The sequence below is a fragment of the Peromyscus eremicus genome, unplaced genomic scaffold (genome assembly GCF_949786415.1).
Source record: "Peromyscus eremicus unplaced genomic scaffold, PerEre_H2_v1 PerEre#2#chr22_unloc_1, whole genome shotgun sequence".
Taxonomy (NCBI): Eukaryota; Metazoa; Chordata; class Mammalia; order Rodentia; family Cricetidae; genus Peromyscus; species Peromyscus eremicus.
In genome coordinates this window covers 1945994-2090172 of record NW_026734286.1, presented here as the reverse complement: position 1 = coordinate 2090172, position 144179 = coordinate 1945994, and the positions used below count along the sequence as shown (strand labels likewise).

Here is a 144179-nt window from a genome sequence, read left to right as displayed (position 1 = left end):
CAGTAAGCCACAGGCCATATGACAACTTATAGATTAATAGAAATGGGTTAATTTAAGATATAAGAACTAGATAGCAAAAAGCCTGAGCCATTAGGCCAAACAGTTTTAACTAATATAAGCCTTTGTGTGTTTACTTTGTGCAGGACCATGGGAGCCAAGTGGGTCCAGGAATACTTCAGCTACACCACATCTAACATAGAAAGTAAGGAATCATGAACAATGCTTTAATGTGTGTGCCATTCATAGAACACATTGAATAATTCTGTTGTAATGATTCACAAAACACAGGATTTTTTTGTTGATGGAGATATCAATTAAAATATTATTATATAGGAATGGCACCTAATTTAAATGTTTAGCCCCTTCATGAGGAAGTAAACTGTCTTAATCACTGTTCTATTGCTGTAAAGAGACACCATGACAATTGCAACTCTTACAAAAGAAAGAACTTAATTGTGGACTTGCTTACACTTTTAGAGGGCAAGTTAATGTGTTAGCCAGAGTTCTCTATAGAAGCAGAACTTATAGAATGAATTTCTATTTATCTTCTATCAATAAATCTATTTTTTTTGTGTGTGTGTGTGTGTGTGTGTGTGTGTAATTTATTAGAGTGGTTTAGAGGCTATGGTCCAGCTAGTTCAACAATGTCTGTCTACCATTGAAAATTCCACAAGTCTAGTACTTCAGTGGAAACTTCCTATAATATACAAAGACAATCTTAATAAAGTCATCAAATAATAAAGGAGACAGACTTACCATCTGTCACATCAACTTAATATCTTATGTAACCTAACAAATCTTTCAGTACTGAGACTGAATTACATCCAATTGAGTTGTTGGCCAAAGCACTCTTATAGAAATCTCCAAACAACTCAGGGTTGCTCTCAACAACATGACATCAAGGCCCCACTGATAAAGACAACACCCAAAAAAACCCTAATTAAACAAGTAGAGTAGAGATAGAACCTTAACCCTCATGTTTTAGTGTCTTTGACATAGGAAGGAACTCTGCAGGATACTAAAAGTGAGTTGTAAACACCAACATAGAAACAAGTCCTTTGATCTACAATCTGTCCTGACTAAAAAATACACTAGGATAATGATAGCCTAAACCTTGTTGAGAGTAACCAACATTTGTCTGACTTGACTTAATGCTATTCTATGTGACAGAACCTATTCCTGACAGTGCTTGAGTGACCAAGAACCAGAGACAAGATATCCCTCTGACTTACAGTAAAACCATATACTTCTGGTCTAAAAAAAAAAAAGTAACAATAAAATGAACTCCTAATGATATTCTGCTATGCTCATAGATGAGTATTTTATTCAACCATCATCAGAGAGTCTTTCTCCTATAGCATATCATAAAAAAATACAGAGACACACACATCCAGAAATTATGCATTGGAAAACATAGTTCTGAACGAGTTGTCTCCATCAAACTCCTTACCTCAGAGGTGAGAGAACTTCATTAAAATGAAGCAGAAGTAGTGGTGTAGACAGAAGAGATAGAAAACACCAGGGAGTAAGATCCTCTGACACAACTGAGCAAACTTTGTATGATCTTACAGAGACTGAGGTATAAATCACAAGGCCTACAGAGGTCTGCACCAGGTCCCCTGCAAATATATACTAGCTTTCAGTTTACTACTTTTGTGGTACTCATGAGTATATGAATTAGTGGCTCTCTGATTCTTGTGTCTACTCTTGGGATTCTTTGATTTTTCTGTTCACTAGTCTTGTCCAGCTGATATGATGTTTTCTTTGTATCTTATTATATTTTATTTTGTTAGTTTTTTTTTGCTATCTTTTAGAACCATGTTCTTTTCTAATGAGAGACAGAAAAGGAGGGGATCCATATAGGAGAGAAGGTGGGGAGAAATTGGAAGGTTTAGATGGAAGAGAACTCTATTCAGAATATATCATATGAGAAAAGAATCTATGTTTAATAAAAGGGAAAAGAATAAAAGTGAATCACAAATATTTCTGTTCCTCTGTAAATTCCATTTATCTTTTTATACTTTGTACTTTAAAGCCAAAATGATACCAAATCAATCAATTTACTTAATATAATTTAGATAGTGAGTTCCTGAAGACTACATTGATTTAAATCATCTAGTCAATATGCATGTTTTCTTTATTTCACTTATGTCCTTGATGTTACTTCTTCCTCAAATAGTTCAAAAGTTAAAAAAAAATGTGTCAGCACCACTGAAACAATTATTAAAGGAATATGGTTGTGGAATATCACACCCAAACATTCTGACTCAAAAAGGCCTAGTTGGAGAATAAAATGTGTTACAAAGAAGTAATAATCATCACAAAAGTCACAAGTCTTTAAAAATTATCTACATTCAAATTTGGAAAGCTAAAATGATAAGATGTTTAGAGAAAAAAACACTAGATACATTATGTAATGCAAAAGTATGAGAAATTTGCACTTAAGTTATTGCATCAATCATAGACCTGACAACCCAATCACAATTAATTTAGTCAGTTTCCAACCTATGGAGGATATTCTATAAGAAAAGTATAAAATCTAGGTTAAAAAAAGACTCATTTACTTTTCACTGTTCTGAAAATCAAGAATTCAAAAATAAAGTCACTATCTGATCCATTCTCTGTTAAGACCCTACTTTATCATCCCTAGATGGCCCACAATCTTAGCATGAGGAAGAGACATGAATTATGATCTAAATGAATGTACAAATGGACATTACTATCATTCTTGACAGATTAGCCATGGTCTTTTAAAATCTCTACTATATCTGAAAGACCCTGTGTCCTCAGAGCCTCATTGGTTTTGAAATAGGAATGTTCATGTAAAACATTATCCAGCACATAATACACAATATTTAAATTGAATTTCATTATCACCAAATCATCAAATCAACACAGAAAGACCCTGGAAATGCTGGAATAAAGAGACCCCCTACACTATTCAATTAACATAATTAATATTATAAAAGAGACTGTATCTCAAAAACACACAGGCTCATCATTACAGTTTATATCAAAATTCTAATGTTATTAAATACCAACAAAGTAAAAGCAATTCTTCAGTTTATATAAATAGGCAAAAAGAAACCTCACTAAATATATACATAGCTAAGGCAATCCTATTCAGAAAACATAATACTGAATGTATGTATTAATACCAAATTTAAAACAACACCAGATAGAAAGAAAATGACATGACATTGAAATAAAAGCTGATATATTGAACAATGGATTAGAAAACATGAATAAGAAAAAGTTACAGGCTGCTGTGAATACCTACTTTTTACAACAATTTTAGAAACCTGCATAGGACACAAACAGCCTCTTGGACAAATGATGTTGGGAAAACAGGATATCCACATGTTGAAAAAATGACCTTGGACCCTGTGTCTCACCTTTTATATAAACCATGAAAAAGTTTATATAAAATAAATGAAAGGCCTTAATTTAAGGCCTAATAACTTGAATGGCTTGATTCAAATATTATGAAATAAAAATAACCTATTTAAAGCCCTTATTCATTTGAAATGTTGAAATACTGACTACATTGAAATAAGTCCTCACTCAGTGGGAAGGCCATCCTCAAGAAGAAATGCTTTTAATGATACAGAGAAAGAAAGAACCTAGACATTTTCTGGGGATAATATAAAATATTATGTTAAAATGAAAATCTGTGTAGTGCTGATTTAAAAACAGAATGCAGAGCAACTAAATGAACCATTCATTCCACACCTCAGAGCATATAGAGAAGTTTAACTTAACAACATAAACATCTATGCAGAGGAGAATTATTTAGCATCAGAGAGATATAGAATCAACCTCTGCACCTATAATCAGAAGAATGGATAAGGAAACTGTAGCCTATCTACTCACAGACATTTTGTTCAACCATATGTCTCAGAAAAAAGAAAATGTCATTTTTAGGAAGGTTGATGAAACTGATATCATGTAAAGCAAAATAAGGAAGATTCAGAAAGACAAATACATTTATCTTAATAACCTTAATATACAAAATCAAGCATCTTATATTGTGCACATGCATATTATGTTTTACATAGTGAATTTTGTGTGTCAGTGAAATAAGAAAAATTTATTTCATAAACAAGTATTCTAAATGGTTAGAAAAATGTACCACATGAAAACATTAGAGGGGAAAAGCAACAGACATGAATTTTCTTTCACATACACTCACACATACTAGGAAGAAATGACAGGTGTCACTGAATGCATACATACAGGCATGAGGATTTTCTCTACTGTAAGGCTGTAAATCAATGGAAATAATAATGACAATGTGGAAAAGGGGGAGTAGTTTGAGTACATACAATAGCATATATTTGTGATAATGTTATAGTGAAATCCATTATATCATATGCCTACTAAAAAGAAGCAATGCTTTAAAAAAATGTGGCATTGAACTACACACTCTGCACAGTAGAACTAAAGCATTCTGGCCTGAATGGTTAATTATCTTGTTTCTTCCTGCCTGAGTCCAATTTGGTATGCCTGCATCTGCCTCTTATCACTCTTCCAGATACTCTTCAATAAAATAAAATGCAGGGCTGATTCATAGGTAATATGCTGGCATATTATAAACATAAACCATGGAGGAAATAAATGTTGCAGTAGAAGAAAGACATCATCAGAAAATATTTATCCATGCAACTGAAGAATTAGAAGGAAATCCTGCCTTATAGTGTCAATATGAACCATAGAGTATGTTGACATTGATGGGCTCCTTGGCTGCTATTAATTGAGAAGTGCATAAACTTGCACCAGTCATTATTCTCTACTCACCACCTGGAGAAATGAATACAATCATTACAGAAATAAATATAATCATTACAGAATATGCACATGTGACTACTGGGATGGTGTATATATGCTACAGTGTGGTTATCTGCAGATGGCTATATACTGAGTATGTGTCATTTCCTTTTCTTCTCTTGGAAAATGGCAAACATATTGCCCCATGTATGTTTATGAGCTCCAGGAAGCCTAAAACTCATCTTGGATACTTTTGTCTCACATCTTTCTGTGGAAGCATTGATGAAATCCACCTATATGATTTTAATCCTGTTAACACAAACATGTTATTCATACACCATATGCTCAAGAGGTGCTCAACCCAAGAAACTCATGACATGGTCATGAGTGAAATCATAGCACCTGCCACTGGGGATGATACATCTCACCTGTTTTTCAAAATATATTTGTCACTGGGTGTGGAGTCCAGATGCAGAGTTCAGGGCAGAGTGATTCAAATTACTCCATAGAGGGAGTACAGAGTGGACAGAAAGGAATAAGTGTGGGGGGTTGGGGGATGAGTGACTACATTGTAATAACTGACTGAATACTCTGAATACTACCCACTACATTGAAATAACCCCTTACCCAGTGAGAAGGTCATCTTCTAGAAGAAATGGTTCCAATGATACAGAGGAAGCAATAGTAATGAACCTCTCTTGTCAGCAATAGTAACAGAACCAGACATACCTGCACACTTGCCCACATGCTATGCTCTTCTGTCTCACACTGAAACTCAGCTCATGCTTACAACTTGGCAGACACAAGAATGATGTTCAGTCTGGTCTTTGTATTCTTGTTCCTAAAGCCCCTTTCCTATTGTGCAGTTGGAGTGAGGAAAGGTGCTGTGGAAGAATAAAATAGGCAGATGATGATGGGGATCTGTGGAATGGCAGTGATTTGCTCTTGTTCTCAGTGATTTGTTCCTGTACCTGAAAGTCTGATCAGATTCCATTAGAGTGAGTCACCTTTTCATTTCAGAGTTTTTGTTGCAGTTTCATCATGAACATGTGTAAAAGGTATGCAGAGTCAGAAACCCATCTCTCAATATCTAACCATAGCAAACCAATATCTGTTCTTCTAAACTGCAACCATAGGTAATTTCCACTACTTATTTTGCCTTCTTCTGAACATTATTTTCCTACTTTTAACTGGGTCAGAGTGTACTTTTATTTCTTCCTTTTAGACTCTTTCTTATAAAGCTGTAATTGAGAAAGAGAGTACTTACTAGATTGCTTCACTCTAGATCTCTAGCTCTTGGCAGTTCCCACAGCAGAAATGTAGGGAGATCTCCAGATTTTCCCCTCCAACCACTGTAGAGCTCAGTGGCATGAGGCTTCAGCAAATTTTCCCTTGTAGAATCTATTAGTTTCCTCCATTGACATGCAATTCCTGAAGCCTGTGAAAGGGCTCTTCGCTGCACTACTCATCATACTTCCTTGCTAGAGTAAACTTGTCAGAAATAGTCTCTCTTACAAATACTCTGTAAAGCATCACTTAATGATACTCATGCTTTGGGATTTTTTGGAGCTCAATTTGGGTTCAGAAACAAGGGCCCTTCAGGTGTAAGATTTTAATGTGTTTTTTTTTTAATCCTCCTTTTAGTTTTTGAGATTATAACGTAATCATATCAGTACTCTCCATCCCTTTCCAATTTATGGGGCCTCACCGTGACAAATGCTCAGAACAACAAGAACAAAAGGACTATTACTAATTTGAAGCATTTTCTCAAAATTGTATTAAATGATAGAACTGGCATTTGACAAGTTACAGCAGACTGATGTGTCTCTGATACAACATGGGATGGCACTGAAACCTTGGCTGCTTCTCTCCATTGTCAGTCCCTAGAGTGGCAGTGTTAGTAATGACAGCAGTGAAGTGTTTCACAGTGGCTCATCTTTAAGCTGTTGAAGAGACTTCATCTTGTATTTGTGTGCACAGTTCCATTCACATATTTATCATTTCTGAACTCCCATCATATGAACATCCATTTCCCTATTTTATTAATTTCATAAAATAACTTGAAGTCATTACCCATATGTGCACTGGGCACACTTTGAAGTAGTGGTGTCTGCACGTTTTTCTGTCTAGATACCTGCTACAGTGTGAGGCTGTCCTTTGTGGACATGCAGGTATCTATCTTTGCTTGGAGAACTGGGAGAATTAGAAAGAAGGGAAACTGTGATCAGAATATATTGAATGAGAAAATAATCTATTTTTCAGTAAAAGGGAAAAACAAAAATAAAAGAAAGTTTCTTTCAGAAGTATATTGTATTAAATCACTCCTTCTACATACTCTCCCTCCAAACCATCTTATGACCCCCTACCTCCATCTCAAATTCATAAATTCTCTTTAAAATTTTTATTGTTACACAGAGAGACGTGCACAAAAACACAAAGAGATGCACAGCTAATGAGTACATTTACTGCTGCTACTGCTGCTGGTTTGGGCTCATCCTTAGAGAAGACTGAACCTCCATCTCTCAGTACCTAACCTGTAGTTTTCCATCTATGTGGGCAGATTTTCCCCAGAGATTTTCCCCATTCTTTGGCATGTCAACTGGTGATGTCATTTTGTAGACATTATTTAGGTGACCCACTTGTTAAGATATCATTGGTCCAGCTCTGCTGCCATGGAGATGTTGTCTCTCAGCAGGCACCCTAGTCCTTCAGGTCTTACCATCTTTCAGGAACCTTTCCATGATGTTCCCAGAGCCCTGGGTGAAGAAATCATATTGTATATTTATTAAATGGGGTAGGACACCTCACATTAATTGTCTTTACACATTGGTAAGTTACAGTTTCTGCAAAGGTATAAGTCTATTAAAATAATCTTTCTTGTGAGTCAACAGGACTATGCTTATTTGTAGATATAAGGATAGGTATCCAAATTTAATCTGGTTTAGGGAAATAGCATTAGTTGGTTCTTCCTTAGACCATAAGACCTCACCAGCTACGTGTACTTGTCTGGAATTACAAACATAAATTCCTTTCTATTGAATGCCTTAAGAACAATTACACAGGTATTGGTTATACCAAAGATATACTTGCCACAATTCCAACTTAAAATATATCTTGCCATTCTAGGCTTTGTGGTGGTTCACAGGTTTTATACCTGGGTAGGACTCAGAATTGCTTTTCTCTCTTGTCACTTTTAAAGCACCTTCAGTTACTCTGAATGATAGTCCTCGGGGAGGAGCCTACCCAGTCAATTCCAGCTCAGTACTTCCATGTTTGTATCTGAAATTTGTGGTATCTTCTGAAATAGAACATAGCTTCAACTTCTGGTAAGCAACCAATATGAATGACCATAGTTTGTATTTTAGTTTTCAGAGTCTTGTGAATTCCACGAACAATGACCTCAAGAATGGATTCTCATACTTGGTACTGAAGTTCTTGTTAGATTGCCTGTGAACCCTGGGTGATCAAACCAAGTAGCAAAAATTCATTAAGTATTAATGTGTTAATATATACACATTTAGACATATTTTACAGGTAATTCCAACTTTATCTTTAATTAAAGAGTTTTTCTAAATATTAAAATATATTCAATATATTTTAATCATGCTTCCCGTCTGCAAACTCCTCTCAATCCTTTCCACTAACTACACATCAGATTTCATGTTTTCTCTCTGTTAAACAAAACAAGTCATAAAATGAAAATCATAACAAAAAACCATTACAATGTTAAGAAAATAAACTAAAGAAGAACCCCTCCCACAATACACACACACACACACACACACACACACACACACACACACACACACACAAACAGAGAGAGAGAGAGAGAGAGAGAGAGAGAGAGAGAGAGAGAGAGAGAGAGAGAGAAATACATGAAATTTTTCTTCCATTGGCTAGCTAAATTACAAGGCATGGCCCTTCTCTGGAGTTTGGTTTATGCAACCTGTGACTCTCCATTGTAGAAAACTGATTATATCTTTTGCAACAGGCATAAAATGCAAATAATATCTTAGGTAGTGGTGGGATTTTGAGTCCATGTCCCCTTGTAGGTATTGGGACATTGTAGCAGGAATCTTAAAAGTTCTTATTAATAAAATCAAACCTGAGCCAGGTATTGGGGTGAACTGGAAGTTCAGAGAACCAGAACAATCCACAGCTACCTCACCTCACTGGATCCTCAGCTGGTCTTGTTTCCTCAGACTGGAAGCCTCTGTGTCCTCATATCTGAATGGCTCTCAGCTGAACTGTGCTGCTCGAAAGCCTGAAAGCTTAACCAGCCAAATGCTTCTAGTTTCTGGTCTTCACGCCTTATATACCTTTCTGCTTTCTACCACCACTCCCTGGAATTAAAGGCTCGCTTTCTGGGATTAAAGGCATGTGTCACCATGCCTGGCCGTTTCCAATGTGGCCTTGAACTCACAGAGATCCAGAGGGATTTCTACCTCTGGAGTGCTAGGATTAGAGGTGTGAGTGCCACCATTTTCTAGCCTTTGTATCTAGTGGCTGTTCTGTTTCTGACCCCAGATAAGTTTATTAGGGTGCACAATATTTTGGGGAACACAATACCACCACAGGACATTGTATGACTTGAACCTGTGCAGGCCTTGTGCATGCTGCCAAAATCTCTGTGAATTCATATAATCAATCCTTTTGTGTCTAGATGACACTGACACTGCTTCCTTGAAGTCACCCAGCACCTGACTCTTACAATCTTTCCACCACCTTTTCCACACATAACTCTGAGGTTTGAGTTATAGTGTTGCTCTATACATCCTGGATGTAAGACATTTTTCCTATGGACAACAATTACTTAAATCATCAAATATGGAAAAGTCAACCTGGTGTCCAACTAAAAGTTTTACCTCTACTGACTAGCATGAAAGGTGCTAGAAAGTACTCTGCATGCTACCAAAGAAAACGTCAAGGGGGAATAAATACCACCTAAGGCCCCTTTCTTAATGAGTCTTCCAGTTAAACATGTACATTTACAAGCAAGCACTGGATCCATCTACAAAACCTTCCCACACCTAAGGCATAGAAAACACTAAAGAAAAAGGAGGGAAATATATTGAGATCCAGAGGATGAAGAGCTTACTGTGAGAATATGTCTTCTAGGAATATTAGATGGTATACAAAAATGTCTCACAAACATGACATCCAAAATGCAAGCTAAACAAGGTTGACACCAATGAACATGCCAAACAGGATGGGAAAAAGATGGAAAGGCCTCAAGCCTACACAAATAACTATAGGGAACTTCTTAAATCTGTAAATGGAAGAGATGATCATGTCCAGATAAGGGAACACAGATTGTTTGTCCAGTGTCAAATAATCAGTCCTAGAAGCGTACATGAATTTAACATTACACAGAATCTACAGTTTGTGTTTAGAAATGTGTATATGTATATAGATAGATGGATAGACAGACAGACAGACAGACAGATAGATAGATAGAACTTTGCCAAAATTGAGTACCTTTGTGAGATCTAACAACAATTTGCTATCACTATGCTCTATACTCTGATTACATTCACTCAATTTCTTCTTTAAAAACAATGTCTTATTGTATCAGTATTATATGATATTCCAAATCCAAGCTGAGGCTAGATACCATATTGTAGATGTCTTAGTTTCTGTTGCTGCAACAACACACCATGGCCAAAAGCAATATGAGAGAAAATGGTTTATGTGTTTTCATACCCCAGGTCTCAGTTCCTTGAGAGAAGCCAAGGCATGAACCTGGATGAGGAACTAGTTCAGAGTCCATGGAAGAATTCCTTTTACTTCCTTGTTCTCTATGGTGTCTGCAGTCCTCTTTACTGTGTCACCCAAAACCAGCTGCCTGGAGGATGCACTGTCCACAGGAAGCTGAGCAGTTTCACATCAATAATTCATTAAGAACATACCCTATACAAATACCTACAGTTCAAGGTGATGGAGGTTATTCCTCAGTTGAGATATCCCATTCTCATGTTTCTAGGTTGTATAAAACTGACAAAAATTAAGTAACACAGCTTATACTAGAATCCTAATAGTTTCTCCCAAACTACACAATCATCACAAAAAGAAATAAGAACTCATAAAAGAAACTAATATATATCATAACTTAGTGATTGGTGTTGCCTTGGCCAGAATTGTCTATTTTGTAAGTATTAATACTGTATATTACTTAAAAGTTTTGTCTGGTCTACAAAGTATTTTTCTTTAGAAAAAGGAGAGAGTTATATTTAGTATCATCTAAAAATTGGGAACCATTGAAGTTTTAATAAAGTGATTTCTCACTGAACTTTTGAAGAAAACTTGAATTTGGTCTTATCAAAATAATGTAACCCGGACTTCCCTTCTGAAGCACAGGTGAGTGCCCTAGCTTGCCCCTGACCCCATCCCTGGGCACCAGCCACTCTGGGGAAGACCTGCCCAACTTGGCCCCAGGTTCTGGTGACGGGGCAGGTTCCCTTCTAGCCCCACCGGGAAGGATCCCCTTTTCCAAGACCCCTGGCAGACCCTGCAGTCTCCACGCCCTGCCCCCACGCCCATCCGCCTGAGCCCCAAGCCTCTTCCTGAGACTTAGAGGCCGGGCCCCCAGCTCCCATCTTGCCCCGGACTTCCCTTCTGAAGCACAGGTGAGTGCCCTAGCTTGCCCCCGACCCCATCCCTGGACACCAGCCACTCCGGGGAAGACCTGCCCAACTTGGCCCCAGGTTCTTGTCACAGGGCAGGTTCCCTTCTAGCCACACCGGGAAGGATCCCCTTCTCCAAGACCCCTGGCAGACCCTGCAGTCTCCACGCCCTGCCCCCACGCCCATCCGCCCGAGCCCCAAGCCTCTTCTTGAGACTTAGAGGCTGGCCCCCAGCTTCCATATTGCCCTGGATTTCCCATCTGGAGGAGAGAGAGAGAGAGAAAGAGAGAGAGGAGAGCACCCATCCTCCCCCGGACTTCCCTTCTGAACAAGAGCTCCCATCCTGCCCCGGACTTCCAATTTGGACAAGAGAGCTCCTATCTGGACAAGAGAGAGAGACTTCCTGAATCTGTCAGCTCTGTCTGAACCAAGTGTGCGGATAAGGCCAAGAACGAACCACAAGGAGATGGGCAGACGTCAAGGCAGAAACACATACAACAAAATGAATAGCAATACACCATCACCAGGTCCTAGCCCTCCTCCAACACCTAGACCTGAACATCAGAAATTGGAAGAAGCAGAAGAAAATAGCCTTATGAATGTCATCATGAAGAAGCTAGAGGCTCGTGTAGAGGAAAAGACAAAAAAAAAATGGGAAGAACGCTGTAAACAACTAGAGGAAAGGGCAAACAAATTAGAAGAAATCAAAAAAGTTCTGGAAGAGAACAATAAAATACTGAAAGAAAATCAAGAAAAATCAATGAAACAAATGAAGGAAACAGTCCAAGACCTGAAAAGGGAAATAGAAAAAATGAAGAAGACACAAACAGAGGGAATGCTGGAAATAGAAAATCTGAGAAAACGATTGGGAACTTCAGATGCAAGTATAATCAACAGAATGCAAGAGATGGAAGAGAGGATCTCTAGCGTTGAAGATACAATAGAAGAAATAGATTCATCAGTCAAAGAAAACACTAAAGTCAACAAAGTCATGAACCAAAATGTCCAAGAAATTTGGGACACCATGAAAAGACCAAACCTACGAATAATAGGGGTAGAAGAAGGAGAAGAATACCAACTCAAGGGCACAGAAAATATATTCAACAAGATCATAGAAGAAAACTTTCCCAACTTAAAGAAGGAAATGCCTATGAAGATACAGGAAGCCTATAGAACACCAAACAGAATAGACCCCCAAAAAAAGTCCCCTCGCCACATAATAATTAAACAATTAAACGTACAGAATAAAGAAAGAATATTAAGAGCAGCAAAGGAAAAAGGCCAAGTGACATATAAAGGCAAACCTATCAGAATAACACCCGATTTCTCAATGGAGACTTTGAAAGCCAGAAGGTCCTGGACAGATGTAATGCAGACACTAAGAGACCATGGATGTCAGCCTAGACTAATATACGCAGCAAAACTTTCAATCATCATAGATGGAGTGAACAAAACATTCCATGACAAAGCCAGATTTAAACAATATTTATCCACAAACCCAGCCCTACAGAAAGCACTAGAAGGAAAATTCCAACCTAAGGAAGTCAGATACAACCTCGAAAACACAGGCAATAGATAAAGCCACAGCAGTAGACCCCAACGAAGAAAAGTACACACACATCACCACCAAAAAATAACAGGAATGAACAATCACTGGACATTAATATCCCTCAATATCAATGGACTTAATTCACCTATAAAAAGACATAGGCTTACAGAATGGATACGAAAGCAGGACCCATCTTTCTGCTGCATACAAGAAACACATCTCAAATTCAAAGATAGACACTACCTAAAAATAAAAGGCTGGGAAAAGACTTTCCAATCAAACGGTCTTAAGAAACAAGCGGGTGTAGCCATCCTGATATCCAGCAAAATAGACTTCAAACTAAAATCAATCAAAAGAGATCAAGAAGGGCATTACATACTCATCACAGGAAAGATCCACCAAGATGAAGTCTCAATTCTGAACATTTATGCCCCAAACACAAGGGCACCCACATATGTAAAAGAAACATTATTAAAGCTTAAATCACATATAAAACCCCACACATTAATAGTGGGAGACCTCAACACTCCACTTTCACCACTGGACAGATCCCCCAAATCGAAACTTAACAGAGAAATAAAGGACTTAATTGATGTCATGACTCAAATGGACTTAATCGACATCTACAGAACATTCCATCCTAACAAAAAAGAATATACCTTCTTCTCAGCACCCCATGGAACCTTCTCTAAAATCGACCACATACTTGGTCACAAAACAAAACTAAACAGATACAAAACAATTGGAATAACCTCCTGTGTTCTATCAGACCACCATGGTCTAAAGTTGGATTTCAACAACAACAAAAACTACAGAAAACCTACAATCTCATGGAAACTGAACAATACCCAACTGAATCACCAATGGGTTAAGGAAGAAATAAAGAAAGAAATTAAAGACTTCCTAGAGATCAACGAAAATGAAGACACCACATATCCAAACCTATGGGACACTATGAAAGCAGTACTAAGAGGGAAATTCATAGCACTAAATGCCCACATAAATAAGCTGGAGAAATCTCACACTAGTGACTTAACAGCACACCTGAAAGTTCTAGAACAGGAAGAAGCAAAGTCTCCCAGGAAAAATAGATGCCAGGAAATTATCAAAGTGAGAGCTGAAATCAATAAAATAGAAACAAAGAGAACAATACAAAAAATTAATGAAACAAAGAGTTGGTTCTTTGAGAAAATCAACAAGATAGACAAGCCCTTATCCAAACTAACCAAAAGACAGAGAGAGAGCATCCAAATCAACAAAATCAGAAATGAAAAGGGGGACATAACAACAGACATTGAGGAAATCCAGAGAATCATCAGGTCATACTTCAAAAACCTCTATTCCACAAAACTGGAAAACCTAAAAGAAATGGATAATTTTCTGGATAGGTACCACATACCTAAATTAAATCAAGACCAGATAAACTATTTAAATAGTCCAATAACCCCTAACGAAATAAAAACAGTCATTAAAAGTCTCCCAACCAAAAAAAGCCCAGGACCAGATGGTTTCAGTGCAGAATTCTACCAGATCTTCAAAGAAGAGTTAATACCAATACTCTCTAAATTGTTCCATACAATAGAAACAGAAGGAACATTACCAAACTCCTTCTATGGGGCTACAATTACCCTGATTCCCAAACCAAACAAGGATACAACAAAGAAAGAGAACTACAGACCGATCTCCCTCATGAACATTGATGCAAAAATACTCAATAAAATACTGGCAAACAGACTCCAAGACCACATCAAAACAATTATCCACCATGATCAAGTAGGATTCATTCCAGGGATGCAAGGATGGTTCAACATACAAAGTCTGTCAATGTGATACACCATATAAACAAACTCAAAGAAAAAAACCACATGATCATCTCGCTAGATGCTGAAAAGGCATTTGACAAAATCCAACACCCCTTCATGATAAAGGTCTTGGAGCGATCAGGAATACAGGGAACATACCTAAACATAATAAAGGCAATTTACAGCAAGCCAACAGCCAACATCAAATTAAATGGAGAGAAACTCAAAGCAATTCCACTAAAATCAGGAACGAGGCAAGGCTGTCCACTCTCCCCATACTTATTCAATATAGTACTTGAAGTTCTAGCCAGAGCAATAAGACAACATAAGGAGATTAAGGGGATACAAATTGGAAAGGAAGAAGTCAAGCTTTCCCTATTTGCAGATGACATGATAGTATACTTGAGCAACCCCAAAGATTCCACCAAGGAACTGATACAGCTTATAAACACCTTCAGCAACATAGCAGGATACAAGATCAACTCCAAAAAATCAGTAGCCCTCCTATATACAATGGACAAAAAAGCGGAGAAGGAAATCAGAGATACATCACCCTTTACTATAGCCACAAATGACATAAAATACCTTGGGGTAATACTAACCAAGCAAGTGAAGGACCTATATGACAAGAACTTTAAGTCCCTGAAAAAAGAAATTGAAGAAGATGTCAGAAAATGGAAAGATCTCCCATGCTCATGGATAGGCAGAACTAACATAGTAAAAATGGCAATCTTACCAAAAGCAATCTACAGATTCAATGCAATCCCCATCAAAATACCAACACAATTCTTCACAGACCTGGAAAGAATAATACTCAACTTCATATGGAAAAACAAAAAACCCAGGATAGCCAAAAGAATCCTGTACAATAAAACAACCTCTGGAGGCATCACGATCCCTGACTTCAAGCTGTACTATAGAGCTACAGTAATAAAAACAGCTTGGTACTGGCATAAAAACCGACATGTGGACCAATGGAATCGAATTGAAGACCCTGACATTAATCCGCACACCTATGAACAAATAATTTTTGACAAAGAAGCCAAAAGTGCACAATGGAAAAAAGAAAGCATCTTCAACAAATGGTGCTGGCAAAACTGGATATCAACATGTAGAAGGCTGCAAATAGATCCATATCTATCACCGTGCACAAAACTTAAGTCGAAGTGGATCAAGGACCTCAACATAAATCCAGCTACTCTGAACCTGCTAGAAGAGAAAGTAGGAAGTAGTCTTGAACGCATTGGCATAGGAGACCACTTTCTAAATAGAACACCAGTAGCACAGACACTGAGAGAAACAATCAATCAATGGGACCTCTTGAAACTGAGAAGCTTTTGTAGGGCAAAGGATACGGTCAACAAAGCAAAGCGACAGCCTACAGAATGGGAAAAGATCTTCACCAATCCCACATCTGACAGAGGACTGATATCCAGAATATATAAGGAACTCAAGAAATTAGACATCAAAATGCCCAACAGTCCAATTAAGAAATGGGCTATAGAACTAAACAGAGAATTCTCAACAGAGGAAACTCAAATGGCTGAAAGACATTTAAGGAATTGCTCAACATCCCTAATCATCAGGGAAATGCAAATCAAAACAACTCTGAGATACCACCTTACGCCTGTCAGAATGGCTAAGATCAAAAACACTGAAGACACCTTATGCTGGAGAGGATGTGGAGCTAGGGGAACTCTCCTCCACTGCTGGTGGGAATGCAAGCTTGTACGACCACTTTGGAAATCAATATGGTGATTTCTTAGAAAATTGGGAATCCATCTCCCCCAAGATCCAGCTATACCACTCTTGGGCATATACCCAAGGAATGCTCAACCACACCACAAGAGCACTTGTTCAGCTATGTTCATATCAGCGTTGTTTGTAATAGCCAGAACATGGAAACAACCTAGATGCCCTTCAACTGAAGAATGGATAAACAAAATGTGGTACATATACACAATGGAATACTACTCAGCAGAGAAAAACAATGACATCATGAGGTTTGCAGACAAATGGATGGATCTAGAAAAAATCATCCTGAGTGAGGTATCCCAGACTCAGAAAGACAAACATGGTATGTACTCACTCATAACAGGATACTAGATGTGGAACAAGGATGACTGGACTGCTACTCACATCACCAGGCAGGCTACCTGGAAAACAGGACCCTAAGAAAGACACAGGGATCGCCCAATGACAGAGAAATGGAATGAGATCTACATGAACATCCTGGACATGAGTGGGGGTAGTGAAGGGCGAGGGTCGAGGGAAAGAGAGCTTGGGTGAGTGGGAGACCCCAGCTGGATCAACAACAGAGAGGGAGAACAAGGAATAGGAGACCATGGTAAATGAAGACCACATGAGAATAGGAAGAAACAAAGTGCTAGAGAGGCCCACAGAAATCCACAAAGATACCCCCACAACAGACTGCTGGCAATGGTTGAGAGACAGTCCGAACTGACCTACTCTGGTGATGGGATGGCCAAACACCCTAATTGTCGTGCTAGAAACCTCATCCAACTACTGAGGGATCTGGATGCAGAGATCCAAGACTAGGCCCCAGGTGGATCTCTGGGAGTCCAATTAGCGAGAATGAGGAGGGTTTATATGAGAGAGAATTGTTGAGACCAAGGTCGGATAAAGCACAGAGACAAATAGCCAAACAAACGGAAACACATGAAATATGAACCAATGGCTGAGGGGTCACCAACTGGATCAGGCCCTCTGAGTGGGTGAGACAGTTGATTGGCCTGATCTGTTTGGGAGGCATCCAGGCAGTGGCACCGGGTCCTGTGCTCATTGCATGAGTCCGCTGTTTGAAACCTGGGGCCTATGCAGGGTCCCTTGGCTCTGCCTGGGAGGAGGGGACTGGACCTACCTGGACTGAGTCCACCAGGTTGATCTCAGTCTGTGGGGAAGTCTTTTCCCTGGAGGAGATTGGAATGGGGGGCGGGTTGGGGGGAAGGTGAGGGGGGGAAGGGGGGAGAACAAGGGAATCTGTGGCTGATATGTAGAACTGAATTGTATTGCAAAATAAAAATTTAAAAAAAAGAAATAAAAAAAAATAATAATGTAACATTTCTGGATAAATATGCAACCTAGAAGCCCTGTACTGGATGCCAAGATGAATAAGATCTCCATGGCCACTATGACCTTTCCCTTATTATGACAGTAGACAGGGAGTAGGTGACCCAGACACTGCAGAATACCAACATGCTGAGTGTCAGGAACTTAGCTTCATTGAATCTGTCAGGCGTATTCCTGGCCAAGAAAGCTGTGATGAAGCTCTCAGAGCCAAGGAGCCCAAGTATCCCATGACAAAGTAGAATTCAATGGCAGAGTCTTTATAACAAACAATGATGATCTGCCCATGTTTAGAGTGTGTATCTGTGTCAATAATGGGAAGAGACATTACCAGGCAGATTCCACAGAGAAAAAGTTGGACCAGGATACAGAGAGGAATGACAAACTTAGATGCCCCTGTTCCTGGCAGGTTTCTCATCTTTCCTCATAGAGTAGTAAGCTTAAAGGCCAGGATCACAGTAATTGTCTTGGCCAGCACAGTGGCCAAGGGATAAATATGAATACATGTCATATAAAACTCTCACAGAATTAATTAAATTTTAAATTTAGAAAGTAAGTCTATGATTGGGGTAATATATAATATATTTGATATATTATATATTTATACAATAAATATATAATATATTTGATTCAACTCCAAAGATTTTCAACCAGAGTCACAAAGTTCCATGAATTATACCTAGTTACAAATTTTAATAGTTAAATATTTTTATTTTACTTGTAATTTTGTATAGGTGTTTCTGTGGTATGGGGTGAATTGACATGTGAGTTTAAGTGTCCATGAAAGTCAGAGGCATTTGATCCCCATGACCTAGATTTACAGAAAGTTATGAGCCATCAGGCAGGAGTGCTATGAACTGAGCTTTGGTCCTCTCCAAGAGTGGTGATTCTTCTTAACCACTGAGCTATCACTCCAATGCTCCAACATTTTATATTTCAGATGTACTAAAAAAATGAAAATAATAGTATTGCTCCAGTGGTCGACTGCACATCCTCAGGTATGTGTAATTGTGGCTTTGTAGGAAACAAGGGTAATGACCTCTTATTTTTACCTTTAATCCAAAGCCTTGTGAGAAATTCCAACTGTTGCAAATATCATACTTTGTGTGCAGTCTTCCTCTGTGTTTCATGTTCACCAGCTCTCCAGTACAGTTAGTAAATACCCTATTTTTCAGCAAAGAAGCCATCTAAGAGAGATGCCTCATTACATCATTACATATGCCCACCAATTAAAGCAACATGCAATTGTGAATATACTCTAATTTTTAACATCTTCCAGAAAAGACAGCTCTATTGAATGTATCCAATTATAGTGAAATACAAGATACATCATGGGTAACTGAATTTCAATGGTAACCTTCATTCTTTCTGATAATATATTTTTCAGTATTTGTGTTTACTTTTCTTAACATTTAAAACGTCTATGTGGCATTAAAACTAAGGAATCATAAATTTCTTTCTACTAGTGATTTTGTGATACTATAGCTTTGATTCAACAGGTTGGTAGAACATATGTTGTAAGAGGTAATGCAGCCTATTGTTAACTTTGTGGTCTGAAGTGTTTAGCTGTCAAACAGGATTCCTTAGTAGACCAAATCATTTGTCATTGAAGCATTCTGAGATATACCTTCATGTTTAAAAGAAAAGAAATTAAAATTGCTGAAGTTTAATACTAAAAATTTTCATCCCCTGTAGTTAATTATGCAAGTATTAGTCTTAGAATTAAGAAGACAAGCTGTAACAACTTGACAGAGAAAATCCCCAATGTTACTTTTTTCTAAAGTACTTAGAACAAAACCCTAAGCTTCCCTTGGTCTTGTAACTCAGCAAGGTTTGTGAATGAAAACACAATGACATTCTGCTTTAAAAGGTAAATAAAACTGAGACAAATTTAAAAAATAATATATTTCATATCAATGTTTCATGGCAGAAATTGCCACAATAGATGCTTACCAAATAATGAGTAACAGTGAAATTAATCTCAATACTTACTACTTGTATGAATACTATCAAAACACCAAATAAGTAAGTGTGGCTCTTTTTATAAAAGTGTGTCTGAGAATGTGTTTGTGTGCAACAAAAATAATAAAAAGAGAGGAGCCATGAATTTGGAAGGAAATTGGAGGCCTAGAAATTGTTGAGCAGAAGAGAGCAAGTAGGTAAATTGTGTAAAAACAGTTTATATATATAAAGTAAAAATAAATTGAATGAAAATGTCCTTATTGTTTGTTTTTACAATTAATTGAGGCTTCATATAAAAAGTTTTCCATGAAATTGATCAGCACTTATTTATTTCATGGGAAACAAATTCTTTCATCACTTGTGGATTCTATGATAAAATTTTCAGATACATTTCAAATATTAAGCTCCTTTAATAAACTGTTATGACACATTCTCACACACAAAAAAACTGATCTTCACACAAAAATGTCATGAACTGAATGCTATTCTTATGCTTATATTGATTCACAAAAAGATTCATATTAGTGGCTTTTCAATACATAAGTCTTTGAATTGTGAGATCTGTCTGAGACAAACATACATGAGCAAGTTTTGTGCCATTTATAAATGTCATTACCCTAAGCATGATAGAAAGTAAGATACTTTAACTTCTGACAATCATATAATATTCCTTTGAGTTCTGCCATTTGCTGATTTTCTACTTGTTAAAGAATGACTTCATGGTAGGCATGGGCCACAGCATGCACAGCATTGTATAAACTGTAACTCTTTTACTCTTGACCATGTCAAATTTGTGCTGTGCCAACAATTCCAATAAAGAATTGAATGAACAATGGTTCGGGTGATATAGCTGGTCTTGGAGACCAAACAACTAAAATAATTCAACTCTAGTCTCCTCTGAGAAATATCTACTTAGTATTTTGAAGCATTCATTGTCTGTATAAAATTCCTAAATTTATAAACCTTACCATGGTAGTATGCAAAACTGACAGTCCCATGGAAGGGGTCATAGCTAAAATCTCTCTAACTTGTGATGACACCCCATTGTGAGGTAATAACCCAGATTTTCCGTGCACCTAAATATCCCTGTCTTCTGAAGCTGACTTCTAGGGTAGAGTTCATTTCACCATAAATGATAACAACCTTTGCTGATGATATCATGATGTGTTTATCACATATCTTAGCCCCTGTTACACATATCTGCATGCTTTCTGGGATCACATTCACAAAGACTAAACAGACTCCATGTCTTTGAACCTCTTCTCAAATATGAGAGAAAATGAATACCCTGGTGATGTGTAAATCTATTTACTCTTATCAATGAAAATCAGCAATCAGATATCAGGATAAAAACCTGAAAGATCAGAGAATCAGGGGAGCTGCCACAATCACTTCCTACCTTTTCCATTCCTCCAGTTCAAAAGGGGTGAGATTCTGTCTTTGCCCTGCCTTTTTACTTCCTATTTCCTCTCTGAACAGACCTTCAGACATCTATGGTTAACTAGTGACTAGCTCTGCCCTCTGACTCCAAGCAAGCTTTATTTGTCAGAATACAAACAAAGTATCATACAATATTTCCCCCTTTTTGTCTGAATAAAAAGTCAAGATTTCAACTAACAGAAAAACTATATACAATAAGTACAATAACTATATACAAGTATAAACAGGCAATAGTTGCATTGACAATGTCTAGTCCACTAGCATTTGACAAATTCAAAGAAAATACTCCATTATCTATCCTATCTTGGTGTTTACAAAGTGTTGTACCTAATTCATTTTCTATCCTAACTTGCATTACCAATCCAAAACTATCTTTTTATGTCTCTAGACTTTATAAGCTTTACACCTCTTTTGTGAGTGTCTTTTCTGAATTTGTTAAAAATGAAAACTATAACAATAACTATCTAGACTTCAGCTCCATCAGACACCTGAGAAGCATATAATATTACCTGAGTAAGCAGGAAGTCCAGAGTGAACAACTTCCAAAATTAAGAAATGACAGAAACAGCTAGCTGCCTAGACAGTCACCCTAGGTTCCTCTGCAACATAGGGGCATCCATCTTCAGCCTGTGAGCCTAGAATGTCTGACAGACTTTTCTGTGAAGCAGGATTTTTGAAGGATGACCCCACTTTGTCCTGGCAAGGTTCAGCAGTCACTTTCTTTTGTGTCCTGCTTGTCCAATTTGAACAGCATACTGTCAGCAGTCAAGGCAAGGGAAGTTTCTTGCCTAATGGATAACTTTGACCACAAAGAAAGCAAACTCCATGCACAGTTTCTTCAATGCCCATCATCTTTCTGAAGTAGATTGGTTCTGCCAGGGGCAAGCATGTTTCATTGTCATTTTAAAAAGTTATGTTATTAAAACATCTTAAATGTCATATTCTGTAGATCTCTGAAGTGTTTGAAGACCACCGATCTATCTAGAATATATCTCTGTTTGACCTTGAAAACTTATCTAACATGACTACAAGTTTGATAGTAGTAGGTGACTAAATACTAAGCTGCATTTTTTTCACTTTACATACCAACCACAGATCAGCCTCTTCTCTCCGCTCACCCTCTAGCTTTCTCCCCCAACCCACCCCCTGTTCCCTCCTCCAACAAGGTAAGACCTCCCATGGGGAGTCAGCAGAGCCTAGTACATTCAATTGAGGCAGGTCCAAGCCCCTCTCCCAGCATCAAGGCTGTGTAAGGTGTCCCTACATAGGTAGTGGGCTCCAAAAAGACAGTTCATGTACCAGCGATGGATCCTGATTCTACTGCCAGGGGACTCCTAGAGCAGGTCAAGCTACACAACTGTCTACTTATGCAGAGGGCCTAGTCTAGTACCAAGGAAGCTCCACAGCTCTAAAGTTCAAGAGTTCCCACTAGCTTGGTTTGATTGTCTCTGTAGGTTTCCCCATAAAAATCTTGATACCCCATGCTCATAGAATCTCTCTTCTCTCTTTTCTACTCGACTCCTGGAGCTCGACCTGGTGCTTGGCTGTGGATCTCTGCATCAGCTTCCATCAGATACTGGATGAAGACTCTATCATGACAGTTAGGGTATTCACCAATCTGATTACTGGGATAAGCCAGTTCAGGCATCCTCTTCACTATTGCTAGCAGTCTAAGGTTTCATCATCCTTGTGGATCCCTGGGAACTTCCCTAGCACCCGGTTTCTCCCTTTCCCCATGATGTTTCCCTCTATCATGGGATCTCATTCATTGCTCTCCCACTCCATCTCTTTTCCAGCTTGACCATCACATTCCCTTATATTCTCATCCCCCATCCTCAACCCTTTATTGTCCCCCTAACCCTAGTTTACTCATGTAGATCTCATCTATTTTCCCTTTCCAGACCAATCCATGCATCCCTCTTAGGGTTCTCCTCGCTAGCTAGTTTCTCTGGAGCTGTGGTTACAGTCTGGTTATCCTTTGCTTTACATCTAGTATCCACTTATGAGTGAGTACATACTATGTTTGTCCTTCAAAGTCAGGGTTAGCTCACACAGGATGATATTATCTAGTTCCATCTGTTTGCCTGCAAATTTTATGATGTCATTGTTTTTTACCCTGCCTTTCTTTATTATCCTAAATAATTTGTAATAATAACTTTCAAGGACTAGAAATTCATATTACACTGTTAAATTAGCTGTATGGGTACCATACCTTGAACAAGAGAAATGTGGCAGTGAGCCTAACCTGGCCTTCCTCCTCTCCATGCTCTGGCCAAGGTGACTGTGGGAATGTTGAGTGTCAACTGCAATTCAGGTTTCCTTTTGTACATAGATTGGGATTCGAGTTGGGCCAAGAGCTCCCTCTTAGGTACACACTACAATGACCACATGCTTAGAACTTTGAGCCCCCAGCCTTTGGAGCCCAAAGGACTGGGAAGTTGCCTCTCCCCCACTCCCTCACCAAGAAAACAGCCCCTTGTGATATGAGTGAAAACTGGAGTCATAAGCCCATCATGCAATGATTGGGAAAAAATAAGGCCCCATCTCCGGGCTGGGCAGACCAAGTCTCTAGATGACTGGCCGCACTGGTGGAAGCCCATGAACTGTAGACTAGTGGCTGTGGAGCCCCCATGGGACTGGACTAGGCCCTCTGGATATGGAAGACGGTTGTTTGGCTCAAACTGTTTGGGGCTCACCCAGACAGTGGGATCGGGATCCGTCCCTGGTGCATGGGCAGGCTTGTGGGAATCCAGTGCCTGTGATGTGACACCTTGTGCAGCCTTGGTGCAGTGGGGAGGGGCTTGGACCTGCCTAGGCTCAGTGTGCTGGGCTCTGCTGACTCCCCAATGGGAGACCTTGAATTGGGGGATGTGGGGATGTGGGATGGCTTGGGAAGGAAGGCTATGGGGTGGGAGTAGGGAGGAGATGGGATCTGTGGGTGGTATATAGAGTGAGTAGAAAATTTCTTAATAAAGAAAAATTTAAAAAAGAAATTTTTAATTCCTTTTATATACCAATCACAGATCCCCCTCTTCCCTCCTCTCATCCCTCCAGCCTTCCCCCATTCCCTCCTACAAGAAGGTAAGGCCTCCCATGCGGAGTCCACAGAGCCTGGTACATTCTATAGAGGCAGGTCCAAGCCCCTCCCCTGCCTCAAGGCTGTGCGAGGTGTCCCAACTATTTTTAAGACTTCTTTGTTTTTTTTTTTGTTTGTTTGTTTTGTTCTTTGTTTTTTGTTTTTTCAAGACAAGGTTTCTTTGTGTAGCTTTGCGTCTTTCCTGGAACTCACTTGGTAGCCCAGGCTGGCCTCGAACTCACAGAGATCCGCCTGGCTCTGTCTCCCGAATGCTGGGATTAAAGGCGCGCGCCACCACCGCCCAGCATGACTTCTTTGTTAACCAAAACCCAAAATAAAAAAATATTCCTAGAACTCTGAAGAGTAAAAATTATATGCTGTAAATATTTTTAGCCTAAAATTACATTAAGCATGTGAATACTTACATCAGAGTAACTACTGTCTCACTGGATATTTCTAGTTCCACGCTTGATTCTCTCCATACCTGCACCACTTCAGACAGTTCTTATAAGTAATTTTGTGGCTCTAAAGTTTGAAAACCAAAATTTAAGATTTAGCTTTCTATAAACATCAATGTTCTTTGAGTGATATCTAGAAATTACTCCAATATCATCCAGTCTGACAGAATAAAGCAGCACCCGATTTACAAAGTGCTATGATCAACTTAGAGAAATCTGATCCCATCTCCACCTGCCTGCCCCCAGTCCATTCACAAAATCTATTCTAGTCCTCCTTCCCAGGGAGATCCGTGCATCCCCTTGAGTTTTCTTGTTATGTAGCCTCTCTGAGTCTGTGGATTGTAGCATGATTATCCTTTACTTAACAGGTTATGGCCACTTATAAGTGAGTACATATCATGTTTGTCTTTGTAGGTCCAGGTTACCTCACTCAGGATGATATTTTCTAGTTCCATCCATTTGCCTGCAAATTTCATGATGCCATTTTTTAACAGCTGAGTAGTAGTAATCCCTTGTGTAAATCTACCACATTTTTTATCCATTCTTCAGGTGAGGGACATCTATGTTGTTTCCAGTTTCTTTCCATTGATCAACCTGTCTGTGCTTATGCCAATATCATGTAGTTTTTTTTTTTTTTTTTTTTTTTACTACTTTAGCTCTGTACTACAGCTTGAAATCAGGGATGGTGATACACAAACCTAGACACATTAAGAACAGGGAATCTCAATTGAAGAATGGCTACCATCAGTTTGGCCTATAGGCATGTGTCTATGGAATGTTCTTAATTAATGATTGATATGAGCTGACATTACTGCTAATGGACTGCTTCGGAAGTTGTTCTGAGAGTTATAAAAAGGAGGACTGAGGAGATATATTGTGTACCCCAATAAAAGAATAATGGACCTTCATTTTCATCAAGATGATTTCAATATTTTTCCCACTTCCTGAAAAAAAATGAGTGAACATATTGAATACATGAGATTAGATTTAAACTAATAGGAGAATGTTTTGACAAAGATACAAAATGTTATTGTATTAAAAATGCATTTGAAGCCGGGCGGTGGTGGCCCATCCCTTTAATCCCAGCACTTGGGAGGCCGAGCCAGGCGGATCTCTGTGAGTTCTAGGCCAGTCTGGTCTGCAGAGTAAGATCCAGAACAGGCACCAAAACTACACAGAGAAACTCTGTCTTGAAAAACAACAACAATAACAACAACAACAAAAAAAAACCAAAAACCAAAAACCAAAAATGCATTTGAACCTGAAACAAATGGTTCCTAATTCCTCCAAATATTCATGATAAAAACTTGTGAAACATACACACTTTTGTTCAGCTTTCTAGAATCCAAAATTATTCATTATAAAGTTTCTAAAATTATGACAATTTTTGATCACTCAAAAATACAGTCCAGAAAGAAAAATCTTCAGGCTAAGGAAATGCTCCCTGTTGTGTTCAACTTGCCTCCAAATCGCATAAATAACCCTAAACTGCGATAATAACAACCACAAAACATTGTTATCTTTGTGTATTTTTTACACTTTTGTAAAATATGAATTTGGGTGCATAACTTAGAAGGTGAATAAAAGCTGCTGCCCCGAGAACTTCAGTAAACTAAAAAGAATCTGGACTCTGTTTCCTGTTGGCTTTAGGATTTAGGACTCTTAAAAGCAATCCCTTCTAGTACTTGTGGTGTTTCACCTGAGCGCCCAAGAGTTCCATTAGGGCAGTGGCAAGAGGAACACAGTTCAACCTGCTTTGCTGTCAGGACCTGGGAGGAGCTTGGCCGAGGCCCCGCCTCCTAGTCTGGTTAGCGCAGGGAAGCCTGGCCGCGAAGTGAGTGCTAGTGCAGTGCGCATGCGTGTGTTCAGGCGGGCTCCGGAAATCACGTTTGCGTGGTTTGAAATGGTTGCTGGGTTTCCGGGTGCCTTGTGAGTGAGAGAACTCAGGGGTAGACGCGGCTGTTTTGTCCCTGAATGATATAATGGGGGTTGTTTAGTTCCATATTTGAGGTACTGTGCCGAAAATGCGTGCTGTTTCGCCGGCGGCGTTAACCCGCCGTCTTCAGCATCTTGCCGGGGGGCGAGGGGGGGAGGTTGGAGGGGGGGCAGAAGGCGAGGCGAGAGGCTCCAGGTACCAGCCCAGGTGCAGATCAATGGTTTGGGAACGTGGGTCCCCACGCATTCAAGTGGTGGTGTTAGTGGGTGGCCCTGGCAAGAAGTTTCAGAAGAAAGATTGAACCTGGTGCACAGTTAACATCAGTTGTCGTTTCTCCATTATTTACGATTTCGGGGAGAAGGCACCTAATATTCTTGGAATGAGGAAGCTTTTGGTTCAGTGCGCAAACACAAACTTTTAAAATTGCCAAGGGTATATAACAAAACAGAAACCAAATTAGTTTCGCCCCATTGCCTGGATATTTTAAAATACCGTACCGTGGCGAAGTTAGTGAAACTTTCACAGATGTTTGTTGTTTTGAGACAGTGTCTATGTAGCATTTGCTGTCCTGAAATAGTATATGTAGACCATGCTGTCCTCGAACTCACTGAGATCCGCCTGCTTTTGACTCGTTGTGCTAGGATTAAAGGCGTGAGCCACTATCCCCGGTTACAGATCTTAAAACTAGCTTTTAGGAGTACTTTTAGTACAAAAGCTAAGTGAAGAGTAGTTCCCTTTTGTTCCTTTAGAAGCGTGCTGTTTATAATTGCAGTAAGCCTGTGAAGTTGTATGTTCTTCTAATACCTCCAACCCAATACTGAAGTTGACTTATTAAAGAAAGCAAAACCAAAATTATGTCAAAGATATTTAAGGCAAATTATGGGCTATACTTTGAATAAAATGTTGCTCTTTGTGTTCTCAGCAGCAAGTATCAGCTTGAAGGTTCTGTTTGAATTTTCTTTGGACATCATTATGAAGCAGAATTGTTGCCACTTCAATTACTAAAGGAATTCAAAGGGTTACCGGAAGTTCAGCTACTGAATAAATTACAGAAACTAGGTTTTAGATCTCTACAGCCAGGATGTGATTATAGCAAGATGTATATCCAGGTAAGTTTGTTAACTGAGAATGCATTTTCCTCCTCTAAAAACTATGCACATATTTTATATTTAGTATCTTTGTGAGAGCACTTAAGATAGGTGTTTTTTGTTTTTTTTTTTGCCATTACAGTTGAGACTGAATATTTCTATGCTAATTTATGATTTTCCAGCTTTCACTTAGCAAACATTTATTGTTTTGTGATGCACTAGAATATGTTTCTGAGGTACAAAGATAAATAGATCTAGTCACCATACTAAAGGTGATCTCTAATTTTAATTAATAAGAAGCAATAGCACTTTGATATGTGAACATAAGAGAATTTTTGTTTCTGATGTGTTAGATTATGGGAGATGAATGAGACTTTCGGGGTAACTGTATTTTACTTTCTTTGGCATGATGAGAATAGTCGTGTGTGCTGAGGAATTTGGATGCTACAGTAATGATGTGGGAGTCTCACACCAGATATGAGCAAGAGAAAGACATGACTCACTTTGAGTTTAAACCACTCTGCCTCCTGCACAAAGAATATATGGTACAGATAAGGTATAGCAAATGAAGTGGAAAAAAACCCTATTAGGTAGTGGCAGTAATGCAGACAAGAGATGGTAACTGATTTTCATTAGTGGTAGAGGGGACAATGGGAGTAGGTGGGTAGAAAAAAATAGTAATCTAATGCTAATAATAACAAACAGCATTTATTGAGTGTTTTCTCTGTGTCTGGTGGCTTCTTAGGTATTGTCTACATTAACTCATTTAATTATCACAAAACTTTATGACATTGGTGCTTTATACCTTACCTATATGCTTCGAGGTCGCTACATTTCAGAAGGGTTAAGTGATTTTTCTGAGGTCAGATAGCTAATAATTGGTAGAGGTGACATTTAAATCTAGATAGTTTGTTTCAGATTTGAGATAAAATCAAGAGTTAAAAGGCTTTGGAGAACGGTTAGACTAGAGAGTCAGTGAGGTCAGGAAGCTTAACTGTCTGTAATTCCTAGCCATGCCTTGCAAGATGAGTGGAGATACACATTTAAGCCCTGAGTTCAAGTCTTGATATGTAGGAGAGATCTTTGTGTGGGACCATCTTGACCTGCACCTAACTGTAGTCTTGGGCTTTGCTCCTCTGTCCTTTTCCAAATAGGAGTAGAAGGTAGTTTTTGTTTTGTTTCTTTCTGTTCTCTTTTCCAGCCACACTGGGTTTTCACAAAATTCACAGGCCTGTTTCTCCACTCTTCACATTGTGAGGCCTTTGTTCTGAATGACTGATCTGGTAGTTAGTGGTTAGCAGCGCCTATGTGCCCTGTATTTTTCTAAAGATGGTTCTTGGCCCCAACAATCTGTTAAATGTATTCTGTAAATTTTCTCACAAGTACTAGGCAGTGTCTGCCTTTTGCTTTAGGTGAAGCATGTCTCACTAAAGAATCTGTTTCCTCTGTTCTCTGGTAGTTTATTGCCTTGGACCTCCTTTAGTGGGTCAAGGAAAGTTTTAAAATTTTGCAAGTTGTCCAGCTGTGTGCTATTATTATTACTTCTGAGTCTTGCATTGTTTACACCCTTAGTCTGTGATGATTTTTTTTTAATGTTTTGTTTTTTGTTTTTGTTTTTGTTTTTGAGACAGTGTCTCTGTATATAGCTCTGGGTGTCTTGGAACATGCCCGGGATCTGCCTGCCTCTGCCTGGGATTAAAGACGTGCACCACCACATCTGGCTTACAGTGTCTCTTTTAGGAATAAAATTGTCATGGTTTCTGTCTTATCAGTAGACTTGAAGCCTTTCTGATAGCTATGTTAAATTCTGGAATGTAATATGGAAGAGTATTGATGTAGCATCAACTTTTAAACCTTTTTTCAATAAATAAAACAGATACCCCTATGGATGTTTACAAAGAGTCCATGGTGTGTGTGTGAGAGAGATTTAAATATGAAAGTCAAAAGAAATTATGGAAAGTATTGTGAGGAAACACTTTATTCTGTTTGTACTTTTGACTAGATAATTATTTTTTTTAAGTCGAGAAATTGGAGCACAGACTAAATTGTACTTGTTTCTTAGTGTATTGACCTGGCCTTGTTTTCCTGATTTATGAGTTTTTCATTTCACATTTGGAATTTTCTTCTTTCTTAAATTGCCGTGGGTTTCTAAAATCAAGCTTTATTTTATTTTGTTAAGAGATAGTATTATGAGATGAAACAAAGCTTGGAAAGATTGATGAACTTCATTGTTTTTCTGTAACTTAAGGATAAAAAAAATCAAGTTATGAACCATATGTATTTTTAGGTCCTCAGATTTTTTCTTAGATGACTTAATATTTACTTGAGCTTGGTATATTCACTTCCTGAAAGGATGGTCCAAATGAAATTCAGAGAAAGATTCTCTAAAGATGAATGAAGGTAATAGACTAACATTGTAACCTGGAACGTGCTTGTAGTAAACTGTGAGTATATTCAAGGAGGACTAGGGCAGTGCAAGTTTTTAAAGGCAAATGAGCATGCTTTCTGAAGATGGCCATAATCCTCAGCCATAGTTATTAGCAGCAAGGGTATCATCAGTCCAGACTTGCGCATATGAAGGGCGTGTGTGTGTGTGTGTGTGTGTGTGTGTGTGTGTGTGTTTGTGTTTGTGCGCCTGCATGCATGCCTGAGTGCTGCAATGGTCTCTGCAGGGCTTAGGCTGCAGCAGAGACATTTGTAACAGTAACAACCTGGTAGTAGTTTGTGAGAACCCTTCTTCAGAACCTCCAAGTGGCTTTATGTGTTTTGTTAGTATTCTGAAAGCTTTCTTAGAAGATAAAAAATTCAAATGCTTTAAGTTCTGTTCTTTTGCATATACATTGTTAGAAACAGTCTTCTTTACTAACTTTTTCTCTCCATTTCAGGGAAAATTCTCAGTTATTTTTTTAACATATAGAAATAAAGCAGCTGTTTTGAAGATTAGACCTTAAGGTATGAGGTGTACATACACTGTATTTCTGCTTAGCTTTTTACTTGTCTGCTAGAAATAGGTAACTTTTTAGATGTGTATTTCACAGGGACACACACATGTATGAGTGATTTTAGTAGATAATGCATTCATCATAGTGTAGACAATGTCTATTTAAGGTAAAGCTTCTTTTGCCTTTACTAAAGCTTTGCTGTAGTGTCTCTCTAAGCCTCCTCTCATTTCTTTCATAGGTGAAATTCCTTTTGAAAGAATCTTGAAGTAAGCATAAGACGTCCCAAGACCAAGTTTGCAACACAAAGGAGATTTATTTGCCCTAGAGTGGCAAAGGACAGGGAATAAGAGACAAAGATAGGAGATAGAAGGCAAGGGAGAGAGGGAAGGGATGTTTGCTCTGAGGAACGAAAGACTGCCTCTGGATAGAGAAGAGACAACTATAGGCAAATGGCAGTTTGTAAGGGAAAGGGGGAACTCCTGTATTGGGATGATTTGGTTTGTTTTGATTGGACATGTTAATTAGAATAGCCAAAGGGGGGCTTTTGATTGCTGGACTTACATGCTTTGATAGCTAGACCTTGGTAGTCAGCCTCAGTTTAGGAAGGAGCCAGATAAGGGAATGGACCTTGGTGGCTAGCTTTAGGGTTGTAATCTAGTGCTTTAACCAGCCAGAGGAATGGGAGAGAAGGGTAAAAGGTAAAAGCCATTGGTGACATGTTTGCCATGCTTGGGCCTATGTTTGCCATGTTTAGGCTCTTCACCTTTCCTCTCACATCCAGGCTGTTGCAGTAGCTAACTCTCCTTTCTGTTTGTACTTTAACAAACATGACCTAATCCCCTTAGTAACTTTGTTAAAAGTTTGATTTCAATATATAACTTTTTACATAGATGCCTTCATAGAGGGAGAATTCTCTCTTTGTTATTGCTCAAGTAATTCTGGCAAGCTAGGAAGAGTACCTTGGGCATTTAGATGCTTCCAGTCCATCTCATTTAATGGCTATAATTGATTTAGATGGTTTGGAACAGTGAATGGAAGCCAGACTATGAACTACAACTATTAAAAAAACCACCAGTGGAATAGACACTGTTATTAGCACTGGGCATGCAGTGGTGAATCAGACTTAATGATTGCTTCCTGGAGTCATATAGGAGAGAAGATATGAAATAAATAATTATAAAAAATCATGTAGGATATTGCTGGGGGCCAGCCCTGGTGGTTGACTGGTTCCAGAGAGGATACAAGTGTTGTATGGTATTTTGTTTGTGTTCTGACAAATGAAGCTTGTCTGGAGATCAGAGAGTGGAGCAAGCACTAGTTAACCGTGGAGGCCAGACAGTAGTGGCACACACCTTTTTTTATTTTATTTTTTTTTTTTGGTTTTTTGAGACAGGGTTTCTCTGTGTAGCTTTGTGCCTTTCCTGGAACTCACTTGGTAGCCCAGGCTGGCCTCGAACTCACAGAGATCTGCCTGGCTCTGCCTCCCGAGTGCTGGGATTAAAGCCATGCGCCACCACCGCCCGGCTATGGCACACACCTTTAACACCAGCACTTGGGAGGAGGAAGCAGGAAGATCAGGAGTTCAAGGCCACCCTGGGCTACATGAGGTTGGACCATCTAAAAGAGAAACAGAGCTTGGCAATGGTGGTGCATGCCTTTAATCCCAGCACTAGGGAGCTGGAGACAGGACTATAAGGTGGGTGGACACAGGATCTCATGTGCCCATTCAGTCTGAGGATTCAATTCATAGAGACAGTATCCCCTGCTTTTGGTCTGAGGATGCGGAGAGGTAAGAAATGACTGTGGCTGCTGTGTTTCTCTGGTCTTTCAGCTTTCACTGTCTGTATCTGACTGGGTTTTTATTGTTAAGACTAATTAGGATCACACTTCATACAGGGAGTAGGCGAGGGAAGGATTGAGCCAGGCAGTGGATATTGTGGAAATCTTGCAGCCTGACTGATTGGCAGTCAGAGTACTTCTTTACTTATATGGAATTCAGTAATCAGTGATAGATTCATATTGTTCCAAAACATAAATCATTTCTGTTCCCAGATACATGTTTAACTTTCTCTTACATATCTAAGTTTAATCATCATTAAACTATGATAGAACAGAGTTATCTTTTTTTTATTCTCTCCTCTCCCTATATCCTCCTGTTCCATTCCCACCTTCTCCAACTCCACCCATAAAATCTCCCAGGGAGATCCTTGTGTCCCCCCAAGTCCCTTCCCCTATACCCAACTGCAGTGGATTATAGCATGGTTATCATTTAGTTAATGTCTAATATTCATATATCTATATATCTCATATTTATCTTTGAACAGAGTTATCTTTTACAGTCATTTTCCCTCATCAACCCCATAATCCAACTTCTGCTTGACACAAGGGAATCCGTGGCTGATATGTAGAACTGAATTGTATTGCAAAATAAAAATAAAATAAAAAAAAAAAAGAAAATCTCCAAGCTAGCCAAGGCAGATTGCCATGTCCTAAGCACTATATTATTAACTCTTAATGGTCAGAATGCCAATTGTCAATAGACCCAAGAAAACTCAGGTCAATGCTGCTGCAGTTATTATTCAATTTTTGCCATAATACAATATTTACATTTTATATCTTTAGGGAATTTATTTATATCTCTAATCCTGGCATTGTTTTGCTTCTTGGTCATATGACATAGTGGCTCTGTGGGAGCTAATATTTCTAAGAAAGGGAGTTCATTACACTTCATTCTTTTATCATCTTTCTACATCATTCTTTGCCCATCAGTATAAACCCCTGTGTAGGGCAGACGTAACTTCAGCTAATCTAACTTTGTTGCTGTGCATGCCACATAATCACCTGGGTATATAACTTGTACTTTGTTCTGATTATCTTGTTTCCGAGTAAGTACAGGGACAGATGTTTCAAGAATATCTCAGAGCCCAATAAAGAGATCTCCGGCTTCTTTATGTATGTTAAGAAGCGCCAAGGCATAATGAAGACCTTCAAGTAGATAAGGATGTCTTCCCTAAAAGTGGGAGGGATAGTATGCTCAGGACTTTTCTGGGGAAGTTAAGAAGCAGTACTCCTGGGAGTAGGCATAAATGATTCTTAAGAAATTTTCCATCAATCCAGTATCACCAAATTGTATAAATATTAAAAGCCTCCAAGCATGCAACCTGTGAAGATCAAAACCAAAAGTGTCATGGCTTTGCTGGATCCTTATCAAGCAGCTGTGCTGGCTTTATGACTTTTGCCATTCCTATCAGATATGGCTATGCCAGGATATGAGTATGGTCTTGACAAAAAACAAGTTTATGGCCCATAAAGACATACTCAAAATAAATTTTCTGAAGCAATCTAATGTATCTACTCTATTCATTAAGTAAAAAGGATTGATAGAAAATTGAAACTTGTCTGTTTGGGGATTTCTGGTAGTTAGGTTTGGTAAATGACCGTTAAGTCGACTGTAAAGTTCAGGCAGGACAGAGAGCAAATAAATAGAAGGCACAGTTATGAACTTCATGTGTGAAATTGCAGAGCAGTCATTCATTAGTTAAGAAAACAAGAAATGAGTATAGTATAACATAGGACAAACACAAATTTCAGACCATCCAGGTCTATTTCATTAAGCCATTGAGTTTTATCAGATACACACACCATGCCTATGGGAAAATGAACAAGTCATCATCAGAATTTTTACAAAGGTAACACAAACTTTTAATTAGTATCTAATCCAAAAGAGATAGTATGAGGACAACTCTTCTAGTCCTGTGCTCCCAAGGATAATAATGTCCTTGTGGTCCACAGACTCGTTTGTTTTCCTTTTCATTTCATATCATCACATCTCTCACAGACATAGCATAGCTACAGATGGGTGATAGACCCCTTCCTGGACAGAGAAAATGCTGACCATAGTGAATAGAGAGTTCTGGAAGTGCGCATCAGGCCCAGTGCACAAGAGACTTTTATATGGTACATATTAAAAGTAGAAAAAGACTGAAGCCCAGGAATTTTATTGATATCTTTTGTTTGTTTGTTTTTGGTTTTTTTTTTTCCGAGACAGGGTTTCTCTGTGTAGTTTTGGTGCCTGTCCTGGATCTCACTGTGTAGACCAGGCTGGCCTCGAACTCACAGAGATCCGTCTGGCTCTGCCTCCCGAGTGCTGGGATTAAAGGCGTGAGCCACCACCGCCCAGCTTTTATTGATATCTTAAGAATTTGTTGCTAAAATTGAATCAATAAAGTTAGTAATATAATGCAACAGATAAAAGCCTGGCCATTTCTGTTTAGGGAAGACATGAAGTAAAAGAGAATGGAAGAAAATTAAGGAGAATGACCTTATAGCTAAAAACAAAAGTGAAAAGGGAGTCCCTATTTGTACTGGTGTTAAAATACAGAGTTCTTATGTCAATATCCTGGATCAGTTCTTAGGTCTGACCTGCTGGATATTGATACATGTTAGAGATTTTGCATTACTGATAAAGCCTATCTCAGTGTGCTGTCTCTAGATTTAGTTTCATTTAAATTCTGTTTTTACTACTGTTATGGCATCTGCTGCCTCATTATATGCACTCACTCATACTACTCATTTACATAAGTAGAGGGGTAGTTTTAGAAGTCTCACTAAATACAATTGTCTAAGCAATGTAGTTAGTGCCCTTTCGATCCATGGAGTGAACATTACAGCCATCCGTGGTTATCCTGTATCTGGAAGTGATAGAGGCTCTTAAGGAAGGTTGTAGTCTGATTCATATCTCCAGTAAGCATTAAACAAGTTTAGGTTAACCTGGCTCTACTTATAGATGTGCCTACCATTTATTAAAACAGTCTATGAATGTGTACTTGTGATGTTCAGAGTTATACGTATTTACTGATTGATGGAAAATAATTTTGCCATGTTGGACACCATTGCAGTGTCTGCATTTGTAGTCTTGTCAATAGCAAGCAGAGGTAATAAGCACTGCATAGTCTTGATGGCATTTAAAGATTTTCAACCAACTGTTTATGTAAGTGTACACCTTCACTCTCTTGTCAGGTTTTGGCTAGAATACTGTTTCTGTAAGTCTGGGTGAACTGCTTTTTTTTTAAACTGGGTTTTTAAGTTGCATGTAGAATTTGAAATGTTCTCATTGAATTGAATTTGCCAAAATAAACTGACAATAGACAGATTAGCAGGAAATAAAACTGTTAACAGTGCACATGAGCCATACAAAACAACACACTGAAGGAAGGACTAGAGTTGAGGCTTGAATACCCTCTTCTCCCCTTCAGCATTATTTACTATTTACCCCAATAAAATAGAAAAAAAAATCACCTAAGCAGTAGATAACACAGAGTTCCTCTGTGCTTGAGTGTGACATTGGGTTGTTAGTTTCTTCCTCTCTGCCTTGTCTGGGCTTGGTTAATGAAATTACCAAAACGGGCAAAGTGAGGGTTTCTGTCTTTGGTCCTTCTTGTCTCTAATTAGGTTAGGGAACCTCAGACAAAGCCCTCTGCTGTTCCCTGAATACTCTCAGTTTGAGGTCCAAAGCAGAATACATGAGAGCAGCATTTTCTGGGTCCCTAACAGTTGAACGTTTTAAATTGAAAAAAAAAAAAAAATTAAATGGGTTCCTGCCTTTTGAATGACTCCATGTAGAAATGAGGCTCTTTTAAACTTGTAGTTATGTATCTCTCAGTGACAGAGAAATGCATTGTGGGTGATTCAAGTACTGAATGAACCTTGTAGCATGTGCTTAACAAACTAAGCTTCTGAGTGTTCAGCTATGTGACTACCATTCTATATTTAGTCCCTTGTTATTTTGTCTTTTTTTTTTTTTTTTCTGGAGCTGAGGACCCAACCCAGGGCCTTGCGCTTGCTAGGCAAGCGCTCTACCACTGAGCTAAATCCTCACCCCGTATTTAGTCCCTCGTTTTTGGAAATGTCCTTTCAGCATATTTAATAACGAGGCTTATAAAAACATAGACATCCAGATCTCATGTCACTGTTTGCAGTGATTTCTACTTGCAGGTACTTTTGATAGAAACTAAAGTTCCTTTTAAATTAACCATTTGGCCCTTTTAGGGAAAATGAATTTTTCTCTCACTTTATTCTTTGTGAACATCATTATTTCCTTCTTTTTCACTTTCTTCCCTACCACGGTTGTAAACTGCCTCTGTGGTAAAAGCTTCAGTGAGGCACACTTGAGCCTGCAGGTCAACCTAATGATTTAGTATTCCAAAAAGCCTTATATGGCTTGAGGTTTCTTTCTGTGATAATAAAACATAATGAATAAACTTGAAGATGGTCAAATTTGTACTTATAGTGAGTATTACTTGGGGAAAGTCTGGGTGTGGTTCTGTACAGGGAGAAAAATTGAATATCAACTCCAATTTTCTACCTCTTAGAACTTTTAAAATTATATATATGTATGTGTTGAAGTGCGGGTAGGGGAGTCAGCCCCTGCAGCTGGAGTCACAGTCAGTTGTGAGCAACATCGTAGAGTATTTGAGTATTGTTAAATGTATAGTTAACCCTATTTGAAAGCCTGTGATCACACTGAAGATAGCATGCATACAAATAAACCTTTTCTCTTTTGTTTTCAGGATTTTGGTAAAACTACAAGGGGATTTTCCACAGAAACAATGTCTTTGGTAAGATGATATTTAATTTTTTTTTTTCAGTTCAAATTTTTTTTTTTTTAATTTTTATTTTGCAATACAATTCAGTTCTACATATCAGCCACGGATTCCCTTGTTCTCCCCCCTCCCGCCCCCCTCACCTTCCCCCCATCCTGCCCCCCATTCCCATCTCCTCCATGGCAAAGCCTTCCCCGCAGACTGAGATCAACCTGGTAGACTCAGTCCAGGTAGCTCCAGTCCCCTCCTCCCAGGCCGAGCCAAGCGACCAGGATACACAATGTACACACACACTGGATCTACTTTATAGTTTGATTTTAAATTAGCTTACTTTATACTTGAAATATACTACATTGTCAATACAATGGAAAACTGATACCTTCACTTTTTTTATATGATGATGTTGTATTACAGTTCTATATTTACTTAGTAATTGTTTTGTTGCCTACATTATCTAAAAATATCTGCATAAGGTCTACACTCATACTTTATGAAGGCATTGCAGTTTTTATTAGTTTAAACCACAAGCAAATTCTTTTCTTTTGCTTTTTGTCAGCTTGTATTATATTAGGCTTTTATGTGCTGAATTGTGACTTTACAGATTGTACCAATTAAAACTTTTGTTACTTGTGATAAATTCTTCAACCAATTTTTTATTGTTTTATACAAGTTTGGTGTCTAAAGCAGCAATGGAAAGACTCCCATAGGCACAGCTGAGTGAACCTGGAAAGAAGGCCATGTGTTGTTAAAGTTAATATAAATAATACCTACACTTGTTACTTATTTATATTTCTGTGTATGTGCATGTGCCTACTTGAGTTTATGTGCACCACTTTCATGCAGGTGCCCCCAGAGACCAGAAAGTATTGGAGCTCCTGGAACTGGAGTTACAGGTGTATTGTGAGTCACTCAGTATGGGTGCTAGAAACCAGGCCTGAGTCCTCTGCAAGTAAAAGAGATCTTTAACTGATGCGTGTGCATGGGAAGTACATGTGAATGCGAACAACTGATGGCCAGGTGTCTTCCTGTCTCACTGTCCACCATATATTCTGAGGCATGGTATCTTATTAAACCCAGAGCTTGCTAATTCTAGTCCAGCTAGCCAGCTTGCTGCCAGGGTCCTCTGTCTCTGCCTCTAGAGCACTGTGATTACAAGTGAGCGGCAAACACACTCAGCATTGACCTGAGTGCTTTATTCCTCATACATGTATGACCAGTGCTTCACCTACTGATCATCTCCCCAGCCCAGATAGGTAGATTTTCACTTTATAGGCATATATTGTCTTGATTTGTATCCCCTGCTATAAACTGTATTTCATTTAAAAACACTGTTTTTAGGGATGAAGTTTGTTTTTGTTTGTGAGGTACAGTGGTGGTGGTTGTATTGCTTGCTTATTTAGTTAGTTCTGGGGATTAAACCCAGGCTCTTTCGAGTGACAGTCAACACTCTCTGAACTACATCCTCAGTCCCCAGCCCTTACATTCTCATGCCCCTATTATATAACAAGCTTGTCTCAAGCCTTCATGACATAATAGAAGCCTTTCATGTCTTTGTGAAATATAGATAGATGACCCATATGCTGAATGGTTTTTGAAGATGTTACCAGATTATCTTTAGTTTATTACCATACATAATAATATAAAGCCTGTAACTTTTTCATGAATGTTTTAGTATATATAAGGGGACCTATGTAGTCTAATGCCATAAAGGCTTGTCATGTATGACTATTAAAATAAAAATAAATAAATAAATAAATAAATAATAAAAGTAGTTCTTAGTAACTGGGTAGAGTAGTGCATACCTTTTAAATCCCAGCATTTGAGAGGCAGAGACAGATGGAACTCTGAGTTTGAGGCCAGCTTGGTCTACACAGTGAGCTGCAGGACAGCCAGGACTACACAGAGAAACTCTGTCTCAAAAAACCAAAAATAAACAAACATAAATAAATAAACAAATAGCTCTTGGCTAAGTGTGGTGGCACATGCATGCCAGAACGCAAGAGAATGAGGCAGGAGGGTCACATCCTGTGTCTCATGAAGACACTATACCTCAAGCCAGAAAATAAAATCTTATTTCATAGCTGCACTGGTCATCCATAATTTCTGTATTTGCCATCCTGTTTGTCACCCCCTATTAGACAGGAACATTCTCGTTCTTTTAGGACTTGTCATAGAGCAATAACGTACCTTAGCAAGCATTGTCATGAAAGAGGGAATGTGAGATCAGTTATCAGTCGAACACATAGTAGGATGCTGTAAATACTATATGCCTGTTGTAGATATTAGACACAGCTTTTACATCAGCTTGTCAGGCTACTTGCCGATCTCTGATGTAGGTTATATACAATTGCTTGTAAGTTTGTGGTTTTGTTTAGTTTCCATGTTACCATCTGTCGATGATGCACATTTGCTCATCACTCCTCTTACCTAGCCTGTTAACTTTCCCCTAACAAAGTTTGTCTCTTAAAGTCAGAAGGATTTCTGTGCCTCCTACCTGTAGCTAGAGTTTTCCTGCCTGGCCCACAGTCAGGACAAATCTCTATCACCTGCCAGTCCCACAGCTACTCAGACCCAACCAAGTAAACACAGAGACTTATATTGCTTACAAACTGTATGGCCATGGCAGGCTTCTTGCTAACTGTTCTTACAGCTTAAATTAATCCATTTCTATTAATCTATACCTTGCCACATGGCTCGTGGCTTGCTGGCATCTTCACATGCTGTTTCTCATCATAGTGGCTGGCAGTGTCTCTCTGACTCAGCCTTCCACTTCCCAGCTTTATTCTCCTCCTTGTCCCGCCTATACTTCCTGCCTAGCCAATGGCCAATCAGTGTTTTATTTATTGACTAATTAGCAACACATTTGCCATATAGAACATCCCACAGCACTTCCCCCTTTTTTTTTTCAAAAAGGAAGGTTTTAACCTTAACAAAGTAAAATTACATATAATTTGGGAATTTGGGCGTAGCTTCTCTTACTACTTCCTGCTGGAGGGGGGCGCTGTATCTTATGGGGACACAAAGAAAAGTTTAGGATTATGGAATAGTCCATGAGGGTGTATCATCTGAGCCAGTTGTCTTCAAACCATTCTGGATGTTGGGTCATCTGGGCCATGGTGTCATTGGAGACCTTTCAGGGGGTCTTGGCTGGTCAAACCTGATGTATCTTAATCTGGAACAAATCCATAGCCTCTGGCTTTCTGTGGGAACAAAAGAGACTCTTTTCCAAAGCAACATATCCTTATATTCAAATTTTGAAGTCAAGGTATCTTTAAAATATACATTTTGGCATAACTCAACAGCTTTTACAATCAAATGTTTTTCTGCAGTTAAAAATCCCAAAGACAACACAATCCAGATTCTCTGTGTAATATCCATTTTTACGTGGCTTATTTTTTATACTACCTTTATTGTCTCTTTAAAGACTTTATTTTTAAAAACTATTTATTTCTTTATATAACTATATATATTCCTTTTTCTCTCTCTTTCAAGCCTACGTACATTTTTACACACATTGTAAACTATTACATCTGAATCTGTCTTATTGTAAATCTATTGCTTTAAACTGCAGCAGCTGTGGCTGCTGGCTCCGCCCACCTCAGCTTCCCAACATGGCGGTAGTACGTTTTCCACCAGCTCTGGGAGCTATCGTGGGTCTCTATGCTTTTATCCAAGCAGTGTGTAGCCCAAAAAACCTCTTTTTTTGTTTTGTATTAGCAAAAGCTAAATCCACCACGCAGCTTAATGTGCCACTTGCAGAGGCCTCATTCCTGCCATAGGGCAGGTCAAGTGAACAGGCTAGGAACCCACAAGTAGCTCAAACCGGCAGCTGCCGCTCATTTGAGAGAGATAATTAGGAACTGTTTTTAGCTCTGTTTTAGAATCTTTTTTCTCAGTTTTTAGGTGGAAACTCTTGCCACCACGTTGGACGCCATTTGTAGCTAGAGTTTTCCTGCCTGACCCACAGTCAGGACAAATCTCTATCACCTGCCAGTCCCACAGCCACTCAGACCCAACCAAGTAAACACAGAGACTTATATTGCTTACAAACTGTATGGCCGTGGCAGGCTTCTTGCTAACTGTTCTTACAGCTTAAATTAATCCATTTCTATTAATCTATACCTTGCCACATGGCTCGTGGCTTGCTGGCATCTTCACATGCTGTTTCTCATCATAGTGGCTGGCAGTGTCTCTCTGACTCAGCCTTCCACTTCCCAGCTTTATTCTCCTCCTTGTCCCGCCTACACTTCCTGCCTAGCCAATGGCCAATCAGTGTTTTATTTATTGACTAATTAGCAACACATTTGCCATATAGAACATCCCACAGCACCTACCCCCTGGAGACTCCTCTTGGGAAATCACACTTTACTGTCAGCAAGGAAACAAATTAACTACTTGCTCATTTGTAATTATTATGTAAATTGATACATAATGTTCATTGATAATTTCCATTCAAGAGTACATTAACCCAACTTGTAAGAGGATGACTATGCAGAAAAATCCATTTATTAATTTATACTGAAGAGTAACTTAGCTATATAAATAGGTAGTGACTAATTTCAATGGAATGCCAAATTAATAATTTCAGAGTGTTTGTTTATTTGGTTGGTTGGATTTTTGAGTAATAGTGGTTCATATCCCTAAGCTGTGCTGGCTTTCTCATTCATGTCAGTGTCAGGGATAAGCTCATTAAGGTAGAATACAGGTCTATTTTGAGCGTTCAGGCATAGATCTTTCCTGTTTGTTTTGCTGAGCATTGCTATATCATAATTGAGCTTCAGGTCCTGGATGGCACAGAGCTCTGGTAGCCCCTCTGTGTATCCAGAAATGTCACCACACTTAGTTATCTCCATCAGGAAGATTCTCTTAGAGCTGTAACACTGAGTTAAAAGTATTTCTTTTCTGTTACTGCTTCAGCTTATTTCAATGGAGTCTTTTGTTCTTTCTTGTTAAAGAAATACAATTAATGTTTAAACTTTTATAGACTGGTGTGTTGATTTCTGTTTATCAGCAGAATTGTTTCAAGAAATCTAATTGGTATCTGTGGTAACCCTTCTGAAGCTGTGCATTATTGACCCCAATCACCCCCCACCCCAAAGTCATTTTCTTTAGGAGAAATCTTTTAAAATGAAATGATAAAGCTTAGTAATATATGGGTGTTATCATAATACTCTAAATGTAAATACTGGCTGGTAAATTTGCTGTCTTTTCTTTCTTTAGGTCCCAGTAACACCTTTTACATACACACCGCTGAATGTACTTAAGGATGGCACAGTTGTCAATGTCTGTGGTGTTGTGAAGTTCTTTAAGCCTCCGTACCTAAGCAAGGGAACCGGTAGGTGTCAGAGTTGGGAGTATTTTATGGACAAGAGCTTCATTGTTGGTCTCAGGGCCACAACTCCTTCAGTGACCTAGGTCTCAGAACAATGTCAATCTTGATTTTCAGTTGCCTAATGAAACTGATATGTATTCTTTGGCCATTTTAATTTATGAAGTGAATGTGGTCTTTGGATTCCAGAGTCTTCTTCAACACAATACAAATATAATTTTCAGAAGGGTGCTAAGTGACATGAAAACATATAGAAGTATAAAATCTGTTGATGAAGATAAATGTGTTACCAAATACTGAACACTCCAGTACTGTAATGATCACATGTCAGTCACTCTCAAGTCTGGCACAGAAATGAAAAGTAAACAGAAATAACAGATAACTATAGCATACCTGTAGGCTATGTTGAGATGATAAGGTGTGCTGGGAGGGGAAGTGAGTGATTCCTTTTATGTAATTGAGATTAAATGTCTACAACCTTAGAATAGATTGCTGTTATTATAAAGTATATTATTTGAGCCCCATGTTAGGCACAAAGAAAATACCTGTGAGAAACATACACACAATATTTAAAAAAAAAAAAAATCAAAGATTGTCATTACAGAAGCTCAATGTCGATAGTGTAGAAGAAATTATCACAACTTTACCTTGACATATGAGTCTCTTACAGCAACATTAATACCAGTCAGTAACAAGGGCAGTTTGTCAGGTGTGGCCAGTGTTTTGCTGCTGTATTTCGTATGGTGTTAGTCTTAGCTAAAGCCATTGGGGGAGGGTTGGGGTATAAAACAATGGCAGCTAATTGGGAAAGAAGAAATTAAATTGTGTTTGTAAAGAATGTAGTCTCATAAGTAGAAAACCCTAAATACTATGCCAGGTCGTACCTTTGAGAACTAATAAATGGATTCACCAAAGTTCTAAGATTCAAAATTAGCATTATATTAATTGTATTTCTGCATACCAGTGATGAACAGTTTCAGAGGTTAACAGAGCAGTATGATTTAGAGTAGCATCAATACTGTAGTGCATGTAGGAATGAAGGAAATCAAGGTTTGTGCTCCAAACAATACAGAATATTCCTGGGATCAATTAGAGATGACACAAACAAGTGAAATAATGTCCTATGCCCATAGATAGCAAGGCTCAATAGTCTTAAGTTTACAGTCTTCAAAGCAATGTGATGATACATCACAATCACTCTTAAAAAATCCCAGGGGCTTTCTTTTTAAATAGGAAAAGAAAAAAAAAATCAGTCCTCAAATATCTATAGGAATGAGCTTGAATGGGCTGAAGAGGGAGGGATCTTATTTTCTTATTTTACCAGTGTACAGTATAATGATTTTCTTTGTGCATGGATGACAATGTGAAGACTGTTGAATCTGGGAATAATTATGAAGTAGATCACACCAGAGGCTGCACCTGTCAAGTCTCAGCACCATGACTGCCTAAATGTGTGCTGAACTGGAGACACACCAAAGCAGACAGGAAGCCTCAACCATACATAAAGAACTATAGGCAACTGAGGAAAGCTGAGAACAGAGAAATAGCCTTCCCCAGGGAAAATCACACAGATTGGTTACCTATTACCAAATGCCACCATACCTGAGTTTTTGTTTTGTTTTGTATCTAGGTTCTGGGGATCAGACGTGAGTCCTCTGGGTTACTTAGCAAGCACCTCCCTGACCATGATATCTCCCTTGCTTTCCTTTTGGATTCTTTAAGATGTCATTCTGTCATCAGCATGACTCTTTATGGTTGTGTGATATGATCTAGATAGGAAGGCAGCACTATATAGTCTTTGTACCCATGCACACGTGTGTGTGCATGTGGGTAGCCAAGGCTTCTCTTCTCAGCCTCAGTGAAGATTCTTTGTAAAAGTGCCAAGTTATTAAAGTACACCGTTGTTTCTGGCAACGCAGCCACATGTTTGACTAGAAAATTCCTTGTTCTCACCATTAGTAAGAAATGGGCTAAAACTGAAAAGATGTGGCTTCAGTTCTAGTTACAGCATGGGCAGTTCCAGCAGGAGCTTTTGTAGTGTATGAGAACCCAGCTGCAGAGTTAGGCACATGGTGCGGTTCGAGAAACTGCAAGTGCTTCAGTAAGTACCTTAGGGATTGTGGTAGTTCAAATGTATTTGGCCCCCATAATCTCACAGGGAGTGGCACTATTGTGAAGTGTGGCTTTGTTGGAGTGGGTCTGGCCTTGTTGGAGGAAGTGTGTCACTGTGGGGGCAGGCAGGCTTTGAGGTTTCATATACTCAGGATACCGCCCAGTGAGTCAGTTAACTTCCTGTAGCCTCTGAGTCAAGATGTAGGACTCTCAGCTCCAGTACCACCTCTGCCTGCATGCCACCATGCTCCCTGCCATGACCATGATTGACTGAACCTCTGAAACTGTAAGGGAGCCCCTGAATTAAATGTTTTATTTCTAAGAGTTGCTGTGGTCATAGTGTCTCTTCACAGCAATAAAAACCTAACTAAGACAGAGATGGTAATGCTACATCGGAAGAACAGTGGCCAAATGTGTTTAATGTTTTTAGGTACATGTTTCTGTATATATAATCTTCACCCTTACTTACTAGTGTTCATGGTGCTGGAAGGTACTTTGCATGCTATATGAAGAGAAAGGCAAACAAACCTACAGCAATGACCTAAGAGAAAACTAAAACTGTTCTGCTAACAGAATGTGGCAATCACATGACTCATAATAACATTCTGCTGTACTTATAGTTCAGTGTCTTGCTCAGCCATCATCAGCAGATAAAAACCAAAAAACAGAGATCCACAGCGAGGCAATATACAGAGTTAGAGACTTTGGAACACTTAGCCCTAAATGTAATGTCTCCATCAAATTCTTACCCTGTGGGCTCTGAGAACCCTGTGGAAAAGGAGACAGAAAGAATGCAAGGGAACCAAGCCTTCCAGACACAACAGCACTGATGCACATATAAATTCAGAGACTGTGGCAACATGCACAGGTCTAGGCCAGATGGGGTCCCAGTGCTGAGAGGGGAAATGAACACAAGCCCCCATCCCTAACAGAGAAGCTATATCCAATTGGTAACTGCTCATAAAGGAAAGCTTAGTTTTCTCCAGTAGAGTATCACTGGGTATATAAACTGTAGTTAAGGGTAGGCCCCATGCCCAGTAATAGATGGCAAATACAGAATGAACTCAATGGTATTTTAGGAGTTTTTTGTTGTTGTTGTTGTCTTTTATTTTGTTTTTGTACAGTTTATATATTGTGCTTTCTGATTTTGGGGTTTTTTTTATGGTATTTCTGTGTATGTGTGTTTCTGTGTGTGTATGTGTTTCTTGTGTTTTTTCTTTGGCTCTTTTTTCTTATGTTTTGTTCTATTCTGCTTTTGATTTTGTTGCCTGTTTGTTTTCTAATGAGATAGGGAAAGAAAGGATGTGGATTTAGGTGGAGAGGATCTGAGAGGAGCTGGGGAAGGGAAAACTGATCAGAATATATTGTACAAAAAATATTTTGAATTTAAGAATTAGTTAAAGAATTAACTCATAAAAGTAAAGTACAAAAAGAGAAGTGATAAATGATGTTTATGTTCACTTTACCACTGAAATTTCACGTTGCTGGATAAGTATATATTTTTTTTATTTGGGAAATTACCACCCTCTGCTGGTTGGTTTTTGTCATCTTGCCACAAAGCTAGATGTTTCTGGAAAGAGAGCAATCTTTTTTTTTTTTTATTCTTTTAAAATTTTTTTTTATTTATTTATATTTTCTGTATAAGTACTCTGCATATGTACCTGAAGGCTGGAAGAGGGCACTAGATCTCATTCCCATGTGGTTGCTGGGAACTGAACTCAGCACCTCTGGAAGAGCAACCAGTGATCTTAACCACTGAGCCATCTCTCCAGACCAAGAGAGCAGTCTTAATTGGGAAAATGCCTCCATCAGATTGGCTGTTGGCAAGTCTGTGGTTGTGTTTTCTTGATTGAGGATTCGTATGAGAAATTCAGCCCAATGTGGGTGGTGGCAGGTGGCCCTGGGCTGTATTAGAAAGGATGCTGAAACAGCCATGGAGAACAAGCCAGTAAGCACCATTCACCCATGGCCTATCATGTTCCTGCCTCCAGTTCTGCCCTGACATCCCTCAGTAATGAACTGTGATCTGGAAGCATAAGCTGAAATAAACTCTTTCCTCTCCAAGTTATTTTTGGCATGGTTTTTTATCACAGCGATAGAAGCTCCAACTAAGAACTCGCCTGCCCTGATTTCTTTAATTTTTCATTGTTTTTTCTTCATAGGAGGACAAATGTTCCAATCTAATTTTTCATTGCTAAGTATGTTTTAAGTGTCCACATACCCTTATTCCTCCCTCAGTCTCCAGAGTCTGCATACCAAACACTGGACAAAATTAAAAAAAAAAAAAACAAAAAAAAACAAAAAAAAAAAAACAAGGAGAATCAAATGGTTCTGAGCTTCACTGACTGTATTGGTACTATTCTCCACAAATCAGGAACTTTGTTATTTTTTCTCATTAATTACAAAACTGGTGGACAGTCTCCTGACTTCCTGTTCTAGCAGATGGATTTTTGCCCTGGCCGACTTTTTAGGTGACGGATTTATGCTGAGCCTCACTTTTGCTTCTCACTGTATAAATATCCTGGGTGCAGTTTCCTTTCTCAGGCTTGGTCTGTAACTTCTGAAGCCAAGTTTCTGGAGAACAGTGCTGAGAAGTGTCTTAACCCTGCCTTTGCTTCCTGCGTGGGCCCATCTCCTGCCTCACTTATTTCTGTATTCGATTTTTTGAGGGCCAACAAGTGTAGGCATACTGCCTCCAGATGTCAGTATTTTCAGAAGTAATATTTTAGATCAGATTTTTTTACTCTGGAATATGTTATTCTTTTTGAATGGCATTGCGGCATTGCTTCCTTTTTCCTTATTGACTCTTATGTATTTATTTATTTATTTAAAAATATCTATATTGATTAATTTCTTTGGATATTTAGTGGGAATGATTTGCTTTTCTACCTTCTTCATTTTAAAGTGATGAAAAAGTCATTTTTTTCTCTAAAAAAATCGTGTAGAATATTTATTTTTATTTCATTACATGTCTTAAGGTTAATTTTTGAGGATTAATTTGGCAGTGGTATCACATTTTTTTTCTTAAAAGGCAATAATAGGGAAGAGTAATATTTGTTTGGCATTCTTAAATAAGCATATTCTTATTTTCTGCTTTCAAATAACTTGTGTTAAATTTTTTTGTTTCTTAGATTATTGTTCAATTGTAACAATTGTGGACCAGACAAATGTGAAGTTAACATGCATGCTCTTTAGTAGGAACTACGAAGACCTTCCAGTCATTTATAATGTTGGAGACATCGTTTGTTTCCGTGGGCTGAAGGTATAATTTATACTTTCTACAGTCTACATTTACTAGACAAGAAGTCTGCATTGTTCTCCAAAAGTATCTAGTACTTACTGTATGGCTGCCTTCTTAGAGAGAGACAGTAAGCACATTTCAAGAGATAAGAAATGTAAATGGCATCAGTTATCAGTTATTTAAATGAATCATCTGCTGTCTCTCGAAGCATGCATTGGAAGCTGTGATTCTGACTCGCTCCAGTTTGTCCTCTCACTTCCAAATATAGTTGATGTTATCAAGTTTCCACATAGAATTTGTCAAAGATAGGAGCATACAGCCTTGTAACTTCTTTTTAATTAATTTAATTTTATTTAAATTGGGGTCTTACTGTTGCCCTGTCTGACTTTAGACTCCTGAAGTGTGAGCTGTGTAGTCCTGGTAAACTGAGACAGAGAAGATTAAAATTCATTTCAACTAGAAGAGCTTGACTCTTGCAGACAAAGCACTAGAGAGAAAAGGCTATACAGAATGTACTGGGAGTCTGCTTTTTGCCCATGAGTACTTCTGACTGAAAGCTATGCTGTACGTACAGGGCAAGGTCAGTTGAGGATTGCAAGAACAGGGAACAGGAGAGGTGCAGCAGTAGGGATGCTGCAGGATGCTGCAGGGCCAGCCTAGCGAGGCCTCTTTAACACTGTATTATTTTGCCTTTTTGCTCCGACAAAATATTATCAGATGCAACTTTGGAAAGAAAAGTTCAGTTTGGCTCAGTTTCATGGTAGAGATATTGGCATTGTTCCTCACATGGCTGCCAGAGCAAGAAGCAGAGGAAACAAAAGACTAGTTAGTAATTGGGGTGGTACATCCCTTGTTCCAACAACCTAGGCCGGATGCTCCATAGTGGCCACAGACAGGGCTACTACCACAGGAGCATGTGGCAGGCCTTGCACACAAACAGTAACAAGTACTTGTCCAATATGGCTAAGAGAGCACAAAATCTTGCCTTATCTCACAAAGGCCAACATCCTATAGGAAGGCCTCTTGGGCACATCTGTTAAAACCTACACGATTCCAAAAAGAAGGCTGTTTGCAGAGTGAGTCCCACTAAGGAGGAAGGGCTTTTGGGAAACCCTGAGCTGCCTACAAATTTACCCTAAGAAGGCATAAACTGAAGCTTTTGTCCATTTCAGGAGCTCGGCTAGCAACTTGCCAAAATGAACAAACCTGCCCCTCAAGAGGAGATGACATAATTTAGAACCTTTGCAGTATTTCACTATAGTGTCTAATCAAAAAGAAAAAAACACTAAACACAAGTAGAGGAGCTTAGAAGAAGAAGTTTTTAAAAAGCAATTGGACTTCCCAAATGAATTCAGTGGGAGCACAGACATAGAGTCTATTAAACAGTAATTTCCCAGTAGATATTGTAATTTTTTCCCAAAAGATTAAGCAAAGTACTTTCAGCAAATAAAAAAAATTAAATAAGTATAAAGAAATCAGTTAGAAATGGAGAAATAGAATCTGAAAAAGAAACAAATAGAAATTTAATATCTAATAGGAACAACAAATGAAAAGTTTACTGGAGGGGTTAATGTGAGTTAGACTTTGAAGAAGAACTAGTACTAGATAAAAATAAATAGACCACAATGGGCCTTCAGGACAATATCCAGTAATGTAACTAACATGTAGTTAAGGTACAGGAGATAAGAAGTGAAGGGAGATATGTACACGCACACGCACACGCATGCACGCACGCACGCACGCGCACACACACAGTCATGGAGAAACCGTATTCCATATGGGAGAACAGTAGCATTGATTTTTGATAAAAATTCATTTACATATATTTTATATCTAAATAAAATATTCTTCAGTAAAGTGGAGCCTTTCCAACTAGAAACTTGTTAAGAAGTGACAGAACTATTTGAGAGTGAATAAATATGAAGCTTTATTGGTTATTTCTATCCTAGTAATTTCACTAAGATAAATGACTAAGCAAGAGCAATCATGTGGCACCAAGTGCTGTTGTGTAAGAGTGTGCAGAGGGCAGTGGGGATGGACAGCAGGGAGTGTGGTAGAAAATAGTGATTCAGCCCCACCGAGACACAAGGAGCTATTTATACCCTGGGAAGTAAATGGAACCTTAAGAATATCAAAGGAACTGTAGGAAGCAGTTGTTGAAAAGCACAGACTGGGGGACAAAAGGGAAATGGCCCTGTACAGAGCTCCTGGACCTGTAACTGTAATGTTTTTAGAGTGAATATGTCCTGGCTAGTAGGAAAGTATAGATAAATAAATTTTTATCAAGAATCATGTGCTACCTACAAAGTGCACTTTTGAATATGGAGACATAATTTGGAACTAAAACTAGGAAAAAAAATAAGCAACAAGAAAATGAAATAATTACATCTTACTATCAGACATGAAGTACTACCAGAGATTTGTGAAGAGAAAAGAAGCATTTTATATGAACAAGAGCCAGTTCGTGAAGAAAATACTAACACCACGTATTTGATAGTTGTACATTAATGATTCTGCAGACGCGCACAGTGAAAGTCCTTCCAACATGGCCCCCACACACTCATGAAAAGGGTGACTTAGCTCCTGTTGCATGTGCTTGCCTTACACATTTATGGGTTCTGAGTTTCACTATACCGCATAAACGACTGTCACATTATACTTTCCTCTAGTGAAAATTGTACTTTAATAAATTGAACACATAAATGTAAGAATTCAAGTTTGGTAGAATCAGGATAACCATTAGCTACTGTTTTAAAAAGTATAAATTTTACTATGTTAAAATTCACATCCTTATGTACCCTGATAGAGTATCCATTGGTTGTATTGTTTCATGAACTAATTCAGTAAGAAGTAGTAAAGAATCACCCTGCTTCTCCCACTAGAAAAACTTAACATCTCAAGTTTCTTTGGTTCCTGGGTTTTGTATCAGTTGTTTTGTTTGTTTTCTGCTTTGTCCCACGTTCTTAGATCCAAGTATATAAAAACAAACTTCAGGGAATCAGCACCTATGGTTTTGCATCTTTGACGTTTGAGGGCGCCATAGGGTCTCCTGTCACACTGCGCACTTCAGGCGCAAGCTTTAACTTCACTGCTCAGGACTACAGTATGGTAGAAGCCTTGCGGGCTTGGGCATCCACGCACCTTTCAGCATCTTCCACCTTACTGCAGCTCTCTGACGTCCAACCCATGCAGTACTGTGACCTGATCTGTCAGCTCCTGGGCAAAGCAGAAGTGGATGGAGCATCATTTCTTCTAAAGGTACATTTAAAATGCTTGAAGCTGTATGTTAGTGCCACCTGTCAATAAGGAGCTGCAGCACTCTGATGGAATATTTCCGAACTATTTTGTACTGAGTTAAAATTCTTGATACTGTACTACTGCATTCTCTGTGCTTCCCTCCAGAGAAAACAGTGTTGTTTTACAAATGGTGTGACATGCTGCACTTATTTCTTATTTTAATAATAAAAAACAGAGTTCTCTTTAGTGACTCTCCTGTGTATTTCTGCTGCTTTGTGAAAGTCAGCTATGTTGTCACCTATTTACTGTCAGGGTCTATTCTAATTTAGTTCTGTCCCCTGTCATCACTGCCTGGCCCATGGGAGGGCATAGATAACACTGAATGTTTCTTGTCATTCTTGTTTTTAAATTAGCCAGAGGAAAAAAATACAGTAACATAAATGCCCATGAATGACCTGCAGAAGGTAGTTACTTAATCACATTCCTTGTTTGGCCATACTGTAGAGGATTTTTTTCAGCAGTACTGCTTTGACAGAGGTCCTGTGCTTAATTCTCTGTCACCTGTAATAGTCAGACAAGCAATGGAGGGTCATTTTGCTTAGACAATACTCGGGGCTTACTGATACTGCTGGCACATTTCAAAGGAACACTGAAATGGAAAGTAGCAGCTTTATGTAAACAGTGCTGTGAGAAAGTAAATATTTAATCTAAGGTGAGTGAGTGAAGGAAGGCTACACTGAATTGGAAGCAACGTATGATCATTTATGGTTAGATAAGTCCCCCATGTCCCCTGACCAATGTAACATTCTTAACACATGACATTTATCAGCTTCTGAACATGCCCAAGAACAAAGATGTTGGCTCTGTGTACAGAGCACCTTTTGACTATTATGTTAAGAAAAACACTTAAATTTTGAGCTAAAGCCTGACACCCGGTAGCTGATAGAGGCAAAAGTGCATTTTCTCTCTAAAGCACCCCTGTGAGTAGATAGCTTTTTTCCGATAAGCCAACCAGCTCTCAAGTAACTAATTTTTACCTTGGAGAAAGGGTTTACTATGTTTTTTAAATTTATTCTTTGAGAATTTCATGCTTGTATACAATAAAATGTGATTATTATTTCCCTCCCGTATCTCCCTCTAACTGTCCCTTGTTTCTACAAAATACCCCACTCCCAACTTCATGTCCTTAACTTTTTTAAATTTAAAGAGCCCACTAAGTCCATTTAGCACTGCCCCTATGTGCTTGAGTGGGCCATTTTATGGGGCATGCTTCATTCACCTCAGTGGCTGAGCTTCCTTCCCAGCAGCTGCTAGTTGCACCTCAGTTAGGGGTGAAGCCTGGGCAGCTCCTCTGCCTTGAGGCTGCAGAATGGATGGGTGTGAACAAGATCAAGGAATTATTTCAAAGTCAGCATTGGGAGGTGAATGCAAGAAAGTTAACTTTTTTAATGACAGTTTTAAAATATGTCTCAAGTCTTTGCATACCATCTAACAATTTTAATTTTTTAAATTTGCTTCATAGAAATAATTTTAAATGTGTGAAAAAGTACTCTTGAAGCAAAACTTGTTGTGTGAACTATTTGTGTGTGATAGAATGGTCTCTGACTATATAGTAAAATTACAGACATGAACTTGTTAAAATAAACTTTAATAATAGTCTGTTTATTAATGTGCCTTCATTTATATATTGAAAATGTCCGAACAATAGCAAAAATGATTTTGGAAGTATATATGGCAACATTATTCTCTTAACTACTTTTGGAGAATAGAATTTTAATTTTTTTTCTGGTGTTTAATTTCTCATGTATCAGAAATAATTTTGTTTTTTGAGACATGGTTTCTCTACACAGCCCTGGCTGTACTGGAACTGTGTAGATAGACCAGGCTAGCCTCGAACTTGCAGAGATCTGCCTATATCTGGGATTAAAGGTGTGCACTATTACTCCTGGCCTCAGATATAATTTTTTAATTGAATATTAAAAATAGAGGCAAGCAGACATTATTCTGTCTGAATTAAACTTGGTTAGTATGTAAAGTAATATAATTATTTACCTTTTCAATCATACCACAGTAACCGTGGCCCCCTTTTTAGTAATCATGATGTATCCATTTCAGGTTTTCTCAGCAGCAGTGTATTCTAGTATCATTTCTGTTGTTGTGGTAAGACACTGACCACAAGTAACCTAGGGAAGAAAAAGATTTATCTGGTTTATACTTCCAGATCACAGTCCAGAGGAAGTCAGGGCAGATACTCAGTCAGGAACTTGAAGCTTTCTATTCCACACCAGATTACCTCTAAATTCATGCAAAATTCAGTAAGTATGGCAGAAATCATGGAGGATGCTATCACTTGTAGACAAGCTTATGCTGCCCACAGTGGACTGGGTCCTCCTGTATCCATCAACAGTCAAAATAGTTCCCTGCACACAAGCCAGTTTGACCTTGGCATTAAGTGAGGCTCTCTTCTCAAATGATTGGGGCTGTGTCAAGTTGACAGTTAAAGTTAACCAGAACACCATGTTTTACCAGAGGTTTATGAATGTATTTTTTTTATTATATGTATATGTATGGGAATGTGCACATTTATGCAGGTGCCTGAAGAGGCCATAAGAGTGTGTCTGATCCCCTCAGGTTGGAGTTATAGGCAGTTGTAAGATGCTTGACATGGGTGGTGGAAGCCAAACTCATGGCTTCTGCAAGAGCAGTATGCATTGTCAACTACTGAGCCAGCTCTCCAGCACTCAGTAATTTTTAAAAATCTTTAAAAATTCATTACACTTTTGTCTGTTTTTTTTATGTGTACTATGTAGTTACTGAACAAATGCTTTTCAGTTATAATTTGTCCAAGCATATTCTGTTTTAAACAGGTGCAGTCTCATGGTTTTAACAGTTTTATTTCATCTCATATCTTTGTTTTTGGTAATAACGCAGAAGTCATACATACCCAGAGCTGGGGGTGGGGGTGAGAACAGGGTGTGATTGAGCACAGAATAGAAAAAAAGTCAGTCTACAATAAGTTAATGTTTTGTGTGGTATCATAGGGTGATTTTTCATCTTCATATCTTTCTACATTTTCTATATGACCAACAGTTCATATTTAGTCATTTCACAGTCACAGAATGATGGACATCTCGTTTTAAAGTATTAAAGATACCAGCATACATCTGTTCACTTTTAAATTTGACTCTCTTTTTGCATAAAGATTCTTAAGCTTTGCTTTACCACTCTATGGCAGGTATGGGATGGCACCAGGACGAAGTTTCCGTCTTGGAGAGTCTGCATGCAAGACCTTGTTTTCGAAGGTGACTTAAGTCACATTCTGCGGCTACAGAATCTGGTGATAGACATTGTAGTTTATGATAATCATGTCCAAATGGCAAAATCCCTGAAGGTGATGTTGACTAGAAAGATATATGCTATTTTGTTTCTGTGTTCCTTTTACTTGTAATTTTTGTTCATATAATTTTGGTTGACGATTTGTTATTTAGAGTGTAGAAATTAATTTCAAATTTACTTGTTTTCTGCTTTTAAGCTTATAAAACATATGTGTCCAAGTTAAAGAAAGCTCTGAACCCATCTTATGCATTCATAAATTTTTTCCATTGTAATTTTTATTAGAGAATGTCATTATATCTTGCCTGCTTCAACTTCTTGGCCTCTTTTTCTTTGTTGTTAACGTGTTTGTGATTGTGTGTGTTTTATAAATATATAAATACTATTTGTTTGATCCTTATAATGTATTTGTATGCATGTTTTCATGCTGACCATTTGGTATTAGATAACCAATTGGTATGCTAGTCTCTGGAGACTGTTTCTCCCATTTTTGGCACTCCTTCATTGCCTGTCATTTTTTATCTAGGGTTGAGGCATCATGGGCTTTCTCTCTTCCACATTAGCATGTCTGTTGGTATTATCTTTGTTGAGGTTGTTTAGGCAGCCTTGGTGATGGTGATGAGACTTCACGGGTTTAGTTTCTCTTATATTTCTAGGAGACACATTGTCACCATAAATTTCCAGTTCCTCTGGCTCTTACAATATTTATTCCCTGTCTTCTGAAATGATTTCTGAACTTTAGGTACAAGACTTGTGCTGTACATATATTTATTGGGACTAGGCTCTACAATTCTACAGTTTGGTTGTTGTTTTCTGAAATGATCTTTGTCCATTTTAAAGAAATTTCCTTTATGAGTGGTGATAACTACTCCTCCAAGATCCATGACTTCACTATCCCTGGGTAGTTGGCTAGATGTCCAGTACCAGGCATGGTTCCCCTCTTGTTAAGGTGGCATTAAGTCCATTTAGAGAGCTGTTGGTTCCCACTAAGCTATGCATGCTACTCCTGTACCCTCAGGGTTATTATGCCATGCTGGTCATTGTTGTAGTTCAGAGGCATCATAGCTGGGTAGGACTGTTGGTTGCTTCTCTCCTTTGGAAGCTCGCATGGCACCTTCTGGTACCATGAAAGCTTGTCTTCAGGGATTAAACTACACTTTTTTGTTTTTTTGTCATTCCTCTGCTTGTAGAATCTTACTGTATTACTGACAAGACTAAGCAAATAATAAGCATCAGGCACATTTCATAATAACATTTACTCAAACTTTAACAAGATACAACATTGTCTCCAGAAGGCATTTCTGATAATAGCAACTTGTCATCCTTTCTCTGTGATCTGTTCAGAAAGATAAGTTCTCTCTGGCTTATAAATCTTGTTAATAATGCATTGTGGTGAAGGATAATAAACGCCCGTGCATTCACTATTTACACTTCCTCCTGATGATTTTACCGCAGTTATTTCAGATTCCTCTGAAGTGAACTGCGTGTGGGACCTTCTGTGTCCCTGCTGTCTCAACCTTTTGCTCTCCAGAATGATCTTGGCCTTTGTCTTTCATACTCATTTTTAGAGAAATTTTTCATATGTCATGAAGAACACTGAAGTTTCTGGCTATGATTTTCTTTAAAAGTTAATAGGAAGGAAATTATGTTTTTGATAGTTAAGCCTCTGTTTATTAATGTAATTCTTTCCTCCCCAAATTTCAGCCTTCTTTTTGGTCCTTCCAAGGTTACAAAAATCTGCTCTACTAATAAAAAAAATAAGAAACCAAAAATTATGCAAAATAGAAATTGCTTTATTTACTATTCTAGTATCTCACTTTGGATCTCTCTTAGAAAATATATATTCCCTTCTGTTTTCCAAACCTCTATATTCCTCACTGCAATGATGATACAGGAACAGGTAAAGGAAGTTGGGGGAGAGTAGATTAGACACCTCTTCCGGCCTTCCTGTCCTCAGAAAACACAGAGGGACTGTCAAGAAAGACCCTTGGAAGTGAAGGAGTGGTGTTGGGAGAATGGATCTTTGTCCCTGACTTACTCTCCACTGTTTGTGCCCCATCAGAGCTAAAGCTTGGTTGGGCTGTTTGTCTCTCTTCCTTCTACCCTCTCCCCTTTCCTTCCATTCGATGCCTCTTTTCCACTGTATTATGTCACCACAATGATGCAGGATTTGTAGGAAAAAGGAGAAAGGTGGCTTCTCACTCATCTGCTGCATTCAGGAATGCTATTTTTATGTAAGTGAATGAAGTATCCTTGTTTGCAGCCATTTTTGTTCATAAGTCTACATAAAAGTCAGTGCAGTTTACATGTGTGACTTGTTCCTTTGGGTAGATGTCAGTATTTTTGTTAAAACATGATTACCCAGCCTGGGTTTGAACCCATGGCATAAACAATAAACTGTTTTCCCCCATAGGTGCTAGTAGAGGCTTGTACTACAGCACTAGCTCTAAATGTCATTAGCTTTGAATAGCCTACTACATTTTCTACTTGAAATCTTCATTGAAAAAGCTTAAGTTCTCTAGTTAAAGTTGTTTTTAGACTAAATTTAGCAGCATAGCTGATACTGACTCTAGCATCATTAATTCAGAATTCTGGCTTAATCCTGTATTTCAGTTTACAGAATATATTTTGTAAGATTGTGATAAAAGTACAAGTGCTTTATTAAAAATTTTGATTTCCATAGAATTTGTAGGATGGGGAAAAGCAAATGGTGGCACATACATATAAACTCAACAATCAGAAGGCTACAGCACAAGCATTGCTGTGACTGTCAAAAAAATTGACCTGTGAAAATATAAAGGTGATTTTTATGCAGTTACATGATCAATGTTTTCTAGTGTCTCATAGTTAGAGGATTTTATTCCTCATGTTTAATCTCATTTTAAACTTATTCAAGCAAATTCTTTTCAGATATAACTATCAAAAAATTTTATTTACATCTTGGATTCCTTCAATATATTTTACTGATGGACCTCTGGAATGGGCCTGCTTGTGTTGTGTAATGAGCACATTGGTGTCTGCACAAGCATGCCCCTGCATACACGATCTGATATGGAATCCATGAAGCTGATGCTAGGGCACAGTGCTGCCCTGCAGCCACTGTCCTCTGGTTAGATGGTATCCTTGGTTGCTGAAGTTACTACCTCCTGTTGGTTATGAAAATTTCTAATATCAGAAATTGTTTTCATTAGGCCCCTTTTCTGAAATGATCTTCTTAAATAATATTTCAGGTTGGAAGCTTCCTTAGAATCTATAGCCTCCATACCAAACTTCAACCAGTTAATTCAGAGTCCATCACTTCACTGATAAGGCTGGAGTTTCATCTTCATGGAGGGACTAGCTATGGCCGAGGGATCAGGGTCTTACCAGAAAGTAACCCTGATGTAGATCAGCTGAAAAGGTGAGTATTTTATATCCCTGTTTGGAAAATATAAATGTAATCATCATTAGGTTAATTTACAAGGTAAATTCCTGGGCTGTGTGAGGCCTTTGTCTTTTTCCTGTTTCTCCTCTTTGCCTTGAGTAGAATTTAATTCAGACTCTAGTCCTGACTAGGCAGACTGGGCCACTGATCTACTCCCTAAACCACTCTAGGCATACTGAGCCACTGATATACCTCCTTAGACCCATCTCCGCACTGTTTATTTTTTAATATTTAAGCAAAATGAAAAGTGACTCTTGGGGTTGGGGATTTAGCTCAGTGGTAGAGCACTTGCCTAGCAAGCGCAAGGCCCTGGGTTGGGTCTTCAGCTCTGGTAAAAAAAAAAAAAAGAAAAAGAAAAGTGACTCTTCGTCCAGGTAGTGAGGTATAGCAAAGACTGTTTTGAGTTCAGTTTTCCTGTGTGTTTCCAGTGGGTACCATATGTAGAGAAACACTATCACATTCTAGAGGGAGAATCCATGCATCTTTAAAGAGAAAGCACACCATTCCATATACTGGCGTAAAATTACTGTCATACTAGTTTTAACTTATTTCAATTGCTCTTAACATTAAGTTTCTATTTTGCTAGTTCCATATTATTGTAACTCACAGTATATCAGCATATTATTTCACTTTTCCAATATTTTTTATTAATTAAAATATTTTTCATACAATATATTTTAATTATACCATTTCTCCTTCCCCATCTTTTCCAAGATCTTTCCCACCTTCCTACCCACCCAACTTCATATTCTTTCAAAGAAAAATCCAACAAAGCAAACAGGAATACAAACCAAAAGACACACACACACACACATGCATGTGCCAAAAGAAAATTAATAGACACAGAAAATAACAAAGCAAAGAGTGCACCAAAATCAGCAAAAATACATGGAATTCCTTTTGCATTGGCCAAATACCTCCTGAGCATGCATCCTGCCCTAGAGTGTTTGACCTACTCAGTGACACTCCATTGCAGGAAACTGATTTTCCCTTTGTCAGCAGGTATCATTTATAATTAGCTTCTCGGTTCGGGGTGGGCCTTTGTGTCCAGTTTCCCCCCTCAGTGCTGGGGTTTTGTCTAATTTGAACATCTGTGGGTCTTAGGAATGCTGTCATAGTCTCTGCAAGGTCATGTGTGCATCAGTCCTGTTGTTTCTGGAAGGTGCTATTTCAATTAGAGTCACCTACCATCTCTGGCTCTTAAGAGTTTTCTGCCTCCTTTTCTGCCTAGATTTCTAAGCCTTGAGGGAAGGGCTTTGATTTAGGCCTCAGTGCTTCAAAGCCTCTCAACTATGCACATTGTCCAGTTGTTATCTCTTTATTAAGTACTATCTACTGCAAGAAGTTTTCCTGATGAGGTTGAGTGATGATCTGCTCGATATGTCATTAGGAGTTATTTTATTGCTGCATTCCTTTAGCAGAATAATCATATTTTTCCCCATAGGGCCCATGACCTATTTAGTCCTTGGTTCTTGTCTACTTTAGCGGTGTCATGTATGGGTACCATCTCATAGAGTGGCTCTTAATCCAATTTTTAAAAATGGTGAGTTACTTCTATAACATTTGTGCCAATATTTCATTGGTATATTGCAGGTAGGTATCTGCTGCAGTTTGCATGGTTTGTAGCTGGGTGAGATTGATTTTAGCTCTGAACTTGATCTCTCTCTTTTTTTAAAGGTATTCTTGTTTTTCTAGAGCTTTTCCTTACATTATTAATATGAAATTTCTCCAGTGTTTTAATGTAGGCTCTTAGTTTGCCTCTTAGAACTACTTTTATTGTGTCCCATAAGTTTAGGTATGTTATATATTCATTTTTATTCAATTCTATAAAGTTTTTAATTCCCTTAATTTCTACCTTGACCCACTTTTCTTTCAGTAGTAGTTTGTTCAGTTTCCATGAATTCATAAACTTTCTGTTGATGTTGATATTCAGCTTTAATCCATAGTGGTCAGATGGGATACAAGGTGTTATTTCAGTTTTCTTTTTTTTTTTTTTTTTTTTTTCCGGTTTTTCGAGACAGACTTTCTCTGTGTAGCTTTGTGCCTTTCCTGGAACTTACTTGGTAGTCCAGGCTGGCCTCGAACTCACAGAGATCCGCCTGGCTCTGCCTCCCGAGTGCTGGGATTAAAGGCGTGTGCCACTACCGCCCGGCTATTTCAGTTTTCTTATACCTGTTGAGACTTGTTTTTTGTCCTAATATGTAGTCTATTTTTGAGAAATTTCCATGGGCTGCTGAGGATAAAGTATGCCCTTTAGTATTAAGATGGAATGTTCTGTAAATGCGTTCAGTCGGTTGAGTTTGGTCCATTGAGCTTATGATGTTATTTAACTTCAGCATTTCTCTATTTTTATCTGGATGACCTGTCTATTGTCAGGAGTGAGGGACTGAGGTCAGGCACTATTACTGTGTGAGGGTTGGTATGTTGTTTTAGCTGTAGTAGTGTTTCTTTTATGAATTTGGGTGCCTTTGTGTTTGGTGCAGAAATATTTAGAATTGCAGTATCTTTTTTTGTTGTTTTTTTGTTTTGTTTTGTTTTGTTTTTTGAGACAGGGTTTCTCTGTGTAGCTTTGGCACCTTTCTTGGAACTCACTCTGTAGACCAGGCTGGCCTCGAACTCACAGAGATCCATCTGCCTCTGCCTCCTGAGTGCTGGGATTAAAGGTGTGTCACCACTGCCCAGCCTAAAATATCCTCTTGAGGTTTTCCTTTGAATATGGTAGTGTCTTCCTATCTTTTCTGCTTAGTTTTGGTGTAAATTCAATTTTGTCAGGTATTAAAATTGCTACCATTGCTTACTTCTTGATTCCATTTGCTTGGAATACGTTTTTCCATTCTTTTGCCTGAGGTGGTATCTGACCTTGGTGTTAAGGTATATTTCTTGGATGCATCAAAAAGATGGATCCTGTTTTTTAATCCAGTCGGTTAGTATGTCTTCTTATTGAGGAATTGAGGCCATAATATGGGGAGTTATTAAATAGTATTTATTAATACTTGATGTTTTATTATTGTGGTGTGGAGTTTCCCCTCCCCAATTTAGACTAACTTCTGGGGTTATTTATTTCTTTTATCCTCTTGGGTGTAATTAACCTCTTCGGACTGAAATTTTTCTTCTAGTTCTTTCCATAGAGCTGGATTGGTGCACAGAAATTGCTTAAATGTGTTTTTATTTTGAAATGTTTTTCATTCACCATATATTGTGATTGATAGTTTTGCTGGTACAGGTGTCTGGGCTGGCATCCATTGTCTCAGTCCAGGCCCTTCTGGCTTTTAGTCTCCACTGAAAAGTCAACTGTTATGCTAATAGGTCTGTCTTTATATGACACTTGGTCGTTTTCCCTTCCATCCCTTAATATCCTTTCTTCATTCTGTTGGCTTGCTGTTTTGATTTTCTGTATCATGGCGAGTTTTTCTTATGGTCCTTTGTATTTGGTGCTCTGTATGCTTTTTGTACTTAAGTAAACATGTCTCACTTTAGATTTGGGAAATTCTCTGTTATTATTTTGTTGAAAATATTTTCTGTGCATTTGACCCAGTTTTATTCTTCTTCATTTATTCTTATTATCCATGGAAAAGATCTTTTCATAGTGTGCCAGTTTGCTGGATATTTTGTGCTTGGATAGTTTCATGTCTTTAATTATTTTCATTATTTCAACTGTTCGCCTTTTCAAATTCTTCATTAAAGGCATTTATTCCTATCATGTTTAACATCTTTAAAAACATTCATAATTGCTATTTTAAAGTCCTGGTTTTATAATTTGGCTGAATTGCTTTTCTCAGGGTATATTGCAGTAGAGTTGCTGCCTTCTGAAGGGGGCATATGGTCTTGGGTGTTCATGTTTATGTTTCTAGGTTGTGATCTATGCATCTGGAGTTATGATGTTTGAGATGTTTCTTGGTGTAGATATCTGATCTTGTCTGTGTTGGGTAGATGTTCTGTTCTTTGATTTATTTTGCCCAGTCTGTGTCTTAGCCAAGTATGGCAGCTGTGGAATCCTTAAGTCCCATTGAAATGTGAAGGTTGTGGCATCCCTTGTAGAGTGACGTTCAAGAATTACTAGGATCCAGGGTCTGCACCAATACCCTGAGTCCCAAGGGGGTGTGTACAAGGATGAGGGGTTTCAGTGGTGGGCAGGCTGCAGTGAAACTAAAGTTAAGTATGGGGAGACTAAAATGAGGAAGACAGGAAGAAGAATGTCCGTCCACTCCCTGGATGTCAGCCTAGTGTCATAGCTGTGGATCCCTGGTAGAGAGGGGTTCTGATGGTCGGAGTTAGAAAGGAATGAAGATGGATGGGCTAGAAAGGGAGGCTAAAGGGGCTGCCAAGTAGAACTATGAGGGGAAAAGAGCGGTTTGTCCACATCAAGAGGGAGTGTCTTTAGTTGGTGGTTCTTACTTTTCTAAACTTGAGCGACATTATCTCAACTTTGAATATTAGCCATTATATTCCTAGGCAGTTTGTTTGATTATTTTTGTAGTATTCCAATGACTGATTCTTCTACTCAATATGTGTTTGACTTCTGCTCTTAATTTTGAGGGTGTTGGAGTTCTTAGACAATTTGGTTAAAGCTATATAAACCATTGACTGGAATCTGCCAAATTTTATCATTTCATGAACTCCTGGATTGAGTGAATAATTTAGAGAGCTAAATTGTTATATTGACTTTCTTATGCAATTTGGCTTCATATCTTTCCATTTCAGAGCTTTGGAATCTGTAGATTTGGCAGCCATTCAGCCCTCAGATGATACCTGTCAATCAGAAAATGAGGACAACTGTTTAACACCTTCAAGTAAGGACAGTTTATAACACTGGCAGTTTACTTTCTCATAATTTCATAAACACAATTATCTTTTTGAATGTTTTCTTCCCTATGTCTCTTTTTAAAATTCATATGTCTATACAGGTTGTGCATGTATATTCACATTAAAATAACACCTTCAACATTTATCTTTTCTGTATCCAAAAGTAAGCTGGTTTCACTTTACATTTGCAAATTAGAGTGGTAATGATTACTTACTTTATGATGTGTATATAATGTTTTATTTTAATCAGCCCATACAGTTTTTGCTCATAGGCATCTCAGGTTTTTTCGAGACAGGATTTCTCTATGTAGCTTTGCGCCTTTCCTGGAACTCGCTTTGGAGACCAGGCTGGCCTCAAACTCACAGAGATCTGCCTGGCTCTGCCTCCGAGTGCTGGGATTAAAGGCATGTGCCACCACCGCCCGGCGGCATCTTGGTTTTTGATGTGTAGACTTTTGACGTCCAGATCTCGCAAAGGGATTCTTTCCATAGAGGTTAATGGAAGTGTGCGTGTGCTTTTGTACTGTGTTCTGAGATTCATCTGTGATGGAACATGTGTCAGTAGCTCATTACTTGATGTGGAATGATCAGGCGTGATGGAAGAACTTCGGATTAGAGCACCATTTTTCTCTTTCATGTTCAGATGGCTTCAGTGTCTACCAAAACATCAAATGGGTCTAAATAGAAGTTTATTTGGGGGCTTTCCATGTGCCACATGTTAGTGTATTGTGAAGTGTGCACTCTCTCTTACTAACAATTTTTAGTAGTTGCAAGTCATTTTTTGTAAAAATACTGTATTCTTTATGAACTGCCTTCCTTTCTTTGTCAGCAGTCAAAGTGTGGGTTGATTTCTAAGCTCTCTTTGATCTGTTAGTTTCTTGATTACTATGTCTTGAAGGCATGTAGTATAAATACATTAATGTTCTTCTCTTTCACGGTCTTACTCAATTATCTAAATTCCCCTAAAAGAGAGACATTGCCTATCAATTTTTGTGACTAACCCTGTTATTTTTGTTAGAATTATGTTGACTCTGCAAATAAATTGGGGAAAAAGACATTTCAACATTTATTTAGATTTTTCTTCAGTTTCTTTGGATAGTGTTATATAGTTTCAGTCTTGCATGAAGCTTCTAACAGACATTTTAAAGGGCTACAGATTGTGTGATTTTGTTTTCTCTTCCTGTAGGCTCCGAATCAGACTTGGTCTCACTGTACGAGGTAGAAAGATGTCAGCAACTCTGTGCTACATGTAAGCCCACTTCAGTACAGTAACCAAAGCACAGATGCCTGCTTTGTAAACCTGCTTCTGGTACAGTAGTCAACACATAGCTACCTTCTTTGCATTTCCCAGCCAGTCCCTTCATACCTACAGTGACAGTAGAGCCTCACGGGAACACTCAGTGCTTGTATTTAGCTTTTATTCCCCTGCCTCATCCTACAGGCGTAAATATAGAACCCAAACATGTGCATATCTCTATGTTGAATATGTGTTTTAAGTTATAAATAAAGCATTCAGTATGTTCTTAGCTTAATGATACAAATTCTATCATAATTATTATTATATTAATTCTAATAAAATAATATAGTGTTTAACACTGTACATATAAGAGACTTTTTACCCTGTGCCCCCAAACAGTGATAGTACGTATTTATCAGATGCTGGGAGCCATGTGACTTCTTCAGGGGGCAGATAATATTTAGTGAATATGTTTTGTTAATGTCTCTTGATCAAATTCCAGTTAGAACATAAGCTGATGCCTGAAAGGGTTTGTCTAAGATATTGAAAATGAACAATTTTACATGTTACACAGGTACCATTCATTTTATTGGTAAAATAAACCTTACTTTTTCCCATAAATTAGAAATTTTGTAGGAATTTCTATTAGTCCCATATAGAAATCCTTACATGGCTACTATGTAATTAAAAAAACCCTTGTCCTGGTTACTCAGCACCTGGTGTGTGCCTGGCTCTACGTCCGTGGGCCAAGCGCACATCTAGAATCACTGTGACTGTAGCTGAGGTAACTTGTTTTTATGGTATAGTTATGCTTCAGGGAAATTCATGCTGAACATACCTAAGACACCCATACTTTATTTATTCTGATTTAATGTAAAAATTCTTTACAGCACTTACAGATCACCATTGTTTAGAGAAGACATCACTGTGTGCCATTTTGAAGCAAAGAGTTCCTCGACAATACCGAATCCTAGCAAAACTGAGATCATATGAACCCAAAAGACTTCTCCAGTCTGTTAAACTTCTTTGTCCTAAATGCCACTCATTGTAAGTATTTTCCAACTAAAAGAGTTTTCATGTCCTATTGTTTGTATATATGCATGTCCATATGTGTGTGTATGCTTGTGTATGTGTGGTTTTCAGTCCTAAGAAATGAGTAAACTATTATTTAATTTGTAGTATTTTAAAAGAATGCTAATGATTTAAAGGGAAAGTCCTATATTGCTACAAAGGAAATCCTTTTGAGTCATTCTTAGTAATAAGTAAAAAACAGATGTGTTCAGGCTTGAAATCAAATGTATGGTAGCTTTGATACAAGTCAAAATTTCCTGTCATGCTTGATAACTAATTTAGTAAATGCTATACCTTTATTCCAAACACCAGTTTTTATGTGAATGTATACATATAGGCATATAGGAATTTTTTTCTTATCAGTATATATTCATCTCAAAACATGTTTAGATAGTTTTAAATATTGTTTATCTTTTCAATACACTGTACCATAGTCCCTCAAAATACAGAGTGTCATTTTGGAAACTACAGGTAGTGCACAAACATGCACATTAGGATAGTGTGTGTCTTACGGTTTTTATTGCTGTGAAGAGATACCACGAACAGAGCAACTTTTATAAGGAAAACACTGAATTGGGGTGGCTCACTTAACAGTTTCAGAGTTTTAGTTCATTATCATTATGACAGGAGCATGGTGACATGCAGGCAGAAGTGCTGGAGCTGAGAGTGCTACATTTTGTAAGCAGCAGGAAGTCAACTGAAAGTCACACTGAAGAAAGCTTGAGCGAAAGAGACTTCAAAGCCGGCCCCCACAGTGACACTTCCTCCAATAACGCCACACCTCCTAGTAGTGCCATTCCCTTTGGGGGCCATTTTCTTTCAGACTACCACACTATGCATCAAGCTTTCACTCTGTTGCCCTGTTATATGTAAATGTATCTGGAGATGTATACATATTTGTTTTTGCATATTATTTGTTAATATCTCTCTAGAATAGTGTACATTTTTTGTCTTACAAAAGTTGAGACTATAGTATTTGAGAAGAAAGTCAATCATTAAATCCACTTAACAAAAAATTGAGGAATCTGTTTTCTACCAATGTGATCATAAACTCGCAGTTGTGATTAAACTATATATGAAGATTTTAGGTAATTTGTGACACATTAGTAGATTTTATTTCATTTAACACCTTAATGTTATACAGCTTTTCAAGAATAAAGTTATGCTATGATGTCCTTTAGACAAAGCATCTTAGAAAGTGTAAAAAAATCACCCAAAGATACATGCTCATCTGGTGAGAGAATCAGGATAAGTACTTCAGCCTTTTAATTCCAATCCATGCCATTTTTACTACGTGGTACTTTATGAGACTAGTATGAATTACCAATTATTAAAGACAAATAAAGCTAGTAATGTTTTAAAGTAGGTGCCCTGTGACAATGACATTAACTGGAGTGTAGACATGGCAACTTGTACAGGACAACAGATTGGGACTGGGAATAACTGTAAGTCACCTTGTGCTGTACACTGGGTATATACCAAAGAAATGGGTTAGCAGGTGAAGGTGCCTGCTGCCAAGCCTGATGATCTGTGTGAAGTCCCTGTGACCAACATGGTAGGAGATTATCCTCTGACCTCTGCACATTTACCATGGCATGCGTGTACCCACACAGATACAACCTCTCTGTGATTATGGTATGGATTTACCTACTCATATAATATTAAACACCTATTGAGTGAAATTTGTTAAATCTGAAATTAATTAAATCTTAAATCCTTAATTTAAGCAAGTGTAGCTGCTTTAATCTCCATATAAAATAGTATTTAAAGTTTGTTTTGGATTATTTTATTTTGTGTGAGTGTTTTGCCTGCATGCACATGGGTACGTTCATGCGTGCATATGCACCATATGTTTATCTATTGCCCACAAAGTTCAGAACTGGAGTTACAAATGTTTGCAAGGCACCATGTGGGTGCTGGGAAATGAACTTTGGTTCTTTACAGGAGTAGCAAGTGTTCTTAACCTCTGAGTCATCTCTTCAGCACCTAAAGTAGTTTTGAAACTTTTAAGAATATACCTAGATTGTTTGCTGATAATTTGTCATCAATCGTTTTAGGCAAGAAGTTCCATATGAGGAAAATGTGGATAAAATTTTGCAAGATGCTACAACTAAAGCCCCAGAGAGCAAGCTGCAAGGTACATCATTGTATGACTCAGAAGTCTGGACCACTGAAGGTCAAGGAGGACGGCAGGTCGCTGTCCATTTTGTGAAAAATGATGGCATTCTCCCTCTCTCAAATGAATGTCTAATTTTGATAGAAGGTAAGACACTTGAGTTTTTCAACTATTCTTTTGTACATTTTTCCCCTATTACTGTCAACTATATCTTATGGCACCTAGTACCTGTCAAGTAAAAGTACTGTTAACTTAAATTTCTCAAAACAGTATATCAGATTCAAATATACATGAGCACACACATCTACCTGAATTTCACTTTCATATTATGCATTAAACTCGAATTTACCTACAACGTTGGATTCCTGTCTAATCTCATCAGCTCAGAGTGGATCGAATAAATTGGCCAATTGCTTATGTGAAGCTGTGTTGGCCTCTGGGTGTCACTGTTGGGTCATAATACTGGGATGAAAATCTTTCAACCATGGATACCTAAGTCAGGGAAAGGAACCTTAAAAAGCCATGATAATTTGTCAACTCTAAGAGATTTCAATTGTGCTAATTATTTCCATCTGATTCTTACGTAACGGTTCATATTTTTTTTGTCAAAGTTTACATTTTCTTCTAAATTTGTAACTCTCTTTTCTGTACATTTCTTTGTAACACTTGCTATGTCACATGTTACTTACATCCTGCATCTTGCTCTGATTCTATGTGTTCTATTGAAGAGTCTCTTTATTGTTTTAACAGGAGGTCGGCTCTGTGAAATCTCTAAACTGTCAAGCGTGTTTCACAGTGTCATCCCTGTGAGGTCTGGCCCTGAGGACCTGGAGCTCCTAGACCTTGCAGCACCATTCCTCATACGAGGAAAGATGTGTCACTATGGGTGTGTGTTCATCTCAGGCATCTGGGAATTACAACTGTGACTCTATTGCTTCTCTTCCAGCTACTCTATGTTCAGTTGATACTATGATGCCAGTTCCTACTTAGAGACAGTCTCCAAGCTATAGTGATTGTGTGACAGTGATATAGATTGGTACAGGTCCTTTGCATTTTGAGTTTTGATCTTTTCTAGTCTGGTGGTGTGTGGTGAAACACTCAACATGCGAGGGAACAGTAACAAACTAGAGCTCTCTGTTGATGACTGATTGTCAGGGCAAGCAACTGTATGCTGAGTGCTATATTCAGAAAGTATTAATGCAACCCTGTTGTAAATTCTAGAGTGTCCATACTCACTTTTTCTTGTACATTTCTAGAGATTTAAGCACACTGTGTGTGACATATAAGGCTTACAACATTTTGTTTCTTAGTCACAAACTAAACTTACTTCTTCCACAAGAATTTAGGTGCTAGCTAAAGGGACATTTCAGAGTTGCAAATTGAGTGAGTTCCAGAACTGCATCCAACATTTTGCAGAGTTGCTGGCACTGAAAATGGTCAGAGAGTATGGAGTCTACGGACTCGGGCCTAGAAGGAGAGCAAAATAAAGCATCCTATAGTTCTGATGAAACAGTCACCCTGGAAACGCTTTGCTTTAAGAAGCTTTGCACTGCAGCCTAGATAGATCTTGTTGCCCCATTTCTCTACCCCCTCCCTTTCCTTCTAAGTGTATAGCATTTCTTTGTTGTTATAATGAACCTAAATTTCGATTTTCACTAAAAAATTATTGCCTGCCATTTTCAGAGCTACACAATTATGGCGTTTGTTTTTGTTTCATACACAGTGAGTGAAAAACTTAAGCCTTAAAGTAAAAATGAATGTTTGTAGCTAATTCCTCTGAGGTACTCAGTATCTTTATATCTTTAAACGTCCTGCAAGTTTTATATACCACTTAATTGAAATATCAAAACCCATCATGTTCTGTTGTTCTCCTTTGAGTAAGTCCATAGACTAGGCTTTGCTTCTGACTTGAACATCCCTCATTCTTTTCTCTCTTCGTTTCTTCTCACCTTCCTAGTACAGAGTACCTAAGTCTAAGTCAGGAGACCAAAAATTATATGCCAACTTGCTCTATCACTGTCTAATATTAGTGAATAATTTTCATACTTTATTTTTTCATTATTACTGTTAGTGAGGAAATATCTATATATTTGATGATTAACTGGTGAACTTGAAAGCAGTTAACCCTGTTTCCCAATTCACAAATTACAGGTACTCTTGAGTTCTAATTTTTATTCAAATATATTTTCTAAGCCTATTTTCTCACTACATCTCATGCACATTTCATCATGCCTAATAAAATTAAATTACTCATACTTAAATATACTGATAGCTGGACAAGTTGTACCAAAGGACATCCAGTTTCAATCATTGTCTTGTTTCATGTGTTCTTATATTTCAGACAGTAACTGACTTGCAGGCATCATACACAGTGCCCCTGAATATGTGCTCACCAGTAATTTACTTGAAATCTAACTTGTCTTCACTGTTCATTCAGAAAAAATTTTCTTACTATATTTTTGTAAGACTATGACCATTAGGTATTGCTCATAGAGCCATAAATTCAGCGAGTTCATGCAACTTCTCTCTTGTGTCTTTTTGTTTTAGCAGATAAGAAAATTAACAGCCAAATTAAAATCCAGTTCCTGGTTCTCAACTTCAAGTTATTCTGAAGCCCATTGTCTTAGTCACTGTTCTATCACTTTAAGGAGACACCGTGACCAAGGCAACTTATGAAAGCAAGCATTTAATTCAGGGCTTGCTTTCAGTTTCAGAGTGTTAGTCCATGGCAGGGAACATGGCACAATACAAGCAGACATGGTGCTGGAGAGGTATCTGAGAGCTCACCTCTTTGTCCACAAGTAGGAGGCAGAAAAAGTTACCTGGGCCTTTTGAAACCTCAGAGCCCACCCCCAGTGACACACCTCATGATCCTTCCCAAACAGTTTCACCAAGTGGGAAACAAACATTCCAATATATGAGCCTCTGAGGGCCATTCTCATTGAAGCCACCACACACATAGTATCTTCTATTACTTTTGTGTAGTAAATTAATCATAATTCTCTTTTGAAACAAGCACATTACAGTATAGACTGTGAAGTGCTCTTCTGTTTAATAGCTGACTTTCTAAAACTGTCCATACTTAAACAAAATACAATAATTTAATGACTGATTATATTTAAATACTTCTCATTTTTTTCTTGCTCATTTCAGTTGTAAACAGTGTTCAAACTTGAAACCCATACAAAACCTAAGTACCATTTCTAATAAAAGAATATGGATTCCTTCCTCTGTGGCAGAAGGTGAGCTGGATTTTTGTGTCCTAAAATTTTAATATTCTCTTATCTCACTGACATATTTCAATATTTGTGAATACTCATGGTAAAACTAGCTTAACTTTCCTTTACTGTAACCTATTTGCAAAAATTGTAATAAAAAATAAGGACAAATATTTAAAATACTTGCGGTCATTTACAAGCATTGTAATCATAACCACATTTGAATATTTGACCACTTGTTTTTGTTTAATCATTAATCTCAAATACAGATCCTGAGGAAATCTTTCTGACTCATACTTAGTGTTGGACAAGGTGTTGAGAGGGCTGTTACCTTCCTCTGAGTCTTTAATCAGCATGTAGGAGTCTGTTTATTGCACATATGACTGATCACCCAGTTTTTGGCTTCCAGGAACAGGGTACATTGTAAGGTGTAACTTTTAGAAAGTCCTTAATAGTGAAGTCAGGTCTGCCTACTAACATGGATCATGTTGTGTCTACTAGTTTATTACGTGTGTATGTCCATTTCCTCTTCTGTAAAGACAATGCTCTGTAGGTGTCACCATGTCTGTTGTGCCTCTGTTGAATCTGTATTTTCCAGCTGGCAGTCTCCACTTCTTTGTTGCTTTTCCGTTCTCCTCACTGCCTTGTCTCCTCAATAAAGGTCCACTTTTCTCAGAGTTTGCCCTTCATAGCCATTGAGAGCTAGCTGTCAGTTTAGTTTGGGCAACTCAAAATAGTAAGAATTATTTTGTGAAACTGTACACCCAGCTTCTTTCCCCTAGACTGCAATTTCCTTTTTTAAATGTGTATTTGTACTTCTTGTGATATTTTTTGTTTTGTAGTACAACTGTCTCATACTCTGGACCAATGAGATCCCATGTTACTTCTCATGAGCTTCTCCTGTCAAGCTGGGCAATGCTGTTTTAGAACCTCCATGATTTGAATTTCATCCTTCTTATGGTTACTTCAGTGTAACTATTGAACCCTTCTGAAGCCAGAAACGTGGTTCCTGTTTCATTGCTATTACATACTAAAATTGTGTCTGTGTCCCAATTATTTCTTCTGTCTTGCCTCCCAGAATATGGTCTGTGAGAATGGAAGGTAATAGAACATTCCATACATCTATGAAGCATGTTTGCCTTAACTGTAAATTCTCATGTTTAGTATCTCTAGTTTATTCATGCTTCCTCATCCTAGCATTTATGGAACCCCAGATACTGGCATGTTTGTTCTTTCAAGCAGATGACATCTATGAAAAAAAATTAATAATAAAGGATATTCTACTCATAATGCAAAGGGGGATAAACTTTTAACAATATTGAACTGTGTGTTGCTTTCTAGAACATTCTGTTATTTTCATTTCATTTTTTATATAATTAACATGTAATGAGTTGCATTTTATTAACCACTTGTTATGGTTCTACCGAGTATTAGGATACAATTCCGTATATCATGAAACTACCCCTGCCTAATGTTCCAGAGGGATTCTGTTGCGTGGGTTTAACAAAATCCTGAAGAAGAAAACATTCTTTCTGGTGTCAATACCCTCAGTAAACATTATCTGCACTTGCACACTAAAATAAGGCACTTCTGAGTTTGCCTTATAGAAAGTCTACCAGTGTGGAATAATGTGTTCTTTTCTCTCACTAGTTCTAGGCATTGTTCCTCTGCAGTATGTGTTTGTTATGACTTTCACTTTTGATGACGGGACAGGAGTATTGGATGCTTACCTCAAGGATTCTGTAAGTAACAGACCTGCTAAAAATACTTAACTAAAATTTATATTTCAAATTTTTAATATTCATGCTACTTAGTTTTACTTCAGTGTAACTAATTGAGACCTTTTCAACCCTAAAACTCAGTTTCTCTGTATTTTGTTTTTAAAAGGATTTAAAGTAACTTAAAATATATAAAAGAAATACAGCCACATAAATCTAAAACTGTGTGGTTTATAGCTTTGGATTTTCCATTAGAAATCAAATTTTTAAAAATATGAAGTTGAGGAATCAAAATCTGAGTAGCCAGTCTCCTCATCATTCAGCAATTCCACTGCTGGGCAAAAGAACAGATATAGAGCCACACTGGTGTCACCTCACTGTACTTTGTAAGCCTCCATAGTTCTAGAAGGAAATGAAGTTACTTGATAAACAGATATGTATTACTGCATAAGATGTGCAGGAGTCCCAAAGACCACTGTCATTTCTGACACTTGTAGATGTAAGTTAAGAAGTCCTTGAGGCTGCATTTAGCTTTGATGTTCCCAAGTTCACCCTCTCCCTGTAAAGCTGAGACTGTTAATTTTCCTGCACTGTGTGTAACAGTATACATGGAGTTCTGGCAATAAGGGAAGCTTGACCTAGGCCAGTGGTTCTCAAACTGCCTAATGCTGAGGGTTTTGGTGATTCCAACCATAAAAGTATTTTGTTGCTACTTCATAACTGTAATTTTCCTACTGTTATGAATTGTAATGTAAATATCTGATTTGTGACTCCTGTGAAAGGGTCATTTCACCAACACCTCCAAGGGTCATGACCCACAGATTGAGAGCCACTAACCTGATGTGACTTCATCAGGTATGTTGTCATAACTGACTGCCTATGTGGCTGATTGCTCTCCTCCTGAGGTCAGGCTAATGCTAACTCCCCAACTTCAGATGACGTTGTTAGGCTTTCCGTAGTGACCCATAGCTCCAGTAAACAGTCAGTTCTCTGGCTCTTACAAGGCATGGCATACTAAAAGCTAAGAGGACGACTAACATTTTGTTAGGGTAAGCAGTTTTTTCTTTTTTTTTTTTTTTTTTTTTTTTTTTTCGTTTTTTGGTTTGGTTTGGTTTGGTTTTTGTTTTGTTTTTTGATATTAAGGTTTGCTTTGGTTTGCTTTGGTTTTTTAACTTAACATAAAATTGAAAACAATCCAAGTTGTCCAAGTTGAGGTTGTGATTTTTTTCTCCAGGCTACATGGTTTATACAATCAATTACTTAATGAATATTTACTAAACAACTGCTGGGTGCCATGTATGTGTTCAAAATAGAACATTTAGCAAGGCAAGAAAAATCTCTTCTCTAAAAACATAGTGTAGAAGGGGAAGAAATTAAATAAATTTTTCTTAATGTTACATCCTCTCATACTCAACACTGGGTTTAATTTTCTAGGTACACAAAGTGTCATCAGCCTTGCTACATAATCTTACTGTGTGTCTATGTGCATCTCAAAGATGTTTTACAATTAAAGTGGAGGATTGGGTTTTAGCTTAGACAATTCTAGTTTATGAATTCCACAACCTTAATAGACTGATGTATATATAGTAGATCATTTTAGCAAATTACTTACTGAAATTCTGTGCATTAAAGCGTTTCAGGTAATGAATATTTCCTTTGTTTATGATTATTTTTAGGAGAAATTTTTCTAGATCCCAGCATCAGAAGTCCTCACTGATAACAACCTTCAGAGGAATCTGGAAAAGATCATGAATGTGATTTGTCCTCCAGGAATAAAAATTGGTAGGCAGTGTTTCAAAGATGCTTTGTTCGCTTTCTTGAAAGAGCACCTAGTGTGTATCTAATCTGTAGACTATGGGTAGAAGGAGGCAAACTGTGGGTCCAGGGGAATTACTAAGTGTGAGCAATAACTTTATCAATGTCTTGATGGGATAGCAGCAGAAGTAAAATAAATATAAATACAGGAGTTTTAAAATATTTTGAAATACACTTAGAGCATAGCAGTTTTGCTCACAGCATAGTTGACTCATGAGTTTGCACATGTAGCATAGAGACATTGAAGCTGCAATTATAACAAATGGATGCAGTTTTCACAACACACCTGTCCTCAGATAACTGTCTTTCTCTTGTTTGACTCAGTGAGTTTCCTCTGTGGTATTAATGAGCTTCGTTTTTATTTTGCAAAGTCTATGAACTTTAGTTGGTTCTGTACAGATACCAGCTTGTCTGCTGGCTCCTGCACAGGTGAAATTGTGCCCATTGTAGCTGCTGCCACCAGGTCCTTCTATGGCTAGTCATTCTTTTCTATTGGAACCTGCAGACCTAAATTATGTTAAGATGTTTGATTTTCTAGTAATTGTTCTCAGTGACCAGTCTCCCCTCTGCTTCTCCATTGCTGATGTGACTGTTAGATGTTGTTCCTCATCAGAATTTCTTCCTCCACAGTTGGTCTCTGAATTCTAACCTCAGTTTCCAAGAGATGGGAAATTTTTCTAACTTGAAGCAAAGTTTAATTCAGATACATTTGTTTTCAGTTTTTATTTGTGTTAGCTATTGTACTTACCATGCTTAGATTTTCAGAAATAAGTCTCTGGGTGTGGTAACTTTTGGCATATACAGGCAAATATACATACATTATATATATATATATAACGATGTAAGTTATTATATCAGCCATGCACAAGAGCTTCTCCCTTTACCCTCCCAACTTAGCAGGTCACATGAACGCTCTAAGTTCAGATTCCACCTCTTTCTAGTCAATCAAGGAAAAGCCAAGGGAGGCCCATAAGCAGTAAGTACAAGAAGAGGAGTAAAAGATGGGTGAGACAGTTGACTGCCTCTGCTGGCAAGTGTTTGTGAACTTTTAAATCACTTTCATCTGAGGTTGGGGAAAAAAATCTAATTAATCAGCATTACATCGTTTAATGGCTGAATGAGATGTCCTCTTGGTCTGTAGATGCATACCCATGGCTGGAGTGCCTCATCAAGTCCTACAGTGTCACAAGAGGAACAGAACAGCAAATATGTTACCAGATATCTGACACCGTGGTTGCAGAAGACATCATCTAGCACTGCTGTTCAGTGCAGTGTGTAGGGGATTTTGCAGTCTTTGAAAAGGTTATGACTGTGTGATTCTCAGAATTCACTTTACTGTTGTTAAATTAATTACCATTTTCACTATAGTTTAAGTTCTTTTGTACAGAAAGACATTTCTTGTGAATGTTAAAATACCTTTTTGCTCACCATGTCTAGGGTGATTACTAGAGTTACAAAATAAGGCCACACTTGGTGTGGAGGGACCAAATCTTCATTTCTTCTTTCAGTTCTTTGGGGGAGTTGTGTTGTTACTAGACACTGAAGATCCATTTTCCACCATGAGACACTTGATTCTATGCTCTCCACCCAACATCCCCCAACTAGTTTTCTTTTCCTGTCCTAAGTTTTATACCAGCAGCAGTTGATGTTAATGTGGGTGTAGATAAGGACACATTCTGTTCTTGAGTCTTTTGGCTTTCATTGATAAAACAGTGTGGCTATTTGTCTTTCATCCTGTTCCATTTTACTTTATGTACAGAGGAATTGCTTATCCAGTCCTGGAGAAGGAAGTCTTCCTGTACCTTCACACATGGGTTATCTGCTTAACTGAGTTTGACTTGAATAAAGGTTTGTCAGAGTGAGCTACAGTGTACTAAAGAGTATTGTAGGAGTGGCAGCATTGTTTTATTTGGTGCTTATGTTGTCCATTTTAGGATGAGTCTATCACTTTGAACCAGATGGTGTATTTGATTTCCACTTCTCTCTGTAGTTATTTCATCCCATACCAGCTAATGAGGTGATGAGGTTGAAGATTTTTGTGCTTCAGCTATATTATCTTTCAATAGCCTTATGTAAAAATGTTCCTCCATTGCAATAGAATGGTATGCTTTTTAACTCAATGGTGTTTATTGAATTTAAAATGAGTAGTCAGTCACTTTTGCACAAACATGTACATATGTGTATATATGCATTTGTGTATTTGCTAAAGACTGAGGAGTAACAAATCTGTGCAGCTTATAAAATAATAAGTAAATAAATGTACACATTACTATAGTTTCATTAATTTAAATGTTTGGAAATAGCATGATGAGGTGGGTACTGTAATTTGAATATTGAATGCCCCCCAGGTGCTCATGAATTGAAGGCGTGGTGACCTGCCCATTACATCATTATGGGGTTGTGGACACATTAAAGTATGGGACCTAGGGAAGGAAGTTAGTTTGTGGATGGCATGCCCTGGAAAGGGGGTTTGGGGGCCTGACTGCCTCTAGTCTCCCTCTGCTTTCCTCCTGACATGAAGTAAATAGGCCTTCTCTGCTTTTTACCAAAATGTTACCAAAATGTTCAGTGCAGACACAGGCCTAGGGACCCGGGACTGGAAATTCTGAGACCATGAGCCCCTTTTTATAAACATTTTATCACAGTAACAGAAATCTAGTTCTGCAAGAATGCTTGTAGGCCAGATATTTGGAGCTGTCTGCATACCAGGTGCTGTGCTCAAATCTTCACACATATTTAAACCTCAGAATAACCAAATAATCTAATAAGAAAGCTGAATCCTGTTGGAAAACCAACTTTAATACTGGAGTCATGTGTTGAGTACACACCATCTATACTAGTAGCTACCCCAGCCAAGACTCTTAAGGGTGGTGTGAGCCCTACTTTAAATAGCTGTAGGAAATAGAGAAAGAAACCAATGTGTTTTCCTGCATTACAGAAGTCACCTGATGACTCATTGCTGTTGCTTTCAGTAACCCTTATTTCCATTTCTTTGGTGTGTTAGTATGTATCTACACCCAGCTCCCACTCTCGCCTATCACTGATTTATCAATATATTTGAGATAGTGAGAGACTGATGCTATTCAGTCTATGAACTCTTAATCCAAAACTTTTAGGGGGATCCTCCCTTGCTGCCACACTAATCATCGCCTGTGACTGCACTGATTGGGAATAGGTAAACTCTGATCTCTGGACTGGACAGCCCAGTTCTCTAGCCCCTAGGCCCCAGAGGCACATTCCATGCCCCCCCCCCAGCCATTGCAGCACTAGAGAAGAAGCAGCAGTCCCCTTCTCCACCCCATGTCGAACCATCACCTACTGCACCAGTGACCACCTGAGCCATACCTCCCCTGCACCAATTGGAAAGAGCATGGCAGCCCCAGAGACCAGGCAGCAGCCTCCTCTACTGCCCTCTTGTGAACTATCTCATGCAGCACCAGTGACCACCAAAGCCATAGGCACCCCCTGGATCGATTGGGAAGAGGTAAGGCCCTGATCCTGCACCAACTGGGAAGAAGAGCAACCACATGAGTCACAGGCCCCACCTGCACCAGTTGTAAGAAGAGTGACCCAGAGCTCCACCTGTACAAACTAATGGAAGAAATGGGTAGACAGCAGTGTAAACACATTAAACAACATAAACAGCAATATGATACCACCAGAACCTAGTTATGCTACAAGAAGACCTGAACACCCCAAAGCAGATGATCTAGAAGAAAACGACCTTAATAACAGCTTTATGAAGATGATAGAGGCCCTAAAAGAGGAAATGAAAAATTCCCTTTAAAAAATGGAGGAAAAGACAAACAGAAGTGTAGGAAATCAAGAAATCCTTTAAAGCCAAGAAACCCAAGAAAAAACAAACAGGTGAAGGAAACAGTTTAAGACTTGAAAATTGAAACAGAGGCAATAAAACACAAACTGAGAGAATTCAGGAAAAGGAAAATCTGAGTGAATGAACAGGAACTACAGAGGCATGCATAACGAACAGAGTACAAGAGATGGAAGAGAGAATCTCAGACATTGAGGATATGATACAGGAAATAGATTCATTGGTCAAAGAAAATGTTAAATCCAGCAATTTTTTTATTTTAACACAAAACATCAAGGAAATCTGGGACACCATGAAAAGACCAAACCTAAGAATAATAGGGATAGAAAGAGAAGAATTCCAGCTCAAAGACACAGAATATATATATATTCAACAAAACTGTAGAAGAAAACTTTCCCTACCTAAAGAAAGACATGCATGTGAAGATACAAGAAGCTTATAGAACACCAAATAAACTGGACCACAAAAATGCCCTCTCATCACATAATAGTCAAAGCAATAAACATACAGATAAAGAATATTAAGAGCAGCAAAGGAAAAAGGTCAAGTAACATATAAAGGGAGACCTATCAGAATTACACCTGACTTCTCAATGGAAACTGTGAAAGCCAGGAGGTCCTGAACAGACATTCTGCAGATACTAAGAGACTATGGATGCCTTCCCAGACTACTATACCCAGCAAAACTTTCAATCACCATAAATGGAGAAAACAAGATATTCCATGACAAAACCAGATTTAAACATGTACCACAAGTCCAGCCCTATACAAAATACTAGAAGGAAAACTCCAACCCAAGGAATTTAGCTGCAACTGCCAAAACACAGGCAATAGATAGCCTTACACCAGCAAATCACAAAGAAGAGAAACATACACACAATACCACCACCAACAACAAAACCAAAAATAACAAGAATTAACAATCACAGGTCATTAATATCTCTTAATATTAATGGATTCAATTTGCCTATAAAAAGATACAGGCTAACAGAGTGGATACGAAAACAGGATTCATCCATCTGCTGCATACAAGAAACACAACTCAACCTCAAAGACAGACATTACCTCAGATTAAAGAGTTGGGAAAATATTTTCCAATCAAATGGACCTAAGAAACAAGATGGTGTAGCTATCCTAATATCTAAGAAAATAGACTTCAAACTAAAATTAATAAAAAGTGATGGAGAAGGATATTTCATATTCATCACAGGAAAAATCCATCAAGATGAAGTCCCAATTCTGAACATTTATGCCCCAAATACAACGGCACTTAGATTTGTAAAAGAAACATTACTAAAGCTTAAATCACACATCAAACCCCACACACTAATAGTGGGAGACTTTTAACACCCCCTCTCACCACTGGACAGGTCTGCCAGATAGAAACTTAACATAGAAATAAGGGAACTAACAAAGGTTATGACTCAAATGGACCTAACAGACATCTATTGAACATTTCACTCAAACACAAAAGAATATATATTCTTCTCTTGTTAATTCAGCATAACCTGTAACATTTTTATATGGATTATCATCTTCACTGCCAATCTTAGGCAAAATTGTGCAAGATGTAAAGATAGTTTTTCATTATCCATTGTCCAATTTCAGAGCTCCACTCCAAAATTAAACTGACTTCCTGTCTCCCATATAACCCTGACTTAGTGTAGCTTTCTTTTAATATTTTATTCCCACACACACACTTCAAATTTTATTTCCACTATGCACAATCCATGAGGGATGCCCAATAATGTAGATACATTAAAACTGCCCTATGACTTTCTTCCCCAGAGCTTAAAATAATCCAACAGATAAGGCAGCAGCATTAGAACTAATAGTATGTTTTCAAGTGGCCACTGAAGCAATTTAATCTTCATCATTTGGACTTCACCTTTACTGTCATGTACATTGCTGGCATTTGCAAAGTTAGGGTGAATAGACAAAACAAAATCCATTGGAAGGAGAAACTAATCTTCATGTATGTTCCATCCTGATAAGGGGTAGATTCCATTGTTTTAATAAATACAGCCTAATGATGACAAACCAGAATTTATTTATTCACCATTTATTCAGTGCTTGTCTTATGCTGGGCACTACACAAGGCACAGGGCACATGGTATCCCCAAAGTCAGGACACAATCCTTAAGGAGTGGTAAGTAGAATGGTCTGTAAGATCTTAGTAAAGTATAGGGCACATGATGTAAAAATAGTGAGTTCTTTAATTTCAGTTTTGCAGAGAGGAGTTTAATCTTTTCTCTTGGTCCATAAAGAATTGCTTGCAGTAACTGCAATGCAACTGTTCAGTCAAGCTACTTTATATTAATTATTTCATTTGCCTGAAGAAATAGAAATCATCTAATTTTCTCCTTATGCAATTAAAAAGACTTCTGAACATTAAGTATTGGGTTTAGTTTTGTTAGGGCACAAACAGCTTATTTGCAAGAATTGAAATAAAATCAGTATGATTGCTAAAATCTTTCATAAGCTATGTGTCAATAGAGCATACTTCAGTAGATATCAAGTCTTTTTTTTTTAAGATTTATTTATTTATTATGTATACAGTGTTCTGTCTGCATGTATGTCTGCAGGCCAGAAGAGGGAGCCAGATCTCATTACAGATGGTTGTGAGCCACCATGTGGATGCTGGGAATTGAACTCAGGACCTCTGGAAGAGCAGCTAGTGCTCTTAACCGCTGAGCCATCTCTCCAGCCCAATATCAAATCTTAACGCAGTTAGTAGTACCTCTCATTTCTATATAGAGAATTGGGTATATATACAGAGGTCTAGTGCATAATCAGATATTTACTGAAGACTTGAATTTCTAATATTTCTGGCCACTGTATTTTAAGTAGTGGTAATTACTGTAAAGCAAATTCTGAATTGTATTAGACAATTATAACAAAAATTTTGTAAAGATTTTCCAAAGGAGAGAATTCTAGAAACAAACTTAATGTTATCTGGTTACAGCCAACTTACAGTTCTTGTTGAAGCTGAAAAACAGCTAAATTGTAGTCTTAGGCATTAACACATTTATTTGTGAATGAAGTAGAGCAAATACAATTTCAATAAACATCTTCAATCAGGAATTCCTGGCTGTACTGACTGAATCATACAGCATACAAATTTATATCCTAATTTTATAGGCTATCGAGACCTTTGTCACCATTTTATGTTTTCAACATAGAATATATACAAGTTCTTTCATAATTGTGTTCTCATACAATGTGCTAATATAGAACTATTGTTTCAATGGTAAAATGTGGCTATAAAAGATTATAGGCAAAGCTCTACATACCATAGGAACCTGTTTTAGGGCAACTCATGATTTTGTAAGTGTGTATCTTGCCATTTTAAATTAAATTATATTATTGTAGTTAGTACATACCAAAAGACACTTGATTGTCAGCTAGGTGTTGGTGGCAATGGTTAGTTAGTTGTTGGTATCTGAGAGTAGCATTGCTTCATACCTCTGTACTTCCTAAAGTAGTATAAGTCCTTTGGATCCTTAATTACAAATTCTTCTCATGAAATAAGCTCTTTGATATTCTCTGAGTCCTTTACATTCTTGATTTTAAGGAAAATAATGCTTCAATATGCATTTACATGTAGTCTGCTCATTTTTGAGAGTCCTAAGATGTAGCAGCTTTAAAAAACAAAGATGTCTTGAATGCAGTCCATGTTATACAGTAACATAGCTTACATCTTTAATATACTGCCTGTACTTCTCATGAAGAATTTGCCATTTTTCCATTCACAAAGAATTAATCTAATTTCACACATAACATACATAGAGATGATTTTTTATTGCAAATAACTGCAGTGTAATTTTAACGAATCAAAAGGATAACAAAATATTGCACATTGTAGAAATGGTAAGGTTTTTATCATCCAGTGTGCATGTGGAGTCCATGATCTCATGTGTCAGTCATCTCCATGAATCTTGAGATTGTCTTCTTTGCTGCTTCTGCCAGCTGGCCCAGAGTTTAGGGATTCCCATCTCTACCTCCCATCACCCTGTAGGCACAATGGGATTAGACACACAAGACTACTTGTTTGTGCAACTATTACCCATTGATACCCCACACTCCCATTTGGTAATTTGTGTTGAGGACTTTTATACTCTAGGCACTAAGATCATAACTTTTCTGAGCTTATTTCCAAAAGGAAAGCTGTCTAGCATTCTCTCTAGGTGATGCTTGATCTATATGGAATAATCTATAAGAATATTTGCAGAGGAAAATTATCAAGTCAAAGAAATTATAATGGGAGATAGCTACAATTGGCAGTTAATGAACATGCACTATAATAGCTGAGGAGAGAAAGCACTTTAAAGAGAGTTCATGGGAAACAGATAGCAGACATGGTGTTGAGCATGCTTCTAACCTCTCACTTTGCTTGGTGCTAAGGCACGATTCCACTGTGTTTCATTATGGCTGATGAAGTGCTTGCTAGCATTTTCCAGTATAAAATTATTTCTTTCCAAGAACCTAGTTCATACAGTAGCAAATGGGTTTATTAACCACCACACAGGTTGGGTATTTTAGAAAATAAGATGTACTAGATACTCTCACAAAAATGGGGACTGTTGCCATATAGCCTTCTTAAATACAAAGCAAAGATGCATATCTTTAGCTCCAACTGCTGTATGAATGTGTAATATTTTTATATTGATGCTTATATAATCTAGCAACATTAATTTACATGTCTCTGTCTTTGTCTCACATACATAAACATGCACACACACATAAATAATACAACAAATATACACACAAATACACATTGCCCTACATAATCCAGAAGGCTTCAGTTCCACAAGGAGCAACAGTTTTCAGGTCTTCTGTGGAAGAAATATTTACTCACAATTTGGGGAACTATTAGAAAAGGTGTCCCACAGCCTTTTCTTGGCTTATTATCATGCTTAGTACTGATACACCTAGATACCATTCTTAAAATTACCAATTACCGTTCTTAAAACCCAATTACCATTCTTAAAAATACAACTCAATTTCCTAGTTTCCTTTGCTGGTAGGAATGGTCATGTGACATTGTTGCAACCAATGAGACAAAAGAATCCATAGTGCTTAACTGGTGTGAAAGTTCTAATGCTTCTGAGCTGCTGAGAGGTTATAGAAACCAAGAAACATCTGTCTTAAGCCTGACTGGACTTGGTGCTGGAGAAGAAGTATGAAGCCCACCTAAGAAGACTAGCTTTAGATGTTCTGTGGTCCAAATGCTCAGGTTAGTTTCCAGCAATTCCTCTATTCCCATGTAGTTTAACACCATAGCCCTAAACATAGAACTAAACATAGAACTAAACACTGGGTGACTGTTGTTTTTGGAACAAGACAAGTCTGTCCACTCTCTCCATATCTATCTAATATAGTACTAGGTCAATAGTACTAGAACAATAAGACAACAGAAGGATATCAAGTAGATACAAATTGGAAAGGAAGAAGTCAAAGTATTATAATCTCAGATGGTATGATCGTATACATAAGTGGTCACAAATGTTTTCCCCGCGAACACCGACATCTGATAAACACCTTCAAGTGTCTAGATTAACTTAAAAAAATTCAGTGTCCCTCCTATATACAAATGTCAAATGAATTGAGAAAGAGATCAGGGAAACAAGACAATTTTCAAAAGCCATGAATTATATAACATATCTTGGGGTAACTCTCACCAGGCAAATGAAAGACTTGTATGACATATCTTCAAAGATATCAAAGAAGAAGATATCAGAAGATGGAAAGACCTCCAATGCTCATGGATCAGTAGGATTAACAAAGTAAAAATGGCCATCATACCAAAATCAATGCACAGATTCAATGCAATCCCCATAAAAATTCCTTCATAATTCTTTACAGTCCTAAAGGACAATACTCAACTTCATAAGGAAAAAACAACAACAACAACAAAAAACCCATGATAGTTAACACAATACTGAACAATAAAAGAATTTCTGGAGGTATTACTGTCCCTGATTTCAAGCTGTACTATAGAACCATAGTAAAGAACAAAACAAAACAGGGTATTGGCAAAAAAGTAGACATGTTGATCAATGGAATTGAATTGATGACACAGGCATAAATCCACACACCTATTGACACCTGTGTTTTGATAAAGAAACCAGAAATACATAATGGAAAAAAAAAAACATCTTCAACAAACGTTGCTAATGTAACTGGCTATTGGTATGTAGAAGCTGCATGACAGTGGGAGTGGGGCGTTTCTACTCTTTTGGAGCACTTTCCTCCTAGTGGGTTCCTTATAGTCTTGATGTGAGGTTTATGTCTCATTGGAATTTATCTTGTGACATGTTTGGTTGATGTTCCTGGGACGCCTGCTCCTTTCTGGGGGAGACATGACGAACAGTGGATTTGGATGAGGGCGTGGGTTGGGAAGTGGAGTGAATAGTGGAAGTGGGTAGTAAATAGTGGAGGAAGGGGAAGCTGCAATAAGGCCATATTGTCTGAGAAAATAAATACTGCTTTTTTTAAAAAAGAACATATTGTATAATTTTTTTCAATAAAAAAAGTAGGGTTCATTTAAGCTCCTGATTGAGAGTATATGGCTAACTCAGCATTGCTGGGAATGCCAGGTAGCAAGAATGAGAGGCATCAGGTCACATTCTACCTGCAATTGGTAACAAAGCAGATGAATGATGATGTCCTTCTCACTTCCTCCTTTTCACTCAGTCTGGAACCCTAACTCAAGGAACGATAATCTGCACAATCAGGATGGCTCTTCAAACATTGTTTGAATCTCTGTGAAAATACCCTCACAGACCTACACAGTGGGGTTTCTTCTCAGCAATTCTAGGTCCCATCAAGTATACCATGAGAATTATCCATTACAGTTACCCTGAATACTGAACTTTTACATCAATATTCCACCTGCTTCCCCAAATATATTAATTTCATAATGCAAAATGATACCCTCAGATAAGTGTATTTATTACCCCTCATTGAAAAAATTCTCTTTAGAGAAAAAGGAGACCATCACTGAAAACCACAGCTGGACACATGTGGAAATCAGATCATGGAGAGCCTCATCCCAATAGATACATCTACATCACAGCTCCTACATCTGTGGCTCAGGGAATATCTCAGAAGAGTAGGCAGAAAAATTGTAAGGGCTAGAAAAAGGCTGTAGTGTTGGTAGTTTTACTATCATACAGGCTATCTTTAAGATGGCATTCCAAAGCCCAGCGGCGGTGATGGTGCACACCTTTCATCCCAGCACTCGGGAGGCAGAGGCAGGCGGATCTCTGTAAATTCAAGGCCAGCCTGGTGTCCAAAGTGAGTTCCAGGAAAGGCGCAAAACTACACAGAGAAACCCTGACTCAAAAAAAAAAAAAAAAAAAAAAAAAAGAAGATGGTATTCCAGTAACTATTACTGGGATAGGCAATAAAAAGGCCATTTTGGCTGTAACCTTTACAGGATCCAATAGATTGAAAAAAATCAACATAATTTTCAGGGAAGTTCTCTTAATTCTAATGATCAATTGCTAAGATTTTCTAAGCAAAATGGGTATAATATGGCTTCTCCCACATGAACCTTTATAACCCACAGAAAGGGGAATATAGTAGGATTTTCACAAACAAAATAAAACAAACAAAAATGTTCTAATCCCAAAGATAATTGTTTACAAGAGGGAAAGTTGCCTTAGCATGCAAGCAACATCATTCTGTGTCCTGTTAACAGGTGTGTCTTTTATCACTTCTCACAAAAGGCATTTGGATTATGCCTTGGCAGGCTGAAAATTAACATATAATAGAGTCAGTAAACATAACAACATCATTTTTGTGGGTAGGCATTATTGTATCCTTGTTTCACCAAAGTCTTGGCTTGATTTAAAATCTTGAGGTCTCCCCAAGGCATCTTCTTAGTCTTTCTCATGGGGTGTTTGGTCTTGATGGATTTGTAAACTCCCTTCTTCATACATTTCATTTGTCTAGTGGTCTCCTGGATGCTGTCCTGGTCAGATGCATTGAAGTGGATGACACCTGTGACTTGGTACAAACTCTGGAAAGACACAAAGACATAAAGCCCTTACCACTAATTAGTTTCTAGATCTTCAGTTTAACATACACTTATCCTGTGTCTCCTTTAGGTCAAAATGCATTTTGGCATCAGCAGGAGCATTATCTTTTAAAGTTAGCATAACTAAATATAGCATAGTAATTGGAAATTTAGGTATGTGAACATACCTGTTTTTGAAATTAAAATTTTGGAATTAAGTATTTGATGAATAGTAAGGGCTTTAGGAATATTAATATTCTAAAAACCAATTGCTAGTATAAGTACGGTGATCATCACTTTCAGTTGTAATGAGTCCTAAAGAGGACATGCATAAAGAATTGTACAACAAAATCAAGTTCTAGATATGACATAATGGTATTTTTCTGGAGATCCTTGAGCCTCATCCCATGCCTTGGGCTGTACACTACAGATTAATAGTAGGAGGTTGGCATTATGCATATCTGTAGTGAATTCCAACATATATTACTATAAATTTGAGAGCAGAGAAGTTTCAAGACATAGACATATGTAGTTATAGACATCAAGCTGATGTTCATTCACTACTATTTATGTACTAGAGGCTTGGAAATCTATAAAATGATGTGTTTATACTGTGTAAAAGATCATGAATAGAAAGGCTCTCTTTAACTACTTCTCTTTCCAGAGTCTGATCATTTATCACACACACAAAGGTGATTAAATGAAAAAGGTCAACTCTGATCTTATGATAAAATTACTTTCAATATTTCCCTTGAAAGTGATATCAGACCATGTTTGGTAGATTTCTTTTAATCCTAGTATCCAGAAGTCATAGACAGGCAGAGCTGTGGAAGTCTGAGGCCAGCCTGTTTGCTCATGGAGTTCAGGTACAACAGAGCTACAATGTGAGACCTTGTCTCAAAACAAAATGTAAAAACCAAATATACAAAGCAAGAGATGTCAGAACAAGGATATAGGCATTTCTGTAGACATGGAAGGTTGTCGTGGGCTCTGGTTATTTCATCTGTACCTCTGGTAGGCATGAGGTGATGTGGAGGTGTTTTGACCCTTGTGTTTCTGAGATTTTTAGAGCCTTGGGTGGCTCTATGACCTCTCCCAGAGGCAGACTACAGGCGCAAAACAGCAGCACAAGCAACTAGAACTAAACCTTTCAAAGAACATTCTAATACCAAAAGAGTAAGACACTAGATGAGTATCTAGGGGCTTACAAATGGTCATGGCTGGGGTGAGGCCACAAAGTATAAAGTAGCAGGACCTTGCCCCAGACTGGTTTGGCAGGAGGCATGTGAATGATGAAACCCCTGTTCTGATGTAACATCTACCATCCAGCGTGCTCCAGGGTACCTGTTATGGCCAACAGACATCCTAGGAAATCATATAACAGTGTAGGCTTGAGCCCTGGAAGACGTCAGAAGTCCAGATGCAGGACTGGCAGGAATGGGCCTGGCCTGTTGCCTCTAGCCTCTACCCATGGTGCACCTGACACCTAGTTACCACTGCCCACTTGCCCTGCACCTCTTCTCTAGAGACAGGGACAAGTCTCAGAAACCAGGCATTCACTTGAAGACACCTGACATGAATCTAGATGAAAATTTCCACAGCAGCCTACATTACTATGGCAACTTATATAGAAAACTGTGTGTGTGTGTGTGTGTGTGTGTGTGTGTGTGAATTTCTTGCACAGGGTCATGCTAATCTCTGTATCATTCCAATATATATGCTGCTGAAGTGAGCACTGCAGAAAAGGTTTTTAAACAACTGAATGAATAAATGAATAAAGATAGAGAATGAATGAAGGAATGCATGGAACTGAGAAAGAAAATAAAAAGAAAAGGGAAGAGTGAATGAATGGGTGAATGGGTGAAACAATGAAAGCAACTATGAATTAAGACTGGGACCCAGAGACTTCCAAGTCTCTCCATCAGTAGTCAGGGTGATTACAAAGGGGCAAGCCTCTAACTGGAAGTGAAAGTGCCAGTAAGGGGGCAGGTCTGTGGGCAGGGCCAATGGCACGCTGTCACTTCTTATGCCCGTGGGTGGGAGGAGATGAAAGACTGGACTAAGGATAATTCAGCTATCCAAACAACTGCTGCAGTGGATATGTCTTGCATCTTGTCTGCCCCTGGATTTACACAACCAGGTAAGAAAACTGCTCAGAGTGAGATACCTTTTCTTCTTATGGATTCAGAAACTCAGGAAGGCATATAACACATCTCAGAGATGGTGCCTGCTCTATGCTATGCCCCTGGGTGGGCCACATGCATTCTGTAGGCATGGGAAAGCCAGAAAAGATGACAACAGCCAATGTGACTTCAGCATAGGATTACTGAGCTCTTTGCAAGTGCTTACAAGGGCACCAAGCTGAGGTATCTTATATAATAATCACCCACAGCCCTTGATCCATCCTTTGTGGACCTGTAAGGAACCTGAGGATAAGGAAGATGCAGAAGGGGGGCAGGTGGACTCTTACATATGCCTCTTCCTCTCTCACTTGAATCCTGGTCCTAGCTGGGTAGACTCTAAGTGGAGGACCTGTCCCCAAGCTAGTAGCTGCCAACTGCAGGTGGTGAGCTCACAGCAGCTCCAACCTCTCACATAAATCTAAGAGGATGGAGACATATGAGTAAATAGGCCTTCCTAAGACAGGATCCTTAGTTTGAGCATTCCCAGGAACTACAAGCAGTTGGGTACTCACCACCACCATCATCACCACCCCAGTGGATAGACCCTCAATGCACCTGCCTGGTAGCTCCACTGCATTTCTCCAAATTCCAAACTTAACTCAGGCTACATTTAACCTGCTGCCAGATTCAAACCACAACACCAGGCATCACCTCTCTTTTGTGAGTGGGCAGAAATAGCACAGCCCTTATGCAGGCACCTGGATCCCCAGTAAGAATCTTGAAAATCTACCAATGAAGCAACCCAGGGTACAGAAATACCCCCAAACAATCCAGTTTTAGTATTTCCTGCTTAGGGAGTGTCCCTGATTGCTCAATATTTGAGATCTCAGTGCTTGACTTCAGAACTCACTATCCCAAAGAAAAAGAAAATCCCAGGTTACAGGTTGCCATTTGAGCCCAGGAAGCTTGGGTTAGCTAGAGTGCCTGTTTGTAATTGGGTCCAACATAAAGATGGCTAGACTGAACACTCTTGACCCAGCAAACAGTATACGCACTTGCCTGCCCCAGTTTTCTTCTTCCTCTGCTAAGAAAAGTGAAGTGATGTCTGTTTCAGCCTCCCCAAAACCTTGTACATCCTCAGTTCCCAAAATAATCCTCAAGGTCCTGTCTTGTCTCTTCATTTTCCCTTTCCTCCACTAGGCCAAGCGGGAGTCAGAAGCAGCTAGACTCAGAGGCAATTGATTGTGTACAATTCAGTAGCCAGTAGAGACTGGACCTTAGGTAGAACATGCTAGTAGAGGGAATGACTGGGCTCTGGAGATGATTGACAGAACAGAGGCATTGGAGTACCAGATGAGAGATGCTGGAATGCAGGGGGTAACTGCCTTGATCTGCTTTTTGGAAATGGTTGGTCTTGGGTGGGGACTGACAAAGAGACTCCATCCTATAAGTGGGAGACAAGAGACCAAGCATTTTGTACTTTGTGCCTTGATCACAAAACCTTAGCCTAAAAATCTCAAAGTTTTGGTAGTTCCATGCACACTCCCCTCCTTTGTTAACCTGAGCTCCAGCCTTGACCAGATCTGGTCAGAGACAGGTGCTGTGTTTATGTGGAGAAGCATCAGGAATGCCCAGAAGAGCTCTTTCCTCCTTTGGAGCTGGGTGGACTGTGAGAAGTGCAGAAGTAGGAAAAGTGGGAGATGAGAAGACTCGGGGGGAGAGGGAGGTGGCTGCAGGACAATGACCCAGAGAGCAGGCCATGGCCAATGGGATATCTAAGTGGTTCCTCCCTTCAGTAGAAACTGACTGTCTACAACAAATGCTGGCTTCTTCCTGACTAAGCAGCCCCTCCCTAGCCCAGACAGGCCTTTTAGCCTTGTTGTTCAAGGCAGCTCTCTAGGTCTAGTCCATTTAGCCCTGGCTTTTGTTTTCACCACCTGATATGAGGAAACCTCAAGCCTAGAATTTCTCATTAGAACAGCCTGGTTGCTCTTAAGTTACAAATCTTGTCATCCCCCCACCACATCAAATACATTTTTGCACTGAACAAAACTCCCCCTTGGAGCTATACCTAGCAAATCATTTCTGACCAGAGCCCATGAGGCTTGTGCAGGCTGAGGAATAGCCCTCTTGGTTCCTGGGTAGAACAGCAGTTCAATATGCCATGCTGTCTCCTTGCTCTCGTCCCTTCCTTGGAATGTGTGATATACATTGTTGTTGGGTGGATCTCCAAAACTGGTTCTTCCTTTCTTCCCTGTTGTGGGGAGGTGGGTAGCTGAGCTTTGGAAAACCGATCTGCATTGCTCCAGCAGTTTTCAGTTTATATTTGAGCTGCATATTACCTAATAAAGCCCTGGAAAGGGGGTAGGTTGGGGCCAAGCTGCATAAGGAGGCTATTTTTTTTTTGTCAGCACGGTACCCAATGACCACCCAGCCAAGAATTTTCATAGGGCCAGCATAGGTACACAGAGCTCCCACATCCAGAATCCTGGCTTCCTGTGACAATGCCTTGTTTCTTGGCCCAAGCTCCTTCTTACTGTATCTATTTTGTAGGGTAGGTAGTCACAGGTTGATGCATTCATTCTAACCCCATGACTCCCAGCATACCCTCTCCGGCCTTGGCCCTGATACTAGCCTTCTCCTCCTCAAGGATGCTATACCTTGCAATAATTCATGAATCACCAGTGGTGCTATTCTCTTTTTTTTCCCCCTAGAAATCCTTTACATTCAGAACACCCTTGCCAAGTAAGTAGAAAGAGAAAGCTATGTCTAGATACCTGTTTGTGATGGGGCTGCCATCCACAACAGCCAAATGAGAGGCCATAGGAAGCCATCTGCCAGACATAGAGCCAGAAGCTGCAATAAAAAGATGAATGAGTAAGATGCAGCCTCTGCCCACGAGATGACCACAGACTGTGTTGGGAGAAATCACAGTCTCCTAATTATACAGTTTGATGACAAGAATTGGATGGAAGACCCAAACCAACTTCAGTGGGATTTAATGTCTTTGTGGAACAGGAAAGGACATGTTAACACAAGGGATAACATCTTAATTCAGCCTTAAAGGAGGACATATTCAGGGTGACTGCCCTGTCTCCTCTCTGTCTTTCCTCCTCAACCCAACCCCTGCAGATCAACCCTGCAGAATAACACAGATCTCTCCAGTGGATGAAAGACTAAGAACATAGCTCTCTTTCCTTCCCCTTGATTCCAGAATTGGGGACCTAAGAATATGGGGAGAGGCTTTTGAGTAATTTCACAGAAGATTTAATTATGGCCTTCATACCTACTTTCAGAGAGGCTACTGGGAGTGAACAATGGTTGTATCTGCCACCCTACCTCTCATAGAATCCTGCTGCAGTGGTTCTGTGACCCTCTTTGCCTACAGACATTGCTGCATTTGGCTGTTCATCTGGACCTGCCAGATGTAGTTTGGGCTTTGGTGCTGAAGTGGGACAGCTGAATACTACAGGATCAACATTGTGACACAGCCTTTCATGGAGCCCATTTCCAGAAACTACCTTGTGCATGATGCCTGCTGGAAGAGTATCAGTGTCAGACATAGAGTCATCTCCCTACCTAGAACTCCCACTTAAGAACTGGAAAGTGGGCTGGAATGATAGCTCCGTGGTTAAGAGCACTGACTGTTCTTCCAGAGGTCCTGAGTTCAATTCCCAGCAACCACATGGTGGCTCACAACCATCTGTAATGAGATTTGGCTCCCTCTTCTGGCCTGCAGGCATACATGCAGATAGAACACTGTATACTATATCTATATCTATATATCTATATCTATATCTATATCTATATCTATATCTATATCTATATCTATATCTATATCTATATCTATATCTATATCTATATCTATATCTATATCTATATCTATATCTATATATATATATATATATATATATATATATATAATAAGAAAAGAAAAAGAAAGAAGCCAGGCACTGATGGCACAGAACTGAGGAGGCAGAGGCAGGAGGATCGCTGTAAGTTTGAGGCTAGCCTGTTCTACAGAGTGAGTTCCAGGACAGGCTCCAAAGCTACACAGAGAAATCTTGTCTCAAAACAAAACAAAACAAAACAAAAAAACCTGGAAAGTTTTGAATAGCTCCAGGGTCTGAGGGGCAAAGACAGGGTCCAAGTCCCACAAAAGGAAGTGTCCTAACCCGTACATTGCTATTCCTCCACTCTAAGTGCATGAGCACTCTATACATCCTTACTAAATGACTGAGTGAATGATTGTTTCAGAATTTACCCAGTATCTTCAGTCTGATGTGTAGAAATCTATATCTTGACCTAAAGATATCACATTTAGTAACAATTCTATGAAGTCACCTTCTGTGTGCCATGCATTAGCCTAGTGGTGGAGTGTACATCTGTGAGGAAAACCAAGGAAGAGTGAGAAAGATAATAAATATACAAAGTGAATCATATGTGTGATTAAAGGAAGAGAGTGCTGTGATAGAACAGCTGAGGGAGGGGGACGGGGATGTGGCAGGTTGGGGATGATTCTTTCCTAGGGTGTTCAGGGAAGGCCTCAGAGTCAGGAACCTTTGAACAGAGACTTGAAAGAGACAAAGGATGAAGTTGGAATGTAAATCTCTATTACAAGCAGGGTTAGAGAAAGGAAGGAGATTCCTGGCCAGATAGGAGATAACAAAGTAAAACTAAAGGCATGGGGCATAAGGAGGGGAGTGACCCTTGTGTACAGACTGGGGCCATGATGAACCCCAGGCAGCTCACCTAAGAAGCCTAGCTGGGGCTTATAGGTAGGTACAGTTTAGGGTTGGCAAGGGTGAGTATGTGTATTGGAAGAGTGTGAGTGTTTGGTTGTCATTCAGCAGCCTGACCCCTGAAACATGAAAATTTCCAACATGACTGGAAAAGTGGAAAGTTTAAGTTCCTTTCCTCTCAGGTCTGAGGGTAGTGTTAGAAAGTTATATTTTAATAGTCTTGGAATTAGAGAGATTGAGTTGGCTGTTATGGGATAATATTTTTGTAAATTGTAAAGAAGTGTCTGTGCCTAAGGTTCCTTCTGATTAGTTTAGTAAAGAGCTGAATAGCCAATAGCTATGCAGGAGAGAATAGGTGGGACTTCCGGGGGAGAGGGGAACTCAGGGTTAGAATCTAGGTATGAAGGAGATACCAGCTAGCAAAGAGGGACTTGGACATACAGAATGGAGGAGTGGTAAAGAACACAATGTCAAAATGTAGATTAACAGAAACTAGTTAATTTAAGTTATGAGAGCTAGTGGGACAAGTCTAAGACAAGGCCAAGCTTTCAGAATTAATGAGTTTATGTGTCATTATTTGGGGGCTGGTGGGCTGAAGAAAGTTCAATGAGAAAGTCCAACTAGAGTTGGCCGGGGTCCCTTGAGGGTGTAGGGTAGTGTGATCCTTGAAGAAAATGATCAGTAGATGGCAAACAACAGTCCCTACCCTAATGCAGCCAAGGCCTGGCCTGTTCTCAAGTCGTCACATTGTAGAATTGCTGCTTTAGAATGGAGCTAGGATGCCAACTGGTCCACCACCTAACTCCTTCTAGTCTAGCCACAGATCCCCTGACAGTGTCAAATGTGTTGGAGCTTTCTATGCAGAGCACAGGCTCAGTATATTGCCTTTTGATCTTCATACCTGACATTTCTGTTGCTGTCCAGTAGGCTACAACTGGAAAGACTGCACCACACTTGGCTGTGGAAACTCAGGAGCACAGCATAGTGCAGTTCCTGATCCAGGCTGGTGCACAGGTAGATGTCCACATGATGAATAGAAGCACATTTGTGCACCTGTCAGCTGGCTTGGGCCTCAACATCATCTCATCCACTTTTTGGGAGGCTGGTCCTGAGTCTCTGCAGCTGAATATGGAAGATGAGGCACCCTATGACCTGGGTAAGAATGTTAGAGATATAGGTTCTGTCTAGCATGACATCCCACCCACAACAGGATCATTTACATTGGGGAAAGGACCCACACCACTTAACAGTTGTCAGGTTGGAGATGTGACTCAGTTGACTGGGTGATGGCCTAGGATGTAAGAGGCTCTGAATTCAATTCCCAGTACTAAGTGGCATATACCTGTTATTCCAGCACTTTGGAAATGGAGGCAGGAAGATAAACACATGCATGTCTTCCTCATTTGTACAGAATGTTCCAGGCCAGCCTAAGCTACATGAGATCCTTCTTAACCTCTCTAATCCGCCAAAAAACTGCTGGGACAGAACAGACAGAACTACTTCTTACCAACTGAGACAACTTGAGCTGGTATTTGTCCCAGTCAGACAGTTTACTAAGCAGGTCAGATTGAAGGAGCCCTAACATGGACTCCTAACAGCTCTGAGTCACTGAAGCTACTAGATGGAAGACAGTCACTGGTGAGGCCTGTGAGAACCCAGAGAGTCACGCCTGAGCACACGTCTGCACTCAACTTCACCAAATGTCTGTAGCTACAAATATACACCCGGTATTTCCAGGTATTAGGTTTGTTTGTTTTTGTTGAGAAGCTGAACTCACATTTTCCATACATTAAAAAAAAAATACAGTTAGTTGGGCAAAGTGGCGCATGCTTCTAATACCAGCACTCAAGAGGCAAATGCCAGAAGAACTATGTTGAGTCTGAGGTCAGCCTGATCTACTCAGTGAATTCCCAGACATCAAGAGCTACATAATGAGACATTGTCTCAAAAGCCAAACAAACAAAATCATGCAAAACATCTCATACTTAGCTTCTACACCCTCAAAGATGTAACAAAGAGTAAAGTAGGCAAATGGGTCAGATCACCTCTAAGAAACTCCTAGCCCATGTACGTTGCAAGATTTTTAGGAGACTCTCAAGCTTTGGGGATGGTCTATACCTAGATCAGGCACTACTTGGAAAGCTAATATGACTGAGTTCCTTGCTGGTCTTCAGCTCTGGTGTGAAGAGTGCTGTCTAGCAGCATTTCTAGGTTCCTGCTGTAGTATCTCATGACACTATCTCAGTTTCTCTCCATTCTGTTTCTCAGCACCTTTTCTGATTTGCCCTTTGCTGACCTGAAAATCTCCAGGAAGCCACCACTGTGTACTGTCTGAAGACTGGACAGAGCCTCTACCTCTTCCTGGCTGCAAACTAGAGTAACAGCTGATACAATTGGGCTCAAAAGATGTACTCAACTGCTGAGGCCAGGCCTGGGGCTAGTATAGTTCTAAAATTAGAGGAAAAACAAGAAGAAATGAACCAACATAGTTTCTGATAATTTTTAGCTAGAAGAAAGTGATTCTTGTAAGTGAGATAGCTATTAAAACCATAAACATGGCTGTAAGTTGTAATGAGTGCTGGGAAGAGAAATAGCAGAAGGGAGGACAATGAAGGGGGAGGAGGATCATTCTTTGGGTGGCCTAGAGAAGCTGCAGATGCTTGTCATATAAATTAGGATATAGGTTGAGCAAAGAAAGGGACGGAGCATTCAGGGAAGGAAAAGCAAGCAAGGCAGCAGGATTCTACAGGTTAAGTGAGTGGTTGAGGGAAAGACAGAGCAGGTCATACAGAGCCTTCTGTTCATGGTCACAAGTACTAGTGGAATGATCACTGACCCAACCAAAAAAGGAAGGAGACACCATTGTTAGAAAATGGGAAAATTAACCATAGGCAAGTGCTTTGTCCTGTCTTAGTTAGGGTTTCTATTGCTGAAGAGACACCATCACCACAGCAACTCTAATAAAGCAAAGCATTGAATTGGGGCTGGCTTACAGGTTCAGAAGTTTAGGCCATTATCATCATGGTGGGAAGCAAGGTGATACACATGCAGACACGGTGGTGGAGAAGGAGCCAAGAGTTCTACATCTGAATCTGCAGGGAGCAGAAAGAGTAACACTGGGTCTGGCTTGAGGACCAGAAACCTCAAAGCCCACTCCTAGTGACACACTTCTTCCAACAAACCCATACCTACTCCAACAAGGCCACATCTCCTAATAATGTCATTCCCTGGTAACCAAACACTCAAATCTATGAGTCTGTGGGAGCCAGTCTCATCCAAATCGCCATAGCCTCAGATCCACTGAGTGACAATGGCCATGACTCTGTCTGGGATGCCAAGAGCTGATGGCTTGACAAGCAGGGTAGAACATAGGAGAAGCTTCAGTTCTGGGGTTCCCAAAAAGAACTGTGCCTGTTCTGCTTCTAGGCTCAGGCCATACAGGGGATCTGTGGCAATGTAGCCATTGTGGGGGGTCAGGAGGCCATGGAGACAAGATGGGAAGTTTTTGGCACTTCCATGGCCTTCCTGGCTGCTGGAGCTTGGCTACAGAAAAAGCTGTAAGAGCATGCATTTTCCATTCCCCTCCCCATCTATGCTCAGGCATGGATATCAGTTGGGATTTTGTGAAGCAGGATGGGGCTACCAAGTTGCCTGCCTTCATGGCAATGTGAGAATCCAGTGTGGATGAAGGTGCAGCCTTGGGCCTATGCTCTTTGAGAAACTTCAAGAGCATTGCCCAGTCAGTATGCAGGACTGTGGCTTTCCAGAGCAGGAAGGAATTGGGTCTGTGGCTTAACCTGCTCTTGTACTGGAGAGAACAGAGGTGACCTATGTGGCTGGACAGGCAGGGCTGCCCCTGGGTAGGCAGGAGGTTCTGTCCAGCCTTTCAAGACCCCTAAGAGAGGGAGAGAGTGGCTCTTTGTCTAAACTGCTGGGCTGAAGCAGAGGGGACAAGGAGGGCACTGGGCACTTCCCTGGCACAGTCTGCTCAGGAGGGCAGAGGGGCTGAAAAGCTGCATCCCTGGTCACCGCTTTGTCACTCTGGCTTCCTGTAGTTTCTCAGAGATGCTGGCTCAAGAGCAAAGCGTTTTCCCAGCATCAGAGAATACAGTAGAGCCTTGGAGCCCTGGAGGCAAACGTTTGCCAAAAGAGTTCCCATAAAGCTGGTTCTTCTGAGCTACTGCATGGAAGAGACAATTGTTGGTTTGGGTTGCAGAGGTAATTAGATATATAGCCAACCCCCATCCTTTCTGACATCTTGACTTAGCTTGTCTGCACCAGCCCTTTGCTGTACCTTTACCACTCACTACTCAAAACTACCAGAGACTACCTTGCCTCCTGAAGAGAGTTCCAAATTCTAATGTTATTTCTCTAAGGATAGTGAACAGTGCTGTGCCACAAAGGATACTACAAGTTGTAGTACATGGAAATGAAACCATCTGTTCTTACTAGAATAAACTGCAGCTGTGACATGGCCCTAGTATTTTGGTTGGCTGAAGGGGACTCAAAAGGCAGTATTCTGAGTTCAAAACAGTGGACACGTGCCTTTCCCATCACCTTCCAATAGAACCTCGGAAAAGTTCACAGCATCCTGAGTATTACTTTAGAAAGAAAGCAGGACTGCACAAAATGGCAACCTCTCTATTTTGCATAGACTTAAAGTCAGAACAAAATAAACAAATCAAAACAAAGAAAGAAGTGCAGGAGATGTGGCTCCACTGTTAAGAGCACTGGCTGGTCTTCCAGAGGACCCGGGTTTAATTCTCCGAACCCACATGGCAGCTAAAACAACTGTCTGTAACTCCAGTGATCCGACAGCCTCACACCAATGCACATAAAATAAAATTAAAATGGACAACAACAACAGCAACAAAAATTCCACAAATACATGAAAACCCCACAATACACAATACCCAATTCTGCCATTGTGTGGGAGGGGATTTTCCTGCCTTAAGGCACTGAACTTAAGAAAAGACACAGGTGAGTTAAAGCCAGTCAAGGCTGCTGGGGGAGCCACAGGGAAACTCATCAAAAGGCATGGGCTCCGCATGGAGGTCTCTAATCTCCTTTTTCCATGTGAGAAGCACCCTCAGCACCTTCAAATGTGTAGTGGGTTTCATCAGGAGCAGCCACAGTGGGCTCCTCTGCTGTCACTTTATCTTCATCAGTGTCTAAAAAGAAAGACATGAGTTTTGAGGCAGATGTCACTAAATCTGTCCAAAGGCCCAGCCAGTTCCACAACTTACCACCTGTAGCTCAAAAACCTCTTAACTCACCCAGGCCTAGTTTCATCATGCAGTAAAAGTTCTTGCTGAGTAAGTATAACAATCAAGGTTTCAATCTCAGCAACCTAATTGTCAACATTCTCTTCTGATCTCCACATGTAATCATTCTAAAATCTTACCATATACACCAGTCAAGCACGTTTTGAAAAATTAACTAGCCGAAAGCAGTAATGAATTGAGAATGGTATGGAGGAAAAGACACACACCAGGATATCCTCCCTCAGCACATTTGTGCCAGGATTAGAAATGGTTATATATGAGGTCAGCCTTGGTCATGCCAATGTCTGTCCAGTAGGGCCAGCCTGCAATCCTGAGGGTTGGGAATGATGTCAATTTTCATTTCTTTACTGCTTCCAACTTAGGAAAGTCTCTCAGGCTCACATAAAGAATCTTTTCCAAGGCCTGGAAATCCATATACAGAGTCATATTATTCAATTCGTCCAAATAGTCCCTTTTAAAATTATGGCATAGCTTTGGGATCAATTCCTGGATTATTCCTCTCAATCAATCTCACTAAAAGTCACAGAACACTTCAATTCTCCCACTTCTATAAAGCTTTAAAAATATCACAGGACACTCAGATCTGAAGTATTAGAGACCAACTCCCAATGGAAAATTTCCTTCTTTGAATAGAAAGTACTGATGATAGGAAACATAAGCTAAACCATTTCTGCCTTAGAGAAAAAGGTCTCTACCTCTTCCTCTGGCATCTAAGAATGAAAGAATCATATATTACCATGGACCATACAATGGCTGCCCTTTTTCAAATCCAAGAGATCACCTGTTTCAATTAAGTCCTTATTCACAGGCACAGGTAAAACTGCTTTAACCTCCCAAGAGATGAAAAATAACATTTCAAAAAATATCTTGAAGCTACAGTGAGGAAGTAAAACAAGAATGGGAAATATTCAAAGGATGGTTCTTCAGTCAATGGAAAGTCAGACTTTCTGAACTGTATCCTGGAGCTCAGCTAGGTGGCTCAGAACCTCAACACCTGCCAATATATCTTGTAATATCCAGAATTATAGTTAGCTAGATTAAGAAATGCACACAACAACTGTACACATATAAATGGGTAATTTGTTAGCTAGACCTTCTTCATCATTTGGGCAAAGAACAAACTTTAAGAGAAATAGTAGCCATGTCTCTGTGCTGCTCCCCAAGGACATAAGTGGACGAAACAGTTGTGCAGTTGTATGATATATTGTGTACCCTAACAAAATTTTCTGAAGATCAGAGGACAGAACGAGCCACTAGATTAAACATAGAGGCCAGGCAGTGGTAGTACACACCTTTAATCCTGGCACTTGGGAGGTAGAGATCTGTCTGGATCTGTGAGTTCAAAGTTACCCTGGATTACAAGAGATTGACTCAGTCTAGGACAGAAAACAGAGCCAGAGAGTGGTGACACACACCTTTAATCCCAGTACTGGGAAGCATACACACCTTGAATCCCAGGAAGTGATGGCTCGGCAGAGAAAGTTACATAAGGCATGAGGAGACAGGAAATAAAGCCTTTTTGGCTAAGGAACCTCTTTCGGCTAGAGGCGGTTCAGCTAGAAAGCCTTTTCAGGCTGAGGAGTTGGTGAGGTAAGAGGTGGTGGCTGTGGCTTGCTCTGCTTCTCTGATCTTTCAGCTTTCACCCTAATATCTGGCTCAGGGTTTTTTATTATGATTCGAACAACATGCAGTGCCACCTAGCAGGGCAAGAGAACCCCAGGACAGATGTGAGGATGTGCTCAGAGGGCAATTAAATCAGGACAAAGAGCCAAAGAGGTAAAAGCTCCTCCATGACTGTTCACTGTGAAGGCTCCCATAGGCTCTAAACACAAGTAAAATATTTGCTCAATCTGCCTAGACAGCCTAGTCACTGCAGACCATGGTGGGAAGGGAAACAGAAGGGGAGCAAGTGCCACCATACACCTTCCCACCACCCAGCATCTAGTCACTGCTGTGGGGACCAGAAACTTCCATAACAATCTGAGTTCTTGAGAGAGGAGGAACCTATGAATCTTCCTGTTCCTGTCCCTTCCCCATTTCTCTTCCTCCTCCACTAGCAGCACAGGAATGATCTACAGAAGGAGAACTCAGTGGGTTCAAACATCCCTGCTAATCACTGGACCCCTCCCCCCAAACCAAGAACTTTGGGAAAAGGTGTCCAGGACAGGTGGCAGGGCCAGCATTATCCAGCCATGCTGAATAATGCATGGAACAGACCTCCAGTGAGCAGATGCTTTAGACCTAGCAGCTTCGGCTAGAAGGGCAAGGCAAACAAGGCTGTGTGCCGTGTAGGCGGCTCCAACCAATGGCGGTGGCCACCTGGGCAGAGCGAGTTAGGCTTGCCTGGGGCGCTGCTAATCTAGTCGCCCCGGGGAAACTTACCGCGGGCTTGTGCTGCACATAGTCAGGTGCAGCTAGAAGACTTTCCGGGCACATCACCTCACAGGGCGCCTGGCTGACAGGAGCCTTTGGGACAACAGATAGGATCATGGGGAGGCTCCTGGGAAGGAGTCCCCGGGAGGCGGCCAGGGGCAAGCCGACAAGGCTTTACCTGGACAGTACGACAGAGTGAGGTGTCCGGGATAGACTCCCACACACACATTGACCTGCCCGGGCGGGCGGGGGGGGGCGGTGACTGCAAATGGGGTGACGCTAACACGTGCACAGGGATCTCCATTATGTCTAGGAGTCACAGCTCTGGTCCCTCCCTCTGATTCCTTTGCTTTAAAGGAGTGGTATCGAGCGGTCCAACTGCAGATGCCCGCCCCCTTGACCTCTGAACGTCAGGGTTGCACGTTGTGGAGGGGGCGGGGAGTAGCTGAAACCTGTACGTTGCTGGAAGGTTTTCTCCGGCTGCCTGAAAAGGAAGGAGCCTCAATGGGGCTATTGCAATTTCTTCCTACGTTGTCGTGGCAGGGTCTGGTGCCAAGGTAAGGGAGAACCTCAGCCTCAGCCCTTTTCTGGCCAAGGATGTGGGATCTGGCCAGGAGCTAGTGGTGGTGCTGGACATTTTGACTGAGTTCATTCTAGAGGCTGAGGACAGTGTTAGTGGGGGAGGGGAATGTAACAGTGAACACAAAGAAAAGACCCAAAGCTGCCTTCCTTTCCAGTGCTTTGAAATAAGAAAGACAGGCTGGGATCTAGCTCAGTTAGCAGAGTGCTTGCTTAGCATTCACAGAGCCATGGATTCGATCTATGTATCTAGGACATGGTGGTACATACCTCCAGTACTAACACTTAAGTGGTGAAGGCAGGAGGAACAGTTCAAGGTCATCTTCAGGTACATCTTTTCTTTAAAAAAAAAAAAATCTAGACCTAGACCACAGTCTAAATGTCTTGACTATAGTCCTGTCCCTTCTCTGTGGCCCTATAAGAGTGTACTTCAGCCCCTCTCAAGACAAAATGCTCCATTCTTTTGAAGGAGACCCCCCTACACATAGTGGAGGCTTCCTCTTGGACACTTGATTAGGCACAAACCACACCCAAACACCTGTTTTCACAGAGAGAGATCTTTTATTAAACAGGGAAGAAAAGTTAAAATGGCTGCTTTCAAGACTCAGGCAGAAAAACAAAATTAGATGTCCTTGCAGGTGTAGTTTTAAGAATTAAAATATGGGAGGTCTTTATTAGAATGGGCTAGGATATGGTGGTGTATTTTAATTGGGCGTGTTAATTAGACAAACCAAAGGGGGCTCTTGACTGGACCTTGGTAGTCAGCTCCAGGAAGAAGAAGTGACCAAATAACAAATTAGATCTTGGTGGCTAGCTTTGGGAATATAATCTAATGGTTTAAGCAAGGTAGAAAGAATTGGTGCTAATTAGGCAAGGCTGCCAGAGCCACATGCTCAAGTGAGCTAGTGTCCCTTCACTCCCCATTACCCAGGTCCACACTAGGGTGCCAGCCTTCCTTCCTGTCCAAAGGATTAGGCCACAGGAACACACAGAGAACTGTGGAGAGGAAAACGTATTTATTCAATCAGAGGGCCTTTGAAGGCACCTGGTATATGCCAGTATAAAAAAAGCCAGTAAATGACAAGGAATGGAGACATGGAGAACAGGTGTAGAAGAAAGAGGGAGAGTGAAAATCATCAGATCACGTGACACAGCTGTCAGGCCTGAAACCTCCATCCCATCTTTGGAATAGGCACATAGCTCTCACACAGCCTAGGAGCCTCTTTTGTTTGGCTTAAGCAGGGATCAGTCAGAGCTCTAAGAGACTGTGCTCCCGTGCCATTCAGATTTCTCAAACTCATATTCATCTAGAGAGGCCTTCTTGCTGGACCCTGGATGTGGGAGTACAGCAAAACCCAGAAGAATGCAGAAGTCAGCTAGAAGAGTAAACCTGAACCCCTGCTAGTTCTGGGCAGAAAAAGAAATGAGCAGGGAGTAGGCAGGCAGTGCATTCCTTCTGTTCCCATATTGTCACAAAACCATACATTTCCCATAGCCAGGCCTAGAAAGAAAAAAGAAGGCCATGATGATTCCCATTGTCTCTGCCTCATCAGGTTTGGCTTTCCTAGAAGAAGGAAGGCAGGGTCAGGAAAGTCAAGGCTAGCCTTGCCTTCACATAGCATAATTTCCAAACCCCAGGATACTTCTTGGGGGATTGTTTCTTGAGACCGTCATCCTGTCTACCTCAATCCATTCCCACTGCCCCCTGCAACCTCCCATCTTAGGCATTCAGCCCCTACCAGCAGTAGAATGAAACTTGGAGACTATGGACTCTGATATTGTTATCCCTCAGTATACTAAGGGACACCTCTGGGTCTCTTAATTAAATCCTGTCTGATTTCACCAAAGTCCCTCATGGCCCTATTCACTTGAGCCCTAAGCACATGCAGAGGCTGTCAAGGTATTGGAATAGGTAAAGAGGTACATGATGGTGATGAACCAGGTATCATGCTTAAAGACCAAAGAAAGGTAGTAGTACTCTCCCACATTGCACAGCAACAGCAGGGGAGCAAACAAGCCTGACAACCAGTGAAATAGGCAGCCAGCAGCAATCCTTATCAGGCTGTAAGGAACAGGAAATGCCTCAGTCATGGTTGGTCTTCAGAAACCTTTGGGACTGGGAAAATACTTGTAGGCCTGGTTACCTTTCAGGGTGTTGATAGCCAGGGGTTCTGTGATGGTGCCTGTAAGGATACTTAATTTTTTTTCTTTCTTTGAGACAAATTCTCATGTATCCTAGCTGGCCTCAAACTCACTATGTAGCCAAGAATGACCTTGAACTTCTGGTCTTCCACTTCATACCCCATTGATAGGATTACAGTTTTGAATTACCATATGTGGCATATGAAATGTTCTGGATCACACTCATAGTTTCATGTTAATTACACAATCAATCCCTAACAACTGAGTCACATCCCAGGTCCCAAATATTGGAGTAGATCTTTTTTTCTGTGAAGATATATGTGCGTTTTTACACACATTCACACATCTGTCTGGTTACTCACCTAAGAATTGTATACATGGCCTGGAGAGATATCTAAGTGATCTAGAGTACTGCTCTTGCAGAACACCTAGGTCCAGTTCTCAACATCTACATGAAACAATTCAGAACTACCTGTAACTCAAGCTGCCATGGATCTGGTGCCCTCATCTGGCATTTTGGGTTATGTTGCACGATTCTTAAATAGTCAATAAAAACCCAGAGCCAGATATCAGGCTGAAAGCTGAAAGATCAGAGAAGCAGAGCAAGCTATAGTCACCACCTCTTACCTCACCAACTCCTCAGCCTGAAAGAACCAAATTCCTGTCTCCTCCCACCTTATATTCCTTTCTCTGTCCAACCATATCACTTCCTGTCTCAAGCTTCCTAGTGCTGAGATTAAAGGTGTGTGATCCCAAGTGCTGGAATTAAAGGTGTGTGCCACCACTGCCTGGCTCTGTTTCTCTTTTAGACTGGATCAATCTAGTGTAGCCCAGTGTGGCCTTGAAATCACAGAAATCCAGATGGATCTCTGCCTCTGCCTCCTCAGTGCTAGGATTAAAGGTGTGTGCTACCACTGCCTGACTTTCCTCTGATCTTCAGGCAAGCTTTATTTCTTGTATTACAAACAGTATGTCTCCACAGGGTGATGCACTCATATTCACACACTGCCACAAACATTACACATAATTTAAGAGTAATTTTAGAAATCTTAGCTGGACATGGTGGCACATGAACTTGAGCAGCAGAGGCAGGTGGATCTCTGAATTCAAAGCCATCCTGTTCTATATAGTGAGTTCTTGGACAGCTAAAGCTTTATAGTGAAACCCTGTCTTAATAAAAGAAAAAGCAACAAAATAATACTTTTAAAATCAAAAGCAAAATATTTCTTACAAGTTATGCATAAATTATGTCTTCATCTGAAAAAGAGTGGTTCCTTAGTACTTTGGTTTTTTTTTTTTCCTTCTTGCCCTGCCACAGATAGAACCCATGAGTCACACATGCTAGAGAAGCCCTCTACCACAGCCCTCTACCCAGCCCTACTATCATACTTTCTTGATGTTCCTCTTAGACCTGTTGATCCCACAGGTCTGCACCCTATCCTCTACTTACCCACATGAAAACCACTGTGAGGCTCAATCCTAACCAAAGACATTGAAATTCAAGAACAAAGAATAGGAATGAGGTAGCTTCCTGCAAGAGAAAAAAGAGACTTAGACTTGTCACCTGGCCCTCTCTGGGCCTCGGCCTCTTCACTATAAAACAGAGGAGATGTTTCCAGCCTGGGGGAGGGTGCATAGGCCCGTGTAGATCCAGCTATGCAGAAGGTTCCCCATGTTGCCCACATGCCACCTTTGTTCTTGCTCTAGAATCTGGCTGAGTCCGTCCTTGGAAGCTGAGGTAGCCTTACTCCAGGTACTGGGATGTGTCAAAATAAGAAAACATGGAGAACTTTTTCTTTCTCATTAGTCATTCACTCAATGTCTTTTTCACTCCTCTTCATTTAAATACTAAGTTCATGATTGTCACTTTGTTACCCATGTATGTAGCAGTAACCCTGTGTGTGCACAGAAGGATGTAATGTTATCTAACAACAGAGACATTTGGCTTCCTGGACAGTCACCCAAAGTTCCTCTACAATGGTGGGGAATTCATCTTCAGCCTACAGGCCCAGAATATCTGACAAACTTTTCAGTGAAGCAGGAAATTTGAAGGACAACATATTTTTGAGACAGGGCCTCTAGCCAGCCTGGAACTGACTAGATAGACCAGCCTGGCAAAGAATCAATGATATATCCTTCTGCCTCTGCAGGTGTGGTAATGACTTCAAGCCTAGCTCCACCATATCTTTTCCTAATATTAGCCATTCGGACCAGACTGAGAAGCACTAAGCTTTTATTTTAACTTTCAAATTACATGACTAAGGATGATGAGTACTTTAAAACATATGATTTAGGTGGTTGTAAGAAAGCCCCAGCCTTAAGGAGCACTGCTTGCTCTTCCGGAAGACAGTTGCTTCTCAGCTCCCACATTACAGCTCACAAATGTAACTGTCTCCGGTATCAGATTCTCTCTGCTGTTTTCTGTGGTCACATCCATACATGCAGGCCAAACATACAAATTCAAAAAATAAAAATGATTCTTTTAAAACTTAAAATATTTATATACGTGTGTGTATCTGATAGATGATTAGGTGTGTGTATGTGTGTGTGTGTGTGTGTGTGTGTGTGTGTGTGTGTATATATATATATATATGTAGATAGGTAGGTAGGTAGATAAATAGATAGATGCTTTTGGTTTTTGTACTTTTGTTTAAGGAAATCTCTGTAATTTTTAGATTATGCCATTTTTATATTGGATGTATTAGACTTCATATGTTCATATTAAGCATTTTGATATGTTTATATCAGCATTTTATATCTGTATACTGATGATTTCTGAGAAGAAAACCTGCTAAATGCTTATCTGACTTTTTAGCTGCCACACCTTCTGTGTATACTTCTCTGACCTTTGCAGATTTTTACACCGTGGAATCCCTTTGTCAGCTGCCTTGTTTATTTTCTGTTCTCCTGGAATCTCTTGCAGACAGTGTTTGCTTATGTTTGAACTAGTAATCATTTAGTCATGTTTTTCATCTATATATAGACCACTATTTTTCCTAGCACAAAATGTTCAAAGGTCTCTCTCTTTTACTGGGTTCATATTTAACCCATTTTCCTAAATTGGGTATCTCAGTGTGTTTTTCATTGCTGGGTTCTATGTTCTGTTCTCTTTTCTGTGGTGATATTTTGTTTCGACTCTCAAATAAAATTTTCCTTAAGATCAGAGCCAGCCACTAGATTAAACATAGAGGTCAGGCAGTAGTGGCACACACCTTTAATCTTAGCACTCAGGAGGCAGAGGCAGAGATCCATCTAGATTTCTGTGATTTCAGGGCCACACTGGGCTACACTAGATTGATCCAGTCTAAAAGAGAAACAGAGCCAGGCAGTGGTGGCACACACCTTTAATTCCAGCACTTGGGATCACACACCTTTAATTCCAGCACTTGGGATCACACACCTTTAATCTCAGCACTAGAAAAGTTGAGACAGGAAGTGATATGGTTGGACAGAGAAAGGAATATAAGGTGGGAGGAGACAGGAACTTGGTTCTTTCAGGCTGAGGAGTTGGTGAGGTAAGAGGTGGTGACTGTAGCTTGCTCTGCTTCTCTGATCTTTCAGCTTTCAGCCTGATATCTGACTCCGTTTTTTTTTTTTTTTTTAAGATCAATTAGGATTCGTGCAACACCTTTTTACATTTTTTTTCTTCATTCACAGAACCATACTCTATCTCTGGGGCTCTGTATGATGATTTGAAGTCAGGTCTTGTGATACCTCCAGGAGTACCTATTCTTAGGATTAATTTTGATTTTTATGGTTTTTCTCTTTCCATGTTTACTTTTATGAAGAATGTCAGCTAATGGTGATTGCATCAATCTCTCAGCTGCTGCTAGTAACATAAATGAGCCAATTCATTTTCTGTCAGAGTGTGTTGAACTTTTGTACTATCAATTTTATTATTTTCCTGTGTGCTTTAGATGACTCCTCATAAAAGTCATTTACCTCATTATTTAAGCTTATTCCTAGATTTTTTTTTTAAAGCAAAGTGGTTTCACTAATTTGTTTTTGACATTCTCATTATAGATGTATAGGAAAAGTAGTGATTTTGTGTGTTTTGTAGTTTTCAATAATACTTAAAGCACTTCTCAATTCGGTGAGCTTCCCAGGATGACTGTTGTAAGTTATTTGTGTGATCACATCATCATTACAAAGGCCTTTGATGCTTTCCTATACTACCAGTATCTCCTTATATTCTTTTTTCTTATTCAAATTTCTCTAGGTCACATCTATTGATCTGAATGAAATAAGACCTGCACATGCCTTTTCCTCTTCTAACTGTGTTCCTGTTAATGGTTTTTGTCTCTAAGACAAAAACTAGGTGTGACAATGGGAGTCTTTACTCTGTTGAGCTGTGTGCCATTTCTTTCTAGATCCTTCAGGAGTTTATCACAAAATCTTGCTGACCTGTGTGTTATGACATTTTCATTTCTACTGAGATTTTCATCCTCACTTGTCTCTATTTACTTTGTGTATTTTTTCTTTGTTTTATATATATATATTTTAAATATATTCTGGTTTGTTAAATTGCTGGCAGTATTTTTCTTCCCTCAAGTTGGAAATAGTGGGTTTTTAGTTTGATGCATTAGATTCTTCATGTAAAATATCCTATTTCCTGTGTTCTTATGGATAATTTATCTCTGAAATTTTTATGTATACTTTGCTACTAATTATGTTCTGCAGTACTGCTTGAGTGAATAACATGTTTTATTTCATAATATTCTTCAAATGTACTTCCTTCTCTATGAATTTGAGGGACCAATGTTTGTGGGTGAAATGAAATGGTTGACTGTTATTTTCTCTCAACACGCTAAATATATCCATGCTAATTTTTTTTTTCTGGAGAAACGTAGACAAGACCTCTGATATCATTATGGTGTTTGGGACTTTTTATGTGGTTTGGCATTTTCCATAACAGAGTCATATTAATTTTAGGTTTGTGTTTTGATACCTTGATGTGAAATATCAACAAGAATTCTGGTCTTTGTTCCTGCAACAAAAACTTAGAGAAGAATTATCAGAGAGAATGGCTATGTCTCCAGTGAATGTACCCCAGGTCAGTGTCCTATCTGCATTACTTTGAAAATTGCTTTTATATTGAAACCATGTGAGCTTTTAATTCTCTGCCTTGGGTAATGTCATCTAAAGTATTTATTTCTTATAATTGTCTTTCTTTTACTTCCCTTATAAACAAGATGTATTTTTCATGGTAGTAAAACTTGCAATTCTGAAAAGGATTCCATTGTGAATGATGATCCAAGAAATATAATGATGCGTAGATCCTACAGAGGATGGACTTTTTTTACTGAAATGAGAAGATCTCATATCCTACATAGGTTGCATTTCAGGGATGATCAAGTTTGAGAATCAGGGTTTTGGAAGTGTCCATGAAAATTCATGTCACTTTTTGCTGGTATCACTAATTCATATATGGAAAATCAGAATTAGAAGAAACTTGCTCTCTTGAGTCCTAAGTACTCTTTCAGCACCATAGCGAGCTCAAATGATGGAAGGGGTGTGTACCTTGCTCTTGTCATGAATCTGATGTATCTGGGAGGAGATGCAGATTGCAGTATACTGGTTTCTCTCTTGGGTGTTTGATATCAGGCAGTGATGATGTGCCTATGTTTTTTTTGTTTGTTTGTTTTTGTTCTTTTCTTGTTTTGTTTTGTTTGTGTTGAGTCCTGAAATCTATTTGTCTCAGTTTAGTTCCTACTAATATCTTTCTTTTGAATCCAGTTTTTAGTGGTAAGTTCTCAATAGACAAAAAAGTACTTTCTCTTTGTATTTCATTTATTTTTCCAAGAGCATACCATTGTGAAAGCACTGTCTGTCCGACCTCTATCTTATATCATGTAGAATATATCAGAAAGAATTCTCTAGAGAGTATTTACTTGTTGCTCTGCATAAGCCATCAATTTTCAAGTGTAAATGAGTTCTCTCCTTAATGACTTTGTTCTCCTTCTCTACTTTTTGAAGTAGTTCGTCCAACTTATGTTTTTCCTTTCCCTGAAGCTACTGTATTGCATAGATAGAGATTTTGAAGAGAAGTTGATATGGATAGATTTCCATTTCTGTCTTTAAATATATATATTATATATATGTATATATACACATTATTTAAATATACAAATTTCTATCTTCATGGTATATGTATGTCATATGCCTGCACAATAGCCATGAAGCTCTGAGTTTGTCATCAATCATTTAATAGTAGAGTCAGGAACATTATTCACCTGGCATGTATGTAGTGAGACTCAAACTGGATTTCTCTGCAAGAAAAACATGTGCCTTTTACCACAGAGCCATCTCAGCAGCCCCCAAGTTTACATTCATGTTGAAGATTTTTGGAGGAACTGGTAGACAACCTTGTGTTTTCTAATTTCCAAAAAATAAAAGAATCATAAATGATACTTGTCTATTCAGGATAAAATCATCTTAGGTGATTGAGCTCAGATACTGTAGAAAAGAATAGAGTAAAATTACAAGATTAAAATTTTCAATTAAGCAAAACTCATGAGCATTAATATATTCAAAATCAATAAAGAGTATTATTCTCACAAACCTTAATACATTCGTTGTGACCACAGATTATCTTTTTACTTCATCTCAATGTATTGTCACATAGGCTGTTTATATAAATTTTTATATATATTGTATAATGAAATCACATATGAATTTTGTGAGATTGTTATTTAACTGTACTAGTATGTTTACTTTTAGAGAAATTTAGATAATTCTAACATTATCTAGTGTTGATTTTTTTCTATTGATCTCATAATTCTCAAAATGTCTCAAAGAATATTTGATTGCATTGGTTGTCTAGTACTTTGGATTAAGAAGTGTTGTTGTGCTCCTTATAGTTAAAATACCAAAACTATCTGACTTCTAATGCATCAATAAGTTGTGCCTTCCACATTCTACCTCTTTATTTTACAATGGGTACATCATTGAACCAGCACATCAGCATCCTAACTAAGCATGTTAGAATAGAGTTAGGTGATGCCCAGCTGTCGACAGGATTTATCCGTTGTCCATATTTGAGCAAGGATGAGAGTTGTTATATTTGGAAGCCTGGTTTGCTCCTTATAACTTGTCCATCTGAGATGAGACACTGTATTTGGTGTATCAACATACTGTTGATAATGGAAAATCCTTGGATCTAATCCTCAAATGTACTTGTTATTTTCCCTAAAAGATAATTGTTGGTGAAACTATTTTGCCATTTGTATAGATGTAGAAAATACGATAAAGAGTATTCTGGAATGTTTCTTTTTATAATCAACTTTTGTTTTTGTTTTATCCATATGTACCTATTTGACTGAATGTATGCATTAATGCTGTCTGTACCTCCTGCCTGTAGAGTTCAGAAGAGCTTTGGATTAGGGATCTTACTTAGGGATTCAGTTGCTGTGAAGAGACACCATTACCACAGGAAGTTTAATAAGAAAGACATTTAATTAAAGATAGCTTACAGTTTCAGAGGCTTAGTCCATTATCATCATGGTGAGAGACATGGCAGCATACAGGCAGGCATGGTGCTGGAGTAGGACCTGAGAATTCTACATCTTTCCCCACAGGAAACAGAGAGGGAACTGAGTCACTGTGACAGTGGCTTGAGCATAAGAGACCTCAAAGCCCACACCCACAGTTATACATCTCCCCCTAACGGGCCACACATTCTGCAACAAAGCCACACTTCCTATTAGTGCCATTCCCTTAGTGGCCATTTTCTTTCAAACAGCTATATTACACTCCCTGGCCCCACTTTGGGGCTTGTAGTCATATCATAATGCAAAATGCATCCATTCTTATTTCAAAAGTTTCCATAGTTTATAACAGCTTCAAATTCATTTAAAAGTCTAAATTTCAAAGTCTCTTCTGAGATTCATGCAATCTCTTAACTGTAATCCCTTGTAAACTCCAAATCAAAAAGCCAAACACATATTTCCAACATATAATGGCACAGGATATATGTTAACATCCAAATACATAGAGAAGAGAACATAATGAGGAAAACTGGACCAAAGAAAAACTGAAAAATAGCCAAACAAACTCCAAATTCTGCATCCCCATGTCTGATGTCAAAGCTTTTCAGATCTCTAATTCTTTTCAGCTTTGTTGACTGCAACTTACTTCTCTTGGGCTGGTTCCATTCCCTGTTAGCACCTCTTTTTGGCAGGCATCTATCTGATGGTTCTGGCATCCCCAAACTCTTGAGGTCTCAAAGCAATTCAGGCTTCACCTCCATAGCTTCACACAATGGCCTCCCTGAGTCTCCATGTAGGGACACCACTGCTACACACCTTGCCTCAGCCACTTTCTTTAGTCATGGAGGAAGATTTCATAACCCCTTTCTTCTATTCTTGCCTCTCAACCCAGAACCACGTGACAGAAGCTGCCAAGTTCTGTTGCTTGCTGGGATTGGAATATGGTGCCCTTGTTCAATTACATCTTCACCTGTTTTCTGTGTTTTACTTAGTTTCTTTTACTACCCAAGCTTGACTATTCTGTAACTCTTTCTATAGACCAGGATGTCCTCAAACATAGAGATCCCCTTGCATCTGACTTCACAGTACTGGGAAATGGGTTGCACCACCATACCTGGCTCTGAACTGTTATTTAATTACTTTTCACAAGTTGGAAACAGCTTAATGGGATCTTGTCCTGAGGGCATCATGCCCTTTATTCCATTACATTGTGTGTCTCCCTGAACCCTGGATTTCACCCCATTCCACTTCCTAGTGCTCCTTTTCTCCTTAAATTATATATTTTGATTTATCCTTGCTCAGCTTGCATCTTTTCAGTATAAATCTTCGTTTGGATTAACACTAGTAACCACATAATAGTCTATACTAGGCTTTTTTTGCGATTTCCTTAGACAGTGCAATTAATCCAAAACTGTTAAACCATATTCAAGCTTTCTGGATAAGAGCAAAAAGCATCCAATTCTTCACCAAAATATCAGGACTGATTGCTAGGCAACATACTAAAATTCTTTGCATCTGAATCCTCTTGAGTCAGGCTCCCACATTTCAAATCACCCTCAGCACCACTGTATTCCATGCTGCTACTTGTATGGCCATTAAGCAGCACTTAAAGCATTCCACTGCTTTCCTAATCCCAAGTAACATGGTTCAAATTCCTCCATACAGAAACATGGTCATGCTTATCACAGTAAGACTACAGTCCCTGGTAACTGCTGCTGTTCAATTGCTGTGAAGACACCAGGAACACAGCAACTTTTATAAGGAAAACATTTAATTGAAGCTTCCTTAAGTGTTTTAGTGTATTATCATCATGGCAGGAAACATGGTGGCATGCATGCAGGTATGGTCTTGGAGAAGGAGCTATAGTTCTATACTTTGACCTGTAGACAACAGAAAGTGTACTGTCTACCATACTGAGCATAGCTTGAACAAAAGGAATCTCGAAGTCCACACCCACAGTGGCACACTTCCTTCTACAAGTCCAGACCTACTCCATCAATGCCACACATCCTAATAATGCCATTCCCTTTGGTGGCCATTTTGTTTTAAACAATCACAGGTCCCATGGCACTGTAATTAAAATCAGGTACATTATGTCCTGTTAGTGCTGGGACTGAATTGGTGTGCTCTAGAAGAGCAACCATTACTCTTACCTGCTGAACAATTATTTTCACCACCTCTAGAAAACATTTGTCTTGGAATGATGGGCAAGGATCATTTATGCCACCAAACATTTTTTAATTCCTTAGATCTGTTTCTCCTAAGAAAGCATTTTCTCCAGCAGCACATGGTAAATGAGTAATTTTCCATTACAGGTTCTGACATTCAGGGATGTGGCTGTGAACTTTTCCCAGGAGGAATGGGAATGTCTAGAGTCTGCTTCAAAGGCCTTGTACTTTGATGTGATGTTGGAGAATTACAGCAATCTAGTTTTTGTTGGTAAGAAGTCTCTTCATGAGGAATATCTGCCTTATCCTTGGTATTTGCTTGCTTTTTATTTTTGTAAACTCTGAACAATTTAGAGACTACCATAAATATGGAAACTTCTGGTAATAAACATAACTTTTTCATTTTTTTGTTACACTATTCTTTGTTCTCTGAAAGAGCCACCAATACTATATATACTGTGTGACCTATGCAGCCCTTCTTATCTGGTATTTAATGAAAACTTCAAAGTTAAAAGAAAGTTGAATATTCATAGCAAAGAAATGCATTACATTATACTTTGTGATTGGAATGAATTGATATTAATATTGGATTAAACTTCACTTATTTCTGAATTTTAAAAAATACAGGGTTTGGCCGGGCGGTGGTGGCGCACGCCTTTAATCCCAGCACTCGGGAGGCAGAGACAGGCGGATCTCTGTGAGTTCGAGGCCAGCCTGGGCTACCAACTGAGTCCCAGGAAAGGCGCAAAGCTACACAGAGAAACCCTGTCTCGAAAAACCAAAAAAAAATACAGGGTTTTAAAATAGGGAAAATGGTTCTAATGTGCATTTTTTTTTTTTGGTTTTTTTTTTCATTTCATTTATTTATTTTAGAGTTTCTGTCTCTATGTTTAGTTTTGGCAACACAAAGCAGCATGATTTTAATTCTAGCACTATCGAGACTGAGGTAAGTGGATGTGGTATATTCCTGGCCAGCCTAGGATACAGTGTGTTCCAAGCTGGTGAAGTCTATACAGTGTGACCCTCTCTAAAACATAAACAGTAAGAAAATAGAGAACTCTTCTACATATGATTCTTCCAAGAACTCCTTTCTCAAAATTTATTACTGCTCAATCATCTATTTGTAATAGTTTCTGAAGGGTTTGCAGTTTATATAAGAACAAGAAGGCCACTATCAGTCCTCAGATTTTGATGGAGATTAGATTGTTTTTGAGTATACATATCATAATAATGACACACAAAATGCTTGTCTCTCCTGAGAGCTTTGTTTCTAAGAATTGCTACCTAACTTATGTTACAGAACTTAAGGACACATCAATTATTGAGTCTGTAAACATGCATTTATCCTTTTAAGCCCTATTTGTGTTCATTTTCCAGAGAAATATCATATATGTGGGAAATATATGAATGTCTTGGATCAAGGATCAAAGCACATTGTCTATCACCCTGTGAATATCCAAGAGAAGTCTTATGAAAATAGTGATATTGGAATATTGGGCCACAAATTCACCCATTGTTCACCTTATAGCACAAGTGATCTTACAGAGAACTGCAAAAAGTATGGATGTGATAACCACGGGGATACCTCTATTGAATCAACAAACCTAAAGAATCATAAAAGTAGAAACACTGGAGAAGACCCTTGCAAATATAAAGACTGTGGGAAATGGTTACATTTGTGTTCCATCATTAGTCAAAGAATTCACACTGGAAAGGAACTACACATAAATATAGACTATGATAAGTCATTTGACCCCAAACATACACTCATGCTGAAACAGATCTCTAGTATAGAGAAAATACACCAATGTAGGAAATGTGGAAAGTGCTTGACGGCCTACTTGAGTCTTGGTAGACAACAGCGAACTCATTCTGGAGAGAAACCCTACAAAAGTAAAGAATGTGGGATGTGCTTTTATCTCTTTTATCAGGTTAAAAACCAGTATAAAACCCACAATGGAGAAGGACCTTACAAATATAGTGAATGTGAAAAATGTTTCATCCAGAAAGACCATCTTAGCACACATCCTAAAATTCATACAGAAGAGAAACCTTTCAAATCTAGTGATTGTGAGAAATCCTTTACATATGTCTCCACACTTAGACAACATCAGAGAATTCATACAGAAGATAAACCTTACAAATGTAGTGAATGTGAGAAATCCTTTGCATATATCTCAAGTCTTAGAAAACATCAGAAAATTCATACAGGAGAGAAACCTTACAGATGTAATGAATGTAAGAAATCATTTACACAGGCTTCACATCTTAGAAGACATCAGATTATTCATACAGGTCAGAAACCTTACAAATGTAGTGAATGTGAGAAATCCTTTGCATATATCTCAAGTCTTAGAAAACATCAAAGAATTCATACAGGAGAGAAACCTTTCAGATGTAGTGAATGTGACAAATCCTTTACACAGGATTCACATCTTAGACGACATCAGAGAATTCATACAGGACAGAAACCTTACAAATGTAGTGAATGTGAGAAATCCTTTACACAGGTTTCAAGTCTTCGGAAACATCAGAACATTCATACATGAGGAAAATTATAAATGTAGTGAATGAGAGAAATCCTTTACACATGCCTCTCATCTTAGAGTACCTCAAAGAATTCATTCAGAAGAGAAACTTTACAAATGCAATGATTGTGATAAATCCTTTACATATGCCTCAGAGTACATCAGAGTGAAATCTTACAAATGTAGTGAATGTGAAAAATCCATTACATGCAGTTCAAATTGTAGAAAACATTTGACTAGTCATACAGGATAGAAAATTTTGAGTGTACTGAATGTGGCAAAGTATTGATCTTCCTCTTTTAAGAATACATGAGAAAAGTCATACTGGAGAAAAAAGTTTCCATAGTCAGTAATGTAACATATGCTTTATCAAAAGCTCTGTCCTTAGGGATCACTGCACCACCATACATGGTCAACATTATGAGCATGAGAAATTTGTGCAAGCCTTTAAATAATGTGCAAACCTTACAAAAGAGAGTTTATACTGAGCAAAAATTCTGAAAATGTGACAATGTAGGAAATTTTTCAATAAAGCATTTTACTTTTTCAACCTCAAAAATAGCATAAGAATGAAAAATCAAGATGCTTGTAGACTGCTATGGTATGGCAAGGGACACACTAAGGTCACAAGAAACAAGAACAGTTCTTACTAGCTGATGTGCCTTTCTTGCAAAAGATGGATTGGTGATCAAAGGCAATGATTAATTTTTTTTGTACCCAATTTGCCCTCAGCTTTTTGACATGATTTAATAAAATCTGCTGATGAGTGGGTATGCACTCTGAACATTAAAAATAGAGATGACTGGTTATTTTTCATATATAAAAGTCTAGGTTTGTGATTCTTTTAAGATTTTTATAAGGTCACTGCAAGTGTTACAGACCTTGAGGGGAAAGTATCCTGACTTGTTGGGAAGTCGGGTATACCTACAGCTGTGAAGGGAGGTATCCTGGATACCTACAGCTCTGGAGGGAAAGGTATCCTGACTTGTTGGGAGTTCAGACTATACCTACAGCTGTGAAGGGAGGTATCCTGGATACCTACAGCTGTGAGGAGAAAGGTATCCAGACTTGTCAGGAAGTCAGGCTATAACTGAAGCTGGGATGCAGTGGGGGATGGTTTCACCACAGCATGTAGCAGTTCTCCTCCTCTCTGAGATCCCACCCACCCCCTCCCCCTTAAGGGAGCTTTCCAACAGAGGCTCCTCTAAGGGAGTGTCCCAGCAGAAGTATCTGTTTCTTTTCATCTCCAGCACAAGATGTTACTTCTGCTTCACTCTGCTAAAGGGGAAAGCCCTACGGAAGTGTAGCAATCTGCTCTGGCTCCAGCAAAAAGTTGTTACTTCTGCTCTGCTCCCCCTTAAGGGAGCTTCCCAGCAGAGACTCTGCTCCTGGCCGGTGAAAGAAGATGTTCACCCAAGAAAGTGACTTATTTGGGAAGGAGGAATCTGGGAGAGTGGCTGCTTCTGCTGGGGTGGAGAAGGACAGTTGATAACTGAACAGGCAGAGGGGCTTATATAGGGCTTCTTAGTGGTGGGGTTTTTCCAGGGAGATGTTCTGCTCAGAGATGGGTTGGTTCCATGTTCAGTTGGTCAGGGGAAGACTTGGCTCTGGTTTCAGGGCCAAACTGTGTTTCTTTCACTAGCCCTTTCTAGCCTTTTGGCTCTAGTTTCAGGGCCAGGGCATATTTCTCTCACTGGCTCTGGTTCCAGGGCCAAACAGAGCCTCTTTGGTTCAGGTTTCAGGACTAAAGTGTTTCTTTCACTGGCTCGGATTTCAGGGCTAGGGTGTGTTTCTTGGCTCTGGTGTAATGGTCAGGGTGGGTTTCTTTGGCCCTTTTACCCTACAGTTATGTTTTGAGATAAATAATAAAATTATTGATCCTTTCTTTGTGACCACAAAATGCAGCCTGTGAGTAAAAAAAACTGGCTAAAAAAGGTACTTTGCTTGCTTATACTTTTTAAATCTGTAACAAGTTGCTTAGATATGAATGTATTAGGGACTTTGGGAATAATTTGTTTTTCACCTGTAATATGTAAAATGTTTAATCATGTCAGGGAAGTGTTGTTAAAAACATGATGTTTTTAACTAGTATTCATTGTAATCATTTACTTGAAAAATGGAATTTCACCACGTTGTGATTTTTATATTGCTTGAAAATTTTTGCTGGGGTAAATAAGGTGTAATGGAAAAATAAAGACAGGATGAAGGAAGATATCAGGAAAGAGTTAAAAGGAAGACATCAAGGAATAATTAAAAGAAAGAAATCAGGGAATAGTTAGAAGGAAGACATCAGGAAAGAGATAGAATGTAAACATCAGACAAGAGGTAAGGGGGAAAAAAGAGAGACCCTGACATGTTGAAGGTGTGTATCTGTGTGTATGTGAGTGTGTGTTTGTGTGCTCCTTTCTTCACCAGCCCCAGAGAATTAAGTTTTGCTCCCTTAAATAAAATGTCAAGTGTTTTTTCAGTCCGCAACTCAATGCCTTCTCTTCAGTTCCTGAGCTGCTGATGACTAGCCTTACAGCAGCAGCTAGTTTCCTTCTGGCAATAAGTAGATACCTGTAGTCCTTTGTTTTGCTGATGGGAACACATGAAGTTTTTCCACTTTCACATTAATATTTTAGCTTATGCATCATTTTCTAGAACATACTGTTTCACAGAAGACTTTCTCATTTTTGGGGCAGTTATATTATCTCTTCCTCCACCATTTCAGTGAGCTTCCTTGAGCTGTACATGCAGGAGCTGTGATGTAGATATGTATTTGGGGACTGAGCCTCCCACATGCTCTTCAAATCTGCACTGTCAGCTGAGGATTTCTGTAATGGCCTCATTTTTCTGTAAAGAGAGGCTTCTTCATTGAGGGATGATACCTACACCTCTACATGTGTATCATAATAAGATATAGAATACAGTTAGGAATTATGCTTGTCTACACAAGTAGATGTAGGGGACTCTACCTTAAGGTCCATGACTTCACTAGCCCTGAGAAATTGGCTAAGATTTCCAGTACCAAGCAAGATTTCCTTCTTGTTGGGTGCGCCATAAGTATAACTGGACAATTGTTTGCTGCCTCTGATATATGAGTGCCACTCAGTTGTCCTATATACATATCTTGAAATGCTGGTAATTGTCCTCTTTTATAGGTATTGCAACTGGGCATGACTGTTTAGAGCATCCTTCCTTCAGCAGCACAACATTTTCTCGAAGCATGGTAGCAAGAATTAGGGAGAGAGGCTTTCACATCTGACCCTGCATAAAGGATCTGAATCCTGAGTCCTAGCTCATAAATATCAACAATAAGTTCACACTTTTAAACCACAAGAGGCAATTTAAGCTAAATCTATATTCTATTTTTTTTTTTCAGAGTTCAGAGTCACTTGGGCTACACTGGCCTTTTGACAGGAAGATTCCCATATCCAGTACTAGGTTATTTGTTAGTCTATGGTTCTTATGACAAGCATTGCCAGTCCAAATGATGTAACTTGGTTATATGCATACCTATATGCATACATACAAACAATTGTGTGTGTATGCAATTTTATAGTATTATGTAACAAGGTAACTAAAAATATGAGTTTTGGATACTATATTAAACCTTGGTGTTATTTATTCCTCATTCATCCTCCTTGACTGAACTATCACTTTATTTACTACTTGGAGTACACTCACTGTTATTCTTTTTCCCACTTCATATTACTTTGTTCTATTATTCACACCCCCACACACATCTAGGGTCTCTTTAATAGTACTGGTTTCTGTAGTTATTCCATGTTGCATACTCACATCTATGGATTGATTACTAAAAACCAACATTCAGGAAATACATTTCTAATAAACTAATTTGTCCATTCTAAATGAATCCTTAACTTTATATTGTCTTCAATATGTTTAAAGGACACTCTTGCAAAATAAATATGAGATGTTTAGGAAGATATCTAATATAACCTATTTAGAACCATTTATTCAAATTTTACTTTGGTTATTGATAGCAAACTTTGGTAGACTCTATAAACAAAAGACATTTTTATTCTTTTCTAAATTTTGTTTTATTTGTAACTTCCAATATGTGTATGTCTGCATATGAAGTTGAGAATAAATTATCTGCAAATTCATTCAGGCTGCCCTGCATCTGGACTTGTAATTTTTAGTGTCTCTATTGGAAACACAGGGGAATATTTGTACACATTTTCACTTTACTTTATGTTTTGAATCAGTTTGGGATGTTACATATACATATATTTAACACTATATTTAGGAACAGAAGAGGAACAAAAGGGAACAAAGAACCAAGCATAGGAATATATAAATTTAAGCATTTAATATTGGGCAAAGATGGCAAAAAAAATCTAAAGAAAAGAATACATCATTTACAAATGATACTAGAACACCTAACTATCTGCATGAAGAATGAAATCTTCTGTTTATCAACCATCACAAAAATTAGATCCAGGTGGACACAAGAATTCAATTTGAAACTGCAAACACTAAAACTTATGTAAGATAGCATTGGCAGTACCCTTTAAGATGTAGGTGTAAAATAGACATTCTGAGCAGCACTCCACCTGCCCAGAAAATGAGTCCAACAATTGTCAATTGTGAATTGTCAATTTAGTGAAAGGTGAAACTACATTAGACAATTGCAGCCACTATGTAAATCTGTGTAGAGAACTATCAAAAAGGTAAAAATGAGTACCATATAAACTACCTTTGTCTACTCCACAGATTCTCCACACCCATATTGATAGTGCCATATTGCTCTATTCTCAATCACTTGAAAATGGGAAAAACCCTAAGTGCTAATTAACTAAGAAATAGATAATCAAAATGTGATAAAAATCACTGTGGAATATTTTTTCAGTTGTAAGTAAAATGAAATAATCAACTTTATAGGTAAATGGATGGAAGTGTATTAAATGTAGTTGAATGCAATTACCCCATCCTAGAAAGGCAGAGATAAAATGTTTTCTTGCATCTTCTTCTAGTTCTAAATCTTTAGAGATGAGCACATATCATGGGGTAACTACAAAAAACAGAAAAGTGAAAAGATGTTTTATGGTATAGGGGTCAGGAAGCAATAGACAAGGGAATAGCAGCCTATAAATGATAAGATCAGAGAAATGTGTTAAGGGGACTCTGTGTACAGAGAAGGGTTGGAAATAAATACCAAAGGAAGAGGATTAATCATATCTAAGTAAGTCATAACGATTAACACTATTAAATATTTCCCTTCCTCCAAACATTATAACATATGTAACTCTGAGTATAAATCCACATATATACTTTACAGAACATATTCTAATCTATGCTGATGTTGCTTGATCCAAGAGCTAAGGGTCATCTAATAAAAACCCCAACATTAGCCATAAGAGGCCCTTTTTTGAGTTTGTGATCATGGCTTTCCAAGAGACTCCCAAAACATTACAAACTATTGCTACTGCCATGCTTGCCTCCCTGTAATGGTTGAAATCAAAACCCTAATTCTAAAGACACCATGCAGTTCAGGTGAAGGGACCTGAGGTCTCTGAGCCTGAACTAACCTCAATGTTTCCTCGCTGAAGACATGATTCCATTATTCCAGATATGACATACAAAGTTCAAAGGAGGAAAGCAATCAAAAATACCCCCAGCGATGATTCTTATGAACCATAAAACAATCAGCGTATAACAATACCCAAAGAGTACAGTAGTGACAAGCATTACTAACAACAGTAACTAACAGCTCTGTAATTGCACTTGAGATCCTCTAAAGATGAGTAACACTATGTCTAGTATTAATTTCTAGCCAACTACCAGTGTTTGTGAAGTCTTTATACTTGGATAAGTGCATACACTCTCCAATTTATTAAAGCAGCAAAATCCCTGACTATACTCTAAAATGTTTCCTATTCCCATAGAATAATATATTCCTTCTTATCAAGGAAACTTCACTTTGCAACAGATGGAGACCAGTATAGCAAACCAATCAAAGTATAGCATTTTAGAATCCAGGCCAAATGGATACATCTACCAAATAATTTCCACACCTGATGCTCAGGGAACATTGCAGAAGATTGTGTAGAAAGATTGTGAGAGCCAAGGAGTATGCTGTAATAGTGTATCTCCTTGTAATTTGTAGGCTACACCCATGAAGTCTAACTAAATGGCTTAATCATGGGGCGAAAACAACAATAAACATGCCAAAGTGGATTGGGAAAGACAGGGAGGCCTCAACCCCCTAAAAACAACTGTTTCTTGTTCTAAACTTTTCATTTCCAAAAAGACAATTAAGAAACAACCTCACCTCCACCACCACCAGTTTACCCAATTGATGTCATCTATTTCCCCTTCCCAGGGTGATCTATGTGTCCCTCTTAGGGTCTTCTTTGTTATCTAGTTTCTCTAGGGCTGTGGATTATAGCCTGGTTATCCTTTGCTTTACATCTACTATCTACTTATGAATGAGAACATACTGTGTTTGTCTTTCTGGGTCTGAGCTACCTCACTCAGGATGATTTCTTTCTAGTTCCATCCATTTGCCTACAAATTTGATGATGTCATTTTTTTTTTTTACAGCTGAATAATACTCCATTGTGTACCACACTGTATGGTAAATTGTATCCATTCTTTGATTGAAGGGCATCTAGCTTGTTTCCCAATTCTGGCTATTATGAATAATGCTGCTATGAACATAGTTGAGCAAGTGTCCTTGTGGTATGATTGAGCATCCTTTGGGTATATGCCCAAGAGTGGTATTGCTGGGTCTTGAGGTAGATTGAATCCCAATTTTCTGAGAAACTGAAATGCTGACTTCCAAAGTGGCTGTACAAAATGAGAACATGAACAGAATGGTCAAATTGGGGGAGGAATGGAGAAGGGTAACAATGAAAGAGATCTTGATAAAGGGGGCCATTATAGGATTAGGGAGAAACCTGGTGCCAGGGAACCTCCCAGAAATCCACAAGGAAGACCCCACCTATGACTTCTAGCATTAGTGAAGAGGATGCATGAACTGGCCTTCTCCTGTAATCAGATTGGTGACTACCTAATTGTCATCTGTTGCTCGAGTTTTCCTGCCTGGCCCACAGTCAGGACAAATCTCTCTCACCTGCCAGTCCCACAGCCACTCAGACCCAACCATGTAAACACAGAGACTTATATTGGTTACAAACTGTATGGCCGTGGCAGGCTTCTTGCTAACTGTTCTTACAGCTTAAATTAATCCATTTCTATAAATCTATACCTTGCCACGTGGCTCGTGGCTTACTGGCATCTTCATATGCTGTTTGTCATCTTGGCGGCTGACAGTGTCTCTCTGACTCAGCCTTCCACTTCCCAGCTTTATTCTCCTCCTTGTCCCGCCTATACTTCCTGCCTAGCCACTGGCCAATCAGTGATTTATTTACTGACCAATCAGCAACACACTTGACATACAGACCATCCCACAGCACTTCCCCCCTTTTTTTTTCAAAAAGGAAGGTTTTAACCTTAACAAAGTAAAATTACATATAATTTGGGAATTTAGGCGTAGCTTCTCTTACTACTTCCTGCTGGAGGGGGGCGCTGTATCTTATGGGGACACAAAGAAAATTTTAGGATTATGGAATAGTCCATGAGGCTGTATTGTCTGAGCCAGTTGCCTTCAAACCATTCTGGATGTTGGATCATCTGGGCCATGATTTCATCGGAGACCTTTCAGGTGGTCTTGGCTGGTCAAACCTGATGTATCTTAATCTGGAACAAATCCATAGTCTTTGACTTTCTGTAGGAACAAAAGCAGAGTCTCCTTTCCAAAGCAACATATCCTTATATCCAAATTTTGAAGTCAAGGTACCTTTAAAATATACATTTTGGCATAACTCAAGAGCTTTTACAATCAAATGTTTTTCTGCAGTTAAAAGTCCCAAAGACAACACAATCCAGATTCTCTGTGTAATATTCATCTTTATGTAGCTGGAGAATTTTTCTTCAGCTCCCGCCACCAAGTCCCGCCAGTCCCAGAGCCCATTTATAAAATAAACACACAAACTCTTATATTATTTAAACTGCTTGGCCATTAGCTCAGGCCTGTCATTGTCTAGCTCTTACTCTTATATTTAGCCCATTTCTATTAATCTTTACTTTGCCACATGGCTCATGGCTTACTGGAACCTTACATCTTCCTTGTCCTGGCGGCGGCTCCAGGCAGTCTCTCTCTTCCCTTCCTGTTCCCTCAATTCTCCTCTCTGTTAGTCCCGCCTATACTTCCTGTCTGGCTATTGGCCAATCAGAGTTTATTTACATATAGCGATACCCACAGCATCTTTATATGGCTTTTTTTATATTAATTTTACTGTCTCTTTAAAGACCTTATTTTTTAAAACTATGTATTTGTTTATATAACTGTATATACCACCTTTTTTTGTCTCTTTCAAGCCTATGTATATTTTACACACATTGTAAACTATTACATCTGAATCTGTCTTATTGTGAATCTATTGCTTTAAACTGCAGCAGCTATGGCTGCTGGCTCCACCCACCTCAGCTTCCCAACATGGTCGTGGTACTTTACCACCGGCTCTGGGAGCTATCGTGGGTCTATGCTTTTATCCAAGCAGCGTGTAGCACAAAAACCTCTTTTTTTGTTTTGTACTAGCAAAGTCTAAATCCACTGCAGCTTAATGTGCCACTTGCAGAGACCTCATTCCCGCCATACTGCAGGTCGAGCACGCAAGCTAGGAACCCACAAGTAGCTCAAAGTAGCAGCTGCCGCTCATTTGAGAGAGACAATTAGGAACTGTTTTTAGCTCCGTTTTAGAATCTTTTTTCTCAGTTTTTAGGTGGAAACTCTTGCCACCACGTTGGACGCCATTTGTAGATGTAACCAACCTTCTTATTAAATAAGAAACACAGAACCAATGCAAAGAAGAAAGCCAAGAGGTCAGAGCTAAGCGCTAAAACCTTACCCTTCCTTCTGCAGTGGTCCTACCTCTCCGAACTAACTACCCCTGTGTTAAAGTCTTTATATAGTGTTCCTGTTCTGCCTTCTCATTGGTTGTAAACCCAACCACATGACCGCCTCGTCACGGCCTGTCTGTATAGGCCTCCAGGTTTTCCTTGCTTGGTATTGAGATTAAAGGCATGTGTGTCCAATAATGGCTGTATCCCTGAACACACAGAGACTTACCCAGCTCTGCCTACCAAGTGCTGGGATTACAAGTGAACGCCACCACTGCCCTGCTTTCCTCTGGCTTGCTAATAGCTCTGACCTTCGGGCAACTTTATTTATTAACATACAAATAACATTATAATACAAATAAAATATCACCATAGTCATCATAGGATCTTCATCCAGTAACTGACAGAAGCAGATGCAGAGATCCTCAGCCAAGCACTGGACTGAGCTCTGGAGTCCAGTAGAAAAGAAGGAGGCAGGATTGTATAAGGAAGGGGGTTCAAGATCATGACAGCACTTGTGGAAGCTCAGAGACTCTAGACTGACATCTAAGGATCCTGCTTGGGACAAACCTAGGCCTTCAGCATGTTGTATAGCTTGGTCTGTTTGTGGGGCCCCTAGTGTGACCAGGATCTGCCCATGGTGCATGAGCTGGCTTTTTGGAGCCTCTCCCTATGGTAGGATGCCTCACTCAGCCTTGATGCAGGGGGTGGAGCTTGGTCCTGCCTCAACCTGATATGCCATGCTTTGTTGACTTCCATAGGAGGCCTTACCCTTTCTGAGGAGTGGATGGGGAGGTAGAAAGGAGGTGGTGGGAGGGGGTGGGAGAAGAGGAAGTAGGGGAAACTGGTTGGTATGTAAAATAAATTTTAAAAATTAGTAATAAAAAATAAATAACCTCCCACAAGAAAGACCATTCCAATTAGTTATCTAATACCAAGGATTAAGCCTTGAAAGTATACATACAAGGAACATTATATATACGTAGTTGCCAATATTTCATAATATATTTGAACATACATGTATCCTGTGATAAAAAATAATGAAATACAGCCTATAAATTTTTAAGAGAAAAATGTGCCAATTTTATTAATATATAAAGATTGCCTAGTAATCAAACAATGATAAACAGTAAGTACTCAAACAGGAACTTTCCAGAAAAGATACACAGCAGGCTTTTCCAGAGCAGGAAACCATTCAGTTTACCATAACAAGAGAAGAACTTGAAATACTGTGGGGTTAGAACTATCAAACTTCAAAGATCATGCACTGTGATGGTAAAGATAAGAGAAAGTAACTTCTCCCAACTACATACATTATCAGATAATAGTAATAATGACAGCAAAGACTTAAAAAAAGCCTACTTTTATCAAAAGGTACTGGTTGAATACATATGGAACAACTCTAAATAGAGATGAAATGCAGTTGCTTGAAAACACTCAGAATGTGTTGTAAGTGCTGATATTAAGCAGTCACAAAGATACGTTGTCATATATAGAAAAGTGAGATATATGCATAACATACTAATTTGTATGTGCATATGTGTATGTGTGTGTGAAGGTCTCTGTCAACAAATCTCAAACATTATTCCACCAAAAAGCTCTTGTACATTTAAAAGTTTCCAAGACACAAAGATTATCTTAGAAGGTTCTAGAAAATTCAAATATATACAAACATGCATTTTACTAGCTGTCAGGTTGATAATACCATCAAATAGCATGTGGCTTCTGAAAAACTCCCCTGTGTGTCTGAGAGAGAATAAATATGAAGTAGGTGAATGGTGTGTTGGTATTACTATGAAAATAAATTTGACCCTTGTGGATTCCATAAAAGGGTCATGAAGACCCCTTACCTCAGAAGTCTGTGGTCCATACACTGCGGACTGCCAACCTACATCTCAGGAGTTATCTTTGCCTAGCAGAGTTCTGCATGAGTATTTCTGAGTGGGTAAGAATTATTGCCTCTGGAAAATTAAATTTGGAGAGCTGGATAACCCTGCCTAGATGAAGATGTATTTTCCACTATGGAACCTTTGGTAACATTTCAATTCTATGCCCATGACTGAATTCATTTTTTTTTTTTTTTTTTTTTTTTTTTTTTTTTTTTTTTTTTGCGAGACAGGGTTTCTCTGTGTAGCTTTGCGCCTTTCCTGGAACTCACTTGGTAGTCCAGGCTGGCCTCGAACTCACAGAGATCCGCCTGGCTCTGCCTCCCGAGTGCTGGGATTAAAGGCGTGCGCCACCACCGCCCGGCGACTGAATTCATTTTTTAAGGAAAATTTTTATTCATGTTACATAGCAACTGCAGATCTTCCTCTCTTCCCTCCTCCCGCCCCTCTCAGCCTTCCTCCCCCAATCCACCCTCCATTCCCTCTTCCAAGAAGGTAAGGCCTCCCATGGGGAGTCAATAGAGCCTGGTACTTTCAGTTGAGGCAGGTCCAAGCCCCTCCCCCTGCATCAAGCCTGTGCAAGATGTCCCACCATAGGCTCTAGACTCCAAAAAGCTAGCTCATGCACCAGGGATAGATCCTGATCCTACTGCCAGGGGGTCACTTAAGCAGATCAAGCTATGCAATTGTCTTGCTTATGCAGAGGGCCTACCTAGTCCAGTCCCATGGCGGATCCATAGCTGTTGGTCTAAAGTTCATGAGTTCCCACTAGCTTGGTTTGGTTGTCTCTGTAGGTTTCCCCATCAACATCTTTATGCCCCTTTGTCATAGAATCCCTCTTCTCTCTCTTCAACTGGACTCCTAGAGCTCAGCCTGGTGCTTGGTTGTGGCTCTCTGTATCTGCTTCCATCAGTTACTGGATGAAGGCTCTATAATGACAGGGCATTCACCAATCTGGTTACTGACGTAAGGCAGTTCAGGCACCCTCTCCACTATTGTTAGTAGTATAAGCTGAGGTTATCTTTGTGGATTACTGGGAACTTCCCTAGCACCAGGTTCCTCCCTATCCCCATGATGTCTCCCTCTATCAAGGTATCTCTTTCATTGCTCTCCCACTCTGTCCCTTTTCCAGCTCCACTATCCCATTTCCTCAGGCTCTCATCCCCCATCCCCTAACCTCTATTACCCCCTTCACCCCCAGTTTACTCATGAAGATCTCATCTATTTCCCCTTCTCAGGGGAATCCATGCATCCATCTTAGGGTCCTCCTTATTAGCTAACTTCTCTGGAGCTGTGGATTGTAGTCTGTTTATCCTTTGCTTTACATCTAGTATCCACTTATGAGTGAATACATACCATGTTTGTCTTCCTGAGTCTGCAGCCCATAAATATTAAAGAGAGCAAAAATGTGTATACTAATGAATTAAGGGAAGTAATAAATGATATAATTATACAATAATTTTAAAACTTTAAAAACATAAATTATTTAATAATGAAAAAACAATTTTTAAAAAATTAAGTTAAAAAATAATAGTAACTGGCAGATATCTTAGCCCTCCTCAGACTTCAGTTGCAGCCCTTCACTCAGTGTCTCGTCTATGTTGAGGTGTTCTGTATATTATAGAATTCTAGATACGTAGATCCAGCAAAAGGATCTTATGCTAATTTGATTTAATCAGCAAACAACAGATTTCCAGACAGAAATTATCTGTATCAGAGCTTATATATTTAATAAGCCATTCAGAAGACATGAATCAAAGTATAATTTTTCTCAATGAATGTCATGGACTTCATGTGCCAGTTAATGATATTGATATTATATATGTATTTTAAGACCTGATCACTAGATGTTAGACAATAAATATTGGTTTCATCCCCAGTGAACACTGAGTCTCTTTTTTTCAGATGACCTTACTTGCTCATTATCTACTCACCTAGGGGTGCAGTCTTGTGAGATTTACCCCTTACACTTGGGGCTATCAGTCAGTGTTGTCATTGTGAACATCTTCTTTAGGCAGCCATTTTGTTGAAATTTCAGTGGTTATTTAAATAAAGAGAAATAGAACTTAAGAGATATTTCAGCATTTCAGTGTGCATGCTGCTCTTGGAGCTGAACTTTTGAATTGTTTCCACCATGTACGCCAGACAGCACAGAGCCACCTCTAATTATAATGCCAAGGATTGAGTGCCTCTGTCCTGTGGAGATGACTGCACTGGTTTTAACATGCACAAATATACACACATCTTAAGAAACACACACACACACACACACACCTATAAATAAAAATAAATCTTGAAAATATGAGTTATCTCAGTGGTTCTCAAACTATGAGGCATGACCCCTTTGGGGTCTGAATGAACCTTACACAGCAGTCACATATCAGATATCCTGAGTATCAGATATTTACATCCTAATTCGTGCAGTTGATACCTTGCTAATTCTCTTACCAACTGTGAATGTTAGTGTGAACAAGATTAATGAAACTGTGAAATATTCCTGCTTTGTCTTTCATCTAAGCACCAAATGAATCTATTAGTAATTATAGCTTCAGTTGAGAGTGTATGGTTAGTTCTAAGACTGCGGGATCATAGATTTATGTGCTTTCCTTTGATTCACTTCCATCATACCCTATAATACTTACTAAATGTGATGTATATTCAAATGTATCTAGCTAGTGCTTTAAGAATAGATAAGTTAACAGCAAAAACAATACCTTCAATACACTTGAGGCATTACTTCAAATATTTGAAATGAGACTGAAATGCCACTGGACAAGGAGGACTGGATGTTTATTTTTTAGGCCAATCACTGTCTATTTAATATTAAATCACCTCAAAGACTCTAATTTTGCAGCTGAGTAATTTATAGTTTATGTCTACACTGATACACCTAGTGGTAAATTCAGTACAATCTGTAACATTTTTACATGAATTACCATCTTGGGCAAAAATATTCTAATCTAGCTTCTCCTTATATAAGTAACTGAAAAATCTTCTGTACATTAAGTATTGGCTTTCAATAGTTTTTTTAAGATACAAATAAATAGTTTATTTGCAACAATGAAAAATCAATACGATTTCTGAAATGTTTTCATAAACTGCATATATTTATAGAGCATTCTTCAGTAGCTACTCAGTCTTAATTCAGTATGTATTACTTCTCATTTCTATACAGAGGATAAGGTGTATCCCTGGAGATGCAGTGCATAATCAGATATTTACTGAACACTTGAACATTAAATGTTTCTTGGCAATCTATTTTAAGTAGTGATAATTATTGCTATGGAAATTCTGAATTGTCTTAAATTTTTGTAAAAAAAATTTTTGAAGAGTTATTTTAAAGGACAGAATTCTAGAAACAAGCATAAATGTTGTCTATTTACTGCCAACTTACAGTCATTGAAGTTAAAAACCAGTGCTTAATTGCAGTCTTACGCATTAACACATTTGTGGGAAGAATGGAGGAGATAAATACAATTTTAACAAATATTTTCATGGGAACTGTTGCTGTTTAGGCTTCTTAAATACAGAACAAAAGCAAATGCACCTGCAGATCCAAGTGCCATATGAATGTGTGATGTTTTTATATTGATCTTCATATAACCTGGTAACAGTTAAATTCCACATGTCTGTTTGTTTGTCTCTGTCTTTGTCTCACATACATAAACACACACACACACACACACACACACACACACACACACACACACCCCTAAACTTACCTACATAATCCAGAAGACTATTTCCACAAGGAGCAAGAGTTTTCAGGTCCTCTCTAGGAACAAATATTTACTCACAATTTGGGGAAATACTAGAAGGAAATATCTCCCACAGCCTTTTCTTGGCTGGTTATCATGCTTAGTAAGTGGTCTAGATATACCTAGATACATCCAAATTACCATTCTCACATATTCCTTTCTTCTTAAAAAAAAAAATACCATTTAATTACCTAGCTTCTTTTGCTGGTAGGTATGATCATGTGACATTCTTTCAACTAAAAAAACCAAAGAAGGCACAGTGGCAAATGGTTTTAAAAGCTCAGAGCCTGCAGACAAATCTTGGTCTAGTGCTTCTGAGCTCCTGATTGAGAGATTATAGGAACTAAGAAGCATATGTCTTAAACCTGATTGTGGCTGGTGTTTGAGAAGAGGAAGGAATGCAGTGTGATGATATTTTATTTGTGCTGGAATGTGATATTTTATTTGTATGTTAATAAAGTTTGCCTGGAGATCAGAGGTCATAGCCAGCCATAAATAGATGTCAAGCAGTGGTAGCACATGCCCTTAATCCAATCACATGGAAGGCAGAGTCTCTGTGTGTTCAAGGACACAGCCAAGCATGGTGATACACACCTTTAATCCCAGTACCAACCATAGAGACCTGGAGGTCTGTATAGACAGGCAGTGACAAGGAAGTGAGGTGGCTGGGTTAAGATCCAATGAGAAGGCAGAATAGCAAGTCAATAAAGGCACAGTTTATACAGGAAGCAGGTTTACTGGCTTGGGAAGCTACAGTGACATGGTGAGCTAAAGTTAGTGGGTAGCTATCACTCTGATCTCTTCAGTTTTCACCCCTGTATTTGGCTCTGTGTTTCTTATTTAATAAGACTATTTAGAAATTCATCTACAATGTAGCCTACTTAAGGGCTGTGGCCTCAGATGTTCTGTTGTCCAACTCCTCAGGTTAGCTTCTAGCAATTCCTCTATTCCCAACTGGTATATGCGGCGCGCCCCGACCAGCGGGGAAGCAAGACACGACTCCAAGATTCTTCCTCTATCACGGTTTTATTGAACGCTGCTCGGTTATGGCTTCTCGGGAGAGCTGGTACGGGAGGAGGGCCCCGGGCGCCGGGGCAAGCTGGCTTATATGCAGGTTCTGGGGGCGGAGCTTGGGCGGTAAGCTGATTGGTCAGTACTATCGGGCGGGAGAGCGACACGTTAGCATTCGGGATAAACAGGAAACCAGCGCCATCTTGTAATGGCGTTTGAGCCAGCGGACTGCTGCAGTTCCCCCTTTTTGTTTTTGGCAACCCAGAGCTAGGAGTCTCCTCATGATGAGCTTCCTGCTCGATGGGCGAGTGCTGAGTAGGAGGAACAATGATACTCTCAAAACGGGTGCAATGAGCATAGCTCTCCGTGTGCAGGAGCAGTATCATAGGCTTCCTAATCGGGTGCAATGGGCAGAGCCCTCCGAGTGCAAGGACAGCCTACAGTTCCCTCAGCTGGGCCAACCAGATACTTGGGGAACCGCCAGCATCCAGGGCGGCCATAGCATAAGTGTACGCTCTGTACGATTGCGCTTTATCAACCTACAGAGGATCCAACCCAGTATGACTAGACCAATCAAGCCCACTGTTCCCATCGCCCACACCCCAGCCCATTCCTTCACATAAGATGCAGCTGTGACCAAAAAATCAGTAAATTCTCCCAAGGTGGTCAAATGAGCACGCGTCTGATTTAGGGCAGCAATAGAGGCGGTGAAATTCAATTGTAACATTTCAAATTCTCTCTCATATCCCAGGGGTACCCTGCCAGACTTTTGTTGTTATATGCCTGAAACAGGGATCCTAACTTATTCTTGGCTGGTTTAAAAGGTTTACTGTTTAAGCACTGTTTTTGAACTGGAAAATAAAATCAGTGCTATTATAGCTTGAAGTTTGATAGGTGGTAGGATAACAAACTTCATCCTCCAGCCTGCAGATGGTGGAATGAAATTGTGGAAAGAGAGTATCCGTTAAAAACACAGGAGCGGGCACAGGCCAGGCTCGAAGGAAAGCCCAGAATATGTCATCCTGAGTCCAGGCCAGATTCAGGGAGAGGCTGATCGTCAGGAAGGTCAGCATCATCTTCTCCATCTTCCTCATGTTGTTGTACCCCTCGTGTTAGTCTTGTCGGCACCCAAATCGGGTCTCTTGCATTCTGTGGGAAAACACAAAGAGATCCCCTTGACCTACGTAATACGGGGTCAGGGCCCATCCATTTATTTGTTAGCACATCCTTCCATAACACCATCTCCCGAAGGACTGGTGTTGCGCCCACATGGCGATCAGCAGAGGTCTTAGATGCTTCATCCAAAGTTAAAAAATTAAGAGTGAAAAGAGCCAAGGAGAGGCGCTCGCCAGGGGTGCGCCCTATTCCCCCCTTTTGTTTTTGAAGCAGTTCTTTAATAGTACGATTTGCACGTTCCACTATGCCTTGTCCCTGTGGATTATAAGGGAGGCCAGTGGAGTGTTGAACATCCATTGTTGCACAAAAGGAATGGAATGAGGAAGAAGTGTAAGCCGGACCATTATCCGTTCTCAAGAACAAAGGCTTACCCCAGCTGGCCCATGCAGCTAGACAATGGGCAATGACATGGCGTGTCGTTTCACCAGTCATGGCAGTGGCAAAAATAATGCCAGAAAAGGTATCCACTGAAACGTGAACATATTTTTGTTTCCCAAACTCTGAGATGTGGGTAACATCCATTTGCCACGAGGCTAGGGGTTTCAGCCCTTTGGGGAGAACTCCTATATGCGGTGGATGGTGAAAGGCAACACATTGTTGGCATTTTTTGACAATATTACGAGCTTGTTCCCTGGAGATATTGAACTTCAGGCGCAAGGTGTTAGCAGATACATGAAAATTATCATGGAACTTTTGTGCCTGTTCACAAGGTGTACTCATAATCCAAGCAGCTATGGCTATGCGGGTGGCCTCATCTGCCAACGTATTCCCGGCTGACATTGGCCCTGGAAGCCCGCTATGTGCTCGAATATGAGTCACATAAAAAGGTTGAGAGCGAAGTAACATCAAGGCTTGAATCTGTCTTAATACCGGCGCCACCATACTAGAAGGTTGTATATAGGCAGCAATTTCCAAATTTTTAAGTAAATTGACAACATATAGGGAATCAGAGACCAAATTAAAAGAAATATTAGGATATTTCTCAAAAACCTTTTGTATAATAAGACATTCTGCTACCTGAGGGGAGGTGGTAGGAAACTGGAAACTGTAGGTCTGACCATCGATGGACATGGCACCCTTGCCGGTCTTTGAGCCATCAGTATAAATTACAGGGGCATTCATGATGGGATTTTGAGATGTGATTCGAGGAAAATAAACAGTATCCTCCGAGGCAAATGTTAACAGAGGATGTTTAGGGTAATGGTTATCAATATATCCTGCAAAACTAACCACAAGAATAGCCCACCATGAGGTCGCACCTGTTAAAATCTCAATTTGTTCTTTGGTGTAGGGCACTATCAATGTTGCTGGTGGCTCGCCGAAAAACTCAAGGCACCACTTTAGACCATTTAACGCCTGCCTTGCCACTAAATCGGGATAATAGTGGACATTTTTAGATCCCAATCCTTGTCCATGCAGCCACCAAAGAGGTCCATTCTGCCAAACCACTCCTAGAGGGACAACCTTTGTGGGGAGGATTACTAACTGGAATGACTGTGTATAGTCTAATCTCTTTAATTGAGCTGTTTTTAACGCTTCTTGTATCTTTTGGATAGAATTTTGAGCTTCCAATGTCAATTGTCGGGGAGAGGTCAAATCAGGATTACCTTCCAATATCTTATATAGGGGCATAAGGTCTCCTTTTGGAATTTTCAAATATCCCATTAGCCAATTAACATTTCCTAAAAATTTTTGAAAATCATTCAATGTATGAAGGCATGAAGTTTGTAAGGTAATATTCTGGGGCATAATCTCATCTGGGGAAATACGGGTACCAAGAAAATCAACAAGTATGCCCTTTTGTAACTTCTCAGGGCTAATATAAAGCTCTGCATTTGCTAAAGCTTTCAAAAGGCTTTGCAAGCATTCTTCGACTTGCTTAACCTTTTCTCCAGTTATAAGAAGATCATCCATATAGTGTATAATTTTCAAATTGGGAAACTGACTTCGAATAGGGTCAATGGCGCGGCCAACATAAAGTTGGCACATAGTCGGGCTATTAGCCATGCCTTGTGGTAAAACTCGCCATTGAAAGCGTTCATCAGGAGCTTCATGATTAACGGCTGGAACTGTAAAAGCAAATCTAGGTCTATCCTCTTCATGAATGGGAATAGAAAAAAAGCAATCCTTTATGTCTATTGTTATCACAGGCCATCCTTTTGGTAATGCTGTAAGCATAGGGAGACCTCGTTGTACGGGTCCCATAATAACCATCTGTGCATTTATGGAGCGTAGATCATGTAACAATCTCCATTTTCCTGATTTCTTTTTAATAATAAAGATGGGAGAATTCCACGGTGACGTGGAAGGCTCAATATGATGTAACTGAAGCTGCTCTGCAACTAATTGTTTTGCCGCTTGGAGCTTCTCTTTTGACAAGGGCCACTGAGGTGTCCAAACGGGTGTATCAACTTGCCAGGGTATCTTTAATGGTTGCTTATCCTCAGAGGCCCCTATGAAAAACCCAACCCTTCTCTATACCTATGGGATGACGGCTGAACTGGACTACTTCTTCCCTGAAGGTTCCTTCCCAACCCCTTTCCTGGAAAATATCCCTGTTTCCTCATGATAGCTTGTGATGCAGGGGAATACTCATTGGTAAGCTGCAAATGCATCTGTTGTTGCACATCCCGTCCCCATAGATTAACGGGGAGTGATACAACGAAAGGTTGGAACTTTCCTTCTTGTTCTTCTGAGCGCCAAGTAAGCTCCTTAGCGCTCATGCTAGGTGTTTCTTGGTATCCTAAGCCTTGAAGGGACTGGGAGGCGATAGTAAGTGGCCACTTTGAGGGCCACTCTTCCTGTCTTATGACACTCCGGTCAGCTCCTGTATCCAATAATCCAAGGAATCGCCTTCCCTCTATTATTAATTCTAACGTAGGTCTCTGATCCAAACCCATGGCAAGCATGAAGGCATTTTTCCCTGTAGATCCAAACCCATTAAGGCCTCGTTCCCTATCAGAAGCTGGAAATCTAGAATGATGAGAGGGGAGAACTAACATCTGAGCTATGCGGTCTCCTGGAGCAATTGAAAACAATCCCTTGGGAGACCAGCACATAATCTTGATTTTCCCCTGGTAATCAGGGTCAATAACACCTGGCAAAACCATCAATCCTCTAATGGAACTACCTGATCTCCCAATTATAAGGCCCACCTCATTTTTATTTAATGGATTCATAAGATCAGTATCAATGGCCTGCACCCCCATAGAAGGAGTCAGTACCATTGAGGAGGCGGCACACAAGTCCAACCCTGCGGCTGCTGACGTGGCTCTTTGCCCTGATTGGAGGGAGGCGGGGGGAATTCCCCCGATGCCTCGTTCTGAATAGCCCCGAACACTTTCGGGCCCCGGGGTCGCGGGCCCCGTGATCCGTTTTTTGAGACCGCAGGGAACATCGGCTGGAGGGGCTGCCCATTAACATCTTTCACTGATCTACATTCATTTGCCCAATGTTTTCCCTTTTTGCATCGGGGACAGGTGCCTGGCATCCTCTGTTGGTTTCCTCCTGAAGGAGACCGACACTCTTTCTTTAGATGTCCTGGCTTTCCGCAATTATAACATTTTCCTTTAGAGCCACTTCCTCGGTTGACAGCTGTCATAACTGCTGCAGCGAGGCCAGCATTGGTGAGAGGGCCCCCTATCTCCCTACATGCTTTCAACCAAGCCTCAAGCCCCTTCTGTTTCCAGGGCGTGATAGCCCGTCTGCACTCCTTTGTACATTGTTCATAAATAAGTTGCTGCGTTAAGGGGAGAGCTGTTTCCATATCCCCAAAAATTTTTCCCGCAGCATCAAGCATCCGGGCTACGAAATCAGCAAAAGGCTCATTTGGTCCTTGAATGATCTTAGTAAGGTTTCCACTCACTTCTCCTTTTCTGACCAGTTTTTTCCAGGCGGATACGTGTATCTCTTTCACTTGATTGTAAATTTCAATGGGGAAGTTTATCTGGTTATTTACCCATTGTCCTTGACCCAACAACATATCCGCCGTCCAGGCTGGCTGGCCATTTTGTGCATTACGCCGGGCCTGAATTTGGGCATGGTCTGTGACCAGAGACCTCCATTCTAGATAAGTACCAGGGGGTAAAGCTGCCCTTCCAACTTCCTGATAGTCTGCCGGAGTCAAAACATCCTTAGCTATTCTGTCTAAAATAGACAGAGGATAATGGGCAGTTGGGCCATAGGTCTGAACTGCTTGTACTAGATCTTTTAACATCTTGTAAGATACAGGCTCATGAGACCTGACCTGTGTGTTTGGGTCCTCGAACACCGGGAAAGCATTTGCTAGTTTAGTCCAGGTTTTGGGAGGAATGCGATGACTTCCTGCGCAGCTTCCTGTACTCACTTGTGAGTTAGGAGCGAAGGGCGGTGGTCGTGATAGCTCGGCTCCGGGCCCTGGGCCATAGCTTTCACGCTCATACCCCGCAGCCTCCCTTTCTAGGTCTATCTCATCCTCAGTATCTAACTCTGAGTCAGAATCAGACAAATTAATAGCGGCCAGCTCCGACCATAGGTACGCTGGTGCTGAAGGTTCCCTTTCTGTATGTTGTAATTTTTGTTTTTTCTTTTCTCTTTTATTTTCTTTATGTTTAGAATTTTCTTTGCTAGCTTCTGTTTCCTTACCGGTTTCGGACTGACTATCCTGCCATTCTGCCATAGCCTTTCTCCCCTTTGCTACTGCTTCCTGTGCCTTTTCCTCATCCAGACAAGATTTCACCAATCTCCAAAAAGGCAAGGTGGCTTTTCCTAGATCTTGTTTGTGTTTTTCTAAATCTTTTCCTAGCTTTTCCCAGGAACTCATCGTGAGATCACCGGATACCGCGAACCATGGCGCATGTTGATCTATCTCTTTAAGCGCCCTTTTTATAGAACCGGAGGAAACATTAATATCCCTTGCACCCAGTAATTCCTTCACAGGTTTGACAAAAAACTCAATATGTGAGTCAAAGTTCCCCATCTTTGAAACTGATTTATCTACACCGGGTTTACTCAAAGAAAACAACGAGCTAACGAAAGACTATCTTATCTCCGGCAGTCCCCACTAAGGAGCTTTACTTTCGTTTCGCTCGCAGCAACACAAACTTTACTTTCGTTTCGCTCACAGCAACACAAACAAGTTTCCTCCGCGCGGTGGCAGCGCAGCCAAAAGCAGCACCCAATCACCAAGATAACCCACACAAAAATTATCAGCGGGAAAAAGTCCAGCAAAAAGGCAAGATTGGTGTCATAGGCGTCAGTCATACCTTATGAGTACTCACCGTTCCCGTGTGAGGTTCTGAATCTTCGGCCCTCCTCCGAGTCGTTCGCAAGGTCCGAAGTTTCCCGGGTTTCGGCACCAGTTGCGGCGCGCCCCGACCAGCGGGGAAGCAAGACACGACTCCAAGATTCTTCCTCTATCACGGTTTTATTGAACGCTGCTCGGTTATGGCTTCTCGGGAGAGCTGGTACGGGAGGAGGGCCCCGGGCGCCGGGGCAAGCTGGCTTATATGCAGGTTCTGGGGGCGGAGCTTGGGCGGTAAGCTGATTGGTCAGTACTATCGGGCGGGAGAGCGACACGTTAGCATTCGGGATAAACAGGAAACCAGCGCCATCTTGTAATGGCGTTTGAGCCAGCGGACTGCTGCAGGTATAGACACAATACACCTAATATTGAAACCCCAGAACACTGGGTGGTTGTTGTGTTTGGATCAAGACAAGGCTGCCACTCTCTCCATATCTATTCAATGGAGTACTTTATGTTCTAGCTAGAGCAATAAGAGAACTACAGGAGATCAAGGGGGTGCAAATGGTAAAGGAGAAGTTGAAGTATAGGTATTTTCAGATGATATGATATTTTACAGAAGTCAGCACAAACATTTTACCAGAGAACTCCTACAGCAGAAAAGCACCTTCAAGTGGCTGGAAACAAGATTAACACATACACATACACAAAAATCAGAAGCTCTCTTTTATACAAACCACAAATGGACTAAGAAAGAAATCAGGGAAACAAGACCATTTTCAAAAGTGACAAATGATATAAAATATCTTTGGGTAACTAACCAAGCAACTGAAAGACTTATATTTCAAATCTCCAAAGATTTGAAGAAAAAAACTGAGGAGGATATCACAAGAAGAAAACAATTCCCATGCTCCTGGATCAAGAAGATTAACACACTATAAATGGCCATCCTACCAATAGGAATCCTCAGATTCAAAGCAATCTCCATCAAAATTCCAATACAATTCTTTACAGGTCTTGAAAGGACAATATGCAACTTAATATGAAAAAAATCCAGGATAGTTATATCAACCCTGAACAATAATAGAACTTCTGGAGGTATCACCATCCCTGATTTCAAGCTGTACTTCAGAACCATAGTCATCAAAATTATCTGGTATTGGCAGAAAGACAGACAGGTTGGTCAGTGGAATTGAATTGATGACCCAACCATAAATATACACACCTATGGACACCAAATTTTTTAAAAAGGATCCAGAAATACACAATGGAAAAAAGGAAGCATCTTCAACAAATGTCACCAGTCTAACTGGGTATCAGCATGTAGAAGAATACAAATAGATCCATATGTATCATTTTGCACAAAATTCAAGTCCAAGTGGATCAAAACCGCAACATAAAACCAGATACACTGAACCTGACAGGAGTCAAGTGGGGAATAGGTCTGAATGAGTTAGCACAGGAGACAACTTACTGAACAGAACACTGTTCAGACAAAAAAATCAAAATTGTACAAATAGGACTTGATGAAACTGAAAAGCTTCTGTAATGTAGTAGACACAGTCATTCAGAGAAAGAGGCAGCCTACAGAATGGGAAAAGATTTTCACCGGTTACACATTGGACAGAGGGCTAATACCTAAAATAAATGAAGAACTAAAAAAGTAGATGTCATCAAACCAAATATTCTAATGCCTAGTCCATTCATCATCAGAGAGGCTGCCTCCAGAAGCTGATGGGAGTGGAAGCAGAGATCCACAGTCAAACATTATGCAGAAAGAGAGAGGGGAGAGTGAGAGCCCAGGTTGGAGATCTCCACTGGGTCCCTCCCCTCATAGCTCAATGAACCCTTTGGAAGAGGGAAAGCAGGGATTGAGAGAAAAAGAAGGGTCAAGGATATTGAAAGAGTACTGCCTTTAGAATCAAGTAAACAGGGCTTATAAAAGTGCACAGAGACTGAATCCTCAATCATGGAGCCGGCAGGAGTCTACATTAGGGCTTCAGCTTATAGGTTATGTTTCTTAGCTTTTTGTTCTAACTCTTGCCTGCTTTGGGGACCATTTTCCTCTTCCTGGGTTGCCTTACCCAGCCTTGATGTGAGGGTTTATGACTGACCTTATTTTACTTTGTGCCATATTTGGTTGATGTCCCAGGGAAGCTTACTCTTTACTGGGAGAGACATGGTGGGGAATAGATCTGGGGGAGAAGAGAGATGGTTAGGTAACTGTAAAGAGTAGAGGTAGGGGAAGCTCCAGTAAGGTTGTACTGTATGAGAGAATTTTTTTAAAAAGGAAATATTTTTTTAATTTTTTAAGTATAAAAGATATAGAAGTGTTCACTTGGGCTCAGTGTTGAGAGTATGCAGCTATCTCATCCTAGCTGGGAATGCCAGGTAACAAAACTGAAAGGCACCAGGTCACATTTTGTCCACAGTTGAGACCAATGTAGATGAATGATGATATTCTTTTCACTCAGTCTGGAACTTCAAGTCACAGAATAATAATCTGCATAGTCAGGAGGGCTCTTCAAACATTATTTGAATCTCTGTGAAAATACCTTCAAATACTCACAGATTGGAGTTTCTTCTCAGCAATTCTGTGTCCCATCAAATATACCATCAGGGTTATCCATCACACAGTTACCCTGAACACATGAATTTTACAACAATGTTCCACCTGCTTCCTGAAGTATCATATTAATTTTTTAGTGCAAAATGATACTCTCAGATAAGTGTATCTATCACCACTCATTGAAAAAATTTTCTCTACAGAAAATGCAGACCATCACTGAAAACCACAGTTCAACACATACACAAATCAGCATATCAAGGAGAGCCTAACCCCAACGGATCCATCTACACCACAGCTACTACATCTGTGGTTCATGGAACATCACATAAGTGTAGGCAGAAAGATTATAGGAAGTAGAATAAGTCTGTAATATTAGAAGCTGTACTAATCATACAGGCCATTTTTGACACCCTGTATTCCAGTAACTATTCCTGAGATAGGCAATAAAAAAGCCATCGTGGCTGCAACTGTTACAAGATTTTATATATATATATACACACACACACACACACACACACACACACATATATATATATATATATATATATATATATATATATATATATATAATCACAATTCTCGGGGAGAGCTCTCTTAATTCTAATGCTCTAATGGCAAACATTTACTCTGCAAAATGGGTGTAATATGGCCTGTTCCACATAAATCTTTATAACCTACAGAAATGGAAGTATAATACCATTTACACAAACAAAACAAACAAACAAAAAACTTCCATCCCAAAGACAATTGTTTACCAGAGGGAAAGGTGCCTTAGCATGTCAAAGAACATCATTTTGTCTCCTGTTACAGGTGTGTCTCTTATTGCCTCTGACAAAAGGCACTGGGATTCTGCACTAGCAGGCTGATAATTATCATGCAATAGAGTCATTAAAAATAACAACATCGCTCTTTCTAAGCCGGCACTCCGTAAGGATGAGCCATGTTCAGCTCCAGCGCCAAGATCGTGAAGCCCAATGGCGAGAAGCCCGACGAGTTCAAGTCTGGCATCTCCCAGGCGCTGCTCGAGCTGGAGATGAACTCCGATCTCAAGGCGCAGCTGCGGGAACTGAACATCACCGCGGCCAAGGAAATTGAAGTTGGTGGTGGCCGGAAAGCTATCATAATTTTTGTACCAGTTCCTCAGCTGAAGTCTTTCCAGAAAATCCAAGTCCGGCTGGTTCGTGAATTGGAGAAAAAGTTCAGTGGGAAGCACGTGGTCTTCATTGCTCAGGGGAGGATTCTGCCCAAACCAACTCGGAAAAGCCGCACGAAAAATAAGCAGAAGCGCCCCAGAAGCCGCACCCTCACTGCGGTGCACGATGCCATCCTGGAGGACTTGGTCTTCCCAAGTGAGATTGTGGGGAAGAGGATCCGCGTGAAACTGGATGGCAGCCAGCTCATAAAGGTTCATTTAGACAAAGCCCAGCAGAACAACGTGGAGCACAAGGTTGAAACTTTTTCTGGTGTGTATAAGAAGCTCACAGGCAAAGATGTTAATTTTGAATTCCCAGAGTTTCAGTTGTGAAGAAAATGACTGAATAAAGTGTCATTCATAGTAAAAAAAAAAAAAAAAACAAAAAAACAAAACATCATTTTGGGCATTAATGTATCCTTGTTGTTTCACCAAAGTCTTAGCTTGATTTAAAATCTTGAAGTCTCCCCAAGGCATCTTATTACTCTTTCTTTTGGGCTATCTGGTTTTGATGGGTTGTCTAATATCTTTAGATATTTAATTTGTCTGGTGATCTCCAGGATGCTGTCCTCACCACATGTGTTTAAGCAGGTGCCACATAAGACTTGGTTCAATATTTGGAAAAACTCAAGCATAACATCGTCCTGAGGTTAAAAGATCACCAAGCCCTTACCACTGATTAGTTTCTAGATCTTTAATTTAACATATACTGTTCCTGTGTCTCCTTTATGTCAAAATGCTTTTTGAGAGCAGAAGAAGCATTATTCTTTATTGTGAAAAATTAAAGTTACTGTAACTAAACATAGCATAATAATTGGGAATTTAGGTATGTATATTTATTTATTTATTTATAATTATATTTATAATTAAAAATCTCAAATCGAGTATTTAATGGTGGTCCATAATGACTATCCTATGAATAGTAAGGAATTTCAGGAATATGAATACATTTTTTTAAATCAATTGTTAGTATAAATAGAACCATTATCACTTTTAGCTATAATGGGTCTTAGAGAGTACATACCTAACGTTCCAGATATGACATAACGGTAATTTTCTGGAGATCCTGGAGCCTCATGCCTTGCCTAGTGCTGTCCTCTACAGATGAATAGTAGGGGGTTAGCATGATGCATATCTGTATTGAAGTCCAACACAGATCTCCACATAATTGAGAACAGAGAAGGTCCCAGACATAGATAGACATAATTCTACATGTCAAGCTGATGTCCACTAATTATTAATTTCTAACTAGAAGCTTGGAAATCTGTAAAACAGTGGATTTATACTTTATAAAAAGATTGCACTTAAAGAGGATAGACTCTCTTTAAATACTGCCCTTGTCAGAATCTGATCATTTATCAGACCTTAGGGAAGAACACACACACACACACACACACACACACACACACACACACACACACATATATATACTCATACACATATGTATTATGCAATCAAATGGTGGTTAAATGAAAATGGTCAATGCTTATGTTGTAATTGCTTTCAATATTTCCCTTAAAAGTTACATCAGGACTGGCATGGTATATTTCTCTTAACCTATTATCCAGTAGTTTGAAGCCCCCCTGCTTTACTCAGGGAATTTTAGTAGAGCAGAGCTACAAAGTGAGGCCTTGTCTCAAAGAAAAAGACAAATGCCAAATATACAAACCAGGAGATATCAGACCAAGGGTATTGGCATTTCTGTAGACAAGAAAGGCTGGCATGGGTTCTTGTTATTACAGTGTACTTGGCATAGGAATAGGGTGAGGTGGGGATGTTCTACCCCTTCCCCTAAAAGATTTGGTAGAGCCATGGGTGGCTCTAGGACCTCTGCCATGGGCATACTACAGGCAGAAATCAGCAGTAGAAGCAATTAGAACCAGGCCTTTGGGAGAACATTCTGGTACCAAGAGTCTAAGACATTAGGCAGGATCTAGAGGATTACAACTGGCCCACTCTGGGCTGAAGACTCAAAGGAGGAAGGAGAAGGGTTTGCCCAGGCAAGTTCGGCAGGTGGGCATGTGAATGATGCCTGAGAGAGACTCCTGTTCTGAAGTAACATTTACCAACCAGCTTGCTTCTGGTACCTGTTGTGGCCCACAGGCATCCTAGGAAATCATACAACTGAATATCATTGAGCTGTGGAATATGTAAGGAGTTCAGATGCAGGATTGGCAGGAATAGACCTAGCCTGTTGCCATCGAGCCTCCTCTAGCACCTGACCCCCAAGTCACCACCTCCTACTTGCCCTCCACCTCTTCTCTAGAGACAGGGCCAAGTCTCAGAAACAAGGCATTCCCTTGAAGATGCCTGACAGCACTCTGGACAAAATTTCCACAATAGCCTACAATATTATGGCAGCTGTGCAGAAAACTGGGGGGGAGGGGGGGGAGGAGGAGCCACGTTACTCTTCTCTGTATCATTCCAATTTTAATATATATTCCATTGAAGTAAGCAGTGTAGAAAACTTTTAAACAAATTGAATGAATATATAAATAAATATACAGAACAATAAATGAAGGAATTCATGGAACTAATAAATAAAAAGAAAGGGGAAGAGTGAATGAATGGATGAATGAGTGAAACAATCAAAGCAATTGTGAGTTAAGACTGGGATCCAAACTCCCAAGCTTCTCCAGCAGTAATCAGGGTGATTCCAAAAGGATGGACCTCTAAGTGGAAGTGGAAATGCTAGTGAGGGGAAGGTCTGTGGGCAGGGCCAATGACAGGCTGCTACTTCTCAGGCCTGTGGGTGAGGGGAGATGGAAGACTAGACTAAGGACAATTCAGCTGCCCAAAGCACTGGCTGCAGTGGACCTTTCTCAGTTCTTGTCTGCCTATTCATCTACACAGCCAGGTAATAAAACTGCTCACAGTGAAATACCTGTTCTGCTAGGTGGATTCACAAACCCAAAAGGCATACAGCACATCTCAGAGTTGGTGCCTCCTCTGCACCATGCCGTAGGCTGGGCCACATGCATTTCAGAGGTGTGGAAAAGACCAAAGGCTAAAAACAGCCAGTGTGACTCCAGCACAGAGTCACTGATATCTTTGCTTTTGCTTACATGGGTGACAGGCTCAGGGTCCTTGCACAGTGACACCCATAGCCCTGGATCCATCCTTGGTGGACCTTCAAGGCACCTGAGGATAAGGAAGATGCAGAAGGAGGACTGTCAGGCTCCACCT

At 39.4% G+C, this 144179-nt stretch overlaps 3 protein-coding genes across 5 annotated transcripts; all 3 read left to right on the top strand.

Annotated features, from left to right (window-relative positions):
- The first annotated feature begins 26676 nt into the window (after nt 1-26676).
- On the top strand, nt 26677-76252 carry LOC131900503 (protection of telomeres protein 1-like). Of its 3 annotated transcripts, XM_059251728.1 has the most exons (17): nt 26677-26774; nt 27623-27809; nt 37300-37347; nt 42553-42667; nt 47905-48035; nt 50982-51272; nt 54487-54642; nt 57815-57984; nt 62710-62798; nt 63998-64060; nt 64939-65095; nt 67177-67382; nt 67986-68121; nt 70389-70477; nt 72104-72195; nt 73848-73953; nt 75128-76252. In XM_059251728.1, the coding sequence occupies exons 2-16, from the start codon at nt 27798-27800 to the stop codon at nt 73860-73862; spliced, it is 1770 nt and encodes a 589-aa protein (XP_059107711.1). In that variant the 5' UTR covers nt 26677-26774; nt 27623-27797; the 3' UTR covers nt 73863-73953; nt 75128-76252. The 3 variants fall into 3 exon arrangements, with proteins under 3 accessions (XP_059107711.1, XP_059107712.1, XP_059107713.1); XM_059251729.1 differs by lacking the exon at nt 63998-64060; XM_059251730.1 differs by lacking the exons at nt 67986-68121; nt 73848-73953; nt 75128-76252.
- A 24554-nt stretch (nt 76253-100806) lies between these two features.
- Nucleotides 100807-116060, top strand: LOC131900620 (zinc finger protein 501-like). The gene is made up of 4 exons (XM_059251921.1): nt 100807-100920; nt 108017-108137; nt 112887-113010; nt 114117-116060. The coding sequence occupies exons 2-4, from the start codon at nt 108108-108110 to the stop codon at nt 115286-115288; spliced, it is 1326 nt and encodes a 441-aa protein (XP_059107904.1). The 5' UTR covers nt 100807-100920; nt 108017-108107; the 3' UTR covers nt 115289-116060.
- Nucleotides 116061-140713: 24653 nt separating this feature from the next.
- Nucleotides 140714-141365, top strand: LOC131900617 (small ribosomal subunit protein eS7-like). The gene has a single exon (XM_059251918.1). It carries the CDS (start codon nt 140742-140744, stop codon nt 141324-141326), a length of 585 nt encoding a protein of 194 aa, XP_059107901.1. The 5' UTR covers nt 140714-140741; the 3' UTR covers nt 141327-141365.
- The last annotated feature ends 2814 nt before the right edge of the window (nt 141366-144179 follow it).

Coding starts and splice junctions, on each gene's coding strand:
- LOC131900503 (XM_059251728.1), top strand. Junction 57,985..62,709: donor GATGTAGATCAGCTGAAAAG/GTGAGTATTTTA, acceptor TTTCCATTTCAG/AGCTTTGGAATCTGTAGATT. Junction 68,122..70,388: donor GGAAAGATGTGTCACTATGG/GTGTGTGTTCAT, acceptor TGCTCATTTCAG/TTGTAAACAGTGTTCAAACT.
- LOC131900620 (XM_059251921.1), top strand. CDS start 108,108: ATGGCTATGTCTCCAGTGAATGTACCCCAG. Junction 108,138..112,886: donor CTCCAGTGAATGTACCCCAG/GTCAGTGTCCTA, acceptor TTTCCATTACAG/GTTCTGACATTCAGGGATGT. Junction 113,011..114,116: donor CAGCAATCTAGTTTTTGTTG/GTAAGAAGTCTC, acceptor TTCATTTTCCAG/AGAAATATCATATATGTGGG.
- LOC131900617 (XM_059251918.1), top strand. CDS start 140,742: ATGTTCAGCTCCAGCGCCAAGATCGTGAAGCCCAATGGCGAGAAGCCC.